Below are 144,179 nucleotides of genomic sequence, written 5' to 3' on the forward strand. Positions count from 1 at the left end.
AGGATGGAAGTCCATTACTGAGAATATATGTACACATGTGTACAAGGTGGATCTCTCCAGCAGCTGGGCTCCGACACTTAATCTACACAGCAGCTGGCCCCTCGATCCCAGTCTCCCCAGTCGCTGTCACTTGGACATAGGAGCACCCAAGGCTGCAGCCCTACTCCTGGTATAGACTGTCATAGAAACACAGCTGACCAGGACTTCCCCTGGCCCCATAGCAGGCCCCTCTGTGCCCTTGCCGCTAGAGATACACAAGCATTCTCATACCCAGAGTTGGCCAGGACTCCCCTGGTCCCATAGATGACCTCCCTGTGCTCTTGCCTTTAGAGATCCAGAGGAACTCTCACACCCAGAGCTGGCCCTTAAAGATCCCCCTTGCTCCTAGGGCACTTCACCTAGTCACCAGCTAGTATGGCTCGATCTTTGCGAGTGATCATATGCTCGTGCACCCTCACTTGCTCCAGTTGATGGCACCATGGACACATGGGCCCTCCAACCTGTGGCCTACTCCAGTTGCTGGCATTCAGAACTCCATACACACACATGCACACAGAACAGAGAGTCCTTACCCAGGAAAGAGTTAGAAAGGAATTTAATAAGTAGATTAGGCTCCAGGCATATCCAGGCAAGCATACTGTCCAGCCCACTATTTACACCCAAATGGCCCTTTTATCCCCTTACCCCTCTATTTTCCCACTCTTGTTCCTCTCCAAATCACCTCAACCCCTCCCTTGTTCCACCTTTGGTTCCTCTCCTAAACATCCTGTAATAAGTCTGATGCCAACCCAAACTGCTTTTCCTCTGCATTCCAAAATATGTCCCACCCCTAGGCAGCAATCCCCTCTAGTCCGAAAGGTGATATGGAGAGCTGCTCCCAGACCTCTACTTCCTGATGTCTCATTGTGATTGGTTTCATGCTTGGACAATGAGGCTGATGGTTCTGCTGGGACAGCCCTGGGAGGGGCCTGGACAAGGTGTTTGTTCCTAGGGAGTCCCTGATTTGGGTTTCCCACCTACCACTGTGTGTCCCTGTGCTCCTCTGGCCTTGTGCAGCCTCTGATGGCCTGATGGCCCCTGTGATGGGCCTGGGAGTACCCTGGCAGGGCATTATTTGGGCTCCCCCTCCTGCCATTGTGTCTCTGAGCTCCTCTGTGGGTGTGCAGATGAGCTTTATCACATAACCTAACAGTGCTGAAGCTATAGACTCTAGATTTAATATTTTTTCCACATCCGCAGTGATTGAATCTGGAAATACTAGGGCTGCAAAGAAACTGTAACCAAGATGATGGAATTAGTTAATCATAAAGCACGAACAATGCTGCTATGTCCCTGGTACAGCCCTGCCCATCTGGACATTAGGGCTGGGAACAGAGGGTTTAGTCCCTAGGTAATCATTAATGTTAAACAATAATGGTGAAGGGGGATTTTTAATAGAAATAGCGTTACCAAATAGTTGCAGGTGTATTTGTGGTACCTATATATTGTGTGAATTAACTGAAGCAAAAAGTCATACATCTCCCCCCAAAGAAGTTAGTTTTAATTAAAACTAGCAGTTGCCTAGAACTGGTCAAGACGACCCGTGCCGCAGGGACAAGAGCCAGAAGAGGACTGAGTTTGCGCAGAAACTGTGATGAAGAGGATAAGCCTTCATCTTGGGACCCCCGACGACCACCACTAGGAGGCACTGCGCAAGCGCGGGTGGGAGTAGTGTATGAAAATGGGCTGGTTTGACTATGAAAGGAAGGGCTTATGTAATCAGATGAATATGTATATTTTGATCTATATAAACTGCACGGAAGGGGTATGGGGTATGCACGTTCGGTGGAATTATCCCCCGTGCATCCAGCGCTGCAATAAAGAATGCCTGCCTTTTAACACTACATTGGTGTTACGAGGTTTATTCCCGGATTTTCGGTGACAAAACGGGTGTCCAATTTTAATTTCCACATATATTTATGTAGTTTTGTTTTGTCTGTTGCTTTTGGCTTCTTGAACCCTAAATACAGAAGGGAGGCAGAAGGCCTCCCTTGCAGTGTAGCATATTTGTGGTCAAATTGGGAAAAGAATTTAGGTATCTGACAGACAGGAGTCACCTGCTTAGATGCATAGACCTTGAAGCTATATATATGGCAAATCTATAGTGTTGGCATATGCCTTTTTATCATACCGTAGCCTCTGGATAACTTTATTCCTAGAGCTAAGCACAGACCCTAAAGTCATGATATACACTGTGTTTAAGACCCAGTGGATTGTTAACCTGATGGAAAAACATCTTCTAGGAATGTGCCACACTGAACATCCTGTTTCTAGTTGCCTTCTTAGCCTAAGTGGAAGCAGACTGTATTGTGGCTTAGTCTTTGTGTGTGTGTGTATGTGAAGATATGTATCTAGATTACATAGAAAACATGCATAATAGGGAAGGTACAGATCGCCCTGGAAAGGTTGATTTTTCATTACTTGTCTTTGTAATCTTAGTGTTCAGCTATGTGGCATGAGCTCAACCTCAGTTCCTGCTTTGCAAGTTTGTCCTCATGCTTTGTCTTTCAGCAGGGCTTTCAGTTGAAGTGTTTGACTTATGCAACCCAATGAAAAATTGCAAATATCTTGTCACCAGCATTCCCAGATCATGTTTAAGTTTCATTGTAACTGGTGGGCTTCTTAAAGCTCAAATTTATAGAAGTATGTGATTATTTGGGGAAGTATGTTAAAAAAACAACCTATATGCTTCTGGAGAAAACTTTGGAATATGATATGGCTTTAAATACTGAAACCTGAAAGCATAAAAACTGTCCAGAATGTAAGTCTTATTTATTAATCTCATTATTTTGAAAAATTCAACTCATCTTTACAGTCTGGGGAATGTTGGTACTGTTAGGAATTGGACATCCATTTTCTGGGCTCTTAAAATGTGAGCATGTCTTGGAGAGAATGTGAGCCGTTTCTGAAGTCTACACATGTGGATGGGGGAGTATTTGGGTCCTAGAGGATCTAGTATAGAAGTTGGTGGGTTGCATGTGTGAGTTAAATGTTGGGAGATTGTTCTGGTGCCTTTTTGTGCTGTGAATAGAGGATTAGGGTTGTTAAGTCCTGTGTGTGGAGGCTGTTGGTGGAGAAAAGCTGTTGGTGGGTTGTGCAAAGTTTATTCCTGTGTAAATAAGGGCGCTGGTGGGCTGTGGCACTGAGATCTTTCCTTGTATGTTGCAAGAGTGTTTGTCTTCCCAATATGTGAGGGATATGTTAGAAGGGTCGTGCAGATAATGTCTGTCCCTGTTTATCACATCATTTGTGACAGTGATGAGTGTCCCTGTATGTGGAAATGTGCAGGTTTGGGGAGGATTGTTCTGGGGTGCTTGTCTTTGCATGCGGAGAAGGTACAGGTTTGGGGGAAGCAGTGCCAGGGGTGCCTGTCCCTGTGTGTCAAGAAGGTTAAATGGGGCAGGGGAAAAGCATGCACTGCACAAGGGCTATTTCTGGGTAAATTCACCCCTCTCATATTGACAAAAAAAATAGCATACCTGAAAAAACTACCTGAAAAAACTGTGCATGCATGAGGGAGCAATATTGGCTGGGAATCCCACAAGGGCCACCCTAGGGAGAAACGCAGAGTACAGCAGAGAGGTATCCTCCACCCCAAGCTTAGGGGGGGACCGGAAAGACACTGTTCCCCTTTGAACACATGCATAACGGAGTGGGATAGGAGGAATGGATAACACGAAACCAATCCCATATCTCGACAGAGGCAAGGATATAGATCTGAGCATATATGTACACACAATGCGCATGCGCTATACGCATGACATGCTCACTCGGCTTCATTCGGTCCGCACTCGGCTATTTCCGTCTCTTTGTTTTAAACTCTGAGTCGGAATATTGGGGGGAGGGGGAGAGGAGGAGGAAAGAGGAAAGACAATCTCCTTTCTTCTTTTTTTTTTTTTTTTTGGCGAGGGTAGGTAAAAAATAAAAGGGGACCTGGAAGGAAAAGGGGACGGGAATCAGCGCCCTGAAGATAAAAAATTCCTGCTCCTCCCCCTTTTCTTAGCAGCCAGGCACAGCGTTGCTCATCTTCTCTTCTGTTGCCGTTGCTGCCATTTGTTGACAGGTCAGTCTGCCGCCCTCCGGTGCTGGCGGGGGGGAGACGAGGGGGACACGGACATGATATGATACGATACGATACCGGGTCGGATGTTGGCAGGCTGTGCTTGAACTTTTGTGATGCAGAAAATGCACGTTATTACCTCGGTGGGAAAGATGGTCTTTTAATAGATAGTAGGGTTTTGGGGTTTTTTGTGGGTTTGGTTTTTTTTTTCCTCCTTAAAGGGGCCTTCCTTTTCCGTGCTTAAGGATAGCTTTTGCCCGCCAAGGGGAAAGGTGTCTTTTTCTTTTAAGAAAAACCCAGAAACTTCTTTTTCCCCCATTCTGTTTTCACCCCTGTTTCCTATTCCAACTGTTAAGCTTCCTGGCTTCTGGAGGAGTGGTAACGCTTCTTTCTTTCCGGGTGCTTGGTCAGCGTGCCCCTGCATCCTGCTTACAGGCTCTTTTCCCTCAGTTTTGCATAAAGACCTCGCATTACTGTGGGTTGGCTTAGGTGTGTAGCTCATCAGGGTGATAAAGAACGTTTGTGGAGAGGTGGTGATGGGGTTTGGATGAGTGCAGAGTTGCGTTCAGAGATCTCTCTCCACCCCTATTAATGGTTTTGTATTGATTAAACCCCCGCTGTTGGGAGGGGGAGGGAATCTGTCTCTAGTCAGAATGGAGTGGGCGTATTCCTTGCTAAATGACCTCAATTATACAGATGTGTGGTTTTGATGCTGTGTATGGCTTAGGTTTTCAAGTCCTGTGAAAAGTAGGAATTGAATTAGTACTGGTAGATTAAAAAAGGAATGTTTGTGGTTTGCATTACCCCCTCCTTCCGAGTATTTGTTGAATGGTGTAGTCTTTTGCTACCAAGTTCTGTTTGTTTTCTGCAAATGTTGAATTTTTCAGTGAGTTGTGGTGCTATGGAATAACGTGGCAGTCGGTCTCTTGTTGAAAAGTAATTGATTTTGATTCAGAATATCCTATGAAGAAACTGTAGGAGACTTAATACTTTAATACTATGGTTGTATAGTACTTGGATGCTCTTTGCTAGTTCATATATATTTTTGTTTTGGGAAATGTTGTATACTCCATAACTCTGTGTATGCATAGTCTCAAATCAGTTTAGTTTTTTTTTTTTTTCCCTCTGGATATGAAATATGGGTGACAGAAACCTAGATCTAGAAATTCTGTTTGATTATCCATGTGTACTCTAGAATGTTCCTTTAGAAGTGTTTTGCTTTGGTATTTTTCAGGAGTCCTACATAATTGTCTACCTATATTTCTTAGAAGGTTAAAATTAAAAAAAATAAGATGCTATTTAAGCACAACATTAATTCTAACTTCAAAATCTCATGTGCATAACAATATTTCTGGACTAAAGTAATATTAGACCAAAATTTTTGACTCTTCAGGAAGCTACTTCAGGAATATATTAAAAATATTTGCATGGAAACTTTAAGCTGGATATGATCTGTAAAGTGGATGTGCATTTTGAAAAACGCTTTAAAAGTAATGAGATTTGTAAGAACGCAGGTGTAGAATACTCCTGTTTGTTTATATGTGTACATATAACTTCATCACTTTATATTGGGATAGTGGTCTGACTGGTACATAGCTTGAGACAGAGATACTAAGTGGAAGCCTTTATCAGTAGTGTTTGATGATGCAATGGATTTCAGAATGTTGATATTCTTGAATATCCTGTGGTTTAAACTGTTTCCTTTTTCGTATCACTAGTAAAAAGGGTTGAGTAACAGTTCAAACTACCCCCTTGTGCTCTGAATAAGTACTTTATCAGGTTTGAAGGGAGACCAGAGAAAACTGACTTAGGAATGTCAAATTAGAATGTCTGATTGAAATAAGTTAACAGCTAGAAAGATACTGCTCAATTCCAGAATTTATTACTTGGTACAGGACTTGTATTGGAGTCCTGTCTCTAGGGTAAATTAATAATTTTAGTAAAAAACAGATTTTTGGGAAGATGAAAGTCAAGGCTCACAGACTTTGTTCTAAATGTACTTGCTATGCTGAAGTACTTAATGCAATCAAAAGGTGGAGAGGGTGGGGTTGCATTTTATTAAAACCAGCCCTTGCTATTGTGATATGTACTGTTGTGTTTTATTGATTGAAACAGATACTGTATGCAGCAGTTCTTATTGTAGTCTCTTTTAAAGAGCTGAGGAAAAACTTGCTGCTCTTCTTCAAATTAGGTTTCTGTTAAATCTTCTGAATAAATATATCTGTATTTAAATTGCTAGCATATAAAATATTCTCTGTGGTAAGAATTTAGGAGATGGAAAAAGTTTATTTGCCATTGAAGATTTGAATGAAACTTGTCATTACAAAGGTCTGAAAGTCTTACAGGCATGTTGCAGGACAGAATAGAAGAGTAATGACTTGATAGGTAATACCATTTTCATTTTTCTACCTGAAAGAGAACTTCATTTAAAGTGAAAGTTGAGTTGGTTCTGAGGGGTAAATTCTGTCTGAAAGACTTATTACTTAAAACAAACCCCCAAAAAACCCAAACTTGTTTTTAGCTTTGTTAGCATGCAAACTCTAAAAGGTCTCTTCATAGATTTCAAGTGTCTGTGAATAGATATGTCTACTTCAGATAACTTTTTTTTTTTTAGCTTTGAAACTTACCTTGTATAGTAAGAGCTCATCAAATTGCACTTGCTCATTGAAGCACTTGACACAAATTCTTTTTAGAGATTATTCTTTATAGCGGCAAATGTAATTTTCAAATGTTGTCTCTAGGTACAGGCTAGTTGAAAAAAGTGAATTTGCTATGAGCAGTTTACTTAATTTAGAAAGGCACAGTTAAATAATAATTAATATGTTATCGTTGGGGGCTTATTTTTTTCTTAAAAACCCAACCAAACAACAAAAAACATCCAAACACCACCCCCCACCAGCTACTCGTAGTCAACCTGTCATTCCTCATACTTTTGAATGATTTGTGCTATGTTTTGCAGAGGGATAAAGAAATGGAATTCTTACGTGTTTTCTTTAAAATAATAATAAAAATAAATTGATGGCTGAATAAAGGTAGAGAAGGGATATAATTGTGTGGGACAGTATGATGAGCTCAAGACTTACCTGTTCTGGTTAGCTTTTGGCAGCCAGTCATGTAGCAATGACTGCCTCTTGCCCAGCTTGTAGTTAGGCAATGTAGAGTCAGCTGGGGAAAGTGTTGAAGAGATTTGGGTGAGAACTGGAGATATCAAGGGTCAGTATCTTGGTGTTACTATGATTGAGGAAAGTAAATGCATAAATGCAAAGGAAACCAGGCTCCGTTAGTTCTGTTGCTCATGGAACAACTTGTTTGCACAGATGATAAATGACTAAATTTGTTTAAAGTGATGGGAAGGGAATTCCTTATATCCTCATATGTTTGGGTTGCTGTTAACCATTTTACATTTTAACCTTGTGACTGACACTATCATTAAAGCTGACAATATGTAAAAACGCTTATTTTGGTGGCGGTAACTACCATTATTAGGTGAAATTGAGGGTATATTTGCTTTGTGAATAGTATAGCATGGTGGGAAACATATGAGTGTGTGTGTTGGGGAATGTGTGCTGTGCAGTATGTGCTTAAGGGAATTTTTTCAGGTTACTGGAACAAAGATTTAACTGTGGACTTGCGAATAATTTAGTTCATAAATTAAACTGAGAATTTTAAATTTTTTTTTTCACCCCTATGTATTGCTGTAGCTTAACCCCAGCTGGCAACTAAGCACCACACAGCTGCTTACTCACTCCCTCCCCCCCAGTGGGATGGGGGAGAGAATCAGAGGGGTAAAAGTGAGAAACTCGTGGGTTGAGATAAAAACAGTTTAATAATTAAAAAGAAATAATAATGATTCTGTGAAAAGCCAGAGTTGAAGACTCAATAGTGAGAGGGCTATTAAGCAGGTATTCTTTATTATGGCGCTGGGCACACAGGGGATCTCTTCTCCAAATGTGCACACCAAACACCCTGCCATTTCAGGGTAAATATAATCACAGTATACATATTCATTATATTTCTGAGAAATGCTTAGCATATTAATGATTTTTCCAAGAACTGATTAGCATATGTTAATGTCTTTCACGCATGTCTGTTAGCGTCCTCGGGTGGTCTTTAGGGGTCCTAAGATGAAGGCTTACACTCCTCATCACAGTGTCTGCTGGTTGACCTTTGTTTCTGCGCAAACTCTGTTCTAAGATCAGTTTACCGTGTCCTTCCAGGTTGTTTTGCTCTGGTCTCATTGCCCTCTTGGTGCCTCTTTGTAGCTTGGTGCTTCTGCCCTCCCAAGGCTGAGCTGTCTGAGGTAGAATTATTTAGGAGTCTCTCTATCTTAGAGCTTTCCTGTCTTCTCAAAACAGCAAGGATCTAGTTTAGTTTAATTACAGTCACTCTGGTAAGTGGAAATTTTACATTTACAGGCATCACCTTCTTGCTTCAGCATCATGCTGGCTGGTTAATCTCTGAATTCTAAATATTTTTTTCATAAATGTTTTTTAAAGTTTAATTGAATCCTCTTTTTTTGAGGGGGGGGCAGGCAAATATAACCTTGCTGCTTGTTAAACGTGTTAAGTGCTCACCAATTCTAGAACATGTTGTCTCCTAATGCAGGTGCCTACTGCTGTGTGCATGCTGCCCCACCCCCTGAGATCCTGCACTTGAGGGGAAATGTTTTCCTGCCTCCATGAGGGAACTGGGTGGTTAAAGTATACATTGCAAATAATGCCTGTCTGGTGTAAAGCTAAAATATTTAAGTTGTTTTGGAAGCAATAAGTGTGGATATTTTCTTTGTTGAATGAGGCATATAACTGTGGTGGGTTAACCTTGGCTGGCTGCCAGATGCCCACCAAGCTGCTCTCTCACTCCTCCTCAGCAGGAGGGGGGGAGAAAATAAGATGAAAAGCTCATTTGTTGGGATAAGGACTGGGAGATCACTTGCCAGTTACTGTCATGGGCAAAACAGACTTGACTTGGGGAAGATTAATTTATTGCCAATTAATAACAGAGTAGGATAGTGAGAAACAAAACTAAAACACACACCCCACCACACCCCCCCATGCTTACCTTCACTCCTGACTCTACCTCCTTTTCCCACAAGTGGCATGGTGGGGTGGGGGTTGTGTTCAATTCATAACACTTCATGTCTGCTGCTCCTTCCTCCTCACACTGTTCCCCTGCTCTAGTGTGGCGTCCATCTCTCAGAATACAGTACTTGAAGAACCGTTCCAGCTGTACCCCTTTCCATGGGGTACAGTCCTTCAGGAACAAACTGCTCTAGTATGGGTCCCCCACAGGGCTGTGGTTCCTGGCAGGAGCCTGCTCTAGCTTGGGGTCTTCCATGAACTGCAGTGAAGGTATTTGCTCCAATGTGGTGCTTGGTGGGCTGTAAGGGGACAACCTGCATCACCGTGGTCTTTTCCACAGGCTGCAGGGGAATCTCTGTGCCAGCACCTGAAGCAAATCCTCCTCCTCCTTCATTGACCTTGGTGTCTGCAGGTTTGTTTCTCTCATGTTTTTCTGGCTCCTCTCCCTCACAGCTGCTGTATAAGGTTTCTTTACCCTTTAAAAAAATGTTATCACAGAGGTGCCACTAGCTTTGACTGACTCAGCATTGGCCACCACCTGCCCTCTCTGTGTGAGACTTTGTTTTGGTTTCGGCTGCAGCCGGCAACAAAAGTGCCACGCGGCCGCCCCTCCCCCCGCTGGGGTGCAGAGGAGAATGGAAAGAAACAGGCAGAAACTGGTGGGTAGGGATAAGGGCAGTTTAACAGAACAGCAAACAGAGGGAACAGGAACAACAACGATACAAATAAGGAGAAAAACACAACACAAACCGCACGACCCCACAGAACCGTTCTCCCGGACCGCACCGGTGCCACACGCTCCAGAGCCATGAGTGAGTTCCTGCCGCGCTGCTCCCCCCCCACCGGAACCCAGCATGACGGCACATGGTATGGAATACCCTGCTCTGTTTGGCCAGGTTGGGGTTGGGTCAGCCCACCCGGCTGTGCCCCTTCCTGGTTTCTGGTGAAAATTAACCCTGTCCTGGCCAAACCCAGGACATTATCCACCCCTTATTCCATACCATCTACGTCATGCCCAGGTCCCCCATTGTCCAGTTGATCACCACCAGTTCTCCTGTCTCCAGATATCATACCCTTAGTCTATGGATCATCACTCTAAAGTGTCCATTGAGTTCATTTAATCCATGACTTCGGGCTCCATCTGTCGTAATGGTCTTCCATGGCAGGAGAGGTGATGTGTAGTGATGGGCGGTCACTTGCTGCATCCGGAGCTCACAGTCTGCAGGAGATGTTGATCTTGATGAAGTTGCTGGGTGCCAGTTGTTGAAAACCAGGTCCAGTCCCATCATCGCTGTGCTCTGCTAGGTTTTCATCAAAAAGTCCATCCTTCTTTAATCTGGACGATTCTTACTGTGCTACTACTGGTATAACATATAACAACTATAACAGTGATAACGGACAGTGACAGGGTTATTTAACAATTAACTTTATACAATTTATTTATGGACTATTCTCACCCAAAATCAAATCCCCATGAGGTACACATCGGACTTCCCCATCCTTCCGCATTACCCACCAGGTACACCCAGGTCCTTGAGCAAAAGCAATCCCGCGGACGGGCTTGCCTTTGCCCGAGGCAGAACTAACCCAAACCGTCTTCCCTAACATGTTCTGCATGTGCACTACAGGGACTTTATCCCCTTCTACGGGGCGCTGAGGTTTTGACTGGGCAGGACCAGCCCTGTTGGTGGATCCCCTGGTGTTAACCAACCAGGTGGCCTTTGCTAAATGAGCATCCCAATTTTTGAAAGTCCCACCTCCCATTGCCCTCAAAGTGGTTTTTAGCAGCCCATTGTACCGCTCGATCTTTCCAGAGGCTGGTGCGTGGTAGGGGATGTGATACACCCACTCGATACCGTGTTCTTTGGCCCAGGTGTCTATGAGGCTGTTGCGAAAATGAGTCCCATTGTCTGACTCAATTCTTTCGGGGGTGCCATGTCGCCACAGGACTTGTTTTTCCAGGCCCAGGATGGTATTCCGGGCGGTGGCATGGGGCACAGGGTAGGTTTCCAGCCATCCGGTGGTGGCCTCCACCATTGTGAGCACATAGCGCTTGCCTTGGCGGGTCTGTGGCAGTGTGATGTAGTCAATCTGCCAAGCCTCCCCTTATTTAGATTTTAGCCATCGTCCTCCATACCACTGAGGCTTTACCCGCTTGGCTTGCTTGATTGCAGCGCATGTTTCACATTCATGGATAACCTGTGCGATGGTGTCCATGGTCAAGTCCACCCCTCGGTCACGAGCCCATGTGTATGTCACATCTCTTCCTTGGTGGCCCGAGGTGTCATGGGCCCACCGAGCTATAAAGAGTTCACCCTTCTGTTGCCAGTCCAGATCCACCTGAGCCACTTCAATCTTGGCAGCCTGATCTACCTGCTGGTTGTTTTGATGTTCTTCAGTGGCCCAACTCTTAGGGATGTGGGCGTCCACGTGACGCACTTTTACAACCAACTGCTCTAGCCGGGCAGCAATATCTTGCCACAATGGGGCAGCCCAGATAGGTTTGCCTCTGCGCTGCCAGTTGTTCTTCTTCCATTGCTGCAGCCACCCCCACAAGGCATTGGCCACCATCCAGGAGTCGGTGTAAAGGTAGAGCACTGGCCACTTCTCTCGACTGGCAATGTCTGAAGCCAGCTGGATGGCTTTCACCTCTGCAAACTGGCTGGACTCACCTTCTCCCTTGGCAGGTTCCGCGACTTGTCGTGTAGGGCTCCATACAGCAGCCTTCCACCTCCGCTGCTTCCCCACAATGCGACAGGACCCATCCGTGAACAGGGCATACTGTTTCTTCTCTTCTGGCAGCTGGTTATACAGTGGGGCCTCTTCAGCACCTGTCACCTCCTCCTCTGGCGATGCTCCAAAATCTTTGCCTTCTGGCCAGTCCATGATTACCTCCAGAATTCCTGGGCGACTGGGGTTTCCCATTCGGGCGCGCTGGGTGATCAGCGCGACCCACTTACTCCACGTAGCATTGGTGGCATGATGCGTAGAGGGGACCCTCTCTTTGAACATCCAGCCCAGGACCGGCAATCGTGGTGCTAGGAGGAGCTGTGCTTCAGTGCCGACCACTTCTGAAGCAGCTCGAACGCCTTCATATGCTGCCAGAATCTCTTTTTCAGTGGGAGTATAGTGGGCCTCGGATCCTTTATATCCCTGGCTTCAAAACCCCAGGGGTCGACCTCGAGTCTCCCCTGGTGCTTTCTGCCAGAGACTCCAGGTTGGGCCATTCTCCCCGGCTGCGGTGTAGAACACGTTTTTAACACCTTGCCCTGACCGGACTGGACCAAGGGCTACGGCATGAACTATCTCCCGTTTAATCTGCTCAAATGCCTGTCGTTGATCAGGGCCCCATTCAAAACCATTCTTCTTCCGCGTCACGTGGTACAGAGGACTTACAATCTGGCTGTAATTTGGGATGTGCATCCTCCAAAAACCCACAACACCCAGGAAGGCCTGTGCTTCCTTTTTGCTGGTTGGTGGAGACATAGCTGCTATTTTGTTGATGACATCCATTGGGATTTGATGGCGCCCATCCTGCCATTTTATTCCTGAAAACTGGATCTCTTGCGCAGGTCCCTTGACTTTACTTCGCTTAATGGCGAAACCGGCTTTCAGAAGGATCTGAACTATTTTCTCCCCTTTCTCAAAAACTTCCTCTGCTGTGTCACCCTATACAATGATGTCTTCGATGTACTGCAGATGTTCTGGAGCTTCACCCTTTTCCAGTGCAGTCTGGATTAGTCCATGGCAAATGGTGGGAGTGTGTTTCCACCTCTGGGGCAGTCGATTCCAGGTGTACTGGATGCCCCTCCAGGTGAAAGCACACTGTGGCCTGCACTCTGCTGCCAAAGGGATGGAGAAGAATGCATTAGCGATGTCAGTTGTCGCGTACCACTTGGCTGCTTTTGACTCCAGCTGATATTGAAGTTCTAACATGTCTGGCACGGCAGCACTCAGCGGTGGTGTGACTTCATTCAGGCCACGGTAGTCTATTGTCAGTCTCCACTCTCCAGTAGATTTTCTCACTGGCCATATGGGACTATTAAAGGGTGAGGGAGTTTTGCTGATCACTCCTTGACTCTCCAGCTGGCGGATCAGCTGATGAATGGGGAGAAGGGAGTCTCGGTTGGTACGATACTGTCACCGGTGCACCGTTGTGCTTGCGATTGGCACCTGTTGTTCTTCAACCCTCAGCAACCCCACAACGGAAGGATCCTCCGAGAGACCAGGGAAAATGGACAGCTGTTTAAGTTCTTCCGTCTCCACAGCAGCTATGCCAAAAGCCCACCGATACCTCTTTGGGTCTTTGAAATACCCTGTCCTAAGATAGTCTATGCCAAGGATGCACAGAGCCTCGGGGCCAGTCACAATGGGGTGCTTCTGCCACTCCTGCCCAGTGAGGCTCACTTCAGCCTCCAATGCAGTCAGCTCTTGGGACCCCCCTGTCACTCCCGAAATGCAAATGGACTCTGACCCTTGGAAATCTGATGGCATTAAAGTACACTGTGCACCAGTGTCCACTAGAGCTTTATACTCTTGTGGATCTGACGTGCCAGGCCACCGAATCCACACCGTCCAATAAATGCGGTTGTCTCTTTCCTCCACCTGGCTGGAGGCAGGGCCCCTCTAATCCTGGTCAGAGAATTTGCTGCTCACCTGCTGTAAGAATGACTTGGAGGTCCCCTCCAGAGTATCGGAATCAAGGTCAAACTGTCTACCTGGTCTGGAGAGCTGGCTGCTGGAAACTGGAGCGACATTTTTCCTAGCAGAATCCCCTTTGGTGAGTGTTTTACTTTGCAGCTCACGCACTCGTGCCTCTAGACTTGAGGTGGGTTTTCCATCCCACTTCCTCATGTCCTCTCCGTGGTCACACAGGAAAACCACAGGGTGCCCCGGGGTGTGTAGCCTCTGTACTCTCTCTCCTGAGCAGAGAAACGCTTGCCTTTATTAGCTGAGACACTGGCCCATACAGGTGGGGAGTAGGACATATCCTCTTTGAATTGCTGGAACTCCCGGGACAATTTATTCACAGCTGAGACAAGGGAGGAAGAGAGACTTTCCTCATATTGCCGGAGTCTGACAGCCACCTCATCCACTGTTGGTGCCTCCTTACCTTTCCAGTTTACAACTGCCAGTGGGTTGGCATATGAGGATGGTGCACTCCGCACAAACTTCCTCCACATAGATGCTGTGCACTGGACTTCATCTGGGTCTGTGGGTAACTGCTCATCGTCTGGTTCATAGTAAACCAGCTCCCGCACAGCTAATTCCCTCAAGTACTGAATACCCCTCTCCATATTGGCCCACTTGCCAGGGTAGCACACAAAATCGTCACTGAAGGGGTACCTCTCCCTCACGCCTGACAGAAGCCTCCTCCAGAGGCTGAGGACTTGTTCCTTCATCCCAATGGCCTTGTCAATGCCCCCGTCCCTGGCCAGGGATCCCAGCTGCTTGGCTTCCTTGCCCTGTAACTCCAAGCTGCTGGCCCCGTTATCCCAGCATCACAGCAGCCAGGTGACAATGTGCTCGCCTGGGTGGCAGCTGAAATCTTTCCGCATGTCTCACAGCTCGCCCAGGGACAGGGACCGGGTGATGATCTCTGTCTCTATCTCCCGCGATGACCCTGGCCCATCGTCATCCCTCCCGGAGCGATCTGCTCTCTTTGCATCTTTCTTTAGTTTTACGGGGGCGACTGCTACCGGCACAGGTTGGTCGTTGGGCTCAGCCGCGATGCCTGCAGCTGGAGCTGGGGCTGGAGCTAGAGCTGCCGCAACTGCCGTGCCTGCAGGGAAAGCCGGGACAACGCCAGTGGCTGCAGTAGTGGTGGTGCCGGTCGGGGGGGGCTGTGACTGCCTGCTGGGCTGGAGGGGCTGCAGGGCCGGCTGGGGGGGCAGCGCCAGCCGCAGTGCCTGCCGCTTCGTCCCCCCCCCCCTTTCCCTTTAGAGCACTGAACAGTGTTGAACAGGGCTCGGTAGGCGTGGGCCAGACCCCAGCACATTGTGGTGATCTGTGTCTCTCTGGAGTTCCCAGGGTGGCAGCACACTTTGTGCAGATATTTTACTAGTTTGTCCGGATCCTGTACTTGTTCAGGGGTGAGTTTAAAAAACGCCGGGGGTGCCCACTGCCCTAGGTACTTGCCCATGCTGTCCCACACACCCAGCCACTCACAGCTATCTGGCCCCGGGGCAGGTCTCTGCATGATGTTCTTAACTGCTTGCTTAACCCTAAACAAAACCTGAAGCCTATTCAGGAGGCAGAACAAAAGGAGAGTGCTGGCCTGAGCATCCCTCGGGTACTCGTAATTCTCAAAAGCCCTTAGGACCAGCCTGAAGGAGAAAGGGGGGGGGCGAAAGAGTGGGGGAAGGTATCCCCTTCGGTTTTCCCCACAGATTGGGTTTGATTATTAACAAATTCTAAGACATAGGATCCGAGGTACGGAAATGACCGCAGTGCCGCATGCAAATACAAGCCTAATTTCATGCACAGTGGTGTTATCATGTCAAAAGTCGATATCACACAGTACAGCAAAATCGTCATCCTGGTCCTTTTCCCCAAGGTAATGAACAGCATGGCAACGAACACATACAGCAAATAAGGATTCAAAAACCACAGCCATCTGATCAAAGTCAGCAATATTTTTACCGGCGACTATTTAACTAACACAGTAAATACGTACAACAAATTATAAGAAAACCTAAGAAAGCTTTTTTAACACCCGCTGCTCAGCTCTGACGTTATCCCCACCAAACGCTTGGGCGCCAATTAAATGTTTTGGTTTTGGCTGCAGCCGGCAACAAAAGCGCCACGTGGCCGCCCCTCCCCCCGCCAGGGTGCGGAGGAGAATGGAAAGAAAGAGGCAGAAAACTGGTGGGTCAGGATAAGGGCAGTTTAACAGAACAGCAAACAGAGGGGACAGGAGCAACAACGATACAGGTAAGGGGAATACACAGAACAAACCGCACGACTGAACAGAGCCGTTCTCCCGGACAGGACCGGCGCCGCACGCTTCTGAGCCGCTAGTGAGTTCCTGCCGCGCCGCCTCCCCCACCGGAACCCAGCATGATGGCACGTGGTATGGAATACCCTGCTCTGTTTGGCCAGGTTGGGGTTGGGTCAGCCCACTGGCTGTGCCCCTTCCTGGTTTCTGGTGAAAATTAACCCTGTCCTGGCCGAACGCAGGACAGACTTGCCTCAAAACAATTTCCCATTTATGGGCCTATGGCTAGTTCTTCTGGTTCACGTGGTCTTTGGGGGGGAATCCCTTGGGGACTTTTCCTTATCGTCCCCATGCACATGTTGTTCTGAAGTTGGTATTTTGTCCTGATTTTCCTTTTTCAACAGATTTGCCAGCATTTTGAGTTGCAGTACAAAGTCCAGAAGCTGCCCTAGTAATTGGTCTTTTTCTTACATGGGATGGGGATTGCAAAGGGGCCCCTTGGTGGGCCTCCTAGGAGGGATCTATAGCCATCAGGCATGTTCTGAATTGTCTGTGTGCCACCCTCTATCTCCCCCTGCCTTTTGGCATTCCCTCCAATTCCGAATATGTTAAAGCTTGTTCAGCAGAATTTTAAAAGGGATATGTGTGTGTGTGCGTCTCTAAACTTGCCTTTTATGTTTAATTACACTTAATTACTTTCTATTCACATTTAAACTTTAATTTTTAATCATCTTTGTGGATATATATACAGGTGTATATATAGTATCTATCTACCTGTGTGTGTATATAGATATAAAAAAATATGTTCTATATCTATGCATAAATATATAACGTGCAAATATGCAAGATGTATAAAAACATATACATTTCCATGTATCTATATGTGAGCACTTTGGACAAAGAGTCCAAAAGAAATGGGCAATTAAGTCTGTTTTTTTTCTCACTGTCCTCCTTTGTTACAATAAATTGGCAAAAATTAAATTATATTTTCTCCCCCTGTCCTGTTGATGGAGGGGAGTGATAGAGTGGCTTGGTGGGCATCTGGTTAACAGCCAAGGTCAACCCACCAGAGAGAGTTTACAGCTACCTGTAAGACTGTTATTGTCACTAAAAATCCGGGAATAAAACCTCGTAACACCACTGTAGTGTTAAAAGGCAGGCATTCTTTATTGCAGCGCTGGATGCACAGGGGATAATTCCACCCAACGTGCATACCTCATACTTTTTCCGTGCAGTTTATATAGATCAAAAATATACGTATTTATTTTATTCATGCATATTCAATATTATTCTCTTTGGCGAGTGGTGTAAACTTTTTCGCTTCCTATGTAAATTATTGCACAGACTCAGTCACCCTCTTCCATCGTTCCTTTTTGAGTAGGTGGTATTACTTGAGTAGGGGGTCTGTGAGTCGGTGGTCGCGATCTCCCCCTGCCGGAATTACCTTTTGCCCACTAGGCTCGCAAGCTTGGCAGTCCTGGTCAGTTTCTTCAGTCCGCTTCACAGAACCACACTCCATCATTTCTCTTGACAGAAACACAATTACCTGCTATGGTTAGCATTAATGGTTACCTAGAGACTGGACCCTCTGTTCCCAGACCTAATGTCCAGGTGGGTCGGGCTGTACAAGGGACATAGCAGCATTGTTCATGTTTATGGTTAACTGATTCCAACACCCTGGTTACATTTCCCCCCTTTGGAAGCTTTGAAATAATCATTACTTTCAATGCTTCCATTTTAATTCAAATTACGTTTAATTACACATTGATTCAATATCTATTGCTAATAATGATTAAATTATACAATAATGCAATTATCCATTATTCATTTTATGATGATGGGAGCTTTGCAACTGAATCACTGAAATTTTGTCTCTTGGCTACGGCCTGAATGATTATCTGACTGAAGGCTATTTTATTGGTGAGTTCCCTTTTTAAACAATAATAAATGAGTAATATCACCAAAAATACGATTAACAAATGTAGCCCAATGCTAATTAAGGATTTTACCCAGGAACTCAGATTTCACTCTAATCCATTAAAAATTTTGTCAAGCCAATTTTCTTGCGTGTCTTGTTGGATCTCCTGAGTGTCTCTCTCTATTTGTTCTAATAAATTTAAGTCGTGTTCAACATCTTGAGTAACATTGGGGATATGTATACAGCAATGATCTACCCTGTCTTTTAGGTATCTGCATACTCCATGTTCTTTTAACAGGAGCACGTCTAGGGCCATTCTATTTTGCAAGGTCATTCTTGAAGTTGCCTGCAACTGCAAATTGAACTGTTTGAATCCTTTCCTTGTTACGTTTGCTAATCTTTCTACTTGACCAGTTAGTTTATATACCCAGGCCCTATTCCTATAAATTGATAAGGGAGTCAATAAATATTCCAAATACCATCCAATTCTCACCCCTCTTGGTGGTTCATTCCAGTTTTCGTCTTCATGAACTTCTGATCTCTTTACTCGTAATAATTGCAAATTCTCAGAGTTCCTTTTAAAGGGAGTCTTTCTCCAGATCGGACATAATGTTGGCATTCCCAAAGTAATTTGTTTTACTTTCCCATCCACCAGTAGGTGAGTGGACCAGGTTCCGTCACTCATTGCCCAAACTAAATGTTCTGGACTTTGAATTGTAGATCATCTGCAACTGAATATTGTTTCTCTTTTGGGCTTGTATGTATCAGTCAATTGTAAATAATTTTTAAGTTCTCTACACCAGCATCCATATTTTAATGTAGTTGCCAGAGGTGGAACGCTTTGGACTGCTTCACTAACTGTACTACAATTATATATCTTTTTACAATTCCACCAGGGCACAATAATTTCTTTTTCTCAGAAAGTGATTCCTTTGTCATTGACCAATGGGAAAGCTGCAAAAATCATCCCATCCCAAGTAAAACACCAGGGGGCATTGGCCATGTAGTGAAATTGAGATGAGATGGCCATTGCCCATACTGAATCCTACAGAGCCATCTCTTGTTTAGTTTGGTTAGACTTCCTGCATTTCCATTCCATGATTATTTGACTAATGTTTTTCTTAACCGGCTCATCATAAGCACACCAACCTACATTGGGGAAGACTATTTGGACAAAAACATAATTTGGTAACTTCTCACAATTTGCTCTACTCCTAGGGGTTTTCCATTGCTTTTAAACATAATCTATTTGTTCCTGCAACCCAACAACGGGAACTTGCTTACAAGAAGTACTGCCATTGTTGGATTTTTTGCTACTCAGATTTGTTGTCAGAATTCCCCATGGAACTGATTCCCCTACCGCTCTTGGGACTGGAAGACATGCAGTTATTTGGGTTATGTTCTGTGAATTAGCCAACTCTTTTATTAATCCGACCATCAAATTTTGTTCCGGAGTTCTCCTTGGGAGGTATATCAATTGTTCCGCTTCTGTTGGCAGCGGATCAGCACTCCCTGCTTTTGCTTTTAATACTAAAGACAATGTTCCCATCATCATCAGTTTCCAAATCAAGATCCATTTCCCCCATATTTTACAATGATAGCCACCTTTTTCAGACGTATTTTAAGATCAGTTTTGCAGTCTCTGGATCTCTATTGATGATTCTCCATGAAGGGGCCTTCTTCACTCCAGTATAGTGTATCCACTGTTCCTCTCCTTCTACTTTGATCGCAGTGTAAGTTGTTAACAGTACCTGGAAAGGTCCCTTCCACTTCTCCTGCAGTGGTTCAGAGTTCCAAGTCTTTATGCACACGAAATCACCTGGTTGATACTGATGCACAGGTGTATCCAAAGCAAGCGATCTGGTCAGCACAACGTATTTTTGGAGTGCTTCGAGGGTTTTTCCTAAAGAAATCAAATACATTTTTAAATCTGTTTCCCCTGCTATTCTCATATCCCCTGGGATTAGAGGAGATTGATAAGGTCTGCCATAGAAGATTTTGTATGGACTTACACCATCTTTAAATCTTGGTTGGATTCTGATTCTCAGGAGTGCTAATGGTAAGGCTTGTGGCTAAAGATACTTCTTGACAAATCTTATTTGTCTTTTTAATGTTTGGTTCATCCTTTCAATTTTCTGACTTGATTGTGGCCTCCAGGGGGTATGTAAATCTGAATTTATTCCTAAAATTTTACTTACTTGTTGAACTATTTCTGCTACAAAATGTGGTCCCCTATCAGAAGACATGCCTACTGGTACTCCAAACCTTGGTATTATTTTTTTTAACAATATTTTAACCACTTCTCTTGCTTTGTTGGTGCGACAAGGAAAGGCTTCTGGCCATCCAGAGAATGTATCAATCAATACTAATAAATACTTAAATCCATTTTGCCTGGGCAATTCAGAAAAATCAACCTGCCAATAGTCTCCTGGGGAATTACCCTGTTTCTTAACTCCTAAGGGTGCCTTTTTCCGATTTAAGGGATTATTTTTGAAGCAAATTGGGCACTTGGCCACTACTGATTTAATTATTCCTGTCATTCCTACACACACTACAGATGATTTTAAACTCGAGATCATAGCCTCTACACCCCAATGTGCTTGCTCATGCTTTTCTTTCGCAATTCCTAACATAACTGGCGGGGTTACTATTACCTGTTTTTCTGGCGTTACCCACCACCCTTCTATATTTTGTGATGCTTTCAGTTGTCCCGCCAATTGTTCATCCAATTTACTATATTTTGGTTTCAGATTAGGGATTTTTATCTGTTTTACTGGTACTAGTGCAAGGATATCTTGTTCAGCAGCCTCCTTTGCCGTTTTGTCTGCCAATCGATTACCTATGTTTACAGCTGTCTGACCAAATTGATGAGCCATGCAGTGCATCACTGCCACTTCCTTTGGTTTCTGCGCCTCTTCGAGGAGCTGGAGGATTTCTTCTTTATGTTTTATCGATGAACCTTGGGCTGAGAGCAGTCCTCTTTCTTTCCAGATAGCCCCATGAGCATGAATCACACCAAATGCATATTTGGAATCAGTCCATATATTTACCCTCTTTCCTTCTGCCATTCGCAAGGCTTGCTTCAGCGCCACCAGTTCTGCTTTCTGTGCCGAGGTATTTGCAGGCAGCGTTCCTGACTCCAGTACCTCGGTGGTGGTGATGACAGCGTATCCGGCCGTTCGTCTTCCTTCTTGCACAAAGCTGCTCCCATCTGTAAATAACTCCAAATCAGGATTTTCCAGAAGTTCATCTTTCAGGTCCGATCTGCTGGAATAGACTTGTTCAACAGTTAGCAGTCAATCATGTTCTAGACTCCCTGTCAGATTTTCTGTTGACAGAAACATTGCTGGATTTACAATAGTTGTGGTTTTCAATTCCACATCGTCCTGCTCCAGCAAGACAACCTGATATTTCAGCATTCTGCTGGGGGATAGCCAGTGACCCCCTTTCATTCTAAAGCAGTTATCACCATGTGTGGTACATACACCACCATCTTTTGGCCCATAGTCAATTTTCGAGCTTCCTGAATCAGCAATACCGTTGCTGCCACAGCGCGCAAACATCCCGGCCATCCTTTACTCACGTTGTCAAGTTGTTTAGAGAAGTACCCTACTGGCCGCTTCCAGGATCCCAGACGTTGTGCCACCACTCCAAGGGCCAGATGTTGCCTCTCATGTACAAACAGCTCAAAAGGTTTGGTTAGATCCGGTAAACCCAAGGCAGGGGTTATCATCAATGCCTTTTTAAGTTCTCTAAAAGATTTTTGGCATTCAGGTGTCCATGTCAGGTATAAATCTTTGGATTCTTTTAAAGCTTCGTAGAGTGGCTTCACATATAGTCCATAGTTCGGAATCCAAAGTCGACACCATCCAATCATCCCCAAGAAAGCTCTCATCTCCTTTGGGCTGCTGGGTTCTGGGGTTTGACAAATTGCTTCTTTTCTATCACTGCCTAATTGTCTTTGCCCTTGAGATATTTCAAATCCCAAATAAATCACTGCTTCTTTTCCTATCTGGGCCTTATTTCTGGAAACTCTGTATCCCCCTTGGCCCAGAAAATTCCATAAACTGATAGTAATTTCAAAACCTTCTTCCTTGCTCTCTGCTGCTATCAGAATATCATCCACATATTGCAACAATGTCTCCTTTTCCTGGTTCTCTCTCTTCCATATTTCTAATTCTTTTGCCAACTGATTCCCAAATATCGTGGGGCTATTTTTGAATCCTTGTGGAAGTACAGTCCATGCCAGTTGCATCCTTCGTCCTGTTGCAGGGCTCTCCCATTCAAAAGCAAATATGCTTTGACTTTGTATATCCAGAGGTATGCAAAAGAAGGCATCCTTTAAATCTAGTACAGTAAACCATTTATGTTCCTCTTTGAGATGTCAGTAAAGTGTAGGGATTGGCTACTACTGGGTGTATATCTTGAACTATCTGATTTATAGCTCTTAAATCCTGGACTAGCCGATATTTTTTTCCTCCAGATTTCCTTACCGGTAATATAGGAGTGTTATATTCTGACTCGCATTCTACCAAAACTCCATATTCCAAAAATTTCGTGATTAACCCCTCCAATCCTTTTCGAGCCTCCCACTTAATAGGATATTGTTTTTGTCTTACCGGTTTGGATCCAGGTTTTAAGGTCACTTTTACCGGTTCTGCTAATTTGGACCGTCCCGGCACTTCATTTGCCCAAACCAAGGGGATTACTGCATTTTCCACTTCTTCTGGAATTTGTTCCTCCTTAAAAGAATCCTGTAACATAAACACCCTTGCCTCTACGGCTTTTGATTCTGGTATTAATAATTCAGTTTCCCCATTTTTAAAAGTTATTTGTGCTTCTAATTTGCTTAATAAATCTCGTCCTAACAAAGGCAAAGGACATTCAGGTATATATAGAAACTGGTGAGTTACCCACTGTTTTCCCAATCTAAATTTCAATGGCTCTAAGAAAGGTTAGTTTTCTTTTTGCCCTGTCGCACCAACAACATCTGCTGATTTATTACTAAATTTCCCTTTACATGTGTTCAATACCGAATAAGTGGTCCTTGTATTTATTAAAAATTCTCCTTCCTCATTCCTTAGCTTCTCGGAGAGGGGCTTAGAGGGGAGCTGGTTCAGCCACCCCCCCTCCCTGTTCTTCTCCGTGTCCTTTCTGAAACCGGGCTGAATCCCCCTGCCCCCCCTCTCCCATAGCAGAAGCAGAAGGACTATCAGTTTCCAAATTTTGATTCTCTTGATCATCTCCCCATCTCCGGCAAAGTGCAATCATTAACTTAACATCATCTTCCTCAAGTCCATATTTTAAACACCTTTTACCAATACTACAAGCGGAACAACACTTTTAAAAATCCTCTTCAGATTTCCCTTTCTTTAAAACCATCACCCTAGCATTTTGTGGATGTATCCCACACTGCTTCTGCCACTCCGGATGATTTCTCAGTGTGAAAAACAGATCTGCGTATATTATCTCATTTGCCTTCCCTTTTACAAAACAGCATTAATTGCAAGATGGTGTTATAACGCAGTGTCCCACTCTCTGGCCATCTCTCCCCACCATCCAGAGTATACATTGGCCACCAATGATTGCAGTACTCAGTCAATTGCTTCCGAGTCAAAGGATCACCCCCCAGATCTTTCCAGTGTTTCAGAATACATCCCAAAGGTGTACCCCGTGGGATGGGCTGTTTACTCGGAAATGCGCCCATCTCCCAAACGACCAGTGGTTGTGACTGTGCACTATCACAGGCACTAGTCAGAGGGACCCCAGCCCTTATTGGAGCTCCCTCTGGGATCCCAGCTCCCTGACGGAGATCCCGGTCTTGGAGACTTCAACCCCCTGTTGAAGACTCCCCCCTTGGGCCCCACTCCACCGGCTTTCACCGAGCAGAGACTTTCCAACCGAGGTACCTTTTTAGCCCAACTCTGCGTGGCTTTCACCGCGCCTTATGAGCAGGCTTCAGTGGGTCTCTAACCCACGTTACTTATTAAAAGAATGCCTTAAATAAATTCCAGGGGACTTACTTGGAATCCTTTGGTCCGGGGGTCAGAGGTTCTCCTCGAGAATCCCTCGATGCTGGCTGGAGGTCCCGTGATCCCGCGGATCCATTGGTATTCACAAGCAGGGTCGCACCTGGGGTGCCAGAAACTGTCACCGAAAATCCGGGAATAAAACCTCGTAACACCACTGCACTGTTAAAAGGCAGGCATTCTTTATTGCAGCACTGGATGTACGGGGGATAATTCCACCGAACGGGCATACCTCATACCTTTTCCATGCAGCTTATATAGATCAAAAATATACATATTTATTTTATTCATGCATATTCAGTATTATTCTCTTTGGCAATTGGTGTAAACTTTTCTCGCTTCTTATGTAGATTGTTGCGCAGACTCAGTCACCCTCTTCCATCGTTCCTTTTTGAGTAGGTGGTATTACTTCAGCAGGGGGTCTGTGAGTCGGTGGTCGCGATCTCCCCCTGCCGGAATCACCTTTTGCCCACTAGGCTCGCAAGCTTGGCAGTCCTGGTCAGTTTCTTCAGTCTGCTTCACAGAACCACACTCCAGCATTTCTCTTGACAGAAACACAATTACCTGCTATGGTTAGCATTAATGGTTACCTAGAGACTGGACCCTCTGTTCCCAGACCTAATGTCCAGGTGGGTCGGGCTGTACAAGGGACATAGCAGCATTGTTCATGTTTATGGTCAACCGATTCCATCACCTTGGTTACATTAACAGTTTTAACCTGTCGTCCCCTTCTGTTCCGACCACATTCCACAAATTTCACAATTAATATTCTGGTCGCAGATAAATCAATTTAGGAGAAAAAGAGGTTCACAGTGAAATGTGCAGCTTTTCAAGTTGGGTTTGTTTTTTTTTCCTCTCACCCCCACTTTACAACCGTACCGCCTTTCAGTTACTCATTCATTCACCAGTTAACACACATTCACACTCATTCACACTCAGTTGTTGGTTTTTATGATGCCTGAATGGTATGTTAACAAGCTAGTATCCGAGATAGCAGAGTTCAATACCAACAAATCCGTATCGCCAGAAGTACAACTTAAGCGGGTTTCCTAAGTGTACCAATACCAGAAGTACGTTATTACAGAAGTGCAAAGCTCAACCTGTGCTTGTATCAACGTACCAAAATGTATACCCTCAGGCACTAGTAGCCTGGTAGACAGCGCTCAACTCCTATGACTTATGAGAACTCCCCAAATGACCATTCTGAGATTTCAGAAGGGAGAAAGAAAGGAAGAAAAATATTTTAAGAATACCTCTAGTCCTTTAGATGGTCCTTGTCTGCTCCCGCAGTGATCCGAGTGAGACAAGGAGTCCCTCCGGGAAATCCCGGGGGTACCCTAGGGAGTCCTGTTCCCAGCGGGTCCTGCAGCCGAGCAGAGTGGGTCCCATCTGGGTCGCCAGAAATGATGCTGTGAAAAGCTGGAGTTAAAGACTCAATAGTCGGCAGACTATTAAGCAGGGATTCTTTATTAGGGCGCCCGGCACACGGGGGATCTCTCCTCCAAACGTGTGCACCAAAGAGACACAGTTCCTAGGTATTTATGCTATGTTAACATACATATTCATTACATTTCCAAGAAATGCTTATCATAGTAATGGTTTTTCGGAGAACTCATTAGTATGTGTTCATGTCCTTCCATCAGTGAGGGGATCTTGAGATTATCCTGCAGCCTCCTTATCTCTGTAGTTTGCATACCTGTTCTCCCAAGGCCTAAAGGGATTATTCAGGAGTCTCTTACCTCACAACCGACCCAATTATTCACAAAGAACCAAGACTTGTTTTGGTTGTGCAATGATTCTGACCACCTGAAGTGATAACATCCCCTACATGTTACATTTGTTACATTCACAGGTATCATGTGTAAACAACTGTAAAGAGTCTATTAAATGTGTGCTCAGGCTGGGTACTTCTATGTACATGAGTTTAGCACCTTGGGTGATTAATTGCACGTCCAGTTTTCCTTTCAAAAGTTAGCTAATAATGACATAGCCATAATAGACTTTGGTATAATATTCTAGGAAAGTGTAGCCCCAAAGCTCTGTGTCCTTAAACAGCTGAATAAAGTCCATGAGACGTGTCCCCCTTAAACTCCCATTCTCCTTCAGTTTTCCTTTCCACACCTTCTTCTTCTTCTCAAAGGGCACCTGGATCTGAATCCATGGCAAAATCGTAGTTCGGGATATGCGTCCCGGTTTCTTGCATGCAGTCCATGCCATAGATAATATAGTCCTGTCCTGTTTCTGGAGTTTTGGTCATGGGCATGAAGCACTGGTGCATTATAGATCTGTTCATAGCAATTGTTCCACCCTTCTACCCTTTACATTTGCAATGCTTTTGTACATAGGCCTTGCACTTTTCACAGAAAATCATAGCCAAACAATCAGTTTGTTCTTTAATAGCCAGGTCTGTGAATGGATACTGCTCCATGAAATGATAGCTGTGTTGTATCCAAAGCCAGCAGCATTGCTAGTTTCTTAGGGTTTAGTTTCTAGGATGTCACCTACATACTACTACTGGTCTAATTGTTAAAATCTATCTTGGTGAGCATATTCATAGTGAGTTGAGCATCTATATTTTTGTTTTGTGAGTTAACAACGACTTGGATTTTCCAAGGTAGGTTCATGCAATTGCTTGACATATTTGCACTCTTCTAGAACCATCTAGCATTGCATTTTCAGGCTTCCTATTTATATGAGTATACATGATGTGTGTTTTTTGACATCTTAAATGCAGAATTGTGGTGTATCCTCAGCTTTGGTCATAAACTTTAAACTTATATTCAAACACGTCTGAAGTCTCAATTAAATATGAATCTTAGGGAGAGTGCTTTACTTCGTTAATCTTAAGTATTTGTCAAATGTCTAAAATCAGAGAATTAAATTTTGTGCTGACAATTGGCACAGAAGGAAGGAATGTCATTAAAGCACCGTTGTGCTACAACATGGACCTTAGTTTTGGAATTTTATTTGCAAATTGAAACGTTTATGAATGGACCTTTCTCTCTAGTTAACAGCATTCACTGTTAAACTGGAGACTGCTGCCCTCTTGCTTTCTGATCGGTGATAGCAACATTTTGACTTTATTAGTAAACCTTGTGTATGTTCAGTTGTCTTAAGTACTAATTCGATCTTCCTCTACTGTGGGTAATGCTTTACTCCCCCTAGACTGCCAGTAGACTTAGAGACCCAAGGGAAAGCTTTACCAATGAAAACTGATGCAAGGAAATTATTGAGTACCTCAGCCTTTTCCATGTCCTCATTCACTAGGTCCCCTGCCCTATTGAGTTGGAGCCCACACTTTTTCTTAGCCTTTTTTTTACTGCCAATATACTTAGAGAAGCCCTTCTTGTTGCACTTCACATCCCTCACTAGTTCTAATTCCAGCTAAGCTTTGGCTATCCTAACTCCATCCCTGTGTACTTGGATAATGTCTCTATATCCTTCCTGGGTAGCCTGCTCTCCACACCCAACTTCTGTGTAACTTTTTTTGCATTTGAGTTCAGTCAGGAGTTCCCTGTTCATCCATGCTGGCCCTCTGCCACACCTGCTAGACTTCCTGAATGTCAGAATAGACTGTTCTTGTGCTTTGAGGAGGTTCTCCTCTGAGATCAGCCAGCCCCTCTGCTCTCCAGGGCAGTCTCCCATGGGAGCCTGTCAAGCAGATCCCTAAATAATCTGAAATTTGTTCTCCTGAAGTCCAACAATGTGATTCTGCTGTTTGCCTTATTTCCTCATCTCAGGATCTTAAACTCCACCGTCTCATGTTTGCTGCAACAAAGGCTGCCCTCGATTTTTCACATCCCCAGCCAGCTCTTGTTTGTGAGTTACAGATCTAGCAGAGCATCTCCCCTAGTTTGGTCATTCTATGGCACACTCAAGAAGTCTCCTGGATTGCTTGCACCAAGCTGTATTGACTTTCCAGGGGATATCAGGGTGTTTATAGTCCCCCATGAGTACTAGGGCTTGCACACATGAAGAGTCCTTCAAACAACTGGAGGAAGCCCCATCTACTTCTTGATCAGGTGGTGTGTTGGATTAGCCTTGGCTAAGGGCCAAACTCCCGCCTAGCTGCTCACTGCATCTCCTCAGCAGGACAGGGGGAGAAAAATCACAGAATCATGGGTCGGAAAAGACCTCTAAGATCATCAAGTCCAACCATCCACCCAACACCACCATACCTACTAAACCATATCCCGAAGTGCCACATCTACATGTTTTTTAAACACCTCCAGGGATGGTGACTCAGCCACCTCCCTGGACAGCCTGTTCCAAGGCCTGACCACTCTTTTAGTAAAGAAATTTTTCCTAATATCCAATCTAAACCTCCCCTGACGCAATTTGAGGCCATTGCCTCTCGTCCTATCACTAGTTACCTGGGAGAAGAGACCAACACCTGCCTCACTACAACCTCCTTTCAGGGAGTTGTAAAGAGTGATGAGGTCCCCCCTCAGCCTCCTCTTCTCCAGATTAAACAGCCCCAGTTCCCTCAGCCATTCCTCAAAAGACTTGTCCTCTAGACCCCTCACCAGCCTTGTTACCCTTCTCTGGACATGCTCCAGCCCCTCAATGTCCTTCTTGTAGTGAGCGACCCAAAACCCAACACAGTACTCGAGGTGCGGCCTCACCAATGCCAAGTACAGGGGCACGATCACCTCCCAACTCCTGCTGGCCACACCATTCCTGATCCAAGCCAGGATGCCGTTGGCCTTCTTGGCCACCTGGGCACACTGCTGGCTCATGTTCAGCCGGCTGTTGACCAACACCCCCAGGTCCTTTTCCACCGGGCAGCTCTCCAGCCACTCCTCCCCAAGCCTGTAGCGTTGCATGGGGTTGTTGTGACCCAAGTGCAGGACCCGGCACTTGGCCTTGTTGAACCTCATACAGTTGGCCTCGGCCCATCGATCCATCCTGTCCAGATCCCTCTGCAGAGCCTTCCTACCCTCAAGCAGATGGACACTCCCGCCCAGCTTGGTGTCATCTGCAAACTTACTGAGGGAGCACTCAATCCCTTCATCCAGATCATTGATAAAGATATTAAACAAGACTGGCCCCAAAACTGAGCCCTGGGGAACACCACTTGTGACTGGCCACCAGCTGGATTTAACTCCATTCACCACCACTCTCTGGGCTCGGCCATCCAGCCAGTTTTTTACCCAGCGAAGTTTACACCCATCCAAACCATGGGCAGCTAGCTTCTCCAGGAGTATGCTGTGGGGAACAGTGTCAAAGGCCTTACTAAAGTCCAGGTAGACAACATCCACAGACTTTCCCTCATCCACTAGACAGGTCATGGGTTGAGATAAAGACAGGGAGATTGCTTACTGGTTACTGTTATGGGCAAAACAGACTCAAGTTGGGGAAAATTACTTTAGTTTATGGCCAATTAAAATAGATTAGGGTAGTGAGCTCTCTGCAGGCCTCAGTTCGTGTCAAGAAAATCTGCTCTGGTGGGGGGTCTTCCACAGGCTGCAGGTAATATCTGCTGTGGTGCCATGGAGCACCTCTGTACCCTCCTTCTCTGATCTTGGTGTTCCCTTTGCTGTTTCTCACTCTTTTTATTCCCTTTTTCTCTTTCTGTCTTGTGGGTTTTTTTTCCCTTTCTTAAATATGTTTTCATAGAGGTGCCACAAACTTCACTGATGGACTCATCTATGGCCTGTGGTGGGTCTGTTGCTGAGCCAGCTGGAACTGGCTGTGTCTGGCATGGGGCAGCCCCATACCTCTTCCCACAGAAGCCACCTCTGCTACCAAAACCTTGCCATATATACCCAATACAGGTGCTCTGTAGCAGACGCCCACCATCATAGAATCACAGAGTTGTTTAGATTGGAAATGATCTTGTCCTGGTTTTGGGTGGGATAGAGTTAATTTTCCTCCAGTACCTGCTGTGTTTGGGATGCAGTACTAGAAGAATGTTGATAACACGCTGATGTTTTCAGTTGTTGCTATGAAATCAAGGACTTCCCAGTTTCTCATATTCAGCTAAGGAGCAGGTATGCAGGAGCTGGGAGGGAACATAGCCAGAAAGCTAGCCCAAGCTGGCCAATGGAAATATTCCATACCCTGGATGTCATGCTCAATTTATAAAGGGGGGGTCATTGGGGGGCAGGAATCTCTCTCTTTCTCTTTTTCCATGAGTTTGAATCCTCCCTTTTCTAGGAGTTTGATCTTTTCTGCAACTTCATTCTTTTTGGGGAGTTTTGAGAAATTCACAAAATCCGAAAGTTCCAGGTTCCGTGAACGCTGCTCGGGGACTGACTGCAAATCAGTCATCGGGTGATGAAAAAATTGTGTATAATTTGTTTTGCATATTCATTACTATCATTACTATTGTTATTATTAGTATTTCCTTTGTTATCTTTTTAAACGGTCTTTGTCTCAACCCATAAGTTTTACCTTTTGTGCATTTCTCCTCCCAATCCCACTGGGGTGAAGGGGAGGGGTGAGCGAGCAGCTATCAGGTCCCAGTTGCCAGCTGATGGGTTAAGCTACGACAGACCCTTAAGATCATTGAGTCCAACCGTTAACCTAACACTGCCAAGTCCACCACTAAACCATGTCCTTAAGTGCCACATCTGCACATATTTTAAATATCTCCAGGGATGGTAACTCAACCACTTCCCTGGGCAGCCTGTTCCAATGCTTGACAGACCTTTCGGTGAAGACATTTTTCCTAATATCCAATCTAAACCTCCCCTGACGCAATTTGAGGCCATTTCCTCTTGTCCTATTGCTAGTTACTTAGGAGAAGAGACCAACACCCGCCTTGCTATAACCTCCTTTCAGGGAGTTGTAGAGAGCCATAAGGTCTCCCCTCAGCCTCCTCTTCTCCAGACAAAATAAATCCAGTTCCCTCAGCTGCTCATCATAAGACTTTTTCAGTAGACCCTTCACCAGCTTCATTGCTCTTCTTTGGATGCGCTCCAGCCCCTCAATGTCCTTCTTGTAGTGAGCGGCCCAAAACCCAACACAGTACTCGAGGTGCGGCCTCACCAATGCCAAGTACAGGGGCACGATCACCTCCCAACTCCTGCTGGCCACACTGTTCCTGATCCAAGCCAGGATGCCATTGGTCTTCTTGGCCACCTGGGCACACTGCTGGCTCATGTCCAGCCGGCTGTCGACCAGTACCCCCAGGGCCTTTTCCGCCAGGCAGCTTTCCAGCCACTCTTCCCCAAGCCTGTAGCATTGCATGGGGTTGGTGTGACCCAAGTGCAGGACCCGGCACTTGGCCTTGTTGAACCTCATACAGTTGGCCTTGGCGCACTGATCCATTCTGTCCAGATCCCTCTGCAGAGCCTTTCTGCCCTCAAGCAGATGGACACTCCCACCCAACTTGGTGCCGTCTGCAGACTTACTGAGGGTGCACTCAATCCCCTTGTCCAGATCATGGATAAGGATATTAAATAGAACTGGCCCCAGTACTGAGCCCTGGGGAACACCACTTGTGACTGGCTGCCAACTGGTTTTAACTCCATTCACCACCACTCTCTGGGCCTGGCCATTCAGCCAGTTTTTTACCCAGCAAAGTGTATGCCCATCCAAACCCTGAGCAGACAGTTTCTCCAGGAGGACACTGTGGGAAACGGTGTCAAAGGCTTTACTAAAGTCCAATTAGACAATATCCACAGCCATTCCCTCATCCACTAAGCAGGTCACCTTGTCACAGGAGGAGATCAGGTTAGTAAAGCAGGACCTGCCATTCATAAACCCATGCTGATTGGGCCTGATCACCTGCTTGTCCTGTACGTGCCGCGTGATGGCGCTCAAGATGATCTTCTCCATAACCTTCCCCAGCACCGAGGTCAGGCTGACAGGCCTGTAGTTCCCCGGATCCTCTTTCCGGCCCTTCTTGTAGATGGGTGTCACATTTGTTAACCTCCGGTCAACTGGGACCTCCCCTGTTAGCCAGAACTGCTGATAAATAATGGAAAGTGGCTTGGTGAGCACTTCCGCCAGCTCCCTCAGAACCCTTGGGTGGATCCCATCCATCCCCACAGACTTATGTGTGTCTAAGAAGTGGTGTAGCAGGTCATCAACCATTTCCACTTGGATTACGGGGTCTTCATTCTGCTCCCCATCCCTGTCTTCCAGCTCAGGGGGCTGGGTACCTCAACCTTTTCTTCGTCTTTTGTCACTATGGTTCCCCCCACATCCAATAAAGGATGGAGATTCTCCTTAGCCCTCCTTTTGTTGCTAATGTATTTACAGAAATATTTTTTATTGTCTTTTACGGCAGTAGCCAGTTAAAGTTCTAGTTGGGCTTTGGCCTTTCTAATTTTCTCCCTGCATAACCTCAGGACATCCTTGTAGTCCTCCTGAGCGGCCTTCCCCTTCTTCGAAAGGTCGTAAACTCTCTTTTTTTTCCTGAATTCCAGCCAAAGCTCTCTGTTCAGCCAGGCTGACCTTCTTCCCCACCGGCTCGTCTTTCAGCACATAGGGACGGCCTGCTCCTGAACCTTTAAGATTTCCTTCTTGAAGAATCTCCATCCTTCCTGGACTCCTTTGCCCTTCAGGACTGCCTCCCAAGGGACTCTGTCAACCGGGCTCCTAAACAGGCCAAAGTCTGCCCTCTGGAAGTCCAAAGTAGCAGTTCTGCTAACCTCCCTCCTTACTTCTCTGAGAATAAAAAACTCTATCATTTTGTGATTGCTATGCCTAAGACGGCCTCCAACCATCACATCACCCACAAGTCCTTCTCTGTTCAGGAACAACAGGTCCAGAAGGGCACCTTCCCTAGTTGGCTAGCTCACCAGCTGCGTCAGGAAGTTATCTTCCACACACTCCAGGAACCTCCTAGACTGTTTCCTCTCCACTGTGTTGTATTTCCAGCAGACATCTGGTAAGTTAAAGTCCCCCACGAGAACAAGGGCTAGCGATTGTGAGACTTCTCCCAGCTGCTTAGAGAATATTTCGTCTGCCTCTTCATCCTGGTTGGGTGGTCTATAAAATGCTCCCACCATGAGAACTGCCTTGTTGGCCTTTCCTCTGATTCTTACCCATAAACACTCGATCCTATTGCCACCATCATCAATCTCTAGACAGTCAAACCACTCCCTAACATACAGGGCTACCCCCCCGCCTCTCTTTCCTTGCCTATCCCTTCTGAAGAGTTTACAGCTTTCCATTGCAGCATTCCTGTTGTGTGAGTCATCCCACCATGTTTCCGTGATTGCAACTATATCATAGTTTTCCAGCTGCACGATGGCTTCCAACTCCTCCTGTTTGTTGCCCACGCTGCGTGCATTGGTGTAGATGCACTTCAGTCGGCCCATTGATCCTGCCACCTTTTTCTGGGGAGAAGCCCTAATTCCCATGTGACTGTTCTCAGGTGCTTCTGTGGTTTCTACCACATCAACAATCCTTGTGTCTTTGCTGCCGCGCGGATCTCCATCCCCTGCCTCCACTGAGATGACAGACTGAAGGACCTCGCTAGCACACCATCCCTCAACCATTAGCGTGCTGCCCCCCCAGGCTTAGTTGTAGCAAGCCTGGTTTTGTCCCTTTCCCCCTTCAAAACTAGTTTAAAGCTCTTTCAATGAGCCCTGCTAACTCTTGTGCAAAGATTCTTTTTCCCCTTTGAGACAGACGTGCCCCATTTTTCGCCAGCAGGCCTGGTGTCGTGTAAACCAACCCATGATCAAAAACCTCGAAGTTGTGCTGGTAACACCAGGCTCAGAGCCAGATATTGATCTGCTGGCTCTTCCTGTTTCTTCCGTCATCATTCCCTGCAACTGGAATGTTGCAACTACTTGTGCACCTGATCCCTTAACCAGTTGTCCCAAGGCCCTGAAGTGTCTCTTGATTGCCCTCGGACTTCTTGTTGCTACTTCATCACTGCCTACCCGAAAAAAAAATCAGTAATGGATAATAATCTGAGGGCTGTACCAGGGTAGGAAGCTTTCTCGTCACATCTTTAATCTGGGCCCCAGGGAGGCAACAGACTTCCCTAAGAAGTGGGTCTGGTCTGCATATTGGGCCTTCTGTTCCCCTCAGGAGAGAGTCTCCTGTGACAATGACCCATCTTTTTGTCTTTATGGAAGCAGCTTTGATGCAGGGTGTGGACCGACTTAACCTTGGTGACACCTCCAAGCTAGATGAACCATCATTCTTGTTATCGTTCAGTTCCACTTATGGAGCCTCGTACCTATTATGCAAGGGCACCTGGGAAGGTGGGGTAATCACAGTGGAGACGCACCTGCTGTGCCAGGCAGGAACTTGTTGCCATTGCCCCCTATCCTTTCAGTCACCATGTTCAGCCAGGTGGAGAGCGGACAGGAAATCCTCAGTATCATGTGTCCTGTCTGCCTGTTGGGCCTGTCCTAGGGAAGGTAGGGTGTGATTCCAGTAGCCTGTCTCTCTGTCGGACTCCCTGATACTCCTCAACCTACTCACCTCCTCACGGAGCTCTTTCACTAAGCAAAGGAGTTCCTCTACCTGGGCGCACCTCCCACAGGTGCGCTCACTACTGCCGTCTGGTACTGGCATAAGATTAGGCGTAACTTCTTGCTTCACTGTTAGATAAAGGCAAGGTCACGCACATGGCATAATCACTGGTATTGCGTGGTAGCTGCCTGCAGGCTCCTGTGCTGCATGAGGTGACTGAGTTTATCCTGAGGCCAAGGACTACGTGCAGCACAGCACAGGTCTGGGTGTACTTGGGTTAACTGTTATGTGAATCACTAACTCTTCAATGTACAATGGTCTTTCGGTCAGGATCACTACAGTCCATTGCTGAGCTGGCTGGAACTGACTATATCTGGCACAGGGCAGCCCCTGGCCTCTTCTCACAGAGGCCACCTCTGCAGACACCCCCACCACCATCACCAAAACCTTGCCGTGTCAACCCCAACACAAATGACTATTTAAAATTATCTTATTTATGTACAGTTCAGTCAATTCCTTTCTCTACAGCAGAAACTAACTGGGGGGAATCACTTGGACGTGTTATCTGTCTTGAGAGCTTCTGAATAAGGATTGGCAGACAGGCCAACTGGCTCATCACCTGTTCCAAGGCAAAGCTCCACAAATTCAAGCCATGTGTTTGCGCAGAGCACAACCCCTGTTCTTCACCTTTTTTGCCTTACCTTCCTAAAGAACCTGTATCTATCCGTTGCAACACTCCAGTCCCTATGCAGTCCCTGAACACCTGCATCAAGAAATTGTCTTCAGCACCTGCATCAAGAAATTGTCTTCAGCACTGTCCAGAAGTCTCCTGGCTTGTTTGTGCCCAGACATATTTCCATTCCAGCAGATATCAGGGTTGTTGAAGTCTCCTATGAGTACTAAGGCCTATGATCGAGAGGCTTGTTTCAGCTATTTAAAGAGCTGTCTTCCTCTTCTTGGTTAGGGAGTCTGTAGTAGATGCCTTCCACAACATCAGCTAAGTAGGTCTATCCTCTGATCATTAACCCTAAGATCTTCAGTCAAGGACGATCCAGGGAACTATAAACAGGTCAGCCTCATTTTAGTTCTTGGGAAAATCATGGAGCAAGTCTTCTTGGAATACATTTCCGGATTTGCTAAAGATATTCAAGCTAGGATGTTATGGTCAGGATGGATGGACAACTTGATGGGTAAAAATATGTTTGGATGGTCAGGTTCAAAGGGTAGTTGTGGCATATGACAGCACGGACTCAGCTTGTGGTGCAAGTGAGACCAAGTTTATTTTGCAGGCAGTGCTTTATACATCGTTACTTGGACGTTAGTTCCTGGGAACTTTCTGTCCCGATAAGGCAGCTATTTGCACGAGGTTCTCTATTCTACTTCTGTCCAATCCGTAGCCATATCACACGCCAGGTCAGCCGATGAGGTTGCTGATCACGCGCTGTCCATGCGCTGGCTGACAGTACACAACCGCTGTTTTTTAACTCCTTATCGTGTACTTGGCTCCTTCAGCACATCCACAAGTCCTGTTTACTTCAGCATTTTTCTCTTCTGTTTATTACAGCAATCTGCTTTTGTCCCCTTCCTCTACAGGTAGTGGTACTCTATCTGGAGGCTGGTAACAAGCGGAGTACCACAGGGTCTATCCTGGGACCTGCCCTGGTTAACATTGTTATCAATGATCTAGAAGAAGTGACAGAGTCTACTCTCATAAAGTTTGGAGATGGCATGCAGTTGAGGGGCGTGGGGGCTGTTGATATGCTGAGGGCAGGGCTGCCATTCGGAGGATCTAAGCAGGCTGGAGGAATGGGCCAACAGGAACCTGATGAAATGAACAAGGACAAATGCCAAGTCCTGCATCTGGTGCATTATAGATCTGTTGATAGCACATTCCACCCTTCCAGCCTTTACATTCGTGATGCTTTTCTACAATCGGTTTGTTCTTTAATAGCCAGGGCCTTGTGCCTCTCTAAACATTCCCCGGACCTGCACAGCAGTCTGCATCTAGGGCACCTGATTCTCATACCCATGCTAAATGCACAGTCGTGCGACTAGCAGAGCTGGCAATAATATTTATAGCTATGGATGTAATTAAACAGCACATGACAAAGCTCACAAAAGTTTCTCACCCACTCCGGATACCTTCCCGATGTCCCTAACACCATCATAATGTTCATCATGTAAAAGAAGGAAAGAGGTCTTGGGATATTCAAGCCCATCATTTGACTTTAAAAATCCCCCAGCCTTTTTTAGCCTCAGATAGGAGGGATGACATGTATGTTAACATGTAGCAAGTTGTCAAACAAAGTGATCTCACTCATAACCTTCCTATGCACAGACCACCCCGGTTTGTCATGTAGCTCTTTTTTTCTGCATCTGCCAGATCCCTCTCTGCTGTAAGTACTGTGAACTCCCAGCAAAACAGAGATTATTGTCATTGTTATTTAGATGAATTAAATAGGGCTTCTTTTTGCCTATAATTTTGGAATGGGGGATAGACTGCAGGGTTCTGCATACCCCAACCCCAACAGCTTTAACAATAATGATAGCCAGGTGGAAAGTCTGATCAAAACACAGCTCGCTCGCTCTTTGCAGGAGAGTACTGACCCAGTCTAAAAATTTCACAGCATTCATATTGCTTAAATTGACAGTAGGAAAGTATAAAGAGTCACGCATACAGACAGCTTCAAGACAGAGACGAGCGTAATCACCAGGTTCAAAGAGGTGCTGTAAGTGGTCAAAATTTTGCTCTACCTCCCAAACAAATATTTCAAAAGCTTCATGAAATCATACCTAAATTAACAAATTTGTCTAAATTAACAAATTTGTATTCTACACATCGCCCAGCCCTGAACCTCTGGATCATGCTTGATGATGTCATAAGCCCTTGCCAACAAGACACTTGTAGTAACGCAAAATTCATTTAGCTTTTCTAATTATCAGTCTTTGTTGAAACAGTTTATTCTGCTTTGCTAGCCTGTGAGCCAATGCCCCAGAATTAACAGCACCACCAGTCCCTTTATGCTCTTCTTCTTGGCTGCTACTCCTCCATACCTAAAAATAATCATGATCTTTCAGCTTTGCAACACCCCCATTGCTCTTTCTGCTCCCCTTGCTCTTTTTGCAGTAGCTTTGGTCCATAGGTTGCCAGGCTGTGTACTCAAAGCCTGAGTCTTGTTGCTTCCAAAGTATTTATGGTCTAAAAACACAGGAAATTGAACAGTTCTAGGCACCTTTCTGTCTTCTCCCTCCTCAGTCAGTCAGCTGGAGCTGTTTAAAAAGTTCTATAAGGTCTTCATTCACCAAAGAATAAGAAAATACATGTAGCAGAAGCCTGCACCTTGTAATAGTCTTACAGGTAGCTGCTGTAAGTTCTCTCACAGTTGTGGGCAAAGGGAGCTCCCACCACCACCTGCCCTCTCTATGTGACACATCTTAAAACATAGTTTCCCATTCATGGGCCCATCGGCTAGTTCTTCTGGTTCATATGGTCTTTTGGGGGGAATCCTCTAGGTGCTTTTCCTTGTTGTCCCCACGCACACATTCTTCTGAAGTTGGTGTTTTGTCCTGGATTTCCACTTTAGCGGACTGTGTTGCCTGTGTCTTGAAGCACAGTGCAAAGCCCAAAGGCTGCCCCAATAATACTGCATGGCCATCCTGTTGGGCTGGGGCCGGATGCGGGGGGGCCTCTCAGTCCGGCTCACAGGATCGATCTCTTCTTTGCATGGGGCAGGGGTTGCACAGAGGCCCCTTAGTGGTGGACCTCCTAGGAGGGGTCTGTAGTCCTCAGGCATGTTCCAACTTGTTTGTGCCCCCCACCCCAAACATGTTAGGGCTTGTTAAGCACATTTGTAACATGGGCGGGGGTCGGACAGGACACGGAACAGACAGACATGACACACCCCCATCTTTTTATTTTCATTTAATTACTCTCTATTCACATTTATAAATATCTATCTATAAATGAACAGCACATATATTTATACATCGTTTACACTCCTTTATATATCTATCTATATAAGTTTTTTTATACATGGTCCAAAGGAAATGGACAGCCTATCAGAGGGTGTTCTGAGATCACATGGGTATAATGGTGTCAAAAAATGGCAACCAGCCAATCACAGAGCGCAAAAATGGTGGCCTCACAAAAATGGTGGCTTCCATGTATGTAGTGGGAGGGAGCTTCCTGTTCTGACATACTTCTAGGTAAAGTAGAATGGGCATCTTTTCTTGTCAGCCAATCACAGGGCAGTATGAAAACAAATGGGGCATGTTGTCAAAAATGACAGACGACTGGAAGAGGGGAGGGACTTTTGAGGCAAGTGGCTGCCCCAGACAGACATGTGACTGCCAGTAGGGGCAGGGTTTCTGATGGGAGGTGGAGGCTGTGGCACTTGTCACTTATCCAGGATAAAAGAATTCTTTATACCGCTCTCGCCTTTGCCTTCTAATGGCTGAACAAACTCAATTCTCTCAGTCTCTCCATATAGATCACGTGTTCCAGTCCCCTAATCATCTTGTTGGACCTGCAGTGAACTTGTTCCATTGTCCTGGGTTTGGCCAGGACAGGGTTAATTTTCACCAGAATCTAGGAAGGGACACAGCCAGACAGGCTGACCCCACCTGGCCAAACAGAGCAGGGTATTCCATACCATGTGCGGTCATGCTGGGTTCTGGTGGGGGGGGAGCTGGGCGGCGGGAACTCACTCGCGGTGCCAGTCCGGGAGAGCGGCTCTCTGGGTCGTGCGGTTTGTGTTGTGCTTTTCTCCTCATCTGTATCGTTGTTGTTCCTGTTTCCCTCTGTTTGCTGTTCTGTTAAACTGCCCTTATCCCGACCCACCAGTTTCTGCCTCTTTCTTTCCATTCTCCTCCTCACGCCGGCGGGGGGAGGGGCGGCCACGTGGCACTTTTGTTGCCGGCTGCAGCCAAACCAGAACATCCAGTATGTCAACTGGTGTCTTTCTTGTATTGGGGAGCCCAAAAACAACATAGTATTCCAGATACGGTCTCGCAAGTGCCCAATATATGGGAGTAGTCACTTTCCTTGACCTGTTGGCTACACTCTTGCTAATACGGTCCAGTATGTGTTTGGCCTACTTTGACACAAGGTCACACTGCTACCTTGTGGTTGTCTTCTCCACCAGACCCACAGGTCCTTTTCTGCAAAAGCTTCTGGGCAGTTGGCCCCTAGTCTGTTGTTTTGGGTGGGGTTATCCCATCCCAGCTGCAAGACTTTGCATTTGCCTTTGCTGAGCTTCATGAGGTTTCTGTAAGCCCGTTTTTCCAGCCACTTGAGTTATCTCTGAGTATCAGCCCTGCCCTCCAGCCTGTTGACTGCTCTCCCATTTGATAACCTCTGCAAACTTGCTGAGTGTGTGCTCTGTCCCATCGTCCAGATTGTTAATAAAGATACTAGACAGGATTTGCTCTGGTTCTCTTATCACAAAAATAAATGGAGATTAAATTGAAGTTTGAACTTTCGTGCACCTGTTGCAGGTTAGCTGTTACGCATTTACAAGGTTTAGAGGCAATTCTAGTAATTTCATTCACTCATCTTCTGTTGGAGCAGCTGGGGCAGGGTTGTCAGAAAAACTAAATTGAAACTGTTGTTGGTTGCTGAAATCTTAACTAGAGGCATAAACAAACTTTTTTTTTTCCCCAGACTCTTTCAATTATAGCTTCAAGTTTGGCTAGTGTTGGCTTACTGTAATCTGGACTACGTTAAATTTTACTGGAATGTCTAACAAAATTGTAGATGGCCAATCAGTTAAATTTTACCACCTTCCTAACTTTTTGGCAGCTGGTGGCTCCTGGCTTCTCATGACAGACTTGCTTTGTAGCAGTCAATCTTTACTCATCTATCATTGTGCCTGTTCTAATAGGTGGAGTTAGATGGCCGAGCATGTGAATTTTTGAAGGCTTCCTAGTAAATATCCAGCAGTGTTGTCTTTGATTGCTATTTAGAGGTTGTTCTTCTTCATCCTGTTATTAGAAATACAACAATATCTGCATGAGAATGGGAGCCGATACTCTTTCCTGATTAATAGAGGTCAGTAACTGCTTCATAAGTAGGTACAAAAATCCCTATACTCTACTATATAATATTACAATGTTATTCGCTAGAGAGACAATATTTCCTAGTCTCTGTGAATAAGTGGTTGGCTTCTGTAGATGCAGACATATGTATAACATCCTATGTAACTGGGTTTTTTCATTGTATGTAGAAGTGATATATTTGTTCTGTGAAGGAAGTTGGCTGATACATGTATATGATGGGAGGGAGGAAGGAGAAGATCTCTTCAAACATAACAACTAAAACTTAAGTTCTGTAGGAGTTGATGACAGCCTCACTTAGCTTCTAGCTTCTTTGGGGTGGTCTTTTTGAGCCTTGATTATCTTGCATAAAGTCATAGAAAGCCATTAATACAAATATGCACCCTTATTTAGCTGACAGCTTTTAAAGCCAGAAGTCAGTTGGTAGATAGAGTCCCTCATCTGTACTACAAAAGGATGTTTTAATGAAGATTAAAATAAGACTTGGGTGAAGGTTGTCCTGTGTCTATTACTTTAGTAGCTCAGCTACTTTGTAGCAGCATCTCACTGCAGACTTGATTTTGAAGGGACTTTGTTATTCATGAGTCTGAGGGCTCTCTTTAGCCAACCTTTAATTACTGGAAGTCAAAGGTCTTTCCATCTCTTCATGATACATGTGATTTGAAGCAAAGTGCCTTTGTAATGACTTTTAATTTCTGACTCTAAATTCTGAACAGAGAATGGCATTGTAACATTCTCCTCCTAGTATGTTGCAAATTCTTTCTGTAATAGTGGTGGAGTCACCATCCCTGGAGGTGTTCAAAAGAACGTGTAGATATGGCACTTCAGGACATGGTTTATCAGGCATGGTGGTGTTGGGTTGACGGTTGGACTTGAACTTAGAGGTCTTTTCCAACCTTAATGATTCTATGATATTTTGTCAAGACTGCATTTTGGAATAGTTCACAAAAATGAATATTTTTTTCCTTCAAAAGCCTGCTGTCTCTATAAATAATTTTGTTTTGTGAGAATGAACTAGATTTTATTTAGAGAAAGTTAAAGTGGTATTAATGAAAAAGGTTACCCTTGAGGCCATGCTGTACTTACATAGTATTTCTAAAGATTTAGAAAGCTCTGACCCTTCAAGGCCCCTTCAGATTTTTTAACAGATGTATTACATCTTGATGCAGGTATGAACTTGTTTTCTCAGCTCTAAACAGAAGAAATAGAAGAACACAGAGAGTAATTTGGGTTTAGATAAGCTAGTGATCATTTGTCAAAAATCAAAAACTGGTTTAGTAGGGCCAAATCTGGTTGTTCACAGATTTTTTTTCTCCAACTATAATCCTGTAGAAAAGTTTTCCCCTTCTCTTGTGAGGTAGAGATTATTCAGCACCCTGAAGAGTGTTAGGCTGTTCTTCAGACATGAGCCAAGACCCTATCCCAAGTAATTAATGGTTTGAACAGTCTAATACATTTTAATTGAAAAGAGGCAGCTGAAATGCACCTTGCTTAACTGTGTTGGAGATTAGCTTCACAAACAGTGGAGCGAAGCTAATGTCTTGCTGCTGCCAAAGGGAATTTACAACTCTTCTGGCTGTGCAGTCCAGCCTCTTGCCTTGAGCCGTTCCTAAAGTGTCCCTAAGCTTTAAAGCAAATCTGCTTGTGTGGTAGGTGCTGCTTGAGTAAGACTCCATGTGAAATAAGAGCTTCTTTGAACAATACAATGATCAGATTACACAGCTTTGATAATCAAGGCAACCAGATATCAGGTTAAAATGGTAGCATTTTCTGTCAGGTTTTGTTGTGAGAAAACCTAGTGAAGATTGAATTTTGGAGTTGAAAGGTGTAAAGGTTTTCCAAAGTTCTGATTAAACTTTACTAGTATAATAATGCATAGCATGGTTATAATATTCATAAAAGTAGTTTGTGCATGTACAGCTACTGTAGAGTAAATCCCATAACTACAGTAATATCACTTTTAAACCTCAAAACAAGTGCAATTATTTTTATAGTGCTTATGAGACCATCTTTTCTAATGTGGAACTGTCACAAATGGGAGAATTTATTCAGCCAAATTTCTCCTTTGATAAAAAACTATTTCAGAAGGACATTGTAGCTTCTTTTGAAATTATTATATGACCAAACTCATGTTTTATTTGTCTGCCCTAAACTTGTAGCTACTGGTTCTTATCTATGCCCTTCAGTACCATGGTTATCTCATGTAAGTATCATGAAGTTCCTTTTGTGGTGTAATAACGTTCCTGTTGTCTTTTTGGAGAAAGTTGGTGGGTTGTATTTTTTTCTTGTAAAACCTTTCAATAGATTTGTAGCTTTCTGCCTTCTCAAATTTAATGTTGCTTGGAAAAACCTTGGTAACAAAACCGTATTAAGTGTTTGGTATAGATTTTGTCATTATCCTGCATAGAGGTAAAATCCTCGACCAGCGGACACCCAGTGCTATCTCTACTCTTAGTACTTTCTTGTTGCAATGTTGCAATGCAGACTCATGTTTTCTTTCATCTATGTTTGTAATGAGTGGAAAATCAGAAAGTTGCAGCTCTGTGCTGTGGAGAAAATATTTTAGAAACACTGAAGGGCAGAGAGGCACCTCATTCTAAGACCGTTTTAATTGCTCAACAAAGAAAACTTGTTTAACTGTCATGCAGGATTCCAGTGTGATGATCAGAAATAAAGTTTCATAAATGGGCATTTTCTAGTGAGCAGTTTCATTAATATGAAAAAATCATTATCCTTATTCTATATTTTGTATTGCATGGGCCTGTCCCAAAGAAATTCTCCTGGTTGCTGTTGATTTTGTAAAAAACCTACTAAAATGTCATTGTAATTGTTAGCAGTTTCTTTCTTATCTTCTTAAGTACTCCTCCAAAATCCAATTAAGATTTCAAGATTTCTTCTTCCTGAGTTTCACAGGCTGGATGTAATTGAGGAACCTGTGTTGAGGTATCATAGAATAATTTTGACTGGAAGAGACCTCTGGAGGTCATCTGGTCCAACCCTCTGTTCATAGCAGGGCTGATTTCAAGGTTAGGACAGGTTACTCAAGGATGTGACCTGTTGAGTTCTGAGTATATAAACTCTCTGTACAACCTGTTCCAATGTTTGACTGCTGTCTTAGTGTGCTGATATTTGAAGGATCTCTGAATGTATGTGTGCTTGTGAATTAAGAGAGTGAGGGTACATGTGTTTTCACTAGTGAACTTCAATCTTGATCAGCCAGAGAGGAGAAGGGAAACTTGACTAGCTGTACTTATGTTTTACGTGAGTTCTGGTAGTGTTATATGTGGGTGTTGTTAAAGGCAGTTTGTGTAGCTGGCCAAGTTAGTGTCCTCTGTGAGAGTGTGTGTCACTCAGCCTTGTTACTGGTTGAACCCACAAACAGGAAAGCAGCAGCCACATCCATTAGCTTGGGACAGAGAGACCCCTGGGCTTGTCTCCAGCGGACAGGCAGGAGGAATCCTGGAGTCTGCCAGAGGCAGCAGCCATATAGCGTCCCTTAACAGTGTTCACCCCTGCTCTGGACTCTCATGAGAGAAGGCTAACTTCTTGTCTTGCATTAAATAAACATTTGGTACAGATGAGAACTTCAGTTTGCCAGTCTATCAGGTTACTAAGAGCAGTCCGAGCAGTTTGGGTAGTCCTGTAAATACAATATATGTTAAAATGCTAGCACTCACTTGGCCCTGAACTTGTTTGTATTAAGGGTTAGTAAGTATCCTTGCCAAGTCACCAATAGCTGGTCTAGACAAAAAAAAAAAAACAACTGTACTTCATTCTTAGCTTTCATAATTGTCCTGGGTTCAGCCAGTTATGGGGGAGGGGGCGGGGGGGGGGCTGACCCCACCTGGCCAAACAGAGCAGGGTATTCCATACCATGTGCCATCATGCTGGGTTCCGGTGGGGGGGGAGCTGGGGGCGGGAACTCACTCGCGGCTCGGGAGCGCGGGTGCCGGTCCGGTCCGGGAGAACGGCTCTGTGTGTCGTGCGGTTTGTGTTGTGTTTTCTCCTCATCTGTATCGATGTTGTTACTGTTCCCTTTGTTTGCTGTTCTGTTAAACTGCCCTTATCCCGACCCACCAGTTTCTGCCTCTTTCTTTCCATTCTCTTCTGCACCCCGGCGGGGGGAGGGGCGGCCGCGTGGCGCTTTTGTTGCCGGCCGCAGCCAAACCATAACAATAGTGCATCATTGTCTTCTTGTATTCATAGCATGTAGCATATGGTGATATAGGACCAGTTTGGCTTTTTGATTTTCCCCTCTCGAGAAGATAAGCACTACTCTTTCCTTCCATCTGTATTACAACATTGTTGTGTTCTCTCCAAGTAAGGGGAGATATTTAATAAACCCTTTTAGAAAACATCTTCATTGATCATAAGCTTGTGTTGCGATGTGTTTTCAAAATGGTCTGGTGATAAACCTGCAATTCAGTTTCTTCAACCACAATATAAATTAGGATATTTTTTGCTGAAGGAATGGATTCTGTTGCAGCAGATGCATCCTCAAGTCCATTCTCCTCTACAGCCAAAGGATTTTCTATTCTCTGTGTGAAGTTTTTTGTTGTTGGTACCAACACAAAAGCATTCAATGCCACACTACTTTGCTTTCTGTGTGGCAATGTTTAACATTTCTTTGAATTTTCTCTGAATGTGGTAAAAAAAGTACCTGAAGGAGGTGCTGAGAGATCGTTCAGTTGCACTGCATTCTGTTTTTCACCTATTGCTGTCATGAAGTTTCATTGTCATAGTGTTTATCATTTCCTTAAGCAATATAAAAACAAAATTAATAATTGCAGGCTATGCCTTTGATTTTGATGGAGGAAGATAAAGAAGCAACATTCATTGTTTGCCTTTATAACATCTGGATATTTCCTGTGCAAATTAACTTTAAAAAAAATGCCTTCTTTTGTCAAGCTGAAATGTTTATGTGATTATCCTCTGTTTGGAAAGTGATGGAAAAAAATATTTTTTTCTTTTATGTTGGAAGATATGTTTATTCTGGAGATATGACAGATTTCCATCTGAAAATTTTTTGAAAATTCAGTGAAATGGAGAATAGATACTGTTAAACGGATTTTGAGAATAATACTGCTTGCTGTAGATCTTCAAACCTAAATCTTCTTATTAACAGACCAATCATTTTCTTTTGTCGTTCTCATTTGTGCAGATGTGGTGGGTTGACCCAAGCTGGCAGCTAAGCACCACACAGCCACTTGCTCGCTTCTCCCCACCAGCGGGACAGGGGAGAGAGTAGAAGAGGAAAAGAAGGAAAACTCATGCATTGAGATAAAGATAATATCATAAGCTAAGGAAAGAAAAAGAAGAAAGAAAAAACAAAAAAAAAGGATGATGCAAAAGCAATCACTCGCCACCTCCTACAAGTAGAGTGATGCTCAGACACTCCCTGAGCAATGTCTACTTACCCAAAACCCCCCTCCCCTCTGATTTTATTGCTGCTGCATGACGTTATATGGCATGGAATATCCTTTCGGTCAGTTCAGGTCAGCTGTTCTGGTTGTGTCCCCTCCCAACTTCTTGCACACCCCAACCTCTGCTCTGTGGGGCAGAGTGAGAAACAGAGAAAGCCTTGACACTGTGTAAGCACTGCTCAGCAATAGCTAAAACACTGGTGTGTTATCAACACTGTTTTGGTCACAAATCCAAAATGGCACTGTGCTGCCACAGCTCTCTTCCTCCTACATAAGCTCTGCTACCCATAATGGGCTCCAAGCTGTCTGTGGATGACACTGTGTGTGTTGTGATTGTTAGTGGTGGCTTTGGAGGTGCCAGCCAGCTGAAGTCCTGGGCAATCCCCTTTGTGCTGGTGGTTAGCACCATACAGGATGCTACGAAGAACATTAACCCCATCTCAGCCAGACCCAGTACAGCAGATAATTGATTTTTTTCTGGTATTTTTGCCACCACGTGGTATCAGGTCTGCTTGAATTTTGGGCTGTTTTTACTTTCCTGTAGTAGGCTTGTCCTTTCAGAGAGGATGTTACATGGGTGTTTCCTGAAATTCCTTTTTCTTCTAATTCTGGCAGACTTTCCTTTTTTTTTCTTTATCAAAAATAAATATTTCTTTTTCCTTTGAGTTGTTTTGAATTAATACATGTAGGTGGTGGTAGGTGAGCTTAGTAGTTTCAGATTTCTATGTGGTGGATGAATTTTAAGGAGTTTTGGATGCTAACTTTCAGATTATTTTTCTGTCTTTTCAGGTCTCAGGATGGCAGGCTGAAAAGAAATGCAGTTTTAAGAGGTATGCCTCTACTCTGCTCTGGTGAGACCCCACCTGGAGTACTGCATCCAGCTCTGGAGCCCTCAGCACAGGAAAGACATGGACCTGTTAGAGTGGGTCCAGAAGAGGGCCACAAAAATTATCATAGGGCTGGAGCACCTCTCCTGTGAGAAAAGACTGAGTTGGGGTTGTTCAGCCTGGAGAAGAGAAGGCTCCAAGGGGACCTTATAGCAGCCTTCCAGTACCTGAAGGGGGCCTACAAGAAAGCTGGAGGGGGACTCTTTACAAGGGCATGTAGTGATAGAACAAGGGGAAATGGCTTTAAACTGAAAGAGGGCAGATTTAGATTAGATATAAGAAAGAAATTCTTTACTATGAGGGTGGTGAGGCCCTGGAACAGGTTGCCCAGTTGTGGGTGCCCCCTCCCTGGAAGGCCAGGTTGGATGGGGCTTTGAGCCACCTGGTCTAGTGCAAGGTGTCCCTGCCCATGGCAGGGGGGGTTGGAACTAGATCTTTAAGGTCCCTTCCAGCCCAAACCGTTCTATGATTCTGTGATACTGTTCCTAGCCTCAGTGTGGTATAACATAGCATTATTTAGAACCAAAAAGAAGAAATAATGTTCTCTGTTCAAACAATCATTTTGGCATATTGGCTGGATCTTTGGATCTGATTGATTGTTTTTTGTTTTGGTTTTCATGTTCCATCTATTCAGAAGTCTTCCTCTTTTACTCCTCTCCAGTGTTGATATGTTGTGTCTGAATAATTCAGTGCTTTACAGCTGCTAGCAAAAGCACTCTCCTAGAAATTAAATTTGCTAGTTCTTCCCTTATCAATTTCTGGATTCATTCAAGAAATTGTAGGGAATCTGTTCCCTTTCTTACAATTTGGAACAGATTTTAGAAAAATAGCCTTTTTCTCATTCTCACAGAAAGCTAGGTCTCATTCAGTCTTTTTAGTACTCATTTTTCTAATTTTTCAAAAGAAAACTTTTCCTTCTCTTCAGGACTGAGTCAGGTCTTTGAAACTTTAGAAGGTCTTCTATTTCTTTAAATAGTCACAATGCAAATTTTTTGATTCTGTCTAAAGAATGGTTACTAGTGAAAAGTACTTATTTTTGGGGTTAAAAATAGCTCTTCACCTCATCACAGAACTCCTTGTTTCACTGGCTTCTAAGCTCTATTTGCAAGGGTCCTAAAGAGTGATCTAACCTGCAAAGGGCTGATTTCTCACATTTCATGTTTCCTGATTTCTTTTTTAGTAACTGGGACACAAATTAATTTTAAAGAGGTATCCTCTATCTGAGAAGAGTTTTGTCATTTAAAAACTGTGTAATTGGAGTGGAGAGTAGCTTCCGCTCTTCCAATAATGGATTTGAGGGTAGGGGATCATGTTATGACACTGGTTCTCACTTACTGGCTGGGTTAAGAGTAAGATGTTTCTGATCAAATGCCATTATGCAGTAGATAAAGAATTTCAGACAGTTATTTACAGTACTACTGAGTTTAAGACTTTCTGCTGTAGCAGATTGTTTAAACAAGTAACTGAGTAGCAGAGCTAATGAAGCTTTGTATCCTACAGATTTGTCTTGATTCGCTGTGACTGACTTTTTAAACAAGTTATGCTAAGATTTTTCTGTAACTCTTCACTAATCGCTACAAAACAATATTTTGGATAGAGGTTTGGTGGCAGCTGAAGGTCTGCTATGTTCACTTGTGGAAAACAGACATTCAAAAGCAGAGGGTAAAATTGCACATGTTCAAGTCCTGGTCCCTCCTCCATGGCTATTTGCTTTTATTTAAGAACGTAAATATCTATGAGATTTCCGCCTGTGAACTTGACTGCAATCATATGAAAGGTTCAGAAGTTCTTGGGCATGCATCTTGTGTGCACTGATTAGTCACGTAAGCATTGTTACTGAAGGAAGCCAAACTAAAAACATCTTCAGTTAATATATGTGGCAGCACGCCACAATAAGTTACGGCAGTCACAAAGCAAGCAAAAGCAAGCAGAAGAAGCAGCAGAAGCAGTTTATTGGTTAATCATAACATTTTTATATCCCCTTGTCCCCCACCCCCAGAGTCTCATTGGTGAGGGTCTTTTGGCATGTAGCTCCTTTGTTCTTCTGATTGGTCATCATGTGTCCGTTCACACGACCTTCATGCTTATCAAAGAGTTGGATTTTCCCATGCTGTTTCTTCATTCCTTTCCTCCTGTTTTTCAACCACAGGTGCACAAAATAATTAGCTCATAGATATGGCTCTATTCCATCAAGACCGTCAAGGCCGCCCGCGGCCCAGCCGATTCCCACAAATATATGGGTGTGTATTTCCCATATTAACTCCAGTGCACTCTAGTGAGTGTATAAATTAGTCTCTAATCCAGAAGGTTGACTTTGGAGATGTTATTATTTTTTTTTAAAATTAAGAATAAGAATTTGATGCAAGAAAACTTTAGTCTAGGTGATGCTTTGCAAAGGTAAACTTATACTCTCTTCTTGTAACTTAAAGCTACAGCTACTTTCACCTCTAATCTTTTTCTGCTAGTTGTAAAAGCAACAAGGTTTAAACGCTGTGATCATGATAATTAAGTAGAGTTGATTTCTATATAATTATGGCCAGATATTGTTTTCCTCAGGTACTCAGTGCAGCTTGAAAACAGTCCAAAGGATAAGAAATTTGTCTTTCATATCACTTGAATAGACCAATGCATGAGGTATTAATATTTGATTCCCTGCTTAATAGGGGTGAACAGTGTGATTTCATCTGTTTTGCAATTTTAAATAGATTGAGCTTTACATGGGCACTTCCTATTTATTTGGGACAAAACGCATTTAAACTTGAATGCAGGTAAGAATCTGGGCACTAGGTCAGTAGATCATAGAGTCAGGAGGGATGGGATAATTTCTTCCAAATCCATCTCTTGTTTAACAATGACCATAGGACTTCCCTCAATTACAGTTATTTTTTGAACTATCGGAAAGCATAATAAGTTGTGTTTCAATGTTACAAGCCACCTTACAACTTACATATACTGGAAATATGTATTTACTATTCAGAGGTATTTCTTTTTCCTTTTTAAATTCAAAATAAGATTGGATTATGTGCTCTGAAAAAGTTTTCAAATTCACTTTTGGCTTCCTTTTGGACAAGGTGCTTGCTGATTAAGAAGTAGGAAGATGGGATTTTTACAGAGCCTGTTGCCTGCATTCCAAAATGGGGATGGGGACTGTATTACCTTTTATCTCATACCTTTTTTTGAAAGATACTATTGTAGAAGGAATTAAAAGGAAAGCTTGGATTTGCCTAGAGAATAAGGTTAGTTAAAGCAAGATGGCTAATCTCAGTCTTCCTAATCTAAGCTTTTTTTTGGACCTTGTATTAGCTTGCTATATAGTGCTGGTCCTTATCTGTCACATATCAAATTAATTACCTGTACAGAAAATGTCAGTAGTCTGAGCAGAAGAAGGTTACTTCAAGTGGAATTGTCCAGAGAAATTTAGCTGCTGGTAAACATGCTTTTCACAGTATCATTTAGGTTGGAAGGGACCTCGTGAAATCATCTAGTCCTCAAGCAGGGTCAACTAGAGAAGGTTGCCCAGGACTGTGTCCAGTCGGGTTTTGAATATCTCCAAGGATGGAGACTCCACAGCCTCTCTGGGCAACCTGTGCCAGTGTTTGACTACCCTCACAATAAAAAAAAAAAAAAAAAAGAGTCTTTTCTTCTGTTCAGCTGGAATTTCACATGTTTAAATTTGTGTCAATTGCTCCTTGTCACTGGGTACTACTGAGAAGAGTCTGGCTCCCTCATCTTCATTCTCTCCCATACAGTATTAACACACATTGATAAGATCCCCTTTGAGCCTTCTTTTCTCCAGGCTGAAGACTCCACGCTCTCTTGTCCTGTCCTCATGTGAAAGACGCTCCAGTCCCTTAATCATTTTAGTAGCCCTGCACTGGACTTGCTCTGGTAAGTCCATATCTTTCTTGTACTGAGGAGCCCAGAACTGGACACAATACTCCAGATGTGACCTCACCAGTGCTGAACAGAGAAGAAGGATCACTTCCCTCAACATGCTGGCAACACTCCTCCTTATGCAGCCCAGTATACTATTGGCCGTCTTTCCCACAAGAGCACATTGTTGGCTCATGATCAACTTGTTGTCCACCAGAACCCCAGGGTCCTTCTCTGCAGAGCTACTGTCTATCCAGTTGGGCCCCAGCATGTACTGGTGCCTGGGGTTATTCTTCCCCAGGGGTAGGACTTGACATTTCCCCTTGATGAACTTCATGAGGTTCCCCTCTGCCCAGTTCTCCAGCCTTTCAAGGTCCCTCTGAATGGCAGCACAACCATCTGGCATATCAGCCACTCCTCCCAGTTTTGTATTGTCTATGAACTTACTGAGGGTGTCCCAGCATCTAGGTCACTGATGAAGGTGTTAAACAGTATTTACTCCAGGACTGACCCCTGGCATACACCACTTCTGACTTGCCTCCAACTGAACTTTGGGCCACTGCTCACAACCCTTGCCATTCACAATCCTGGCCATTCAGCCAGTTTTCAGTCCACCTCGCTGTCTACTCATCTAATCTGTACTTTGTCAGCTTGTCTGTGATGATATTATGTGAGACAGTGTCAGAAGCTTTGCTAAAGTCAAGGTAAACAGCATCCACTGCTCTCCCCTCATCCACCAAGCTAATCATCTCATTGTAGAAGGCTATCAGGTTGGTTAAGCATGATTTCTCCTTTGTAAAGCCATGCTGACTACTCCTGATCACCTTCTTGGACTTCATGTGTCTGGAAACAGTTTCCAGGTGGATTTTCTCCACCACCTTCACAGGGACTGAGGTGAGGCTGACTGGCTTGTAGTTCCCCAGATCTCCCTTCTTGCCCTTTTTGAAGATAGGAGTAAGATTTACTTTCTTCCAGTGTTCAGGAACCTCTCCCAATCATCAAGACCATTCAAAGATAATCGAGAGTGGCCTCACCATGACATCAGTCAGCTCCCTCAGCACTTGTGGGTGCAACCCATCAAGCCCCAGGGATTTATGTATGTCCAGTTTATTTAAGTGCTCCCTAAACTGGTCCTTCTCCACCGAGGGTAAATCTTCCTTACACCACACTTTCCCTCTGGTCTCAGGGGCTTGGGATTCCTGAAGGCCAGTCTTGTCAGTAAAGACAAGACTCATGGCTGAGTTGAGACCTGCTGGTCAAACTAAAGGGCAAGGGGAACTGCACAGGCAGTGGAAGCAGGGACAGGTATACTCGGAGGAGTATAGGGATGCTACCCGGTTATGTAGGGATGAGGTCAGGAGGGCCAAGGCGCAGCTGGAGCTGAACTTGGCAAGGGATGCTAAGAATAACGAGAAGGGCTTCTACAGGTATGTCAGACGGAAAAGGAAGGTTAAAGAAAGTGTACCCCCCCCGGTGAACAAGAATGGCGACTTATTATCAACAGATGAGGAGAAGGCTGAGGTACTCAACAAACTTTTTGGCTCAGTCTTCACTGGCAACCTCTCTCCTCGCCCCTCCCGAGTTGATGGACTGCAAGATGGGGACCAGGGGTGGCAAAGTCCCTCCTACTGCAAGGAAAGACCAGGTTCGAGACCACCTGAGGAACCTGAACATACATAAGTCTACGGGACCTGACAAGATGCATCCCAGAGTCCTGAGGAATTCGGATGATGTCATTGCCAAGCTGCTCTCCATCATATTTGAAAGGTCATGGCAGTCAGGCGAAGTCCCTGGTGAATGGAAGAAGGGAAACATTGTGCCCATTTTTAAAAAGGGTAGGAAGGAGGACCCTGGGAACTACCGACCCGTCCGCCTCACCTCTGTGCCTGGGAAGATCATGGAGCAGATCCTCCTAGAAGCTATGCTAAGGCACATGTAGGACAGTGAGGTGATTCGAGGCAGCCAGCATGGCTTCACCAAGGGCAAGACCTGCCTGACCAACCTTGTGGCTTTCTATGATGGAGTGACTAGATCAGTGGACAAGGGAAGAGCTATGGATGTCATCTATCTGGACTTCTCTAAGGCCTTCGACACAGTCCTCCACAACGGGAGCGTGAGAGTGAGATCGACTGGTGGAGCCGCACCCTGCCCTCCCTGAGGCCAAGGCAGCAGGAGGCGGCTCCACGAAAAGCAGAGAACCCCCTACCCTCTTGCCACCGAGCAGAAAGAGGAGACCAAAGAGATGGGGGGGAATGGAAACGGGTCCCTGCTCGGGGGGGCAAGCGAATCCCCTCCCGGCCTCCCTCACCTGCCCAGTTACCCTTAAGCAACAGATATGGGGCTCTGGAAGGTGAGGGACCGGCCACAGAGGAAGTGGGTGAAGGTGAAGCTCCATCCAGGGGGTTGCCCAGGACGAGTCAGTCAGCCCCACGTATCACGACTGCCTCGGCTAAGAAAAAAAGGAGGGTCATTGCCATAGGCGATTCCCTTCTGAGGGGAACAGAGGGCCCGATCTGCCGACCGGACCCATCCCACAGGGCAGTCTGCTGCCTCCCTGGGGCCCGGGTTAGGGATGTTGCGAAGAAACTCCCTGGTCTGGTGCGGCCTTCTGATTATTACCCCCTCTTGGTAATGCAGGTTGGCGGGGACAAGATCGCAGAGAGAAGTCCCAAGGCCATCAAAAGGGACTTCAGGGCACTGGGGCGATTGGTTGAGGGATCAGGGGCGCAGGTGGTGTTTTCCTCCATCCCATCAGTGGTAGGGAACAGCACTGAAAGGGGCAGGAAAACTCACCTGGTTAACAGGTGGCTCAGGGACTGGTGCCATCGGTCCAATTTTGGTTTCTTTGATCACGGGGAGGTGTACACAGCACCGGGCCTGCTGGCGACAGACGGAGTCCAGCTGTCGCAAAGAGGAATAAGGATTCTTGGCCACGAGCTGGCGGGGCTCATTGAGAGGGCTTTAAACTAGGTTCGAAGGGGGAAGGGGACATCGCCCTGCTCACAAGGGATGAGCCCAGGCTTGGCGTGCCAGGGTCAGGGGTGAGATTGACAGCCCAGCTCAAGTGTGTCTATACCAATGCATGTAGCATGGGCAATAAACAGGCGGAGCTGGAAGCCATTACGCAGCAGGACGGCTACGACTTGGTCGCCATCACAGAAATGCGGTGGGACAACTAGCGTGACTGGCATGCTGTCATAGATGGCTACAGACTCTTTAGGAAAGACAGGCCAACAAGGAGAGGTGGTGGATTTGCTCTATATGTGAGGGAGCAACTGGAATGCATTGAGCTTGGCCTGGGGGCAAATGAGGAACGAGTTGAGAGCTTATGGGTTAGAATTAAGGGACAGGCTCATAAGGGTGACATTACGGTGGGTGTGTACTACAGGCCACCTGACCAGGAGGAGGAAGTTGATGAGGCCTTCTACAGGCAGCTGCAAGCAGCCTCACAGTCACAGGCCCTGGTTCTCATGGGGGACTTCAATCACCCTGACATCAGCTGGGAAGACCATACAGCTAGGCAGGCGCAATGCAGGAGGTTCCTACAGAGCATCGATGATAACTTTCTGATGCAAGTGGTGGAGGAACCAACAAGGAAAGGCGCGCTGCTGGATCTTGTGTTAACAAACAAGGAGGGACTGGTGGAGGATGTGAAGGTTGGAGGTAGACTCGGCTGCAGTGACCATGAAATGGTCAAGTTCAGGATCCTGCATGGAGGAAGCAGGGCGATAAGCAGGATCAAAACCTTGGATCTCGGGAGGTCTAACTTTGGCCTCTTCAAGGAGCTACTGGGAGGAATCCCATGGGCCAGGACTCTCGAAGGCAGGGGTGTCCAAGAGTGCTGGTCACTGTTTAAACATCACTTCCTCCATGCCCAGGAGCGATGCATCCCCCTGAGAAATAAATCGAGCAAAGGAGGCAGGAGACCTGCGTGGTTGAACAAGGAGCTTCTAGCGGAGATCAGGTGGAAGAGAAAGGCCCATGGAATGTGGAAAGAGGGGCAGGCCACTTGGGAAGAATACAGGAATGTTGTCAAAGCATGCAGGGATGCCACGAGGAAGGCCAAGGCCCACCTGGAATTGAAGCTGGCAAGGGATGTCAAAGACAACAAGAAGGGCTTCTTCAAGTACATCAGTAGCAAAAAGAAGGCTAGGGACAATGTGGGGCCACTGCTGAATGAGGTGGGTGTCCTGGTGACGGAGGATGCAGAGAAGGCAGAGCTACTGAATGCCTTCTTTGCTTCAGTCTTCAGTTCCAAGGCAGGCCCTCAGGAATCCCAGGCTCTGGAGGTAAGAGAGGAAGCCTGGAGAAAGGAAGACCTTTTCTTGGTCGAGGAGGACTGAGTGAGGGATCACTTAAGCGATCTAAACGCCCACAAAATCAATGGGCCCGATGGAATGCACCCACGAGTGCTGAGGGAGCTGGCGGATGTCATGGCTGAGCCACTCTCCATCATCTTTGAGAGGTCCTGGAGGACAGGAGAGGTGCCCGAGGACTGGAGAAAAGCCAATGTCACTCCAATCTTCAAAAAGGGCAAGAAGGAGGACCCAGGGAACTACAGGCTGGTCAGCCTCACCTCCATCCCAGGAAAGGTGATGGAGCAGCTCATTCTAGAGGTCTTCATCAAACAAATGGAGGAAAAGAAGGTGACCGGGAGTAGTCAACATGCATTCACCAAGGGGAAATCATGCCTGACCAATCTGATAGCTTTCTACGATGGTATGACTGGCTGGGTAGATGAGGGGAGAGCAGTGGATGTTGTCTACCTCGACTTCAGCAAGGCTTTCAACACTGTCTCCCATAACATCCTCCTAGGGAAGCTCAGGAAGTGTGGGCTGGATGAGTGGTCGGTGAGGTGGATTGAGAACTGGCTGAATGGCAGAGCTCAGAGGGTTGTCGTCAGCAGCGCTGAGTCTAGTTGGAGGCTGGTAACTAGTGGTGTCCCCCAGGGGTCAGTACTTGGCCCAGCCTTGTTTAACTTCTTCATCAATGACCTGGATGAAGAGTTAGAATGTACCCTCAGCAAGTTTGCTGATGACACCAAACTGGGAGGTGTGGCTGATACACCAGAAGGCTGTGCTGCCATTCAGCGAGACCTGGACAGGCTGGAGAGTTGGGCAGAGAGGAACCTGATGAGGGTCAACAAAAGGCAAATGCAGGGTCCTGCACCTGGGGAGGAACAACCCCATGCACCAGTACAGGCTTGGGGTAGACCTGCTGGAGAGCAGCTCTGTGGAGAGGGACCTGGGCGTCCTGGTGGACGACAGGTTAACCATGAGCCAGCAGTGTGCCCTGGCTGCCAAGAAAGCTAATGGCATTCTGGGGTGCATTAGGAGGTGTGTGGCCAGCAAGTCGAGGGAGGTTCTCCTTCCCCTCTACACTGCCCTGGTGAGGCCTCATCTGGAGTACTGTGTCCAGTTCTGGGTCCCCAGTTCAAGAAAGATGAGGAGCTACTGGAGAGAGTCCAGCGGAGGGCTACGAGGATGATGAGGGGACTGGAGCATCTCTCCTACAAGGAGAGGCTGAGGGAGCTGGGCTTGTTCAGCCTGAAGAAGAGAAGGCTGCGAGGGGACCTAATAAATGCTTATAAATATTTTAAGGGTGGGTGTCAGGAGGATGGGGCCAAGCTCTTTTCAGTGGTGCCCAGCGACAGGACAAGGGGCAATGGGCACAAACTGAGGCACAGGAAGTTCCGTCTGAACATGAGGAAGAACTTCTTCCCTCTGAGGGTGACGGAGCACTGGAACAGGCTGCCCAGGGAGGTTGTGGAGTCTTTTTCTCTGGAGATATTCAAGACCCTCCTGGACAAGGGCCTGTGCAGCCTGCTGTAGGTGACCCTGCTTCGGCAGGGCGATTGGACTAGATGACCCCCAGAGGTCCCTTCCAACTCCTACCATTCTGTGATTCTGTGAACATCCTTGTCTTTAAACTGGGGATATATGGATTTTATGGGTGGACTGTTCAGTGGATGAGGAATCGGTTGTAAGGTCACAGCCAGAGGGTAGTGGTCAATGTCTCAATGTCCAAATGGACACCGGTGACAAGCGGTGTCCCTCAGGGGTCCATACTGGGACCAATACTTTTTAATATCTTCATCAATGACCTCGCGAGATCGAGTGCACCCTCAGCAAGTTTGCAGAGGACAGCAAGCTGAGTGGTGCAGTTGACACAACAGAAGGACGTGATGCCATCCAGAGGGACCTGGACAAGTTGGAGAAGTGGGCCTCTGTGAACCTCATGAGGTTCAACAAGGCTAAGTGCAAGGTCCTGCGCCTGGGTCGGGGCAACCCCCGCTATCAATCCAGGCTGGGGGATGAAGGGATTGAGAGTAGCCCTGCTGAGAAGGACTTGGGGGTGCTGGTTAATGAAAAACTGGACATGAGCCACCAATGTGCGCTCACAGCCCAGAAGACCAACCGTGTCCTGGGCTGCATCAAGAGAATTGTGGCCAGCAGGTCAAGGGTGGTGATTCTGCCCCTATGCTCTGGTGAGAGCCCTCCTGGAGTACTGCATCCAGCTCTGGAGCCCGCAGCACAAGAAGGACATGGATGTGTTGGAGCGGGTCCAGAGGAGGGCCACAAAGATGATCTGAGGGCTGGAGCACCTCTCCTATGAAGAAAGGCTGTGAGAGTTGGGGTTGTTCAGCCTGGAGAAGAGAAGGCTCTGGGGAGACCTTGTAGCAGTCTTTCAGTACATGAAGGGGGCCTACAGGAAAGATGGGGAAAATATTTTCAGCAGGACTTGTTGCGATAGGACAAGGGGCAGTGGTTTTAAACTAAGGGAGGGTAGATTTAGACTGGATATAAGGAAGAAATTCTTTACCATGAGGGTGGTGAAACACTGGAACAGATTGCCCGGAGAGGTAGTGGAGGCCCCATCCCTTTAAACATTCAAGGCCAGGTTGGAAAGGGCTTTGAGCAACCTGGTCTAGTGGAAGATGTCCCTGCTCACTGCAGGGGAGTTAGGGGTAGATGACCTCTGAAGATACCTTCCAACCCAAACCATTCTATGATTCTATGATTTTTTTTCGTGTGTGTGTCTACATGTCTGACTGATAAGGGAAAGTGTCTCGCAAGCTGAAGTAGCTGCTGCCATAGGTCAGCACCTGTGGGAAAATAACGGAAGATTGGTGAGGAGGATTGTAAACATGCTCAAGTGACTTGCAAGCTGGGGTGTGTGTCGAAAAACACATATATCATACTAATTTTTGTTTAGCCTTGCGTGTTTGACAAGTAGAACATCTGTGTTTAGGTAACATAGGCCTGTGATAGACTTAGAGGCACCCTATCGAACATGCTTGAGATTCCTGCCCTGCCATGGGAAAGACCAAAATACAGTGGTAAACTGCATCTGCATGAATCCTTGAAATACAGGAAAAACCAGTAGGTTCGGTGATCCTCTAGCAAGGACCGAGCTCCATAGTGCCTGTGTTCCTGCTTGTGTGCCTCTGCCTGGGTGCTGCTTCGGAGATCCCCTGGTTCGCGAGGTAACAAGAATAAATCTACTCTTCGCATTTCATCCATGGTTTTGTGGTTGTTCCTGTGTCCTGCCTGTGCTGACTCACACAGCACCCCGGAAGAGGTGACCTGCTACTTGCCAGTTAGTCGCTTCCCAGGTTGTTATCCAAGTTTGTAGACCTTCATAGGCCACCCAGCTATTGGGATATAAGAAAACTTCTCCTGTGGACTCTTCTGTTCCAAGAGTTGTTGCATGCAGTTCAGCCCATTGACTAGAATTCCCTCCCCCATGCATATGCAACTTTCTCCTTATATGGGGCATACACTACTGCGCAACACTGACAACATCCCATAGGGGTGTAACTTGCTGACTTGTCAGTAAACCAAACTGCATGTTGGCATTCTGTCAGAACATCATCACCTGGTGGTGCTTCTGCCATGGGGAATGGGGCAGTTGGTGGCCTGATCGCAGGCAGATTGTCTGATAGGGATGGCTCATGTTGAAAGGTGATAGCCCCTAAAAAAAACACGTGTGGGGTTGAAATGCTTGGACTGCCTGTATGCAGGCATTGTTGTGTTGTCCCAAAAGTGGGATCATTTACCCGGTGTGCAGTATGCCAATATACACACAGAGCAGAGGTATTGTCTTTATTGCATATTTGCGCAGCTGTGGATGCTAGGTGATAATTACACAAAGCTAACACAATGTTTAGCAGAGTCACAAGGACTACATACTCTTACAAAAACAAAGAAATTACTCATTACATTCTGATTGGTTCATCACTTTACACACTTATCTTAGAGGTATACTCCTTCCTTACTTAACTATGCATGATTGCAAACTAGGAGGGTGCAGTCTTTTTGGTTCTGAATTGAGTCGGTGGTCGCGATCTCCCCCTGCCACCTTTACCTTTTCCCTAGTTACCCTAAACCTTTGTTAACTTCCTGCTTCTTTGGCATTCATCCAGTTTTTGGTGCCTTCTGGGCTGGATGTTCCCCTTTTATCAGTCTGTTAGCTCCTCCTCAAGGGCATAACTGTGAGTAAGGCATGTATTGTTTATACAAAGTAGTCAGGCCTAAAATTAAACAATGTCACTACAACCTAAGCATTTCTACCCCGTATTACTACGACCTAAGCATTACTGTGATCTAAATTTTTCTGCCCAATGTCATAGATGGCTTGGCAATGAACCTACCGCAGGCCGAAGCTGAACCCATCAGCAAAGTTTGTAGCACCTCTGTGAAAACATATTTAAGAAAGGGCAGAAAACAGTGGACAGAGAGAGGAGGAGGGAATAAAAACAGTGAGAAACAATAGAGGCAACACCAAGGTCAGAGAAAGGAGGAGGAGGAGGAGAAGGTGCTCCATGGTGCTGGAGCAGATATTCCCTTCAGCCTGTGGAAGATCCATGCCAGAGTAGATGGATATTCCTAAAGAAACTGCTACCTGTGGAGAACACACAACAGAGCAGAGGAAAAGTGTGAGAAGGAAGAAGCAGCAGAGAGTAACTATCGTGTACTTACTGTAACCCCTCACCCCCATCCCCCCGTGCAGCTCAGGGGAGGTGGAGTGGAGGAGTCTGGAGTGAAGGAGTGAAGGTGGACTTGGGAAACTGGGGGAAGAAAGCTGTTGGTTTAATGTTTGTCTTTTTGTTTCCCACTACCTGACTTAGCAATTACATTTTTATTTTAGTTGGCAATAAATTAATTCTCCTCAAGTTGAGTCTGTTTTGCCTGTGACTGTAATTGGTAAACAATCTCCCTGGTTTTGTCTGGAACCACAAGCTTTCTTGTTCCTTTTCTTCCTACTTTCTCTCCCTGTTCTGCTGAGGAGGGGGAGTGAGCAAGCAGCTGTGTGGGAGTTTGGCAGTTAGTCAAGGCTAACCCACCACACTTGGTCAGTGCTAATAACATACTAGGACTCTTCCACTCTGAAACCTTGACATGTAAAATGGTGTAAATTTCAATTATTTCACCATTCATTTCTATCATCTTTTAAAAGTTTAGTACTCACTCAAAATACATGCATAAGTACACAAGAGCCTGAAGCTATCTACATAAGCATATCTTTAAGGTGAATTATAGTTACTCATTTATTTCAAAACTACTTTTACCTCATCAGTATATCTGAGTTGCTATGTAATGTGTGGGTGATTTTTTTTTTTACAGATACCAAAGATGATGACTAGAAAGATTAAGCTTTGGGACATTAATGTCCATATAACCTGTCATTTATGCAACGGATACCTGATTGATGCCACCACTGTAACAGAATGCTTACATACTTGTAAGTAGGAATATAATGCTGTGAGTAAGCTAAAATTGTTTTTTTACTTGATATGCTGGATGCTTTAACAGTTTTAGTTGAAATTTAAAGTTTTACTGCTTTGCTATGCACTTATAATTTTTCAACAAAAATATGTTGTTTTGTGAGACAAATAAGGAGAACAAACTTGAAACCATATATAGTAAATGGTAATGTATATGTTTAGGAATGTAGTTTTTCTGCTGAATATTAGAAGAAATGTGGCATGCTTTACAGAGATGATATGATGTTTCAGATTTGGCAGAGACAATTTTTTCTACTACATTTGATTTCTAGGTGCTGTTCATCAGCTTTAATGTACTTGCTTTTCTTGTTTTTTTTCCTGTTCCTTTTTTTAGGTTATTCTTGAATCCCTTCTCCATGTGCTCCTAATCTCAAGTTCCTTGGTGTTCTGTTTGGAATAAAGCATTTAAAACCCTAATTTGGGCTTTTGCTTTGTTTTGTCCCAAATTCTGTAATGCTGCCATTAACAATTAAAATTAGTCTTGCTTGAGGGTCACTTTTTCATTGTTCTAAAATGTATTTATTCATTTGCAACCCTGAAGTGTGCACTGCAAGCAGGTGTGCTCAGTTCACATAGGCCATATCATTTCTCAGGAATGCATTTTTAGAGCAAACCTATGAGCTGATCTGCGCAGAGTTTAGTTTAGGAGTGGTTGGTATCTCCTGTTTCAAAACTGGAGGATATACTAATGGCAAGTGAGAAGTTAGTGGTTTTAGAAGATGAGTTTGATTCTTTTGTTTACTTGCTTCAAACAGGTTATGGCCTCACCCTTGCAACTGGCTCTGCTGGTGTATACCACTGGAGCAGACTGTAATGCAAGATCTGGGCTTACTGGACAAAATTACTAGGACTGGCCCAGTAATAACCTCTACCACCAACAGTAATTTCATCTTAAATATGTAAATGCAATATGTAAGCAAAGCAAACATAATGACTTTTTTCTCTTTAACTGGTGTTTTTTCAAACATACCACCATGTCTGACAGTTAGATGGCAGTACGGCTACAGTTCTCCTGCCTTATACCACAAGGGCTATTGTAAGGCTGCCTAAGATTAAAGGAATCACTAAGAAAAAAGATGTTTAAACTTTTTTAATAATAATAAAAAAATATGAATTAGCTACTGAGCCTTTTTAATTTCTGAAGTTTGAGCTGGAGTTCATTTAGAACTTCAGATCAGGAAAACACTTGATACTGTAATGTATTATTATTAGCGAAAAAGATACTAGTACTGGTTAAAATGAGGGAATTGTTTTTTTCTTTGAATCAATATATGATTGTGTATAGACTTAGAAACAGTTCCAAAAGCATGCTACTCTGTAGTATCCAGTTTTTATCTGTATACTAAAGACCTTGACGTGCGGAATCAAACTTCACAACTCAGAGAGTTATAAAGCAGGTATGTTTATTGCAGCACCGGGTGCAAGGGGGATCGCTCCTCCTAACTTGCACACCGAGTCACGAAGCATGCACCTATTTATTACAAAGCTTATCTAAGTAGGCTGGACTATTGTAATTATTTCTAGGAATTCATTATCATACTCCACCCCCCTTCAGCACTTGCGCAGTGTCATCTGGTGGTCGTCTGTGGGGGTCTTCTGGATGAAGGCTCGTAGTCTTCCTCGCTGTGTCCTTTTCACCTTTGGCCCAAAAATTCCTGAGTTGTCTGTGTTGGCTGAGTCCCAAACCATAGAACCAGTTTCAGCTAGAGAGTTGCTTCTTACAGACAACAAAGTTCTGGTTGTCAGTCCTTGTTTCTCTTCGTCTGTCTCGCAAGCAGTTCTTTTTAGCTACATTTGAGCCACAACAGTCCTTGTTAGCAAGATTACAAAGAGCAGAACTAAATTAATTAACAGTGTTTAACTCTTACCTTAACATAGATGCAAAGTTATATAACGAAATTAAACTAAAGCTATAGCAAAATCGAACTAATTGTCAATTTCCCACATCAACCTTTCCTCATTTAGTTTTCTAATTAAAGTCTAACTGTAGTGTATTTTGTGAAAGTGAAAAGTTAAACTGTTTTTGAATAAAATTATTCAAAGCATCTGACTTGAGGAAAAAGAAATTACTCTTTTACCAAAGGTTTATTATCATAACACATTTTTCTTCTACGTGCATCCACGATAAACAGGAAATGGGCTAGGTATCTTAATAGCATGCAGTGTCCATAACATCCTTTGTGAAAGCTGAACAATAAAAGTTAATATGGTACTGACCTATATGAAATGCTGTTTTAGTAACTTTAGGAATGAGACTGTTCCACATTTAAGTATGTTTTGTTGGGAAGACTCATCCTAGATACAATTTTCTTATCACAGCTACGATGCATCACTTGCGATGACTTGAGAACGGTCATGAAAAATGTTGATTAAAAATGTTCTCTTCTCGAGGCTGAACAGCCCCAACTCTCTCAGCCTGTCCTCACAGGAGAGGCGTTCCAGCCTTATGATCATTTTTGTGGCCCTCCTCTGGACCCACTCCAATAGGCCCATGTCTTTCTTATCCTGGGGACCCCAGAGCTGGACGCAGTACTCCAAGCGGGGTCTCATGAGAGCAGAGTACAGGGGGAAGAATGACCTCCCTCGACCTGCTGGCCATGCTTCTTTTGATGCAGCCCAGCATACGGTTGGCTTTTTGGGCTGCAAGTGTGCACTGCCAGCTCATGTCCAGTCTTTCATCCACCAATATCCCCAAGTCCTTCTCTGCAGGGCTGCTCTCAATCCCTTCATCCCCCAGTCTGTACTGAAATTGGGGATTGTCCCAACCCAGGTGCAGGACCTTGCACTTGGCCTTGTTGAACTTCTTGAGGTTCGCATGGGTCCACTCCTCTAGCCTGCCAAGGTCCCTCTGGATGGCATCCCTTCTCTCTAGCGAATCAGCTGCAGCACTCAGCTTGGTGCCGTCTGCAAACTTGCTGATGATGCATGCAATCCCACAGTCTACGTCCTTGATGAAGACATTAAATAGTATTGGTCCCCAGCATGGACCCTCAAGGGACACCACTCACAGAATCACAGAATCACAGAATCACAGAATCACAGAATCACAGAATCACAGAATCACAGAATCACAGAATGGTAGGGGTTGGAAGGGACCTCTGTGGGTCATCTAGTCACACCCCCCTGCTGAAGCAGGGTCACCTACAGCAGGCTGCATAGGACCTTGTCCAGGCGGGGCTGGAATATCTCCAGAGAAGGAGACTCCACAACCTCCCTGGGCAGCCTGTTCCAGTGCTCCGTCACCCTCAGAGTGAAGAAGTTCTTCCTCATCTTCAGACGGAACTTCCTGTGCTTCAGTTTGTGCCCGTTGCCATTCGTTACTGGTTTCCACTTGGACATTGAGCAATTGACTGAAACTTTGGACGCAGCCATCCAGCCAGTTCCTTATCCACCTAACAGACTGTCCATCAAACCCATATCTCCAATTTCAAGGCAAGAATGTTGTGGCAGACTGTATCAAAGGCCTTGCAGAAGACCAGGTAGATGACATCCGTAGCTCTTCCCTTGTCCACTGATGGAGTCATTCCATTGTACAAGGCCACTAGATTAGTCAAGCATGGTTTGCCCTTTGTGACACCATGTTGGCTGTCTGTAATCTCTTCCCTGTCTCCCATATGGTTCGACATATCTTCCAGGAGGTTCTGTTCCATGACCTTACTGGATACGGAGGTGAGGCTGAATGACTGGTAGGTCCCAGGCTCCTCATTTTTACCCTTTTTAAAAATGGGTATGATGCTTCCCTTTTTCCAGTCACTGGGGAGTTTGCCTTGAGGTTCAGGGGCTTGAGAGGTGTGGGAAGAGACACTACCACTGAAAACTGAGGCAAAAACATTGTTACCTCAGCCTTTTCCATGTCGGTTGTCACTAGTTCCCATGTCTTATTTATCAGGGTGTGTACATTTTCTTTAATCTTTCTTTTCTGGCCAACTTACCTACAGAAACCCTTCTTTATTCTTCACATCCCTTGACAAATTCATATTCAACTGCACCTTAGCTTCCCTGGTCCCATTTCTACACATCCGGGCAGCGTCCCTTTATTCTTCCCAGGATACATGTCCCTGTTTCCACTGCCTCTGCATTTCCTTCTTAGACTTTAGTTTTACCAGAAGGTCCTTACTCAGCCATGCCAGTCTCCTGCCTTCCTTGCCTGATTTCTTGCACATGGGAACTGAGAGCTCTTGTGCTCAAAGAAAAATGTCCTTAAAGAGCTGCCAGCTCTCTTCAGCAACTTTGTCCCTGAGGACATCTCCCTGGGAGTTCCCATCCACTAATTCCTTAAACAACTGAAAGTTTGCTCTTAGCCCGTATCCCTCGAGACTGTGAATGCTATCAGGACATGATCACTGCAGTCCAGGCTGCTACTAGTCTTGACCTCTCTAATTAGTTCATCTGTGTTGGTGAGCAACAGGTCCAGTAACCCTTCTCCTCTGTTCGGGCTTTCTGTCACCTGGATTAAGAATTTATCCTTGACACATGCCAAGAGTCTCCTGGACCGCTTACATCTTGCTGTGCTGCTTTTCCAGCATATGTCAGGGTGACTGAAGTCCCCCAGCAGATTGCATCCAGATTGCCTTGGCACTGAAGACTGAAGCAAAGAAGGCATTCAGTAGCTCTGCCTTCTCTGCATCCTCCGTCACCAGGGCACCCATCTCATTCAGCAGCAGCCCCACATTGTCCCTAGGCTTCCATTTGCTGCTGATGTAGTTGAAGAAGCCCCTCTTGTTGTTTTTGACATCCCTTGCCAGCTTCAATTCCAGGTGGGCCTTGGCCTTCCTCATTGCATCCCTGCATGCTCTGACCACGTTCCTGTATTCTTCCCAAGTGGCCTGTCCCTCTTTCCACATTCCATGGACCTTTCTCTTCCACCTGATCTCCGCTAGAAGCTCCTTGTTCAACCATGCAGGTCTCCTGCCTCCTTTGCTCAATTTATTTCTCAGGGGGATGCACCGCTCCTGAGCATGGAGGAAGTGACGTTTAAAGAGCGACCAGCACTCTTGGACCCCCCTGCCTTCGAGAGTCCTGGCCCATGGGATTCCTCCCAGTAGCTCCTTGAAGAGGCCAAAGTTAGACCTCCTGAGGTCCAGGGTTTTGATCCTACTTATCGCCCTGCTTCCTCCATGCAGGATCCTGAACTTGACCATTTCATGGTCACTGCAGCCGAGTCTGCCTCCAACCTTCACATCCTCCACCAGTCCCTCCTTGTTTGTTAGTACAAGGTCCAGCAGAGTGCCTTTCCTTGTTGGCTCCTCCACCACTTGCATCAGAAAGTTATCATCGATGCTCTGTAGGAACCTCCTGGATTGCGCCTGCCTAGCTGTATGGTCTCCCCAGCTGATGTCAGGGTGGTTGAAGTCCCCCATGAGAACCAGGGCCTGTGACTGTGAGGCTGCTTTCAGTTGCTTGTAGAAGGCCACTTGGTCAGGTGAATCCCTCGAGCTCCCAACAGACCCAGCTTCTCAAAGGTAGATCTGTGATCATAGAAGCCAAAACCTTGAGTATTGGCATGCAGCCAGGCGTTCACCTGTGCAGTTCGTCTCCTCCTTCCTAAACCCTTTACTCTGACTGGGAGAACAGAGAAGAACACGACCTGTGCTCCAGGTCCTTTTAACGTTGCTCTGAGGAACATATAGTCTCTTTTGATGGTTCTAAGTTGCCTCGCTGCAATAACATTGGACCCTCCCTAGTAGGAGCGGCTGATAATCTGTAGGATTCACCAGGCTCAGCAGCCTCTCAGTGATGTCATGAATGCGAGCTCCTGGTAGGCAGAAAACTTCTCTAGAGAAATTGTCTGGATGGCAAAAGGGTGCTTCGGTGCATCTCAGCAAGGAATCTCTAATTGCTAATACTTTATGTGCTTTTTTGGTGGCACCGGTTCTAATGCGGGTGGGTGGGTGGATCAACTTTGCATGGTCAGTTTTTCCTGGATCCTGTCTGTTACTCATGTGCTCTTCGTTCTCCAACCCCAGAGTGTCATATCTGTTATGCAGGGGCACTTTAGGGAAAGGGGGAAGGTTCTTCCTTCTGCCCCAAGCAGAGACAAGGGTCCAGTCTCCTTCATCTTGTGAGTTTCTTGTCTCAGTCAGCTCGAGGTTGAATTCAGGCTTACCTTCCCCTTACACAGCCTTAAGGCCGGGCTGTCGCTCAGCCTGGGACAGTGTATCCATCTCCTGCTCACATTCCTGGATACTGCGCTGCCTGTTGAGCTGCTCTTGTAACATAGCTACTTGTTTGAAAAGTTCTAGCTGCACACACTTCCAGCTATGACATCCATCACTGCCTTCAGGTGTTAGGGGGACTTCCAGGTGCTGCAGCTATATGCAACCTGTGGTCTGGACAGCTATTTTGGTCTTTGGGAGGTCTGTTTGGGTGGAGACATCAGCATAGGCAGGCTGTAGTGCTTCTGTTTGGGTTTCAGCCTCAGCCTTGCAGTTGCAGCTAGTGGACACCATTTTCTTACAGAATCATAGAATCATTAAAGTTGGAAAAGACCTCTAAGATTATCAAGTCCAACCGTCAACCCAGCACCACCATGCCTACTAAACCATGTCCTGAAGTGTCACGTCTACAGGTTTTTTGAACACCTCCAAGGATGGTGACTCCACCACTTCCCTGGTCAGCCTGTTAAAGTCTTTCGACAGGTCACAGTCTCTTTATAGATCTCAGAAAAAAAATGGCCCACTTAAAGAATGGTAATTGTTTTGAAAGATGTCATCCTTCTAATTCTAATTCCTTGGAGACCTCAAGATTCTGGGTACGCTTGCACAGCCACCAGTTACTTGGGGTGTCCATCAGGGCTGTAGCCTAAGCCTGCAGGTGAGCAGAGCAGGGAGCAGCCTGTCATGTTAAAGGGGGGGTAAGGGAGTCTGATAAGCGGCAAAAGGAGAGCCCTCCCGTTGAGTCACGAGGTTCAGAGCAGACCCCCTTGCTTTCTAAACTCTCTCTCAGAGGAGAGTCTAGGTGTGGCTGGATCTACTCCTAGACCCAGACTTGGTCAACGGTTTATGTCTAAAGGGTTAAGTGTGTAGCCACTTCTCAGATTCAACTTGCCTGTCAGAGCCCCTCCAAGGACTTTCACTGAAACAGTTTCGCAAAGTTGAAACAATAGGTAATTTATTCAAGCGACAGGTATCACAGATTCGGGATTGCTGTTGATAAATGCACTGTCTACAAAAGTTGAGCTCAAAGTAATGGCTTAGTGCTTTAGTTAACAATGTGTTCCTGGGGATACGTCTGACAAAGTCAGAGGCGCGACTCCTACCAAAAAGGCGTCCCTTCTTGGGGGGGGAAGAGAGGTTCAGGCCCGTCGACCGGTCCGTCAGGTGAAGTTCTCGCTTGGCTCCTCCTCCCAAAGAGAGTTTTCAAGTGCCAGTTTTTATGTGTGGAAAATCTTTTTTCGAGGTGGGACTAAGTCAGTTATTGTGTATCGATTGGCTCTTGGCGTGGAATGTCGTGTCGTCAGAAGTGGGTCTCAGCAGTGTGACATAACTTCAGAGCGGGCATCTTGGTATGCGCATCCGGGGGTCATCTGTTTTTTATCCAAAGCAACCTCTGTCTGCGCTGCCTCCCCAGCGCCCCACAGATCACTTGGTTTACAGTGATGGGCTATCCCCCCTTACTTCTGTCTGATAAGATAAGCGCAAGTTAATTGCTCCCTTTGTTAACTCTTCGACTCTTGACGTCTTGAGTCCGAACATGACTTTCGTCTGGCATTGACAAGTCCAGCAAGGCCATCGATTACACAGCCCAACAACAGACAGAGTGCACTGCCCTTTTCATGAAAACTGCCAACATCACTGCCACACTCTTGGTCACTAGCGCTCCCTAGAGGCTAGTTATATGCATCTTCCTGGGGTTTGAACTGGCCATGGGGACCGCCAGCACCACCCAACTCTTGGCTGCCCCTCTTGCAAGGCCTGTCATCTGCTGTCTGGTCCCTCCACAGGCACAGCCCAAGGGTGTCAGAAACTCACTCAGATACCTCCAGCAACCTCACAAGTTTCTTCAAACTTCGTCTTGGTTTATTTCTTTTTATTTATTAATGTTCTTGTTATTAGTCTGTAGAAGCTGCTTGGTGAAGTATTTGGAGGAAAACAACACCTGTCCAACATGTCGGATTGTTATACACCAGAGCCACCCGTTACAGTATATCGGGTAAGTGTGCAGTATGAAAGTAAAAGCACAGCTATTTACTCTCTGGGCTATACAAACCTCTCAAATACAGCACAATTTCTCTCTACAGTTTTTGATTTGCTTATCAATATTTTAAATATACATAAAGAAGCTTGATTAGAAGATAGAAGATTTCTATAAAAGAGGTACGATATTGAATTCTGCTGTGAATTTGCAATTCTTTTGAAGTAAATCCCTTTCTCTTGAATCAGGCAAACACAGTAGACTTTATTGTTTAATTCCTGAGTGAAGTTTAATGACATTTAGTCACTTCCTGTTTTGTATGCCTGGATCATAGAGTGTGCACATATACATTTGTATTAAATCTTCAGAACAATAACTGGCAGTTGGACAGTAGTTTTCAGTGACTGAGAAGGTATGTTCAAAGACTTTGCAAATACACAGCATTATTGTTGATTTAATCTTTCAAAGAACTGTTTAGTTCATAGGTGCAGATGAGAAAGTTGGTAGCAGAAAAGTTAGAGTAGTGCCTTCAACATCTTGAATGGAACAGACTCTGAAGGATTTCTGCCTACTTCTTTCCATTCCCATACAGGGCTCCCTTACTGTGTGACCTAAAATGAACAGGGTGTTATATCATAATTTCCTTCTTTTTTCAGTGTATTTTCTGTTTATTTGTACATTATCTTTCTTTTTCTTCAACAGTTTCCTCTCATTTTAAATATTTCAAAGATATCAGTCAAATGTTTACACCACCTGACTTGGCCAGATCTGCACTAGAGATTTATACTATAGCAATTTTCATTGATAGAAGTGTATTGAGACAGTGTTTTCACAATAGCTGCTGCATGTTGTGTAGACTCTTGTTTACCTTCATGTAAAGTTTCTTTTAGTTTGTGGCACTGCTTCAAATGTGCATGTCTCTCTTCTAGTGCAACTTTTGAAGAAGAGGCTATAGAAAATGAGTTTGATTCTTTCTCCACTTTCACTGGGAATTGTGCATGTCCTATAAAAACTTTATGAATTGCTCAAAACTGGAGTCAGAAATAAGGTTTTTCTTATACTTTCTGAGAATGATGTAGACACTGTACTAGAGTGTATTTTGAAATATGACAAAACAGTAATGGCAAATCTATGCCAGTAGGCAAGAAGAAACAAATGGCAATTAAGACAACATGGTTGTCCTATGTGAAGCTACCGGAATACATCAGTGTATTGGTTCAGAAGCCTGTTTTCAATGCTAAGAGAGGCCTGGGAGCATAGCCTCAAATTGTGTAGTTAGAAGTGGATTTGACAGTTGTTTGTGGACACTGAATGCACAGTATTATGTCTTTTTAAAAATTGATCCCCTTCTTCAGTCTAGGTTCTTTGCTCTACTGCTTCGAAAAATGAAGACGCCCTCCTAGAGAAGTATTTTTCTGAGCTAGTTACAAAATACTGCCTCTCAAAGATTAAAACAGATAGCTTTTGTCCAACCTGCTTTTGGAAGTCTGTCGTTTCTTCAGAAGAGAATTAATAGGGAGGAACTTTGTATTATACCTTAGTTACAAGAATCTGTGATCTAATTCATCCCCACCCATCTGGGGAATAGTTAAAACAAACATATCTCATGTTTCATCACTAAGAATGCTGTTAAATTCTCGCCTCTGCTCTCATGCTGGTGGCTAAAAACATTCATTTAGACTGAAAAGTTTTTGGAGATGTTCCTGCAATCTGTAAATGACATTTAAAAATCCTAACCTGAGAGTCAAAGCTGGAGTTTGGTATTGTAAACTCTAATGGGATTAATGCCCTGGTAGCAGCTGAGGCTGACATTTTATCTTGTACTGGATTTTATTTATAGTTTGGAAGTCAGGGTAATGTTCAGGTCCTTTCATGCTATGCCTTGTTTTAGAGTAATCCAGGAAATGGCTGCTTGTAGTTAAACTTTGGTTGAAAACATCAGTGTTTAGAATCTTAACCTGTCCTGCTTCCCCACCATTTCCTTCCTTATGTGCTTGGATCAGTCTGTCTTTTTTTGTTCCACCCTTTTTAGCTAGATGGGATTCTGAGCTACATGATGTTGCTCTTGGGTAAAATTCTGAATTATAAGAGGAAATCAAATTTTCTTTCCTTTGTTCTCTTCTTTTTTCCCCATAAGCTTTTTCCTCATGTTCTTTAAAAAGCCCACTATGGATAATTAAGCCACCTAGCAACATGAGAGATTATTTAAAAGGCATAAGAAACAGTCTAGTTTCTTGTTATGGTTTAACCTGGGAGGCAGCTAAAATAACCACACAACTACAGAGAAACGCTTACACCTGATAGCTGGGATACTGGTCCGTACAGGTGGGGAATTAGACATATCCTCTTTGAGTTGCCAGACCTCCCGGGACAGTTTCTCCACACCCTTCTCTTTGAGTTGCTGGACTTCCTAAGACAGTTTTTCAAACAGTTTTTTTTATTTTTTGGACAGTCTTTCCATAGCCGAGATGCAAGCATGTAGAGAAGCAGAAATATTTTCTTTGTATTGCTGGAGTCGGTCAGCCACTTCATCCACTGTTGGTGCCTTTTCTGCTTTCCAGGGCAGTACTGCCAGTAAGTTGGCATACAACAATGGTGCATGCCATAAAAACTTCTGCCGCATGGGTCATGTGCACTGGACTTCATCTGGATCTGTGGGTGACTGCGGGTTGGCTAGGTCATAATAAATCAGCTCCCACATGGCTAATTCCCTCAGGTACTGGATACCTCTCTCCATGGTGGTCCACTTGCCAGGATAACACACAACATCCTCACTGAAGGGATACCTTTCCCTCATGCCTGACAGGAGTCACCTCCAGAGGCTGAGGGCTTGTGTCTTTTTTCCAATGGCCTTGTCAATGCCCCCTTTCCTGGCCAGGGATCCCAGCTGCTTAGCTTCCTTGCCCTCTAATTCCAAGCTGCTGGCCCCGTTATCCCAGCAACGGAGCAGCCAGGTGACAATGTGCTCGCCTGGGTGGTGGCTGACATCTTTCCACATATCTATCTCACAGCTCACGTAAGTATAGGGATCAGGTGGTTATCTCTGGTTCTGTCTCCTGTTCTTGTAATGGCCCTGCTTTGTCATCCTTTACTAAATGAGCTGACTTTCGTGTCCATTTCCTCTTGTGTATAGGGGCGACTGATACTGGGATGGGTTGGTTCTCTGGTTCATCTGCAGTGCCTATCGCAGAGCCTGTCACCAGGATTTGAGTAACCGCAATGCCTGTCACCAGGGTTTGAGTAGCTGCAATGCCTGTTGTGGGGTTGATCTCTGGATGGTACTCTTAAATAGTTGTTTAACCTTAAACAAGACTTGAACCACATTCAGGAAATAATATAGCAATAGAAACATGCCGGTCTGAACATCCCAAGGATATTCAGCATTCTCAAGAGCTATTGTAATTAGCCTGGAGAAGAGGAAGATAAAGGAAGGTGTCTCCCCCACAGATTGTCTCTCCGACGATAAGTAAAAAGTGTAATTATTAACAACTTCCAACAGATGGCTCCCGAAGTACGGAGATGAAACTGCTGCTGTCCGCTCTGTGCACTGCCTGTCGCTGTTGAATACAAATACCAAATTGGTCTCACAACCAATGATTTTATCATACTACAAGCCAGCGTTGCACAGTACAGCAAAGTGATAACCTTAATATAATGTCCAGAGGTGATAAACCACACATAAACGCTGACAAACACTATATAAGGCAAGTAAGGTGTTATGTAACACAACTCTGAGAACAACTCTGAGAACAAATAAATCAACATTGTGACCAGCGACAATTTAATATAATGAATGCTTATAACAATTTTGTTTTAACACACTCTTGTCAGATCTGTCATTATCTCAACCCTTCGAGCCCCACATTGGGTGCCAAAAGGACTATTGTGGTTTAACCTAGCAGGCAGCTAAAACAACCACACAGCCGTTTGCTCACCCCCCCTCTGCCCCCGTGGGATGGGGGAGAGAATCGGGGAAAAAAAAAGCAAAACTCGTGGGTTGAATCATAGAATCATAGAGATAAATCATTGAGCTAAAGACAGTTTAATAAGACAGAAAAGGAAGAGAATAATAATAATGATAATAATAATAATAATGATAAAAGAATATACTAAACAAGTGATGCACAACATAATTGCCCACCAACTGCTGACCAATGCCCAGTTAGTTCCTGAGACGCGGCCCCCTCTGGCCAGCTCCCCTAGTTTATATACTGAGCATGATGCGATACGGTATAGAATATCCATTGGGCCAGTTTGGGTCACCTGTCCTAGCTGTGTCCCCTCCCAGCTTCCCATGCACCCCTCACCTTCTCGATGGCAGGCCAGCATGAGAAGCTGAAAAGTCAACTGCTTAGCAACAACTAAAAGAATCAGTGCATTATCAGCATTATTCTCATACTAAATCCAAAACACAGCACTATACCAAGTACCAGGGAGAAAATTAACTCTATCCCAGCCAAAACCAGGACATTTCTAGAAACAGAAAAGTGTCTAGTGTCTAGAAAAAGAAAAGAAAAAAATGCTTTTGTCAAAATTGTCAAGGAATTTTGAGAGTTATGTTACTGATACACATGCAGGTATATGGCTTCTCTCTTTCCTAGCATCCTTTCTAGCATTTCTGTCAGTTTAACTTTTGTCAGTTCTTGTTGTAGCCTGAACCTTATCTACATTCCTTTCTTGTTACTGTTATCTCATGTTTGATATTTCAGTTATCCAAGATAAATATTTTTATTTCTTACAAGTGTTTAGAGGTTTGTAGAATCGATTTAATACTGAATCTCTTTAAGACAAATGTTTTGAATAAAGATGGCTAATTTAAACCTTCAATTTTTCTTTTTTTTCCTGCTAGTCATGATAGAACAATGCAAGATATTGTTTATAAACTTGTTCCAGGCCTCCAAGAAGGTAAGTTTTCTGGTATGACCTATTTTTACTGAATGTTAGATTTACACATAGTTCCTTTCCATTAATGAAAGGAGGAAGTGAGGAAAATGTTCATGGGTATACCCATCTTCACTTGTTCCAGTTCTAGCACTGCTTTTCCTCTACACTTCAGTGCTTTTTTTAATTTTAGACTTGTACTAGCAGTGTTACTGAAAAAACTTCAGAAATTAAATGCTGGTGTTATTTCAGGGAAAAGTAACATTATGTAAACCTAAATAGCACTACAACTTTTTCATTATGGCATTCTGTAATTTGCATACATTCTTGGTTAATAAACTGTGTACATATGCATGTCTTTTTTGACAGTTTTGCAGAGTTCTAAGGGGTAGAATAATAATGTAGCATAATTTTTAGTTTCAGTGAATTTTTCTTCTAAGATGTAATTAAATCCTTTGCTAGCAGGTACCTTTGCATTTGTGTTCTTATAATCTAATCTACTTTGATAATGAATCTGTTGAACTAAAGGAATGCTTTATAGTAATTCTTCAGTATTATTTTTCAGTGGTGTGTTGCTACTTTTTTTTAAGTAGAATATTTCAATCCAATTAATCTGCCAAGTGAGGACATTATTGGACATTTATAAGCAAGTTTACGTAAAGTGATTATTTTACAATTGTGTCTAGGGCATTGAAAATCTGAAATACGGATAAAAATTCAAAATCAGTATTTTGACAGAAATATTGAAGGGGAAAAAAACAAAGTATGATACAGTATTTAAAATTTATTTCATATGTAATAACAGAATGGTGTAGTAATAGCTCTGCAAATGACTTGGCAGTATTCTGCCTCTCGTGAATAAGATCTGGAGTAACTTGATTATGGCAGCAAGAGTAGAGAAGTAACAAAAAGTGCTAGTACCACTTCCTGTCTGACAAGCTTCTTTTACAGATCAGAGGAGGGTTTTAGAATACGCTGATAAATATTGTGCTAGAACATTATTACATAGCTAATATTTACAATTTTAAACAGCGGAAATGAAAAAGCAGAGGGAATTCTATCACAAACTGGGTATGGAAGTACCAGGGGACATCAAAGGGGAGACATGCTCTGCAAAGCAACATCTAGATTCACATCGCAATGGTAAATGGTCTTATGTTTATTCTGTATTGGGGTGGGGGCAAAGACTTCCATTAAGCTGCTGAAAGGATCTGTCAGAGGTAGGTGTCTAGCTAATATTTATTAGCACTCGTAACTATTGTATAATATTGTACAAGGCTTGCTTGTGCTTATATATTGGACTATATACAAGAAATCACCACTTTGAACTCACCATCTAAGTGCAGTATTGTTTTGCATCACACTTGTTTACAGAATGTGTTCTTTTAGCTGGCTGTAACGTGTTCCTGGTGAAGATCCTCAGTAGTATCTATGTGGGAACTCTACGATAAGAAAAGGTTACTTTTTATCCCAGTCCTGAAATGCATTAACTTCAGAAACTGCTGATGTTAAGTATAATTTTATGATAGAAATGCTGTGGTGGTTATATTTAAAATGTGTGTGTGTGTTTTTATCCAAGGGCAAAAGAATTCTCAAATTTGTGAAAGACAGGAGAGCATATTAGTTTTACAGAAAAGTGAATGAGCCCTGGCAAATTTGTAGCAAGGTGTCTTGAACTGATTTTCTGCAAAGCTTTGGATTAGTGTCTAGATCTATGCTACCAAGAATAAAGCTGCTTTCCAACTTTTTTCCTGGTTAGAAGAGAAGCTGATCATGCTCTGACAAGCCTAATTACTTAAAAAATCAAACCCAAACAAAAAACCCACAGTTGCTCTTATAGTCTTTACTTTGTTTCAGGATTATCTGTCATCTGATATGTCTAATTTAATTACTGTAATGCTCTGTTTTCTTCTGAAAGGTGAAACTAAACCAGATGAAAATTCAAACAAAGAAACTTCTGAAGAAAAACAAGAAGAAGATAATGACTATCATCGAAGTGATGAACAGGTGGGCTTACTTCTGATATAGGGCATTTCTTAGTTTTATTTTGTATTTCCACTTTATCTTTAAATGGTTATTTTTCTTTGATAAACTTTTTTTCCCTCTGACAGAGACAAGATACAGTGTTCTCTCATGCTTTTGTGTAAACTTCAGCTTCATCTTTTTTATTTAGGTAGCTGTGGAGAAATTTGGTTCTGAGAATTTCATTAAGATTTGATAGTTATAACTATTTCTGAGTTTCCTGAATATTGGCTAAACTCTGTGTTGGCTTTCATCTCAACTAGATTTCAAGTCATTTGGGCCCTTTATCTTGAGAGTCTACTCCCATGCCACTCCAGTGCATCAGGACTGAATATGTTTCAATAATTACAATGAAAAGTCTTTTTTAATTTAGTATTTAGTGTCAAGTGTTAAACACAAAACCTGTTTGATTATGAAACTTGCTATTGGAATACACAAGTCACTGCCTTCATGTTTCCCTGCTAACTGTGTCCAAAGTAAATTAAATGTAGATTAGTTCTCCATTTAATGATAGTGCAATGGTAGTATTCAGATGGATTGTGCTTTGTACCAGATCCTTTAAGTGCACAGAATAAAACTTATACTAAAGAGCTTAGACTAAATAAAGAAAACAGATGACTGAGAAGAGGGAACTGAAGCACAGAGATCAAAAGGCCATTTTCTCCCGTATAACTTCAGAAATTTGTTACTTCATCTGCATCAGCAAATTTTAAAGTTCAAAATATTATATTAAAACATGCCTCAAATATTAAACTATGTTACCGGATATAGAGGTTAGATTAGAAGCAGCCATTAAACAGTGATAATGGTTTTGTCAGGGAGCAGCAAGGGCAGGCTGCTGCTCCATAGGGGCAGGCAAGCCAGGAGCCAAGAGTGATAGCAAGGCAGACAGGGCAGTGACCTCGCCAACAAGGGGTGCAGTCCTACAATACATGAATAAGGAAAGCATAGAAGCTCTGGTGACAGTGACCAGATTCAGCCACAGTCCAGTGATCACCAGGTAAATCTTTAGCGACGAAGCAAGTCCAAGGTTAAGTCAGAAAGTGAAATCGGCAAGTTGAAGTCGGGTCCAGAGACGACAGTAACCAAGGTCATACACAGTTCAGTGATCACCAAGCTAAGTCCACAGTGATGAGACAGGTCCAAGGTCAATCCAGGAAGTCTAATCTGTGGGTCAGGGTCTAGGCCAGGCATGGGCATGGCTGCAACGTAGCTCACGCAGAGGGACCAACCAAGGGAGGGAGCTTCAGCTTAAATGATGCTGTTAAGTGGAGCAGACTGAGCTCACACTGAAAATTCTTCAAGCTTTTTCTCAAACAGCTCTTTCTTTACAACAGTTTCATGGTCGTACAGCTGCTTATCAAAATTGGCCCTGAGCTCAGACAACCAAACCCTCAGGGAGAAGGGGAATGAGCTCAGGGTCCTGACAGGTTTTCATATTGGATATCTCACTTTGGCCTTGACCTAGGCTTCTTCTGAGCTAGTTGTAACCTCTGCAGTTAGAATAAAGCTCTGGAACAAGGCAGCCCTAAAGTTCTGCCTTGAACTTTTGTCCAGATCCCTTTTGAGTTGAATGATGCTTAACAGTAAGCTGACAAAATACTAGACAACCTGTATGTCTAGTATGCACTGCATGCATTTCGCTTTAAAGAATACTGGTATTCTACATTTTCACCTTTTTGTTGGGCTATTAAATGCTGCATGTGAAATGCATAATGTGGACTGCAGAAAGTTCTGTCAACTAGCCCTGACTGTGTTTGCTTTTTCCTGAAGGTAAGCATCTGCTTGGAATGCAATAGCAGCAAATTACGTGGATTGAAACGAAAATGGATCCGCTGCTCAGCACAAGCAACAGTCTTGCATCTAAAGAAGTTCATTGCTAAAAAACTTAACCTTTCTTCTTTTAATGAGGTAATGTTTTAATGTTTAAAAACTATTTTTCAAATGAAAGCCTTATGGATTATTTTCAAAACAGTGTCTTTCCTTCCAACCAGATTTTTAAAAAAACTGAAGCACACACTATTTCCTAACATAAAGGAACAGAAAATGACTACTTAAGTTGAGGAGATGAATACAGACAAATAGGTTTTTATCCAAATTTTCCTTTCCCCCTTTTAATTTAAGGATGCTGGTCATCTTCCCTTTTTTTTCTCCCCCTCCAATACAATGGGGATATAGCTCTTACTGGTTATTGGCTTTATACAGAGCTGCCAGTGCAGCTCAGTGTGTTGTTCCATGACCAGTTTTAAAACATACCAAAAGGCTTGGTTATGTGTTTTCCATCTGTGTTAAAACTGACTCCTGAAAGATGCTTTGTTTGGAGGCATTAAGTGAAGGGATATGCTGTCCTAGCAGAGATTTTCCACTCAATGCAGAGAATGGATTATAACACTTGGACACTACTGAAAGACTGATTTAACGGAAAGCAGCACATATACTTTGTTCTGCTTCTCTACTCTGAGAGAAACTCAGCCTTGTGTAGTATCAGCTGGTGCCACCTTTGCTGCAGGGGTTATATAATTGGACTGTTTGTGGGAAGAAATCATGGTAAATGTAAGGGAAGAAAGAGGCTTTTCTGTCCTCTGCAAGTTATGTCATTTCAGATTCTAAAACTAGAACACATAATGGCAGGCATGTGAAAACAAAGCCTCTGTTCCCTCTTTGTTGGTATTAGTCACAGTCCCCCTCGATCCAGTCTGAATCTCAAACTGCCATATAAATCTTGAAAACTTCCAAGGATGGTGATGCCATGACCTATTTGGACAACTTGTTCTGGTGCTTAATTATCCTTGTAGAGATTTTTTTTTCCTCCTCATATCTAGTTAGCACTTCCTCTGTTTTTGTTGATGACCATTGTCTCTCATTCTCCCACCATGCACCTCAGTAACAAGCCTAGATCTATCTTGTCTATAGGCTTCTCTTAGGTCTCGAAAGGCTGTAACTAGTTTTCCTTTAAGTCTTTTCTTCTCCAAGATAAATAGGCTCAGTTCCCTCAGCCTCTCCTTATAGGGCCTAAGTTCAAGCACCCTGACCATCTTGGTGACCCTGCGCTGAACTTGCTCAAGTTTATCAACATTTTTCTTGTACTGGAGAGCCAAAACTGGATGCAGCATTCCAGATGTGGTCTAATGAGTGCTGAATAAAGGGGAAAAATCACTTAGAATCATAAAATCATAAAATGCAACGTTGGAAGGGTTTTCTGCTGCTCTCCAGTCATTCAGCCCCAAGCCTGTACTGGTGCCTAGGGTTATTCCTCCCCAGGTGCAGGACTTGGCATTTTCCTTTGCTTAAATTCATGGGGTTCCTGTCAGCCCATTTCTGCAGTCTGTCAAAGTCCTTCTAAGTGACAGCAAAACAATCAATTGTATCAACCACTCCTCCCAGTTCTGTATCATCTGGAAACTTGCTGAGAGTGAATTCTGCCCCATTGCTCAAGTCATAAAGGAAGATTTTAAACAGTATTGGCCCCAGTATAGAATCACAGAATCATAGAATGTATGGGTTGGAAGGGACCTTCAAAGAACATCTAGTCCAACCCCTCTGCCATGGACAGGGACACCTTCTGCTAGATCAGGCTGTTCAAGGCCCCCTCCAACCTGGCCTTAAATGCTTCCAGTGATGGGGCATCCACAACTTCTCTGGGCAACCTGTTCCAGTGCCTCACCACCCACATCGTAAAGAATTTCTTCCTTATGGCCAATCCAAATCTAGCCTCTTTCAGTTTAAAACTGTTGCCCCTCATCCTGTCACTACAGGCCCTGGCAAAAAGTCTTTCTCCATCTTTCCTACAGGCCCCCTTTAAGTACTGAAAGGCTGCAATAAGGTCTCCACGCAGCCTTCTCTTCTCGAGGCTGAACAGCCCCAACTCTCTCAGCCTGTCCTCACAGGAGAGGCGTTCCAGCCTTATGATCATTTTTGTGGCCCTCCTCTGGACCCACTCCAATAGGCCCATGTCTTTCTTATCCTGGGGACCCCAGAGCTGGACGCAGTACTCCAAGCGGGGTCTCATGAGAGCAGAGTACAGGGGGAAGAATGACCTCCCTCGACCTGCTGGCCATGCTTCTTTTGATGCAGCCCAGCATACGGTTGGCTTTTTGGGCTGCAAGTGTGCACTGCCAGCTCATGTCCAGTCTTTCATCCACCAATATCCCCAAGTCCTTCTCTGCAGGGCTGCTCTCAATCCCTTCATCCCCCAGTCTGTACTGAAATTGGGGATTGTCCCAACCCAGGTGCAGGACCTTGCACTTGGCCTTGTTGAACTTCTTGAGGTTCGCATGGGTCCACTCCTCTAGCCTGCCAAGGTCCCTCTGGATGGCATCCCTTCTCTCTAGCGAATCAGCTGCAGCACTCAGCTTGGTAATGCAGGTTGGCGGGCACGAGATCGCAGAGAGAAGTCCCAAGGCCATCAAAAGGGACTTTAGGGCACTGGGGCGACTGGTTGAGGGATCAGGGGCGCAGGTGGTGTTTTCCTCCATCCCATCAGTGGCAGGGAACAGCACTGAAAGGGGCAGGAAAACTCACCTGGTTAACAGGTGGCTCAGGGACTGGTGCCATCGGTCAAATTTTGGCTTCTTTGATCATGGGGAGGTGTACACAGCACCGGGCCTGCTGGCGACAGGTGGAACTCAGCTATCTCAAAGGGGAAAAAGGATTCTTGGCCACGAGCTGGCAGGGCTCATTGAGAGGGCTTTAAACTAGGTTCGAAGGGGGAAGGGGACATCGCCCAGCTCACTAGGGACAAGCCCAGGTTTGGCGTGCCAGGGTCAGGGGTGAGATTGACAGCCCAGCTCAAGTGTGTCTATACCAACGCACGTAGCATGGGCAATAAACAGGAGGAGCTGGAAGCCATTATACAGCAGGACGGCTACGAACTGGTCGCCATCACAGAAACGTGGTGGGACAACTCGCTTGACTGGCATGCTGTCATGGATGGCTACAGACTCTTTAGGAAAGACAGGCCAACAAGGAGAGGTGGTGGAGTTGCTCTATATGTGAGGGAGCAACTGGAATGCATTGAGCTTGGCCTGGGGGCAAACGAGGAACGAGTTGAGAGCTTGTGGGTTAGAATTAAGGGACAGGCACATAAGGGTGACATTACGGTGGGTGTGTACTACAGGCCACCTGACCAGGAGGAGGAGGTTGATGAGGCCTTCTACAGGCAGCTGCAAGCAGCCTCACAGTCACAGGCCCTGGTTCTCATGGGGGACTTCAACCACCCTGACATCAGCTGGGAAGACCATACAGCTAGGCAGGCGCAATCCAGGAGGTTCCTACAGAGCATCGATGATAACTTTCTGATGCAAGTGGTGGAGGAACCAACAAGGAAAGGCGCTCTGCTGGACCTTGTATTAACAAACAAGGAGGGACTGGTGGAGGATGTGAAGGTTGGAGGCAGACTCGGCTGCAGTGACCATGAAATGGTGGAGTTCAGGATCCTGCATGGAGGAAGCAGGGCGATAAGCAGGATCAAAACCTTGGACCTCAGGAGGGCTGACTTTGGCCTCTTCAAGGAGCTACTGGGAGGAATCCCGTGGGCCAGGGCTCTCAAAGGCAGGGGAGTCCAAGAGTGCTGGTCACTGTTTCAACGTCACTTCCTCCATGCTCAGGAGCGGTGCATCCCCCTGAGAAAGAAATCGAGCAAAGGAGGCAGGAGACCTGCATGGTTAAACAAGGAGCTTCTAGTAGAGATCAGGCAGAAGAGAAAGGTCCATGGAATGTGGAAAGAGGGACAGGCCACTTGGGAAGAGTCTTGGTGACGGAGGATGCAGAGAAGGCAGAGCTACTGAATGCCTTCTTTGCTTCAGTCTTCAGTGCCAAGGCAGGCCCTCAGGAATCCCAGGCCCCGGAGGCAAGAGAAGAAGCCTACAGAGAGGATGACTTTCCCTTGGTCAAGGAGGACTGTGTGAGGGATCGCTTAAGCGATCAGGATGCCCACAAATCCATGGGCCCCGATGGAATGCACCCATGAGTGCTGAGGGAGCTGGCAGATGTCATTGCTGAGCCACTCTCCATCATCTTTGAGAGGTCCTGGAGGACAGGAGAGGTGCCCGAGGACTGGAGAAAGGCCAATGTCACTCCAATCTTCAAAAAGGGCAAGAAGGAGGACCCAGGGAACTACAGGCCGGTCAGCCTCACCTCCATCCCAGGAAAGGTGATGGAGCAGCTTATCCTGGAGGTCATCAACAAGCAAGTGGAGGAAAAGAAGGTTATCAGGAGTAGTCAGCATGGATTCACCAAGGGGAAATCATGCCTGACCATGCTGATAGCTTTCTACGATGACATGACTGGCTGGGTAGATGAAGGGAGAGCCGTGGATGTTGTCTACCTCGACTTCAGCAAGGCTTTCGACACAGTCTCCCATAATATCCTCACAGGGAAGCTGAGGAAGTGTGGGCTGGATGAGTGGTCGGTGAAGTGGATAGAGAACTGGCTGAATGGCAGAACTCAGAGGGTTGTCGTCAGCAGCGCTGAGTCTAGTTGGAGGCTGGTAACTAGTGGTGTCCCCCAGGGGTCAGTACTGGGCCCAGCCTTGTTCAACTTCATCAGTGACCTGGATGAAGAGTTAGAATGTACCCTCAGCAAGTTTGCTGATGACACCAAACTGGGAGGAGTGGTGGATACACCAGAAGGCTGTGCTGCCATTCAGCGTGACCTGGACAGGCTGGAAAGTTGGGCAGAGAGGAACCTGATGAGGTTCAACAAAGGCAAATGCAGGGTCCTGCACCTGGGGAGGAACAACCCCATGCATCAGTACAGGCTTGGGGCGGACCTGCTGGAGAGCAGCTCTGTGGAGAGGGACCTGGGTGTCCTGGTGGACGACAGGTTAACCATGAGCCAGCAGTGTGCCCTGGTTGCCAAGAAGGCCTATGGCATCCTGGGGTGCATTAGGAGGAGTGTGGCCAGCAGGTCGAGGGAGGTTCTCCTTCCCCTCTACGCTGCCCTAGTGAGGCCTCATCTGGAGTACTCTGTCCAGTTCTGGGCTCCCCAGTTCAAGAAAGATGAGGAGCTACTGGAGAGAGTCCAGCGGAGGGCTACGAGGATGATGAGGGGACTGGAGCATCTCTCCTACAAGGAGAGGCTGAGGGAGCTGGGCTTGTTCAGCCTGAAGAAGAGAAGGCTGCGAGGGGACCTAATAAATGTTTATAAATATTTTAAGGGTGGGTGTCAGGAGGATGGGGCCAAGCTCTTTTCAGTGGTGCCCAGCGACAGGACAAGGGGCAATGGGCACAAAACTGAGGCACAGGAAGTTCCGTCTGAACATGAGGAAGAACTTCTTCCCTCTGAGGGTGACGGAGCCCTGGAACAGGCTGCCCAGGGAGGTTGTGGAGTCTCCTTCTCCGGAGATATTCAAGACCCGCCTGGACAAGGTCCTCTATAGCTTACTGTAGGTGACCCTGCTTCGGCAGGAGGGTTGGACTAGATGACCCCCAGAGGTCCCTTCCAACCCCTACCATTCTGTGATTCTGTGATTCTGTGATTCTGTGATTCTGAGCTTGGCCAGGTTTCAAGTTCTGGTTATACAGCACTCTGCATATGACATGCTGTCATATGTTACAATAAACAGCCAGTCCATAGTACTAATACTTGCTGCCAATTTTTAAAGAACAGAAAAAATAGATTAGAATAATGTTCTGAAGCACAAATATGACAATTTCGAACAGATCACTGAAGAAATCTGTTACCCAGCACACAACTTCCTAACGCTGTTCCCTAACAACAGCAAGGTTAGTCTTTGAATCACCAGAAAAAATAAAAAAAAGAATCACAAAAAATCAGACACTCACAGAATTGTAAGAATTGTAAGAATTATTGGTGCCGTCTGCAAACTTGCTGATGATGCATGCAATCCCACAGTCTACGTCCTTGATGAAGACATTAAATAGTATTGGTCCCAGCACGGACCCTCGAGGGACACCACTCGTTACTGGTTTCCACTTGGACATTGAGCCATTGACTGAAACTTTGGACGCAGCCATCCAGCCAGTTCCTTATCCACCTAACAGTCCGTCCATCAAACCCATATGTCTCCAATTTCAAGGCAAGAATGTTGTGGCAAACTGTATCAAAGGCCTCCCAGAAGTCCCGCTAGGTGACGTTTGTAGGTCTTCCTTTGTCCACTGATGGAATCACTCCATCGTACAAGGCCACTAGATTAGTCAGGCCCTTTTTCCAGTCACTTTTTCCAGTCACTGGGAACTTTGCCTGACTGCCATGAGTTTTCAAATATGATGGAGAGTGGCTTGGCAACTGCACCAGCCAGTTTCCTTAGGACCCTGGGGTGCATCTCATCAGGTCCCATGGACTTGTGTATGTTCAGGTTCCTCAGGTGGTCTCAGACCTGAACTCCTACGAAGGGAGGGATTTCAGTCCCCCAGTCCCTGCCTTGAGATTCATGGACTTGACAGATGTGGGAAAAAAATTGTTGAGTCAGTCTTCTCTGTGTCGGTTGTCACCAGTTCTCCTGTCTTATTTATTGGCAGGGGTCCATTTTCTTTAATCTTCCTTTTATGGCCAACTTACCTGCAGAAACCCTTCTTCTTTTTCTTTGCATCTCTTGCCAAATTCAGCTCCAACTGCGCCTTGTCTTTCCTGATCCCATCCCTATGTATCTGAGCAGTATCTCTATGTTCTTCCCAGGATAAACGAACCTGTTTCCACTGCCTCTGCATTTCCTTCTTACACTTTAGTTTGACTAGAAGGTCCTTACTCAGCCGTGCCAGTCTCCCGCCTTCCTTGCCTGATTTCTTACACATGGGAATCGATAGTTCTTTGTTCTAAGAAAATTGTCCTTAAGGAGCTGCCAGCTCTGTTCCGCTCCTTTGTCCCTGAGGACAGCTTCCCAGAGAGTCCCATCCACTAAAACAACTGAAAGTTTGCTCTCCTAAAATTCAGGGTCCTGACTCTACTCTTCACCTGGCCCATATCCCTCATCTTCCCTCCAAAAGCAAGAAAACTCATGGGTCCAGATAAAGACAGTTTAATAAGTGAAGAAAAGAGGAAAAAAAAACCAAGTGATGCAAACGCAAATCACTCACCACCTCTTACAAGCAGAACGATGCCAGGCCAGGCTCCAAGCAACAGTCACATTGGAAGATACCCCCCCCCCCCCCCCCTTCCCCCTGCCGTCTTCTTCTGCTACCCCAGCTTTATTGCTGAGCATGATGTTATACAGTATGGAATATCCCTTTGGCCAGTTTGGGTCAGCTGTCCCAGATGTATACCCTCTCAATTTCTTGGCCACCCGTAGCCTAGTCACAGAGGGGGCAGCAGCGGCACAGAGTGGGAAAAAGAGATAGCCATAACCACAAATGTCCACCCCTTCCTCTTCCTGTCACTTAGTTTTTAGTGCTGAGCATGACATCATATGGTATGGAATATCGCTTTGGTCAGCTTGGTTCAGTTGTCCTGGCCATGTCCTCTCCCATCCTCTTGCCTACGCCCAGCCTACTCCCTGGGGGAAGGGGGAAGTCTTGACACTGTGCTAGCACTGTTCAGCAATAGCCAAAACATTGGTGTGTTATCATCAACACACTTTTTTGTCACAAATCCAAAACACAGCATCACGCAGGCTGCTATGAAGAAAATTGACTCCATCCCAGCCAAACCCAGTATATCCTTTCTCCAGTTTTCCTACTGTTTATTCTCCCGTTCTATTAACAACAATGTATTGGACTATTCTTTTTCCTTGTTTGTATCTAGCACTCTTGTCAGTGAACCATACCTATATTTTATTGCTAGGTTCCTTTAAAGGACATGCACATCAATATGTAGCTGTTCTTTCCTGAGCGATTGCTCTTTGTTCACAACTGGGATCCACCCCTTGTTCAGATCTGTCATACAGTACTCCATCACCACCCCCACCCCCAGTTGATCAATATTAACTCGATAAATTGGTGTGGTGGGTTAACCTTGGCCAGCAGTCAGATGTCCACCCAGCTGTTCACTCAGCCCCCCTCCTCAACAGGACAGGGGGAGAAAATAGGATGGAAAAAGTTGACATAAAGACAGGGATTTCACTTATCAATTACCGTCACGGGCAAAACAGACTCGACTTGGAGAAAATTAATTTAATATAATTTACTTTAATTTATTACCAATGAAAATAGATTTGGATAGTAGAGAAACAAAGACAAAAAAAATTTGAAACAACACCTTCCCCCCCCCTTTCCCCAGGCTTAACTTCACTCCTTCATTCCCAACACTCCTCTACCCACCCCCCCGAGCAACACAGTCAGTACATAACAGATCCCATCTGCCAGTCCTTCCTCCTCACACTTTTCCCCTGCTCCAGATCGGGTCCTCTCCACGGGCTGCAGTCCATCAGGAAAAAATCTTCTCCAGCATGGGCTCTTCCACAGACTACAGTCCTGTCAGGAAAATCTGCTCCAGCATGGGTTCTCCACAGGCCGCAATTCCTTCAGGAAATATCCAACTGCTCCAGTGTGGGGTCCTCCATGGGCTGCAGTGTGAATATCTGCTCTGGGGAATACCTGCTCCAGCGTGGCCTCTTTCACGGGCTGGAGGGGAATCTCTGCTCCGGCTCCTGGAGCACTTCTTCCCCTTCCTTTTTCTTCTCTGACCTTGGTTTTCGCACTGCCGTTTCTCACCTTTTTTTCCTCTCCTCTGCCTGTCTGGCATTTTTGCCCTTTCTTAAATGCGTTTTCACAGAGGCACCACCAGCTTCGATGATTGGCTCAGCTTTGGTCAGCAGTGGGTCCATTGCCGGGCTGGCTGAAATTGGCTGTGCCTGGCACAGGGCAGCTCCTGATCTCTTCTCACGGAGGCCACCCCTGCAGCCTCCCCACTACCAAAACCATGCCATGGACACCTACAATTGGATTACATCTGGACTGTCAAGGGCGAAAGCCTTAAAGACTGTTATAGCCCAGACTGATGCTAAACAGTCTTTCTCACAGCCAGATAATTTTTGTTCTGCCCTCTGAAGAGGATGCACTTTTTATTTTTCGTAATGGTACTGCTCCCATGGAATCAGCCAGAGCTTTTTAAAGCAACTTCTTTCAGTTTAGTTAAAGCATCATGTTCCTTGTTCCAGTTCCATTCCTGATTCTTTCTCAGTAATTTTCATAACGGTCTCCTGATACCAACAAAGCTTTCTTTTTCCCCAAGTAGTTTACCTGGGGTTGCCCTAATTGGGCCTTACTCAAACTGACTTTAAATCCTGTTTGGTCTGTTAATCTTAAAACTCAGATGCTTTTCTCTTACACTTCTGTAGCTCCAATCACTAGAATATTATCTGCATAATGTTTCTGCTTTCTAAACCCCCTGCAGTACCTAAGTGAAGGTATATCATTTGTCTCTAAATGTGAAATCAAATCTCTAAACTGATGCTTCAGTAAGTCAGATGGCAATAAAACAGATCTATAACTGAAAACCACTTGTTATTTTCTTGTAAATTAGCAATAATCTCAGACATGCATGCTACAATAGAAGCCATCCTCAGGATGAATTTATTTATCTGACAGTAGCTTACCATCATTCTCCAGTATTTTTATCAGCCTTTTTGACGGGCCATAATGGAGAATTATATTGTCAGGCCCCTGAGGGCACTAATAGGTCTTAATGGCCCTGACCAGCCTTACTTGGGGGCCTCCACATCCTCTGCCCAGGAGCCCCCAGTTCAGCTCAGACCTGGGCCTTCAGTCCCTGCCTGAGCTATGTCATAGGAGTACTGGACTCCAGCTCAGCCACAGCTGTGCTTGGCCACAGACCCAACTGATCTGGACCCTGACCTGCAGACTGAATTCTTAGTCTGACCTTGGCCTTGCCTCGTCACTATGGACCTACTGTCTGACTCTGGTTACTCTCACCAGACCTGATCCTGACACTAATCTGCAGATTGACTTCCTGGCTTGATCTTGGACTTGCCTCGTCAACGTGAACTTGCCTGATGATCTGGACTCTTAGTTGAACCTGCTTACCATCCCTGGGACGGTTACAGTCAGGACATAACTTGCTTTCAACCAGGACCCCTAGGTCCTTTTCAGCAGACCTGCTACCCATCTTGTAACATGCAGTTACAGTACAGTACAGTATATAGGTGAGAACAAAGCAGGATACACCACCTTGCCACTAGACATGGTTTTAACCTCTTTTATTTGAAAGGACCTCAGATACTTTGTCTTAAAACCTAAATATGCTGTTATCAGTTCAGTCACTTCTGAAATGCTGGCATCTCTGAGTGAAATGTTGCAACTGTTTTAAGAGGGCCTAGTAGCAGGGCACAGACATTTGACCAAGGCCAGAAAGTGAAGAATATGGTATCCAATTGAAACAGCTGAGGGAATTCAGATAGGCCAAGACAGTTATTGGTATTTTAGTTTTGCTAGCACAGCAGGACTCACAACTTCTGCTCTTGTACGAAGTTAGCATGACATCTTTGACTCTAACCATTTAACTCATCAGTTCTATGGGCTGATAAGCTGCTTCTCCAGGAAGCCCTGACACCTTGGTGGAATGTTGTATCAGAGGAAATCATACAATCATAGAATAGTTTAGGTTGGAAGGGACCTTTAGAGGTCATCTAGCCCAGCCCCCCTGCAATGAGCAGGGACATCTTCAACTAGATCAGGTAGCTCAGAGCCCCATCCAACCTGGCCTTGTGCACTTCCAGGGAGGGGACAGACACAACTTCTCTGGGCAACCTGTTCCAGTGTTTCACCACCCTCATTGTAAAAAAATTTCTTCCTTATATCTAGTCTGAATCTACTCTCTTTTAGTTTAAAACCATTACCCCTTGTCCTATCGCAACAGGCCCTGCTAAAAAGTTTGTCCCCATCTTTCTTATAAGCCCCCTTTAAGTACCGAAAGGCTGCAATAAGGTCTCCCTGGAGCCTTCTCTTCTCCAGGCTGAACAACCCCAACTCTCTCAGACTTTGTTCGTAGGAGAGTCTCATAACTTTGCCGTTATTCTTGTTGAATTTAATGATATTGTTGTCAGCCCATCCTTCTAGTCTGTCTATGTCTCTCTGAATGGCAGCCCCATCCTCAAGCGTGTCAGCTGCACTCCCCCAGTTTGGTGTCGTCCACAAGCTTGATGAGGTGGATTCTGTCTCCTCCTCCAGGTCACTGATAAAGACATTCAACAGCACAGGTCCCAGGATAGACCCCTGCAATACTCTGTGTGTCACTCGCCTCTGTGTAGAGTACAACCCATTAACCACTACTCTCTGAACCTGACAATCCGCCTGGGTCTGCATCCATCAGGTCGTCCACCCAGCCAGATCATAATGTCCCAATTTGGATACAAGGATGCTGTGCAAGATGGTGCTGAAAGCCTTGCTTAAGTCAAGGTTGACAACATCCACTGTTCTCTCCTCATCCATGGATCTAGTCATTTCATTTAAGGCGGCAATCAGGTTGGTCAAGCATGAATTTTTCCCTTGGTGATTGGGAATAGCCAGCATGGATTTACCTTTGCCTTTGTGCGCCCAGAAATGGCTTCAAAGAGAACTCACTTCATGACTTTTCCAGGGATCACCAAAGTGAGGCTGACTCTCATCTAGTTCCCTAGATAGTCCTTCTTGCCCTTTTTGAAGATGGGTAAAACATTTCTCCAGTTATTGGGTACCTTCCCTGATCTCTGTGACCTTTCAGTGATGATAGTGTGGCCTTGTAATGACATCAGCAACCTCTTGTGGCACCCTTGGATGCATCCCGTCTGGTTCCATGGACTAGTATGGGTTGAGATTTCTCAATAGATCCCTGACTCAATCCTCCTCTGCTACTGGCAGTTCGTCTCCTCCTTGAACCTTGTCTCTAGGCACAAAAAGGCCTGGGAGACCTTGTTGGTGAAAGCCAAGGCAAAGGCGGCACTGAATACCTCAATCTTATTTGCAGACACTGTCACTAAATTGTCCACCCCATGCAGCAGTCAGCTCACATTTTCCCTGTTTATTCTTTCATTGATAATGTAGCAGTAGAAGTTCTTCTTGTTGCCCTTGATGTCCCTTGCCAGTTTCAGCTCCAGCTGAGCTTCGGCCTTCCCCAAACCATCCCTGTATACCCAGGCAATGTTTCTGTATTCCTCCTTTGTAGCCTGTCCTCACTTCCACCTCCTGTATGTCTTTTTTCTCATGAGCTCCCTGTTTAGCTAAGCTGGTCTCCTGATACATCTACTCATTTTTCTGAGTATTGGGATGGACTGTTCTTGTTCTTGGAGGACGTTGTCCTTAAAGACTTGTCATCTCTTGAGCTCCTTTGCCCTTCAGAGCTGCCTCTCATGGGATCCCACTTACCAGCTTCCTGAAAAAGCAAATTTCTGCTCTACTGAAGCCCAGGATCTGTCCTCTGCTACTTGATTTCCTCGCTCCCTTGAGGATCTTGAACTTCACTATTTCATGGTTGCTACAACCAAGGCTGCCATTGATTATCATGTCCCCATAAAGTTCTTCCTTTTTGGTGAGTAGTAGATCCAGCTGTATGTCACCTACGGTTGGCCCATCTAGCATCTGTGTTAAAATTCCTAACACCTCTCAGAAACCTGGATTGTTTTCTTACTAATTACACCTTTTGCTTTTGTGTTTAAACTCACTATTCCACTGCAGCAATCTCTGGTTTTACAACCAACTTGATTCTTATCAAAATGTAAGAATGTTCATTCAATAGTACTTGTGTCTCAGGAGTCCTCCCTCCCCCTTTCGGGCCACATGGCATTTTTGTGGAAACAATGTATTGGTATGTATGTCAAGTGAAAAATATGTTTTGAGGAGGAAGGCCCTAAGGATGTGAAAACTTGGTTGAATGCTGTAGACAAATCCTGGTTTGAGTTATTGTCTGTCAGCTAAGCCATGTTAGTGGACTGCATGGACATTCTTAGCTTTCTCAGGTTGTGGTAAAGTACCATTAGCATATGTCACTTTCATGGTGACTTACCTGTGGTGAATGACTTCACGGACCCCAATCTTGTGCTCGATCAGAATCATTTTATTGCTCAAGTGAATACCTTATATACTAATACAATAGTTACTAGAGCCATCATCTATTGCAGTTCAGCTGGTGAGTGGTCACATGATCTCACATTTGCTTATGAGGTCATACTCTTGCTGTTTCCAATATCAAGATCTTTCAAAGCTGACACAGAAAAGTAAAAACATCTATAAAGTGTCTGCAAAAAAAAGCCCTAAACAATTTTCATAGCATGTCAAAGGACAAAGCTGTCTTTACATGCAAATTGTGTTCTGTTTCTTTGATCTTTTTATTGGGCCTTATCTGAAGTGTATTGTTTCAAAGCCATGTTCTGTGTCTCAGTGAATTAATTATTTCTTCTTTTTACATCAGCTGGATATATTATGCAATGAAGAGATTCTTGGCAAGGACCACACACTCAAGTTTGTAGTTGTTACTAGATGGAGATTTAAGGTATGACACAACTGCTTTCCATCAAAATTTTCATGTTCCATGTAAATCATTAGTTGACTAAACAAAGTTCATAAAGCATACATTATGCAAGCCTATACTGCAATAACTTAAAAATGGTTAAATTATATATTTTAAAACGTGTAATAAAATATCTTTAAAAATATATATTTTTCTTAACTCAAAAGAGAAAAATGGGGGGAAATATAAAATGTGTCATTAAGGAAAAGAAGTTGATGGCAGATGTCAATTTGATAGTAATTAAAAATGTATAAGGTAAAGGAGGCTGAAGCCATTGAGAGAGACATTTTTCTCAGACGCGTCAGTCAGATACAACTGATATTACTTTGTGTAGATTGTGAAACTGGTTACAGTGCAGAAGAAACAAATATTCAATGCATTCATATTCTGTAGTTTGGAAGAGAGAGGCTGAATATACTCGTTAAAGGAGGCAGATGAATTAACTTTGTTCCCCACTTCAGTTCAAGAGACTTGTAGCAATATTTAGTAGGTGTAAAGAAGACTGAGGAAAGCAGCTGAGTGGTTCTCTGGGTTACTGATGTTAGTTTCTTTAAACAAACCAAAACCAGAACCCCACACAACAAAACTGAGAGCTGAATAGTAAATGATGGTGAATTCGTATTGATCATAATTTATCACTGGTTATTTTTGGCCACCCAAATGAAATGTCTGTAAGCACAGACAGTCTGTGGGCACAAACTGAGGCACAGGAAGTTCCGTCTGAACATGAGGAAGAACTTCTTCCCTCTGAGGGTGACGGAGCACTGGAACAGGCTGCCCAGGGAGGTTGTGGAGTCTCCTTCTCTGGAGATATTCAAGATCCGCCTGGACAAGGTCCTGTGCAGCCTGCTGTAGGTGACCCTGCTTTGGCAGGGGGGTTGGACTAGATGACCCACAGAGGTCCCTTCCAACCCCTACTATTCTGTGATATTCTGTGATATCATGAAATGTCAAGTTGAACATCTAGGATACCTTTGGATGCATAAATAGAAGGGATGAATGAGAATATGTAGGCAATTTTTATCTGTCTATGAAGAAATAATTAATTTCAGATTGGGAAATAGAAGGTAGGAGATTGTGGTCAGTTATGACATATTCATGAATGACCTGGAAAAGAGGTTAAATAGTGAGGTGACACTGGCACCAATAAAGTTATTCAAGACAGTAAAGATAAACGTTGGTGATGAAAGGTTGCAGGAGGCCTTTACTGTACTGGATGACCAGGTGATAAAATGGCACCTAAAGTTCAATATGGGTAAATGTAGAGATGCATGCCTGGGAAAACATGCATCAAAACTTTATATATAAAAATGGCGGGCTCTGAGTTGACTGCCATCAAACAGAAATCAGGTTTTGGGGTTAGACATAAAGATATCAGCTCAGTAATGGTCCAAGAAAAAAAACAAATGAAATGTTACAAATTATTGGGAAAAGCATAGGGAGCTAAATAAGAGCACTGCTGTGCCTCTGTATAAATCCACTGTTTACCTGTATCATGAAGATTTGTACAGTCATGAGTGGCATGGAAAAGGCAGCAACTGTAACCTGTCTTATTCGGTGAAAGAGATGAAGGGTATCAAGTGAAACTTGTAGGTATGAGGTTTAGAATGAACAAAAGGAAGTGATTCTGTGATTCTGTGATTCTGTGATTCTGTGACTCTGTGATTTGATTTCATTGTAAATTCCATTTAACCTGATAGGGGATTGAGTTGGGGGAGACACAGATCACAACCAATATTCATTAATAACAGCTTTTATAAATCATAGAATCATAGAATACCAGGTTGGAAGGGACCTCAAGGATCATCTGGTCCAACCTTTCTTGGCAAAAGCACAATCTAGACAAGATGGCCCAGCACCTTGTCCAGCCAAATCTTAAAAGTGTCCAATGTTGGGGAGTCCACCACTTCCCTAGGGAGATTATTCCAATGGCTAATTGTTCTCATTGTGAAAAATTTTCCTCTTGTGTCCAATCAGAATTTCCCTAGGAGTAACTTGTACCCATTACCCCTCATCTTTTCCATGTGACTCCTTGTAAAAAGGGAGTCTCCATCTTCATTGTAGCCACCCTTTAAATACTGGAACATGGTGATAAGGTCTCCCCTAAGCCTTCTTTTCTCAAGGCTGAGCAAACCCAGTTCTCTCAGCCTGTCCTCATACGGCAGGCTTCCCAGTCCTTTGATCATCTTTGTGGCCCTTCTCTGGACCCTCTCCAGCCTGTGCACATCTTTTTTGTATAGTGGGGACCAAAACTGAACACAGTATTCCAGGTGTGGCCTGACAAGCGCTGAGTAGAGTGGGATAATGACTTCTTTATCTCTGCTGATGATGCCCTTGGTGATGCAACCCAGCACCCTACTGGCTTTCTTTGCTGCAGCAGCACACTGTTCACTCATATTGAGCTTGTTGTCCACCAGGACCCCCAGGTCCCTTTCCACAGAGCTGCTCCCCAGCCGGGTAGATCCCAGCCTGTGCTGCACTCCTGGATTATGTTTTCCCAGGTACAAGACCTTACATCTGTCTTTGTTGAACTTCGCAAGGTTCTTGTCAGCCCACTCTTCCAGCCTATCCAGATCTTCCTGCAGGGTGGCTCTCCCTTCCAAAGTGTCCACTTCCCCACTCAGGGGGGCAACTCACTTTCCTTAAGCCTTATCCCTTAAAACTTTTTGCCTAATATCTCCTCATAACGTGTGACAATAATTAAATGTTTCTCATTCCTCATATAATTGTTTAGTTAACCAATATGTTCTCTTTTATCATGAGTAAGATTACATTTACAGTAGATCTTTTCCAATTGTATTAAACATGCACATTTTACAATATCTTGTCAGGTATCCTAATATAATTGTCACCTAATGTAGCCCCAATACATGAATAGTGATAATCCTGGTCACTACCGAAAAAGTTAACCCATGATTGTAACGATCAAACCAGTTTCATCTCACTTTAACTGTTGATATTAGTGGCTTGATCTGACCCAAAGTTCTCAGCTAACCTCGCCCCGCTTTTGCCCTTCTTATCTTCTTGCAGGTTCTCTCATAACTTAGTGATTTTCTCAGATATGTGTCCCAAGGTTATGCAGCTGTGTTAGCATCAGAGCTGGGCTTTGGATCCTCAGAACACAGGCAACTAAATAGTTGGGGGAGGGGAGAAGGCGAAACAGCAGAGGAGACATTACACAGTTGTTCACATAATCGGTCATCACATTCATGTATAGACATAGAGCATTTTTCCGAAGCTTTAACTGTGACCCCCATGCAAAATGCTGCAAACCCTCCTATGGCTCAAGGCTCCTAATCAGGACTGAGCTGAGACTCTTCTTGGCGGCATTCATTTTCTCCTATCAGGTCTTGCCTCATGATAATCCATAAAGGTCTGACAGTTCTTCGTGGCAGTGTATAGTCATTACCTGATTTTCTAAATGTCTATGATTAACACAATTTATAAAAACAAGCAAGCTGTTACTATAGGGTGTAGAGCCAAGTTAAGAATTCCTGGAATTTCAGGAAACCTCTCTGAGTCTAATAGGCACTGACGTGTACCACTCACCATAGCTCAACTCTAATAACTGTTACTGAATTAGGTTCTTCTGGTAGGCTGCATATCTTACTCCTTGGTCTTGCCTCAGAGTTTACCTTGTTACATTATAACTTTGTCAGCCCTCGCTTGTTGATGGCATTGTAGTTAAGTCTGCTGACCTGCAAAAAATCAAAGCATAAACCAATAATGTTAGTGTAAGTATATAAGTAGATCTAATAAACACAAGGTAAAATAACATGTAAGCCATACCACCTCCCTTGCTTTTTACGGATGATTACATTTGGTCTTGCTGTGAGTAGGAAGGAAGGGGAACTAGACTAAATAGCCTCTGGAGGTAGATCTTTCAGGAAATTTCTGTGTCCCCACTCCTGGAAAATCCGTACAATCAAGGAATAGTTGAGGTTGGAAAAGAACTCTAGAGATCGCCCAGTCCAACTCCCCTGATCAAAGCAGGGTCAACTAGACGAAGTTGCCCAGGACCGTGTTCAGTTCAGTTTTGAATAACTTCACGGATGGAGACTCCACAACCTCTCTAGGCAACCTGATCCAGTGCTCAGTCACCCTTACAGTAAAAAAGGGGTTTTTATGTTTAAATGGAATTTCTTGTATTTCAATTTGTGCCAATTGATCCCTTCACTGGACACCAGTGAAAAGAGTCTGGCTCCATCGTCCTTACTGCCCTGCATCAGGTATTTGTACACATTGATAAGATCCCCTGTGAGGGATCCACCTCCAGGTTAAACAATCCCAGCTCTCTCAGCCTCTTCTCAGATGCCAGGCACTCCAATACCTTAATGAACCCTTTGCTGGACTCTCTCCAGTATGTCCATGTCTTTCTTGTGCTGGGGACACAGGACTCCAGACATCACTTTTCCTAATTCAGCTCAGGATACTGTTTGCCTTGCTTGCTGCAAGGGTGCATTGTTGGCTTCTGTTCAGCTTGACATCCAACAGGAATCCCAGGTCCTTTTCTGCAAAGCTGCTCTCCAGTCATTCAGCCCCAAGCCTGTACTGGTGCCTAGGGTTATTCCTCCCCAGGTGCAGGACTTGGCATTTTCCTTTGCTTAAATTCATGGGGTTCCTGTCAGCCCATTTCTGCAGTCTGTCAAAGTCCTTCTAAGTGACAGCAAAACAATCAATTGTATCAACCACTCCTCCCAGTTCTGTATCATCTGGAAACTTGCTGAGAGTGAATTCTGCCCCATTGCTCAAGTCATAAAGGAAGATTTTAAACAGTATTGGCCCCAGTATAGAATCACAGAATCATAGAATGTATGGGTTGGAAGGGACCTTCAAAGAACATCTAGTCCAACCCCTCTGCCATGGACAGGGACACCTTCTGCTAGATCAGGCTGTTCAAGGCCCCCTCCAACCTGGCCTTAAATGCTTCCAGTGATGGGGCATCCACAACTTCTCTGGGCAACCTGTTCCAGTGCCTCACCACCCACATCGTAAAGAATTTCTTCCTTATGGCCAATCCAAATCTAGCCTCTTTCAGTTTAAAACTGTTGCCCCTCATCCTGTCACTACAGGCCCTGGCAAAAAGTCTTTCTTCATCTTTCCTACAGGCCCCCTTTAAGTACTGAAAGGCTGCAATAAGGTCTCCACGCAGCCTTCTCTTCTCGAGGCTGAACAGCCCCAACTCTCTCAGCCTGTCCTCACAGGAGAGGCGTTCCAGCCTTATGATCATTTTTGTGGCCCTCCTCTGGACCCACTCCAATAGGCCCATGTCTTTCTTATCCTGGGGACCCCAGAGCTGGACGCAGTACTCCAAGCGGGGTCTCATGAGAGCAGAGTACAGGGGGAAGAATGACCTCCCTCGACCTGCTGGCCATGCTTCTTTTGATGCAGCCCAGCATACGGTTGGCTTTTTGGGCTGCAAGTGTGCACTGCCAGCTCATGTCCAGTCTTTCATCCACCAATATCCCCAAGTCCTTCTCTGCAGGGCTGCTCTCAATCCCTTCATCCCCCAGTCTGTACTGAAATTGGGGATTGTCCCAACCCAGGTGCAGGACCTTGCACTTGGCCTTGTTGAACTTCTTGAGGTTCGCATGGGTCCACTCCTCTAGCCTGCCAAGGTCCCTCTGGATGGCATCCCTTCTCTCTAGCGAATCAGCTGCAGCACTCAGCTTGGTAATGCAGGTTGGCGGGCACGAGATCGCAGAGAGAAGTCCCAAGGCCATCAAAAGGGACTTTAGGGCACTGGGGCGACTGGTTGAGGGATCAGGGGCGCAGGTGGTGTTTTCCTCCATCCCATCAGTGGCAGGGAACAGCACTGAAAGGGGCAGGAAAACTCACCTGGTTAACAGGTGGCTCAGGGACTGGTGCCATCGGTCAAATTTTGGCTTCTTTGATCATGGGGAGGTGTACACAGCACCGGGCCTGCTGGCGACAGGTGGAACTCAGCTATCTCAAAGGGGAAAAAGGATTCTTGGCCACGAGCTGGCAGGGCTCATTGAGAGGGCTTTAAACTAGGTTCGAAGGGGGAAGGGGACATCGCCCAGCTCACTAGGGACGAGCCCAGGTTTGGCGTGCCAGGGTCAGGGGTGAGATTGACAGCCCAGCTCAAGTGTGTCTATACCAACGCACGTAGCATGGGCAATAAACAGGAGGAGCTGGAAGCCATTATACAGCAGGACGGCTACGAACTGGTCGTCATCACAGAAACGTGGTGGGACAACTCGCTTGACTGGCATGCTGTCATGGATGGCTACAGACTCTTTAGGAAAGACAGGCCAACAAGGAGAGGTGGTGGAGTTGCTCTATATGTGAGGGAGCAACTGGAATGCATTGAGCTTGGCCTGGGGGCAAACGAGGAACGAGTTGAGAGCTTGTGGGTTAGAATTAAGGGACAGGCACATAAGGGTGACATTACGGTGGGTGTGTACTACAGTCCACCTGACCAGGAGGAGGAGGTTGATGAGGCCTTCTACAGGCAGCTGCAAGCAGCCTCACAGTCACAGGCCCTGGTTCTCATGGGGGACTTCAACCACCCTGACATCAGCTGGGAAGACCATACAGCTAGGCAGGCGCAATCCAGGAGGTTCCTACAGAGCATCGATGATAACTTTCTGATGCAAGTGGTGGAGGAACCAACAAGGAAAGGCGCTCTGCTGGACCTTGTATTAACAAACAAGGAGGGACTGGTGGAGGATGTGAAGGTTGGAGGCAGACTCGGCTGCAGTGACCATGAAATGGTGGAGTTCAGGATCCTGCATGGAGGAAGCAGGGCGATAAGCAGGATCAAAACCTTGGACCTCAGGAGGGCTGACTTTGGCCTCTTCAAGGAGCTACTGGGAGGAATCCCGTGGGCCAGGGCTCTCAAAGGCAGGGGAGTCCAAGAGTGCTGGTCACTGTTTCAACGTCACTTCCTCCATGCTCAGGAGCGGTGCATCCCCCTGAGAAAGAAATCGAGCAAAGGAGGCAGGAGACCTGCATGGTTAAACAAGGAGCTTCTAGTAGAGATCAGGCAGAAGAGAAAGGTCCATGGAATGTGGAAAGAGGGACAGGCCACTTGGGAAGAGTCTTGGTGACGGAGGATGCAGAGAAGGCAGAGCTACTGAATGCCTTCTTTGCTTCAGTCTTCAGTGCCAAGGCAGGCCCTCAGGAATCCCAGGCCCCGGAGGCAAGAGAAGAAGCCTACAGAGAGGATGACTTTCCCTTGGTCAAGGAGGACTGTGTGAGGGATCGCTTAAGCGATCAGGATGCCCACAAATCCATGGGCCCCGATGGAATGCACCCATGAGTGCTGAGGGAGCTGGCAGATGTCATTGCTGAGCCACTCTCCATCATCTTTGAGAGGTCCTGGAGGACAGGAGAGGTGCCCGAGGACTGGAGAAAGGCCAATGTCACTCCAATCTTCAAAAAGGGCAAGAAGGAGGACCCAGGGAACTACAGGCCGGTCAGCCTCACCTCCATCCCAGGAAAGGTGATGGAGCAGCTTATCCTGGAGGCCATCGTCAAGCAAGTGGAGGAAAAGAAGGTTATCAGGAGTAGTCAGCATGGATTCACCAAGGGGAAATCATGCCTGACCATGCTGATAGCTTTCTACGATGACATGACTGGCTGGGTAGACGAAGGGAGAGCCGTGGATGTTGTCTACCTCGACTTCAGCAAGGCTTTCGACACAGTCTCCCATAATATCCTCACAGGGAAGCTCAGGAAGTGTGGGCTGGATGAGTGGTCGGTGAAGTGGATAGAGAACTGGCTGAATGGCAGAACTCAGAGGGTTGTCGTCAGCAGCGCTGAGTCTAGTTGGAGGCTGGTAACTAGTGGTGTCCCCCAGGGGTCAGTACTGGGCCCAGCCTTGTTCAACTTCATCAGTGACCTGGATGAAGAGTTAGAATGTACCCTCAGCAAGTTTGCTGATGACACCAAACTGGGAGGAGTGGTGGATACACCAGAAGGCTGTGCTGCCATTCAGCGTGACCTGGACAGGCTGGAAAGTTGGGCAGAGAGGAACCTGATGAGGTTCAACAAAGGCAAATGCAGGGTCCTGCACCTGGGGAGGAACAACCCCATGCATCAGTACAGGCTTGGGGCGGACCTGCTGGAGAGCAGCTCTGTGGAGAGGGACCTGGGTGTCCTGGTGGACGACAGGTTAACCATGAGCCAGCAGTGTGCCCTGGTTGCCAAGAAGGCCTATGGCATCCTGGGGTGCATTAGGAGGAGTGTGCCCAGCAGGTCGAGGGAGGTTCTCCTTCCCCTCTACGCTGCCCTAGTGAGGCCTCATCTGGAGTACTCTGTCCAGTTCTGGGCTCCCCAGTTCAAGAAAGATGAGGAGCTACTGGAGAGAGTCCAGCGGAGGGCTACGAGGATGATGAGGGGACTGGAGCATCTCTCCTACAAGGAGAGGCTGAGGGAGCTGGGCTTGTTCAGCCTGAAGAAGAGAAGGCTGCGAGGGGACCTAATAAATGTTTATAAATATTTTAAGGGTGGGTGTCAGGAGGATGGGGCCAAGCTCTTTTCAGTGGTGCCCAGCGACAGGACAAGGGGCAATGGGCACAAACTGAGGCACAGGAAGTTCCGTCTGAACATGAGGAAGAACTTCTTCCCTCTGAGGGTGACGGAGCCCTGGAACAGGCTGCCCAGGGAGGTTGTGGAGTCTCCTTCTCCGGAGATATTCAAGACCCGCCTGGACAAGGTCCTCTATAGCTTACTGTAGGTGACCCTGCTTCGGCAGGAGGGTTGGACTAGATGACCCCCAGAGGTCCCTTCCAACCCCTACCATTCTGTGATTCTGTGATTCTGTGATTCTGTGATTCTGAGCTTGGCCAGGTTTCAAGTTCTGGTTATACAGCACTCTGCATATGACATGCTGTCATATGTTACAATAAACAGCCAGTCCATAGTACTAATACTTGCTGCCAATTTTTAAAGAACAGAAAAAATAGATTAGAATAATGTTCTGAAGCACAAATATGACAATTTCGAACAGATCACTGAAGAAATCTGTTACCCAGCACACAACTTCCTAACGCTGTTCCCTAACAACAGCAAGGTTAGTCTTTGAATCACCAGAAAAAATAAAAAAAAGAATCACAAAAAATCAGACACTCACAGAATTGTAAGAATTGTAAGAATTATTGGTGCCGTCTGCAAACTTGCTGATGATGCATGCAATCCCACAGTCTACGTCCTTGATGAAGACATTAAATAGTATTGGTCCCAGCACGGACCCTCGAGGGACACCACTCGTTACTGGTTTCCACTTGGACATTGAGCCATTGACTGAAACTTTGGACGCAGCCATCCAGCCAGTTCCTTATCCACCTAACAGTCCGTCCATCAAACCCATATGTCTCCAATTTCAAGGCAAGAATGTTGTGGCAAACTGTATCAAAGGCCTCCCAGAAGTCCCGCTAGGTGACGTTTGTAGGTCTTCCTTTGTCCACTGATGGAATCACTCCATCGTACAAGGCCACTAGATTAGTCAGGCCCTTTTTCCAGTCACTTTTTCCAGTCACTGGGAACTTTGCCTGACTGCCATGAGTTTTCAAATATGATGGAGAGTGGCTTGGCAACTGCACCAGCCAGTTTCCTTAGGACCCTGGGGTGCATCTCATCAGGTCCCATGGACTTGTGTATGTTCAGGTTCCTCAGGTGGTCTCAGACCTGAACTCCTACGAAGGGAGGGATTTCAGTCCCCCAGTCCCTGCCTTGAGATTCATGGACTTGACAGATGTGGGAAAAAAATTGTTGAGTCAGTCTTCTCTGTGTCGGTTGTCACCAGTTCTCCTGTCTTATTTATTGGCAGGGGTCCATTTTCTTTAATCTTCCTTTTATGGCCAACTTACCTGCAGAAACCCTTCTTCTTTTTCTTTGCATCTCTTGCCAAATTCAGCTCCAACTGCGCCTTGTCTTTCCTGATCCCATCCCTATGTATCTGAGCAGTATCTCTATGTTCTTCCCAGGATAAACGAACCTGTTTCCACTGCCTCTGCATTTCCTTCTTACACTTTAGTTTGACTAGAAGGTCCTTACTCAGCCGTGCCAGTCTCCCGCCTTCCTTGCCTGATTTCTTACACATGGGAATCGATAGTTCTTTGTTCTAAGAAAATTGTCCTTAAGGAGCTGCCAGCTCTGTTCCGCTCCTTTGTCCCTGAGGACAGCTTCCCAGAGAGTCCCATCCACTAAAACAACTGAAAGTTTGCTCTCCTAAAATTCAGGGTCCTGACTCTACTCTTCACCTGGCCCATATCCCTCATCTTCCCTCCAAAAGCAAGAAAACTCATGGGTCCAGATAAAGACAGTTTAATAAGTGAAGAAAAGAGGAAAAAAAAACCAAGTGATGCAAACGCAAATCACTCACCACCTCTTACAAGCAGAACGATGCCAGGCCAGGCTCCAAGCAACAGTCACATTGGAAGATACCCCCCCCCCCCCCCCTTCCCCCTGCCGTCTTCTTCTGCTACCCCAGCTTTATTGCTGAGCATGATGTTATACAGTATGGAATATCCCTTTGGCCAGTTTGGGTCAGCTGTCCCAGATGTATACCCTCTCAATTTCTTGGCCACCCGTAGCCTAGTCACAGAGGGGGCAGCAGCGGCACAGAGTGGGAAAAAGAGATAGCCATAACCACAAATGTCCACCCCTTCCTCTTCCTGTCACTTAGTTTTTAGTGCTGAGCATGACATCATATGGTATGGAATATCGCTTTGGTCAGCTTGGTTCAGTTGTCCTGGCCATGTCCTCTCCCATCCTCTTGCCTACGCCCAGCCTACTCCCTGGGGGAAGGGGGAAGTCTTGACACTGTGCTAGCACTGTTCAGCAATAGCCAAAACATTGGTGTGTTATCATCAACACACTTTTTTGTCACAAATCCAAAACACAGCATCACGCAGGCTGCTATGAAGAAAATTGACTCCATCCCAGCCAAACCCAGTATATCCTTTCTCCAGTTTTCCTACTGTTTATTCTCCCGTTCTATTAACAACAATGTATTGGACTATTCTTTTTCCTTGTTTGTATCTAGCACTCTTGTCAGTGAACCATACCTATATTTTATTGCTAGGTTCCTTTAAAGGACATGCACATCAATATGTAGCTGTTCTTTCCTGAGCGATTGCTCTTTGTTCACAACTGGGATCCACCCCTTGTTCAGATCTGTCATACAGTACTCCATCACCACCCCCACCCCCAGTTGATCAATATTAACTCGATAAATTGGTGTGGTGGGTTAACCTTGGCCAGCAGTCAGATGTCCACCCAGCTGTTCACTCAGCCCCCCTCCTCAACAGGACAGGGGGAGAAAATAGGATGGAAAAAGTTGACATAAAGACAGGGATTTCACTTATCAATTACCGTCACGGGCAAAACAGACTCGACTTGGAGAAAATTAATTTAATATAATTTACTTTAATTTATTACCAATGAAAATAGATTTGGATAGTAGAGAAACAAAGACAAAAAAAATTTGAAACAACACCTTCCCCCCCCCTTTCCCCAGGCTTAACTTCACTCCTTCATTCCCAACACTCCTCTACCCACCCCCCCGAGCAACACAGTCAGTACATAACAGATCCCATCTGCCAGTCCTTCCTCCTCACACTTTTCCCCTGCTCCAGATCGGGTCCTCTCCACGGGCTGCAGTCCATCAGGAAAAAATCTTCTCCAGCATGGGCTCTTCCACAGACTACAGTCCTGTCAGGAAAATCTGCTCCAGCATGGGTTCTCCACAGGCCGCAATTCCTTCAGGAAATATCCAACTGCTCCAGTGTGGGGTCCTCCATGGGCTGCAGTGTGAATATCTGCTCTGGGGAATACCTGCTCCAGCGTGGCCTCTTTCACGGGCTGGAGGGGAATCTCTGCTCCGGCTCCTGGAGCACTTCTTCCCCTTCCTTTTTCTTCTCTGACCTTGGTTTTCGCACTGCCGTTTCTCACCTTTTTTTCCTCTCCTCTGCCTGTCTGGCATTTTTGCCCTTTCTTAAATGCGTTTTCACAGAGGCACCACCAGCTTCGATGATTGGCTCAGCTTTGGTCAGCAGTGGGTCCATTGCCGGGCTGGCTGAAATTGGCTGTGCCTGGCACAGGGCAGCTCCTGATCTCTTCTCACGGAGGCCACCCCTGCAGCCTCCCCACTACCAAAACCATGCCATGGACACCTACAATTGGATTACATCTGGACTGTCAAGGGCGAAAGCCTTAAAGACTGTTATAGCCCAGACTGATGCTAAACAGTCTTTCTCACAGCCAGATAATTTTTGTTCTGCCCTCTGAAGAGGATGCACTTTTTATTTTTCGTAATGGTACTGCTCCCATGGAATCAGCCAGAGCTTTTTAAAGCAACTTCTTTCAGTTTAGTTAAAGCATCATGTTCCTTGTTCCAGTTCCATTCCTGATTCTTTCTCAGTAATTTTCATAACGGTCTCCTGATACCAACAAAGCTTTCTTTTTCCCCAAGTAGTTTACCTGGGGTTGCCCTAATTGGGCCTTACTCAAACTGACTTTAAATCCTGTTTGGTCTGTTAATCTTAAAACTCAGATGCTTTTCTCTTACACTTCTGTAGCTCCAATCACTAGAATATTATCTGCATAATGTTTCTGCTTTCTAAACCCCCTGCAGTACCTAAGTGAAGGTATATCATTTGTCTCTAAATGTGAAATCAAATCTCTAAACTGATGCTTCAGTAAGTCAGATGGCAATAAAACAGATCTATAACTGAAAACCACTTGTTATTTTCTTGTAAATTAGCAATAATCTCAGACATGCATGCTACAATAGAAGCCATCCTCAGGATGAATTTATTTATCTGACAGTAGCTTACCATCATTCTCCAGGATTTTTATCAGCCTTTTCGACGGGCCATAATGGAGAATTATATTGTCAGGCCCCTGAGGGCACTAATAGGTCTTAATGGCCCTGACCAGCCTTACTTGGGGGCCTCCACATCCTCTGCCCAGGAGCCCCCAGTTCAGCTCAGACCTGGGCCTTCAGTCCCTGCCTGAGCTATGTCATAGGAGTACTGGACTCCAGCTCAGCCACAGCTGTGCTTGGCCACAGACCCAACTGATCTGGACCCTGACCTGCAGACTGAATTCTTAGTCTGACCTTGGCCTTGCCTCGTCACTATGGACCTACTGTCTGACTCTGGTTACTCTCACCAGACCTGATCCTGACACTAATCTGCAGATTGACTTCCTGGCTTGATCTTGGACTTGCCTCGTCAACGTGAACTTGCCTGATGATCTGGACTCTTAGTTGAACCTGCTTACCATCCCTGGGACGGTTACAGTCAGGACATAACTTGCTTTCAACCAGGACCCCTAGGTCCTTTTCAGCAGACCTGCTACCCATCTTGTAACATGCAGTTACAGTACAGTACAGTATATAGGTGAGAACAAAGCAGGATACACCACCTTGCCACTAGACATGGTTTTAACCTCTTTTATTTGAAAGGACCTCAGATACTTTGTCTTAAAACCTAAATATGCTGTTATCAGTTCAGTCACTTCTGAAATGCTGGCATCTCTGAGTGAAATGTTGCAACTGTTTTAAGAGGGCCTAGTAGCAGGGCACAGACATTTGACCAAGGCCAGAAAGTGAAGAATATGGTATCCAATTGAAACAGCTGAGGGAATTCAGATAGGCCAAGACAGTTATTGGTATTTTAGTTTTGCTAGCACAGCAGGACTCACAACTTCTGCTCTTGTACGAAGTTAGCATGACATCTTTGACTCTAACCATTTAACTCATCAGTTCTATGGGCTGATAAGCTGCTTCTCCAGGAAGCCCTGACACCTTGGTGGAATGTTGTATCAGAGGAAATCATACAATCATAGAATAGTTTAGGTTGGAAGGGACCTTTAGAGGTCATCTAGCCCAGCCCCCCTGCAATGAGCAGGGACATCTTCAACTAGATCAGGTAGCTCAGAGCCCCATCCAACCTGGCCTTGTGCACTTCCAGGGAGGGGACAGACACAACTTCTCTGGGCAACCTGTTCCAGTGTTTCACCACCCTCATTGTAAAAAAATTTCTTCCTTATATCTAGTCTGAATCTACTCTCTTTTAGTTTAAAACCATTACCCCTTGTCCTATCGCAACAGGCCCTGCTAAAAAGTTTGTCCCCATCTTTCTTATAAGCCCCCTTTAAGTACCGAAAGGCTGCAATAAGGTCTCCCTGGAGCCTTCTCTTCTCCAGGCTGAACAACCCCAACTCTCTCAGACTTTGTTCGTAGGAGAGTCTCATAACTTTGCCGTTATTCTTGTTGAATTTAATGATATTGTTGTCAGCCCATCCTTCTAGTCTGTCTATGTCTCTCTGAATGGCAGCCCCATCCTCAAGCGTGTCAGCTGCACTCCCCCAGTTTGGTGTCGTCCACAAGCTTGATGAGGTGGATTCTGTCTCCTCCTCCAGGTCACTGATAAAGACATTCAACAGCACAGGTCCCAGGATAGACCCCTGCAATACTCTGTGTGTCACTCGCCTCTGTGTAGAGTACAACCCATTAACCACTACTCTCTGAACCTGACAATCCGCCTGGGTCTGCATCCATCAGGTCGTCCACCCAGCCAGATCATAATGTCCCAATTTGGATACAAGGATGCTGTGCAAGATGGTGCTGAAAGCCTTGCTTAAGTCAAGGTTGACAACATCCACTGTTCTCTCCTCATCCATGGATCTAGTCATTTCATTTAAGGCGGCAATCAGGTTGGTCAAGCATGAATTTTTCCCTTGGTGATTGGGAATAGCCAGCATGGATTTACCTTTGCCTTTGTGCGCCCAGAAATGGCTTCAAAGAGAACTCACTTCATGACTTTTCCAGGGATCACCAAAGTGAGGCTGACTCTCATCTAGTTCCCTAGATAGTCCTTCTTGCCCTTTTTGAAGATGGGTAAAACATTTCTCCAGTTATTGGGTACCTTCCCTGATCTCTGTGACCTTTCAGTGATGATAGTGTGGCCTTGTAATGACATCAGCAACCTCTTGTGGCACCCTTGGATGCATCCCGTCTGGTTCCATGGACTAGTATGGGTTGAGATTTCTCAATAGATCCCTGACTCAATCCTCCTCTGCTACTGGCAGTTCGTCTCCTCCTTGAACCTTGTCTCTAGGCACAAAAAGGCCTGGGAGACCTTGTTGGTGAAAGCCAAGGCAAAGGCGGCACTGAATACCTCAATCTTATTTGCAGACACTGTCACTAAATTGTCCACCCCATGCAGCAGTCAGCTCACATTTTCCCTGTTTATTCTTTCATTGATAATGTAGCAGTAGAAGTTCTTCTTGTTGCCCTTGATGTCCCTTGCCAGTTTCAGCTCCAGCTGAGCTTCGGCCTTCCCCAAACCATCCCTGTATACCCAGGCAATGTTTCTGTATTCCTCCTTTGTAGCCTGTCCTCACTTCCACCTCCTGTATGTCTTTTTTCTCATGAGCTCCCTGTTTAGCTAAGCTGGTCTCCTGATACATCTACTCATTTTTCTGAGTATTGGGATGGACTGTTCTTGTTCTTGGAGGACGTTGTCCTTAAAGACTTGTCATCTCTTGAGCTCCTTTGCCCTTCAGAGCTGCCTCTCATGGGATCCCACTTACCAGCTTCCTGAAAAAGCAAATTTCTGCTCTACTGAAGCCCAGGATCTGTCCTCTGCTACTTGATTTCCTCGCTCCCTTGAGGATCTTGAACTTCACTATTTCATGGTTGCTACAACCAAGGCTGCCATTGATTATCATGTCCCCATAAAGTTCTTCCTTTTTGGTGAGTAGTAGATCCAGCTGTATGTCACCTACGGTTGGCCCATCTAGCATCTGTGTTAAAATTCCTAACACCTCTCAGAAACCTGGATTGTTTTCTTACTAATTACACCTTTTGCTTTTGTGTTTAAACTCACTATTCCACTGCAGCAATCTCTGGTTTTACAACCAACTTGATTCTTATCAAAATGTAAGAATGTTCATTCAATAGTACTTGTGTCTCAGGAGTCCTCCCTCCCCCTTTCGGGCCACATGGCATTTTTGTGGAAACAATGTATTGGTATGTATGTCAAGTGAAAAATATGTTTTGAGGAGGAAGGCCCTAAGGATGTGAAAACTTGGTTGAATGCTGTAGACAAATCCTGGTTTGAGTTATTGTCTGTCAGCTAAGCCATGTTAGTGGACTGCATGGACATTCTTAGCTTTCTCAGGTTGTGGTAAAGTACCATTAGCATATGTCACTTTCATGGTGACTTACCTGTGGTGAATGACTTCACGGACCCCAATCTTGTGCTCGATCAGAATCATTTTATTGCTCAAGTGAATACCTTATATATTAATACAATAGTTGTAGAGCCAATCGGCTTTGGATTCGTGGCTTTGCGAATGCCAGTTCACGGTTGCTGTTTTCCAGGATCTTTTGCAGCTGGATGTGTGAAAGCAGCTTGTCTCATGAGAACAGAGAAAGGAGGCACAGGATGCGCTGATCCTTCAGGGTCGTGAGACAGTGCTGTTCTGTCTCAAGTTATATGGTGCCCTTGTCTGCAGAAGAATTGTGTTGGTGGAGAATCTTTTTTGTGAAGTAAAGGAGCTGTAGGGAGTAGGTCAGTAGACTGCATGGCATCAAAGGTGATAAAAAGGAGATTGATAGGATTTTCTCTAAGACCCTAGAGATACAAGAGCCTGAATTTGCAGCTGCAATGAGGTAGGGAGTAGCCAGAATCTGTGTTGAAAGAAAGGAACAAGGTAAATCGCCAGATGACATCCCTGGACTTTGAGAGAGCAGGCTTTGGTCTGGTCAGAGACCTGCTTAGAAGAATTCTGCATCTTGTGGTTTAACCCCAGTAGGTAGCTAAGCACCACGCAGCCACTTCTTTCCTCCCTCCCAGTGGGGTGGGGGAATGAATTGGAAGGGTAAAAGTAAGAAAAATTGTGGCTTGAGATAAAGACAGCTTAATGGGTAAAGCAAAGCTGTTTATGCAAGCAGAGCAAAATAAGGAATTAATTCACTACTTCCTGTAGGCAGGCAGCTGTTAAACCATTTCCAGGAAAGCAGGGCTTCCTCATGCGTGATGGTCCAGACGTCCCCACCTTCCTCCTTCTTTCCCATAGCTTTTATTGAGTCCCCTCCCAACTTCTTGTGCACCCCTAGCCTACTCACTGATGGGGCAGTGTGAGAAACAGGCGGCCTCAATGCTGTGCAAGCACTGTTCAGCAATAACTAAAACACGGATGTGTTATCAACACTGTTTTGGTCACAAATCCAAAATATAGCACTATAAGAGCTGCTATGAAGAAAACTAACTCCATCCAGTAGATAACTAATTGTACTGTGTGAATAGTTAGCATAATTCACTTGTGCATGTATGCTTGTAATTATTGGATTGGAGCAACAGTAGAGAGGCCAACCCCATCTGTCTAATAAGAAGTAGAGGGTCATACTGACATGCTAGTGGCTTTCAAGTAGGTATTCAGAAAGTCCCTCAGTGGTCCCTTGTCTATTCCGGTGTATGTATAATCCTATAGTTTTCACCTATGTATAGCAGCCACCACTTTCTTGGATGTGATCTGCGTTGTGCAACCCATTATTAATGCCAGTGTTTGCTTGTGGCCTTGGCCTTAAGCAGACCCTTGATGTTCTGTGTTTATCAGGTCATGTGGGTTTAACAGGGCTGCTATTTTCAGGAGCTTATTGGTCCTTGGGAGACTTTCACACACTATCTTCATGAAGTTCATGAAGAGCCTCGTGAAGTTCAACAAGGGCAAGTGCCAAGTCCTGCACCTGGGGAAGAACAACCCCATGCACCGATATATGCTTGGGGCCACCCAGCTGGAAAGCAGCTTGGCAGAAAAGGACCTGGGGTCCTGGTGGGCACCGGGTTGAACAAGAGCCAGCAATGAAGCCAGCCTTCCTTGCTGCAAGGAAGGCCAATGGTGTCCTGGGCTGCATTATGAGTGTTGCTAGCAGGTCAAGGGAGGTGATCCTTCCCCTCTGTTCGGCATGGGTGAGGCCACACCTGGAGTTCTGTGTCCAGTTCTGAGCTCCTCAGTACAAGAGAGATATGGACATAGCAGAGAGAGTCCAGTGAAGGGCTACAAGGGTGATTAAGGGACTGGAGCATCTCTCCTGTGAGGAAAGGCTGAGAGAGCTGGGACTGTTTAGCCTAGAGAAGTCAAGTCTCGGGGGGGGGGGGGGGGGATCTCATCAATGTATATAAATACCTGAAGGGAGGGTGCAAAGGGGACAGAGCCAGGCTCTTTTCAATGGTGCCCAGTGTCAGGACAAGAGGCAATGGGCACAAACTGAAACACAGGAGGTTTCCTCTGAACATCAGGAAACACTTTTTCACTGTGACGTTGACTGAGCACTGGAAGGGATTGCCTGGGGATGTTGTGGAGTCTCCCTCCTTGAAGATATTCAAAAGCCATCTGGACATGGTCCTGGGCAACTGGGTCTAGGTGACTATGCTTGAGCAGGGGGTTTGGACAAGATGACCTCCAAAGGTCCCTTCCAACCTCAATCATTCTGTGATTCTCAGCATGTACTTTTCCTCTCTTTGGCCTGCTCTTTTCAGGTAACTATTGCTCCATCCACGCACATACGTACCTAAAGAGCCAATTCACACAAATTCATGCAGAAGAGGCTTTTATGACCATTCTTTATGTGGTGTAAACTTGAACTGTAGAACTCTGTACTGCAGGATGTTGCAGATGTTAAAAGTTTACATAGATTTAAAAAATCAATGGGTAAATTCACAGAAGAATTATTGGGTGAGGACTACTAATACAAGGCTCTGCATCTGGCTTAGGAAATTCCTGAATTGTTTGAGACTGGGGAGAATTCTGGAGACTATTGCTGTTTACTTGCCCTATTCTTATGCCCTTCCCCAAGGGTCTGTGATTGGCTCCTGCTGGGAACAGATTCTATTCTAGATGGCCAGACCTAGTGTTAACTGCTCTTAGGATGATCAATTACTGAGACAAAAGTAGAAGGATTCTTTTGGGGTGGCTCTGTAAGATGGGATATCTTTGTGAAATTTTGGAATATAGCTGCTCTGATAGTATCTAAGCTTTAATTTATGAAATAGATAAGTTTTGTTTATAAAGTGTATGAATTCATTTTGGTTTTGCCCCTTAACCTGTCTGATGATTCTGTCTTGCAGAAAGCACCTCTACTGCTACATTACAGACCCAAAATGGACTTGCTGTAGGAGAACTTTATTGTCCTTCTGGACAGGTTTATTTTGCAGAGACTATCATCTGGCACCTTAGTGCAGCACTTAACTCTCATGTGACACAAACCAGCAGAATCATTTTGGAAAACTGTAGTGTTTCTATAGCAGACTGTCCTTCTGAATATTTTTAGGGGTGTGCTGCATGGATTTTTGGACAAAAAAAAAATATTTTTATACAAGTGAAATAATAAATCACAACTCAACAGGATTCTACCAGCACTGAGTTTACAGGTAGTGAAAACAGTTCACAGTTTCATGGAGCTCAGCCTGATTAATCTATTTGTAGTTACACAAAAATAAGTTAAAATGGTGTGGGAGAGATTTAAAATGTTGCTTTTAACACCATTTACTTATTTTTTTGTCTTTAAACTTTACAACTTTTTCAGTATGTTTTTCTGAGGTGTTCTTGTTTTATGTAGTATGCCCAATTATGTCAGCTTTAATCAAGCCATTCTATAGAGCATTGAATATACCTAATAATACAGTGACTGGTGATATTTATTATGCTGCATTAAAAGCTTCCTAGAAGCCTGAAGATCCAATTACTTCATTAGTTTTGCACAATGTTTTAATATCTCCCCTTTGCATGTTGATTTGAAATGAGTTCACTTGATTTTTTTAAATAAGCCTTAATATTTTGCCATGGCATAAATTACATCTGATCATAACAAATACTCATAAGTGCTGAATTTGTGAAATTGTTTTAAAGCAAATATGTCATATAATTGGGGCTTGCAAAAATAGAATTTTACTCCAGGGAGTATTTGCTATTTCATTAGCTGTTAAAACTATGGCTGTTGGGCACCTTTTGTTGATGTTGCACAAGTTTCCATTTCACTAGCTAAAAATTCTTCAATGAACTGCAAACCAATTCTGTGTTTCTTTTACTGTTTTCTATATGAAACCATAGCTGTTTATAGCTCGATTACTATTTATTTTTGAGGTCAGATTAGATTACATTATTTGCCCTGAGAGATGCAAACTATCATATGTGTGGGTGTGTCTGTGTACAGACATGCATGCACCTTAGAGAATCCACCTTCAGTAGTGCTTAGCAGTGTTGACTACACTGATTGAAAGGCTTTTTAAAATAGTCAGCTTCATAAAAATGTGGTAGTAGTTGAAAGTGACTTCTGCAAGCTGTATGCTGCATAGCATTATATATAGCGCGGATATGAGTGTGTCTGACGTAGGGTCTTAAGTAAATGAAAAGAAGATAAGCAGTATTATTGGCAGCTGGAGGCTGCCAATAATTTTTAACTCTCTGAGTTTTCCTGTCAGCTGAAAATGGCAGTTATATCAAACACTTTATTCTTTCATAAAATGTCAGTGTCTAGGAAAATCAGTATGCCTGTTAGCACTTTCCTGCTTCTTCCAGCTGTGCTCCCCTACTTTCAAGAAAGCATTTCTTAATGTTACTTGATAATAGGAGGTTGATCTCATAAGAGGCTTATTCAAGTATTCTAAATCCTACTGCCTCTTTTTGAGTTTTCCAAGAACCACATTGCTCTGCACATCTCCCATGCTTTTCTTAAATGAACTTTTCAGTTCTTTTCATAGTTCTGCTGTTGCCAGAGGAAAGCTCTAGGTTGACTTGTTTGTATTAGGAAATGGGGCCCTTGTTTTCATTTATGGCCATAGATGGCGAATGGTGAAGAAATTGAAAGAAATGCAAAGAGAAAGAAAGATACTACTGAACTATGGGGATGGCCACAGTAAGGCCAGTGGAGTACTGCCATCTCTGCAAATGATGATGTGAGACCAGTACATTTGAACACCTGGGTTAGACAGGACTTCTTTATGTCAAAGCTTAGAGAAAGTGTGTGTGATGGAATTAGAAGTTTGCTCTGGTTTTGCTGTACTGTTTCTGGACTTGATTACCTACAATTTAGCTTTTATATGTTTTTAGCTTTAATAGAAGTGACAGAAGAGGACAGGTGAGATCTAATTAGTCTCTGTTTTTGGTAGTTTTTCACAGAATAGTGAATGCAGGAGATATGGATATATATGTAACTTAACATAATAGGCGTTTCTGGAGCTCTTTGTATGGTTATCATTGTATACTTCCCATTGTAAATCAGGGGCTGGTTTCAGTTGATGAGGCCTCCAGAGAGTGCAAATATGGTTATAAACACCCATCCTCCATGCACACCTAATGTACCTGACACAGACATGGAGCTCAAGCCCACAGACCATGTAAATGCCTAATTCATTGTTCAGCTACAGTCTAAGGGTTTAATAAATATATCTGTGATTGATCTACCTCAGTATATGTACACTGTTATAGTTTGGCCGGCAACAAAAGGGCCACGTGGTCACCCTGCCACCCCTCCCCCCGCTGGGGCATGCAGGAGAATAGAAAGAAAACAGACAAAAACTGGTGGGTCAGGATAAGGGCAGTTTAACAGAACAGCAAACAAAGGGAAACAGGAACAACAACAATACCAATAGGGGGAATACACAAAACAAAACAGCAGAACGCAGAGAGCCGCTCTCCTGGACCGGACTGCCGCGCGCTCCTGAGCCGCGAGTGAGTGCTCCCGCCACCCAGCTCCCCCCCACCGGAACCCAGCATGACAGCACATGGTATCGAATACCCTGTTCTGTTTGGCCAGGTTGGGTCAGCCCGTCCGGCTGTGTCCCCTCCTGACTTCTGGTGAAAATTAAACCTGTCCCAGCTGAATCCAGGACATTATCCAACCCTTATTCTATACCATCTGCGTCATGCCCAGGTCCACCATTTTCCAGTTGATCACCACCACTTCTCCTGTCTCCAGATATCATTCCCTTAGTCTATGGATCATCACTCTAAAGTGTCCGCTGAGTTCATTTAATTCATGACTTCAGGCTCCATCTGTCGTAACGATCTTCCGTGGCAGGAGAGGTGATGTGTGGTGATGGGCGGTCACTTGCTGCATCCGGAGCTCACGGCTGATGTATCTGGTGCATCCCGTGCCCACAGTCTGCAGGTTGGAGATGTCGATCTCGATGAAGTTGCTGGGTGCCAGTTGTTGAAAACCAGGTCCAGACCCATCATCGCTGTGCTCTGCTAGGTTTCATCAAAAAGTCCATCCTTCTTTAATCTGGATGATTGTTACTATGCTACTACTGGCATAACTCTCCCTACGAGGAGAGGCTGAGGGAGCTGGGCTTTTTCAGCCTGGAGAAGAGAAGGCTGCGAGGGGACCTAATAAATGTTTATAAATATTTTAAGGGTGGGTGTCAGGAGGATGGGGCCAAGCTCTTTTCAGTGGTGCCCAGTGACAGGACAAGGGGCAATGGGCACAAACTGAGGCACAGGAAGTTCCGTCTGAACATGAGGAAGAACTTCTTCCCTCTGAGGGTGACGGAGCACTGGAACAGGCTGCCCAGGGTGGTTGTGGAGTCTCCTTCTCTGGAGATATTCAAGACCCGCCTGGACAAGGTCCTGTGCAGCCTGCTGTAGGTGACCCTGCTTAGGCAGGGGGACTGGACTAGATGACCCACAGAGGTCCCTTCCAACCCCTACCATTCTGTGATTCTGTGATTCTGTGATAACATATAACAATTATAGCAGTGATAACAGACAGTGACAGGGTTATTTAACAATTAACTTTATACAATTAATTTACTGACTATTCTCACCCAAAATCAAATCCCCATGAGGTACACATTGGACTTCCCCATCCTTCCGCATTACCCACCAGGTGCACCCAGGTCCTTGAGCAAAAGCAATCCCGTGGAGGGGCTTGCCTTTGCCCAAGGCAGGACTAACCCAGACTGTCTTCCCTAACATGTTCTGCATGTGCGCTATGGGGATTTATCCCCTTCTACGGGGTGCTGAGGTTTTGATTGGGCAGGACCAGCCCAATTGGTGGATCCTCTGTATCCTGTCTCCTGAGCAGAGAAACGCTTGCCCCAATGGCTGAGATGATGGCCCATACAGGTGGGGAGTAGGACCTATTCTCTTTGAATTGCTGGACCTCCGGGGACAGTTTCTCCACAGCTGAGATGAGGGAGGAAGAGAGACTTTCCTCATACTGCCAGAGTCGGACAGCCACCTCATCCACTGTTGGTGCCTCTTCACCTCTCCAGTCTACTACTGCCAGTGAATTGGCATATGAGGATGGTGTGCTCCGTACAAACTTCCTCCACATAGATGCTGTGCACTGGACTTCATCTGGGTCTGTGGGTAACTGCTCATCATCTGTGTCATAGTAAACCAGCTCCCGCACAGCTAATTCCCTCAAGTACTGAATACCCCTTTCCATATTGGTCCACTTGCCAGGGTAGCATACAAAATCGTCACTGAAGGGGTACCTCTCCCTCACGCCTGAGAGAAGTCTCCTCCAGAGGCTGAGGACTTGTTCCTTTTTCCCAATGGCCTTGTCAATGCCCCCTTCCCTGGCCAGGGATCCCAGCTTCTTGGCTTCCTTGCCCTCTAACTCCAAGCTGCTGGCCCCGTTATCCCAGCATCACAGCAGCCAGGTGACAATGTGCTCGCCTGGGTGGTGGCTGAAATCTTTCCGCATGTCTCGCAGCTCGCCCAGGGACAGGGACCAGGTGATGACCTCTGTCTCTGTCTCCTGCAATGACCCTGGCTCATTGTTATCTCTCCCGGAGCAATCTGATTTCTTTGCGTCTTTCTTTAGTTTTACAGGGGCGACTGGCGCAGGTTGGGTTTTGGGCTCAGCTGCGTTGCCTGCAGCTGGAGCTGGAGCAGCTGCCGTGTCCGCTGAGGCAGCCCCTGCGGTCATGGCAGTGGCAGCCGTGGTGCCAGTCGGGGGGACTGTGACTGCCTGCTGGGCTGGAGGGGCTGCAGGGCCGGCTGGGGGGGCAGCGCCAGTCACCGTGCCTGCCGCTTCATTCCCCTCCCCTTCCCCTTTAGAGCACTGAACAGTGTTGAACAGGGCTCGGTAGGCATGGGCCAGACCCCAGCACATTGCGGTGATTTGTGTCTCTCTGGAGTTCCCAGGGTGGCAGCACACTTTGTGCAGATATTTTACTAGTTTGTCCGGATCCTGTACTTGCTCAGGGGTGAGTTTCAAAAAACACCGCAGGTGCCCACTGCCCTAGGTACTTGCCCATGCTGTCCCACACACCCAGCCACTCAGAGCTATCCGGCCCCGGGGCAGGTCTCTGCACGATGTTGTTAACTACTTGTTTAACACTGAACAAAACCTGAAATCCATTCAGGAGGCAGAACAATAGAAACCCACTGGCCTGAGCATCCCACGGGTACTCAAAATTCTCAAAAGCCTTAGGAGAGAGGGGGGGGTGAAACAGTGGGGGAAGGTATTCCCTCCAGTTTTCCCCACAGAGTGGGTTCGATTATTAATAAATTCTGAGAGATAGCATCCGAGGTATGGAAATGACCACAGTGCCGCATGCAAATACAAGCCTAATTTCATGCACAGTGATGTTATCATGACATAATTCGACATCGTACAGTACAGTAAAATCATCATCCTGATCCTTTTCCCAGCAATGATGAACAACACCACAGGGGACACATACAGCAGGTACGGGTTCACATACCACAGCCATCTGATCAAAGACAGAAACATTTTTTACCAGCGACTGGTTAACTAACACAATAAATGCGTATAACAAAATCTAAGAAAGCTGTTTTAACAGATGCTGCTCAGCCCTGCCGTTATCCCCGCCCCACGCCTTGGCGCCAAATTTAATTTAGTTTGGCTGCGACCAGCAACAAAAGGGCCACGCGGTCGCCCTGCCACCCCTCCCCCCGCTGGGGCATGCAGGAGAATAGAAAGAAAACAGACAAAAACTGGTGAGTCGGGATAAGGGCAGTTTAACAGAACAGCAAACAAAGGGAACAGGAACAACAACAATACCAATAGGGGGAATACACAAAACAAAACAGCAGAACGCAGAGAGCCGCTCTCACCACCCACCGCCGCCACGTGCTCCCGAGCCATGAGTGACTTCCCGCCACCCAGCTCCCCCAACCAGAACCCGGCTTGACAGCACATGGTATGGAATATCGTGTTCTGTTTGGCCAGGTTGGGTCAGCCCGTCCGGCTGTGTCCCCTCCTGGCTTCTGGTGAAAATTAACCCTGTCCTGGCCGAACCCAGGACATACACTATGGAACCTTATTGCACGATCAGATGTTGATGCAGTGCTGTTGAAGTTTATTGAGATTTTAGTGTTTCCCTGCATAGCTCTGCAACTGAAAGAGGTTAGCAGTTACAAACATGTAAATCAGAAAGCTCTCTGCTGTTCAGTTCTAAATCTTGCTCTAACAGTCTATAGTATAGAATATATGTTTGCAAGTTTAACTACCTTTGTAATCACTCGAATTTGTTACGGTGCTATATCAATATATTTAAATCTGTTTATATAGGTACACATCTGTACCCAGTGTTAACAGCTATAGCTGGTGATTGCTCATAATTGTGTGTAACTGCTGTTGTAATGTGTTTAACCTGATAAAACCTCAGCAGTGCTTTTAAAAACAAAACAGACAAACCCAACTACAACCCTCTTGTGCACATCACTAGATATCTTTATTACAAAAGCTGTTTCCCATGGGGAGGGATGGGATACTGTCTGCACCATTTGTTTGCTTTCTAGCTTTATAGAAAGACTAGACTACAACTGAATTCAAGTCAGAGACAAGCCTTGGAGTCAAAGTTCTGTTTTACTTCTTTGAAGTTTAAGAAACAGTTGATTTAATGTCAAGATTATATTGGCAAAAACAATACAAACGTCTCTCTCTTTTTCTTTTTTTTAAACTTTTAAATCTGAAAGTTGGGCTCGGTACAGATATTTCTTGAATCCTGATGAAATCATGATTAATTTATTTTGATCTTAATGAAGATAGCATTACTGTGTCATAATTTTTACATCCACTTACACTGGTAAATAATTGCGGTAAAAAGGTATCTTGTAGCATTATCCTCAGCAGCAATGAGACTTAAATTATCCCAGGCTCAGAGTCTCGCTAGATGTAGTTTTCATTAGAAATAGGTAATTCACAGAAAATATACAATATTGAATTTAAATAAGATTTGGGAGCTTGGAAAAATTAACTTTGTAAAAAATATTTATTATGTTAAGCATTCTTTTTTATTTTACCATTAGAGTATTTTTTGTTTCAAAGGTCCAGGTTTATTTGCAGGCATATAAAACTGTAAGAAGTTTTTATCTTATTTACAGCTTCTTCCTGTTATGTTAGGTTTGAATGGCTTTTATTTGTATGTCTTTGCTATGTATGGCTAAAGAGCTTTGCTTATTCTTTTGTGCAGTGGGTCAGAAACATGCATTTATAAGGCATATGTTTAAACTGTAAATGTAGCATCTACTTCTAAATTGAAAAGCAACATAGATGGGGCGTTTCATATATACATTCAGTGGGGTTTTGCTTGGGATTTTCATTTGTGTTTTGTTGATTGTTTTGTGATTTTTTTAAGAATGAAGTTTGGAATTTTATGGGCTTGTAAAATCTTTAAGTGCAAGAACTACCCATCAGCAATATTTTAAAATGGATGATCTAGCAAGAAATTTCAATATGAATTGTGGAAGTAATATGCAAAAGATGCAGGCTGTCCAAAATTGGTTTGTGCCATTGTTATGTCTGGTATCTTTGCATGTCATCTAACCTGAGAATGTTTATGTTTATTGATTGTGCAATAATACACACAACACTGTCACCTCTGGGAATGTGGGACTGCAAAAATGAGACTACATTTATGGTGGTACTATTTTTTTTCAGTAGACTATGAGCCTTTGAAAGCTTATCTGGCTCTATTGTTTTTATAACAGCATAATTAGTATTAGGAGATTCACTTTTTTTCCTACTGCATGGTAAATGGAGCTATACAGCTAGTCTATTTTTCAGTTATATGAATCTTACCATTGATTTAAGTACAATCGTAAAGAGCCAACTAGTCTGTACAATGACACATTAATCTTCATAAATGTATTTTCTCAGCAGTACTTAAGAAATTAATTTAGTACGTAAGGCTGAATTTCACAGAAAAATCTAGTTTCTGTATTTCCTCAGGTAATTGATTCAGTTTGGACATTTCACTGGAGATGTTAATACAATCCATGCTTCAGTTTTTCTGCCTGAAGTTAATAACAAGAAAAAATGTCATATATGCTAGAATCTTTGCACTTAAGTGTAATTGAGAGGTATTGACTTCTGTCTCTTTTAAAGGTGCAGAGAGAGCATTAAGTTGCCTAACATCAGCATGGAAAAATACTTTAATGTCTGCTTTCATCAAAATCTGTAATCATGTACAGACACTAGGTACCTGTCTTTTTTGTGAAGTCAACAGTCATATTTTTACAATAGAGTTTAATATGCCTATACACAGATTTAAAACTCTATTCTTCTTGTTTGAGCCACTTGAGTAGATCCTCAAAGCTTCTTGGAAACCTTTTGAAGCCACCATGATCTGATGAGGTCAGATTGCAAGATAGGGGCTAAAAGGTCAATTCTGCAAATTCTTACAGTGGTAACTGTTACTAACCTAGATAGTTCCACTGAAACCAGTGGAATCATTCATGTGGACAAAATTGCTTAAATGTGTGTCTGCAAGGTGGAGTCCTAATTTCTGAAAGGATGGACTGATGTTTCTGTATCTTTTAACTTAAAAAAAATTGGTTTAATAAAGTTATTTTATTCAAGTAATTGAATAGGACAAAAATAATTTGTTCTTTGCAACAACATTAAATTAAGTTTAAAGGACAATAAACCAGTACAATCACTAAGCCTTTATCCTCGTTATGTGGCACAATAAAGATACTGAAACTATCATAGCGTAAGACCATATTTTTGAATTGGTTTCACTTGAGAGATTACTTTATTATACTGTTTCCTGTGTGATTTTTGTACTATTGGTGGCTAGTTTTGGTCTAGTTTTTGGGATTATTGCATAATGCTTTGATTTTACAATAGTGATGCTTGTATCCAGTGTTTTGCCGAATCATATTATATGCTTGTTAATAAAAGTAAAAAAGCTAACTGAAATCCTGCCAGGCTGGTGGTAGTTGTTCTGTTCCATCCTCCCCCCTGTACTGTATTATGTGAGCTAGTCCTTTATGTTCTTAAACACAGTGTGACTGGAACAAGAATGACATATATGGTTCTGTAATAAATCTTTATTCCCATCTTACTCAACTGAGATGTTGGCATGGCTCAAAGGAGTACTTTATAACATATGATGCTGAAATGTCTATGCCAAATGTGTGGCCATAATTGCCTATCAGTTAATTAACATGTCTTCTGTTGGTGGGACAGGAAGTAGGTACTTTACAATTTTCATGTATTTGTAAGTATAAATAGAATAGAACTGCTCACAGTATTCAAGGTGAGGCCTCACCAACGCTGAATACAGTGGGATAATCACCTCTTTTGACCGGCTGGTTATGCTGTGTTTAATGCGCCCCAGGATGCAGTTTGCCCTCTTGGCTGCCAGGGCACACTGCTGACTCATATTGAGCCTGCTGTCAACCAGCACCCCCAGATCCCTTTCTGCAGGGCTGCTCTCCAGCCACTCCTCTCCCAATTTATACTTCTGTCCAGCATTACTCTGTCCCAGGTGCAGAATCCGGCATTTTTTCCTGTCAAATTTCATGCCATTGATGATTGCCCAATGCTCCAGTCTATCTAGATCCCTCTGCAAGGCCTCTTGTCCCTCAAGACAGTCAACAGCACCTCCCAGTTCGGTATCATCAGCAAACTTGCTAATTGTGCATTCAGGTCCTGCATCCAGATCACTGATAAATATATCAAACAGGACTGGCCCTAGAATTGAGCCCTGAGGAACACTGCTGGTGACCGGTCGCCAGCCAGATGTATCCCCATTCTTTACAATCCTTTGAGTTCTGCCCTTCAGCCAGTTCTTCACCCAGCACACTGTGAACCCGCTCATCTCACAGTTGGACAACTTGTCCAGAAAGACGCTGTGAGGGACAGTATCAAAAGCCTTACTGAAATCCAGAAAAACTACTTGCCTTACTTCCACATGTTAATTTTAGTTTTGTTCTTATCTGATGATGCTGATGCAGAGGGGTAGACTGGACTGTGACACTCTTTTGGACACATGTCAAATTTAAAAGCATACCAACCCAAATTCTGACTTTTCTCTTATTTGAATAAGGAGGAAGAGGGTGTTCTTGCAGCATCTTCCTACAGTACTGTGAATTTAGAGACTATTCTACTACTCTTTGTGTTGAGGAATGCAGAAAGGTTCTTTTCCTGCTAATAACTTAGGAATTCTCAAGAGTTTTGGATTGGTTTGAAGTCAGAGGTTTGTTCTTGCACGCAGTTCTCATACCAATAGTAGCCATGTATAATCATCCCAAGGAGATGCCACTGATTGAAATACAGACATGAGGGATCTAAAAGAAGGAGGTCACTTATAAACAGTAATCATAGAATCATTATGGTTGGAAAAGACCTCTAAGATCATCAAGTCCAACCGTCAACCTGATACCACCATGCCTGCTAAACCATGTCCTGAAGTGCAATATCTACATGTTTTTTTAACACCTCCAGGGATGGTGACTCAGCCTTCTTTCCTGGGCAGCCTATTCCAATGCCTGACCGCACTTTCAGCCCATGGAGGTCAACAGTGGAGCAGATATCCACCTGCAGCCCATGGAGGACCCCATGCTGGAGCAGGTGGATGTGCCTTGATGCCATGAAAAGCCGGAGTTAAAGACCCAATAGTTGGAAGACTATTAAGCAGGTATTATTTATTGCAGTGCTGGAAACACAGGGGTTTTCTCCTACAATTGTGTGTGTCTGTTCAGGTTAAATGCATAGCTTATACACAAGTTTTACGTACATATTCATCAGAGTCCCGAGAAAAGATTTACATATTCATTATTTTTCCAGGAACTCATTATAGAATCACAGAATCCTAGAATCATAGGTTGAAAAAGACCTCTAAGATCATCAAGTCCAACCATCCGCTCAACAACACAAGACCTACTAAACCATATCCCAAAGTGCCATATCTACGTGTTTTTTGAACACCTCCAGGGATGGCGACTCAACCACCTCCTGAGCAGCCTATTCCAATGCCTGACCACTCTTTCAGTGAAGAAATTTATCTTAATATCCAATCTAAACCTCCCCTGACGCAACTTGAAGCCATTGCCTCTCATCCTGTCGCTAGTTACCTGGGAGAAGAGACCAACGCCTGCCTCACTACAACCTCCTTTCAGGGAGCTGTAGAGAGCAATAAGGTCCCCCCTCAGCCTCCTCTTCTCCAGGCTAAACAGCTCCAGCTCCCTCAGCCGTTCCTCATCAGACTTGTTCTCTAGACCCCTCACCAGCCTCGTTGCCCTTCTCTGGACACAATCAAGAACCTCAATGTCCTTCTTGTAGTGACAGGAGCCCAAAACCCAACACAGTACAGGGAGTACAGGGGCGCAATCACCTCCCTACTCCTGCTGGCCACACTATTCCTGATACAAGCCAGGATGCCATTGGCCTTCTTGGCCACCTGGACGACTGCTGGCTCATGTTCAGCCGGCTGTCGACCAACACCCCAAGGTCCTTTTCTGCCAGGCAGCTTTCCAGCCACTCCTCTGCAAGCCTGCAGCATTGCATGGGGTTGTTGTGACCCAAGTTCAAGACCTGGCACTTGGCCTTGTTGAACCTAATACAGTTGGCCTTGGCCCATTGATCCATCCTGTCCAGATCCCTCTGCAGAGCCTTCCTACCCTCAAGTGGATCAACACTCCCACCCAACTTGGTGTCATCTGCAAACTTACTGAGGGAGCACTCAATCCCCTCATCCAGATCATTGATAAAGATATTAAACAAGACCGGACCCAAAACTGACCCCTGGGGGACAACACTCATGACTGGCCGCCAGATGAATTTAACTCCATTCACCACCACTCTCTGGGCTTAGCCATCCAGACAGTTCTTTATCCAGTGAAGAGTACACCTGTCCAAACCATGAGCAGCCATTTTCTCCAGGAGGATACTGTGGGGAACAGTGTCAATGGCCTTACTAAAGTCCAAGTAGACAACATCCACAGCCTTTCCTTCATCCACTAGGCAGGTCACCTGGTCATAGAAGGAGATCAGGTTAGTCAAGCAGGACCTGCCTTTCATGAACCCATGCTGGCTGGGCCTGATCCCCTGGTTGTCCTTCACATGCACGGTGAGCGCACTCAGGATGAATCGCTCCATAATCTTCCCTGGCACTGAGGTCAGGCTGACAGGCCTGTAGTTCCCTGGATCCTCCTTCCAGCCCTTCTTGTAGATGGGTGTCACGCTGGCGATCCTCCAGTCATCTGGGACCTCCCCTCTTAGCCAGGACTGCTGACAGATGATGAAGAGTGGCTTGGCCAGCTCCTCCGCCAGCTCCCTCAGCACACTTGGGTGGATCCTGTCCGGCCCCATAGACTTGTGAGTGTCCAGGTGGCATAGCAGGTCGTTAACTGCTTCCTCCTGCATTATGGGAGGTTTGTTCTGCTCTGCTTCCCTGTCTTCCAGCACTGGGGGCTGACTACCCTGGGAATAACTGGTCTGACAAAGATTGAGGCAATAAAAGGCATTAAGTTCCTCAGCCTTTTCTTCATCCTTGGTGGCAATGTTGCCCCCCCCGCATCCAATAAGGGATGGAGATACTCCTTGGCCCTCTTTTTGTGGTTGATGTATTTGTAAAAACATTTTTTGTTGTCCCTTACAACAGTGGCCAGCCTGAGTTCTAGCTGGGCTTTTGCCTTTCTAATTTCCTCTCTGCACGACCTAATGAGACCCATGTACTCCTCTTGAGTCGCCTGCCCTTTCTTCCATAGGTGGTAGACCCTCCTTTTTTTCCTGAGTCCCAGCAAGAGCTCCCTGTTCAGCCAGGCTGGTTGTCTTCCCCACCGGTTCGTCTTGTGGCACATGGGGACGCAGTCTGTTCCTGTGCCTTTAAGACTTCCTCGCTGAAGAATGTCTAGCCTGCCTGGACCTCTTTGCCCTTCAGGACTCTCTGCCAGGGGACCCTCTCAACCAGCATCCTGAACAGGCCAAAGTCTGCCCTCCGAAAGTCCAAGTGTTTTTGCTGGCCCCCCTCTTTACTTCACCACGAACCAAGAACTCTATCATTTCATGGTTGCTAAGTCCAAGGACATGCAGAAACAAACTTCGCAAGTCAGAGAGAGTTATAAAGCAGGTATGTTTATTGTAGCGCCGGGTGCAAGGGGGATCGCTCCTCCTAACTTACACACCGAGTCACAAAGCATGTACCTATTTATTACAAAGCTTATCTAAGTAGGCTGGATTATTGTAATTATTTCTAAGAATTCATTATCATACTCCACCCCCCTTTAGCACTTGCGCAGTGTCGTCTGGTGGTCGTCTGTGGGGGTCTTCTGGATGAAGGCTCGTAGTCTTCCTCGCTGTGTGCTTTCACCTTTGGCTCAAAAATTCCTGAGTTGTCTGTGTTGGCTGAGTCCCAAACCATAGAACTAGTTTCAGCTAGAGAGTTGCTTCTTACAAACAACAAAGTTCTGTTTATCAGTTCTTGTTTCTCTTCGTTGGTCTCCAAGTAGTCCTTGTTAAGCTACATTTGAGCCACAACAGTCCTTGTTTTTCTTCGTCTGTCTCGCAAGCAGTCGTTGTTAACTACATTTGAGCCACAGCAGTCTTTGTTAGCAAGGTTACAAAGAACAGAACTAAACTAAATAACAGTGTTTAACTCTTACTTTAACATAGATGCAAATTATATAACGAAATTAAACTAAAGCTATAGCAAAATCGAACTAATTGTCAATTTCCCACATCAAGTCCCCCCTTTTCTTTCTTCTTTTGCAAATTCTTTTGCTACAAGGTTACCCTCCTTCAGGGTTTTGGCAAAATATTTGGCACTGTTACTGTTTTAATGTGTGTTTCTCATGACGATTTCCATAGCAGATAAGGCTTGAAACTTTGCCATCATATTCCTTAATTTGCACCAGAATACAAGATTAGCTGTTGTGAGAAGGACCACTGCTATCAATAAAGCTATTATGGGATGTATAAGCACGTTCAGTATCCTAGTAGCGGAAGGAGATTTACCTATAAACATGTCCCACCAGTGATGTTCTCCGTCCCTTTTTACTTGCTCAGTGACCTGGTATGTTCTTTCTATGTCATGCTGCACCGTAATTAAAGTTCTTCCACTTTCCTGAATTTGTTTCAACAACTGTTTCAAATCTTTGTGTTGTAGTAGTTCCTTTACTAAATTTAAACTCATTCCTATGGGGACAGGTTGTAACTTTTGTATCAAGGTGTAATTGGCCTTCATCAACTGGTAGGACGTAATCAGAGGTGAATAGTTGAAATCTCAGCCATTTAATTTCTTGAAATTACAAACACAAATATTACTATGATTCTTCATAGCCTTGATGGACCCATCTATCTGTATTTTGTCACAAGAAGTTCTTAAACATGCACATCCTTCTCCTATATACACCACTACTGTGTTCGTTAGTTCTTTTGGGTAAATTTCAAAGTGACAGACATTCTGTTCAGTATCTAAACAGATATCTTGGGCCTGTAATGTATTTCCTTCACAAATGTAGCCTTGGTGTTCCCTCGTAATGCATGTTTCTACATTAACTGTTAGCCACCTGTTCCTACTTTGTCTCGCCCATTTTTCATGTTCCAAAGGGTGAAGCAAAGTCTCATTAAGGAATATCCCTAATGCAACAATAGGATAAATGTCATATACGGTGGCCTCGGATATTGTTAACACAAATGCTGTGGCTATGTTATTAAAGGGATTATACGTAAAATTAAGTAATTTCCACCAAGACTGAAAGTCCTTCTCAAATTCTGTTGCATTTTCCCAAATTACCTTTCGAATTTCCAGAGGTAATATGCCTTGTTCTCCCTACTTGACAATAGCTGCTGTCATAGATTGTGCTTATAACCGAGCTTGAGCACAGCTAAAGGCCAAGGAGGTACTATTCTGGGTGGCTTCTACAGCTTCAACTATGGATCTCAGACTTTTCTCATTTAGCCCTTCACATGGTGTAGTACATCTGACACTAGATATTGGTTATTACCGACGGCTAAGAGTGACAATCGTAACGGGTGTTGTATTCTACTGAAATCTTGCATAATGGTGGACAACTTATTCGCCAGCACCTCGGAATCTATACTGTTCAAAATTCCTAAGCCCGTTTCCACAAGGCCTGTTGTATCCTTTTTTCTCCTCTGAGATGTGAGAATTCTCATTTTCAGCCAAGTTTTCCACCCTGCGTAGGAGGTCAGAAGGAAAGGGGTGCAAGCTGGTTGAATGGCAGAAACGTTGATTTGCATTATTAGCTCCACTTTCTTTAACGACCATGCTGGATTAACTATCATTTTCTGTTTGCCTATACGCTTAACTATATAGGGGCCCACTTCATATACATAAGGTGCTGTCATTTTCTGGGGTGTAGGAGAAGTTGACACCGTGATGGGCACGGGCATAGCCGTAGTCGAAATCTTTTCCTGTGATATGTCCAACCCAAATTTAAATGATAATGCTCTGTCTCCTTTGCCCGTGCTTCTTAAACAGACAACTGATACTGATTGAATTATAGTAAAATTGAACCAACAAACATCAGATGCACAATGTTCCCCACCTATTGTGGGTTCTGTTCTTTGCTCAGAAAATCTTCTCATAGTCACTTGGGTTAAAGGAGGGAAATCTTTTCTACTGCTAACATTAAAGATTCTGCAACCTATGTGGATTGTTTTCCCTTTATCGGCCTTCCATCTATGCATCGAATGCTTCCATTCTGATTCATGTAATTGCAATTCCCTGTTGTCATATATGATGACAGTTGCTAGGTTCATTCCCTCTAAATCTTTTCCCATAATTCCTGTATATAAAAAATAGGCCTTTGACCAAGGCCATTCGCAAGTATCAAGTCTCATGGGTTTCAGCACAGTTACCACCCACATTATTGCAAAGGTTCTTAGCTTAGCTTGGTTAGTCCATGTTAGCGTCTTTGTATGCGGAGCTTCAGGGGTCCAGTGGACGTTGTTTTCCATTGCTGCTGAGGAGCTTTCTTCACCCTTGTATGATGGATCCAGGATGTCTGCTCCTTAATCTTGACTGCTGTGTGGGATGTCAGCAGCACTTGGAACGGTCCTTCCCATTTCGGTTCTAGTGGAGAATCTAAAAGAGATGTGATATATACATAATCACCAGGTTCAATATTATGTACGGGCCCATCAAGACCTCGGGCTCTAGTTCCTAAGACCAGCTTCTCTACTTCTCGAAGCTGCTTCTGCAGGTTTATTATGTAGCCAGTTAATACCTCATCCCCAACTTGAGTTGATGTTCCTGCCTGTACCATGTAGGGCCTCCCATATATTATTTCGAAAGCACTTAGTCCTTCTTTGGTTCTGAGTTTGGTTCTAATTCTCAGGAGTGCTAATGGCAATGATTGGGGCCAAGACAGGTTAGCCTCCTGACCCAATTTTACAATTTGCAGTTTAATGAGGTGGTTCATCTTTTCCACTTGACCGCTTGATTTTGGATTATATGGGGTATGTAATTGCCAATCTATTCCCAAAAGTTTACTAACTTGTTGAATGACCTTGGCAATAAAATGTGACCCTCTGTCTGATGAGATTACTGCAGGAACCCCAAATCTCGGTATTATTTCTTGCAGTAGTACCTTGGTTACTTCCCTAGCTTTATTAGTTCGACAAGGGAATGCTTCTGGCCATCCTGAAAAGGCATCCGTCAAGTCTAGCAGGTATCGAAACCCCCCTTTTCTTGGCAGTTCTGAGAAATCAATTTGCCACTGCTGTCCCGGGTAATTTCCTTTCCCGATTTGTCCTAGTTGGGCTTTAGGTCTTGTCTTAGGGTTAGTCTGTAAACAAACCTCGCATTGTTGTGTTCCCTGCTTGATAGTAGTGTATAGATTTTGGGCGACTATCAGCCGATTCAAATATTTATACAGGGCCTCTGTTCCCCAATGCGATTTTCTATGTTCTGCCATAACTACGGCCCATAACAATGCAAATGGTATTATTATTTTACCTTGTGGGGTCTCCGCCCACCTACCTTTCTCTATTTTTCCCCCTAGGTCTTCAGTTAATTTTTGATCTTCTTTAGAATACTTGGGTTAACAATCAATTTGTATTTTACCATCTGGGACTAAAGACTGCATTCCCAATTCACTCTTCTCAGCTACTCGTTTAGCCTTGCGGTCCGCCATGGCGTTGCCCAGTTCCTGAGTGGTGTCTCCTTTCTGATGAGCTTTACAATGCATAATAGCCACTTTCTCGGGCAGCTGCACTGCTTCCAGGAGCTGAAGAATTACTTCGGTGTGTTTTATATGTTTTCCTTGGGTAGACAGGAGTCCTCTCTCTTTCCACACAGCTCCATGAGCATGGACTACCCCAAAGGGGTATTTAGAGTCCGTCCAGATATTAATTTTCTTGCCTTTAGCTAGTTCTAATGCTCGAATTAAGGCTATTATTTCTGCCTTTTGAGCTGAGGTGTTTGGGGCAAGGGCTTTCGACTCTATTACCTGATCTGTAGTGGTTACCATGCATCCTGTCTTGCGGACTCCTTGTCAAACGAAGCTGCTTCCGTCAGTGTACCAGGAACCTTCAGCGTCTTCCAGTGGCTCCTCTTTTAGATCAGGTCGGCTGGAATATACCACTTCAATCGTTTCCAAGCAGTCATGCGATACTGGTTCCCCTGTGGTCCCGCTGAGGAAAGATGCTGGATTGAAAATGTTAGTAACCACTATTTCCACATCATCCTGTTCCACTAGTATAGCTTGATATTTAAGAAACCTTTGTGGTGACAGCCAGTGTCCTCCCTTCACCTCTAATGCTGCTGATATGGTATGAGATACCAGTACTGTAATCTTTTGGCCTAGTGTAAATTTACGTGCTTCTTGAATGTTTAGCACTTCTGCTGCTACTGCCCTCAGGCAGCTAGGCCAACCCTTGCTTACTTCATCAAGTTGCTTGGAGAAGTATGCCACCAACCTCCGATACGGTCCCAGATTTTGGGTTAGGATTCCTAGGGCTTTTCCGTGCTTTTTGTGAGAGAACAGCCAGAAGGGCTTAGTAGTGTCTGGCAATCCCAAAGCAGGGGTGTCCATCAGCTTTTTCTTCAGCTGTTGGAATGCTCTTTCTGCTTCCTCATTTCAGATGAGGAGTTTTTTATCATATTTTAATAGTTCATAGAGTGGTTTTACCAAGAGTCTGTAATTATATATCTATAGGCGACACCATCCCGTCATTCCCAGGAACGTGCAGAGCTCTTTAGGTGTCTGTGGTCGAGGGGTCTGACAGATGGCCTCCTTCCTTGTTGTTCCCAGTGTTTGTTGGCCCGCAGCTATCTCATACTCGAGGTAGGTTACTTGCTGTTGAGCTATTTAGGTTTTCTGTGGAGAAACTCGATAGCCGTTAAGTCCAAGTAAATTTAGCAGATTGCTTGTCCGTATTATACAAAGTTCTTTCGTCTCGGTGGCTATTAATAGATCATCTACATACTGTAATATTGTTCCTGCTCCATGGGGTCGCTCCCATTGTTCCAAGTCTTTAGCTAATTGATTTCCAATAAAATTTGGGCTATTTTTAAACCCCTGGGGTAACACAGTCCATGACAGCTGTGTCTTCCTTCCGGAGTCTGGGTTTTCCCATTTAAATGCAAACAACAGCTGGCTTTCTGGACTTAATGGGAGGCAAAAGAAGGCGTCTTTCAAGTCCAGGATGGTAAACCAGGCCAATTCAGGTATCAATTTGGTTAATAATGTGTATGAGTTTGCCAGGACAGGGTGCAGATCCTCAACAATTCTATTGATAGCCCTGAGATCCTGTACTATTCAATAACTACCATCCGGTTTTTTAATTGGTAAAATGGGAGTGTTATATTCTGATTCACACTCTATTAATACCCCATATTTGATGAACCGGTCGATCACTGGTCGAATTCCTTCCCTGTCTTCCATTCTAAGGGGGTATTGTCTAATCCTTACAGGCCGTGTTCCTTGCTTAAGTTTGACTATAATTGGAGAGGCATTTTTCGCTTTTCCTGGTGTCTCTGCAGCCCATACTCCCAGGTATACCTGATTTTGGACTTCCTCAGGTACTCCTGAGCCAACGGGGGTATTTATAAGGGCCAAACTCAAAACTTCAATTAGCTGGTCACTTCCCACCCAGAGTTCTAGTTTCCCTTTGTCAAATCTTGTCTCTGCCTTTAATTGTTCCAATAAATCTCGTCCTAATAGAGGTCTTGGCGAATTAGGCATATATAAAAATTTGTGTACCCCCAATTGTTTCCCTAATTTGAATTCAAGAGGTTTTAGGAAGTACGCCTTTTCACTTTGTCCAGTTGCTCCCCTTACTGTTACAAAGTCATCATCTACAGGTGTCAAAGCCTGATTTAAAACCGACAGTGTTGCTCCAGTATCAACTAAAAATTCCATGCTGCGTTGCCATTTCCCTAGCTTTAATACAACCAGTGGATCCACTAGGGTAGATTCCCCAGGTTCCCGTCAATCCTCCTTCATATGGGCCTGTATTCTTTTCCCCCTTCTCTGCCTTTCTGGATACTCATTTTTCTAATGTCCCCTCTGCTTACACCACACACACTGATTTCTTTCCAAGCTTCTCTTAAATCCCTCACTTCTGAATCCTTTACTCTCTTGTAATGCTGCTACCAACATTGTTCTTCTCTTCCCTGTTACTGAACACTCTCCACGCTTCGTCCAGTAAAGTTTCTAAATTCCTGCTGTCCGTCGTTCTCAGTTTCTGCAGTTTTCTCCGGATATCACTTGCTGACTGCCCAATGAACTGCTGGATTCCTACTTCCGATCCTGGGTCTAAAGGAGTGTGTCGCCTCATAGTGTCTCGTAATTTATCCAGAAATTCCGAGGGGTCTCTTTTGGGCCTTGCCGAACAGCATATAAGGCTGACCAGTTAATCGTTTTTGGAATAGCCCGCTCCATTCCCTTTATAATCCAATCTCTGTAGGCATTCAATAACTTTATATGAGCTCCCTTATTATGATCCGAATGTGGATCTTGTAAGGGAAAATGGACTTTTATATCCTCTCCTGTATTCTTAAGCTGATCACTAGCCAGATCTAGGGCTGTTTTTAATACTAGCTGTTTCTCAGTTTCTGTCATATGGTCCAACAGTTGAATATCATTCCAATCAGGATTATGCTGCCTTACCAGGAACTGGGAATGTCTAGTTACCCCTACAGAATCACTCCGGTAGTTTTTTACCACATTTTTCCATGTCTCCAGATCAAAGGAAGAAAAGGGGACCTTTATTAAAACGGGACCTCCCTCTGGCCTGACTGCTTCTCTTAGGAGTACTTGTATTACTACCTTCTCCCCTTTTCTCCAGGTGCAAGAAGATATTGGACTACCTGGAGAGGTTTCAGAGTCAGAGCTTTCCCTTTCCCTTTGTTTCACCCCCACCGGCGGCTTGTAATGTTCTAGCAAGTCATTCCCTCCGGGATCCCTCATCTTATCCAACTTGGTACACCTCTGTCCCATACTACACGCTGAGCAACATCTTTCCAATTTCCCTTTTCCCTCCCTCTTATTGTCCTTTTCAACAGCTAACACTAGGGGGTCCTGTGGGACCATCAATCCACAATCTATTTGGTATTCGGGGTGATTTCGGAGAGTAAAGAACATGTCCGCATAGGAAACCTCATCCCACTTCCTTTCTCTTCTCAAAAATAACATCAGTTGCAACAAAGTATTATAATTCAGTGTTCCATTAAGGGGCCATTTTTCTTCATCATCTAATTTATACAAAGGCCACCATTGATTACAATACTTTATTAAGGTTTTCTTGTTCACACTCCCACCTGGTGGTCCTCCTATATCCTTCCAGTGAGCCAAAATACAGTCTAAAGGGCTCTTTTTCACTATGCCTCCACTTTGTTTACCTCCCATTATTTACCACGTCCACCTCTCTATCCCTCAATCAACGTACAACAAACCAACTTTGCACCTTAAACAAATCCTTCTGACACCAACAGTTCCAACTCTTAACCGAACTTCTATACTTCAGCACCAAGAAATAGTTAACAGACTGCAATTTCACACCTTTTACAGAGGACTACACACTGTAATCCTTAAACCGTCTCATATAATATCACTCCTCCCCAATTATATTCTATAATCCAGAACAGTATAAAACACTTATAACAAGTACAACATACTATTACAATTATCACTAGTAGTGTTCTCTCTATATCAACATTGGGATAATTACTTTAAAATCAACATTCACTCCTTTCTCACGCTTCGTTCGTCTCCAGCCGCTCTCCTCGCAGAGAACACAGAACCATGGATCAGAACTCCACACTCACTTTGCAGCCAGGCTGCTTCTCACTTGCTCAACCACTCACTGAACACTTTTAACACACAATAACAACACAATAATACATGTACATTTAGGACTAGCCCAGCACTTCATAAAAACATCAAAGCCTTATTATTAGGTGTTATAATAGTGTTAGATGGTATGATCCTTCACACAACACACGGTACCGGATTTTTACAGCATATAACAATAACCATGGCAATACCAAATATAACTCCTGCTACCGCAGTCAGGAGAACCCAAGTTACCATTAGTTGGGGTACAAGACTTACAAGTCTTACCCCAACACCTTATGGGGACCTCAAACCCCCCCCACCACCTTATGGGGACCTCAAACCCCCAACCCAGGGGCGAGCACCAATGCTCTTTACCTCGCGTGGGACGTCTTCTCACGACTTACAGGTATCCCCTTACAGTATAAACATACCTGGTCCGCTGGTGATGGTCCTTGTCTGTCCCCGCGGTGACCTGGGTGAGTAGGGGAGTCCTCCCGAGAAATCTCGGGGGCGCCCAGAGGAGTCCCGTCCTCAGCAGATCCCGCAGCCGGATGGAGAGGGTCCCATCTGGGTCGCCAAAGTGACGTGCGGAATCAAACTTCACAACTCAGAGAGTTATAAAGCAGGTATGTTTATTGCAGCGCCGGGTGCAAGGGGGATCGCTCCTCCTAACTTGCACACTGAGTCACGAAGCATGCACCTATTTATTGCAAAGCTTATCTAAGTAGGCTGGACTATTGTAATTATTTCTAAGAATTCATTATCATACTCCACCCCCCTTTAGCACTTGCGCAGTGTTGTCTGGTGGTCGTCTGTGGGGGTCTTTTGGATGAAGGCTCGTAGCCTTCCTCGCTGTGTGCTTTCACCTTTGGCTCAAAAATTCCTGAGTTGTCTGTGTTGGCTGAGGCCCAAACCATAGAACCAGTTTCAGCTAGAGAGTTGCTTCTTACAAACAACAAAGTTCTGGTTATCAGTCCTTGTTTCTCTTCGTTTGTCTCGCAAGCAGTCCTTGTTAGCTACATTTGAGCCACAACAGTCTTTGTTAGCAAGGTTACAAAGAACAGAACTAAACTAAATAACAGTGTTTAACTCTTACTTTAACATAGATGCAAAATTATATAACAAAATTAAACTAAAGCTATAGCAAAATCGAACTAATTGTCAATTTCCCACATCAGAGCAAGCACCTGTTTCCATTCCCCCCCCGTCTCTTAGGTCCCCTCTTTCTGCTTGGTGGCAAGAGGGTAGGGGGTCTTCTGCTTCATGTGGAGCTGCCTCCTGCTGCCTTGGCCTCAGAGAGGGCAGGGTGCTGCTCCACCAGTCGTTCTCCCTCTCACATTCCCGGATGCTCCTTAACCTCTCCACTTCCTCTTTCAGATCTGCCACCAAGCTGAGCAGGTCATTCACCTGGTCACACTGAACACATCTGTTATCTCTGTTATCCTCTGGTACGAGTACCAGTTTAACACAACAGCAAACAAAGGGAACAGTAGCAACAATGATACACATGAGGAGAAAAACACAACACAAACCGCAGGACATAGAGAGCCGCTCTCCTGGACCGGACTGCCACGCGCTCCCGAGCCGCAAGTGAGTGCTCCCGCCACCCAGCTCCCCCCCACCGGAACCCAGCATGACAGCACATGGTATCGAATACCCTGTTCTGTTTCGCCAGGTGGGGTCAGCACGTCCAGTCCAGCCGTGTCCCCTCCTGGATTCCAGTGAAAATTAACCCTGTCCTGGCCAAACCCAGGACATTATCCACCCCTTATTCCATAACATCTACGTCATGCCCAGGTCCACCATTTTCCAGTTGATCACCACCACTTCTCCTGTCTCCAGATATCATTCCCTTAGTCTATGGATCATCACTCTAAAGTGTCCGTTGAGTTCATTTAATCAATGACTTCAGGCTCCATCTGTCATAATGGTCTTCCGTGGCAGGAGAGGTGATGTGTGGTGATGGGCGGTCACTTGCTGCATCCGGAGCTCACGGCTGATGTATCTGGTGCATCCCGTGCCCACAGTCTGCAGGTTGGAGATGTCGATCTCGATGAAGTTGCTGGGTGCCAGTTGTTGAAAACCAGGTCCAGTCCCATCATCGCTGTGCTCTGCTAGGTTTTCATCAAAAAAAAGACCATCCTTCTTTAATCTGGATGATTGTTACTATGCTACTACTGGTATAACATATAACAATTATAACAGTGATAACAGACAGTGACAAGGTTATTTAACAATTAACTTTATACAATTTATTTATGAACTATTCTCACCCAAAATCAAATCACACATCGGACTTTCCCCTCCTTCCGCATTACCCACCAGGTACACCCAGGTCCTTGAGCAAAAGCAATCCCGCGGACAGGCTTGCCTTTGCCCGAGGCAGAACTAACCCAGACCGTCTTCCCTAACATGTTCCACATGTGCACTACGGGGACTTTATCCCCTTCTACGGGGCGCTGAGGTTTTGACTGGGCAGGACCAGCCCGGTTGGTGGACCCTCTGGTGTTAACCAACCACGTGGCCTTTGCTAAATGGGTATCCCAATTTTTGACAGTCCCACCCCCATTGCTCTCAAAGTGGTTTTTAGCAGCCCATTGTACCGTTCGATCTTTCCAGAGGCTGGTGCATGGTAGGGGATGTGATACACCCACTCGATACCGTGTTCTTTGGCCCAGGTGTCTATGAGGCTGTTGCGAAAGTGAGTCCCGTTGTCCGACTCAATTCTTTCAGGAGTGTCATGTCGACACAGGACTTATTTTTCCAGGCCCAGGATGGTATTCCGGGCGGTGGCATGGGGCACAGGGTAGCTTTCCAGCCATCCAGTGGTGGCCTCCACCATTGTGAGCACATAGCGCTTGCCTTGGCGGGTTTTTGGCAGTGTGATGTAGTCAATCTGCCAAGCCTCCCCATATTTATATTTTAGCCATCGTCCTCCATACCACTGAGGCTTTACCCGCTTGGCTTGCTTGATTGCAGCGCATGTCTCACATTCATGGATAACCTGTGCGATGGTGTCCATGGTCACGTTCACCCCTCGGTCACGAGCCCATCTGTATGTCGCGTCTCTTCCTTGGTGGCCCGAGGTGTCATGGGCCCACCAAGCTATAAAGAGTTCACCCTTCTGTTGCCAGTCCAGATCCACCTGAGCCACTTCAATCTTGGCAGCCTGATCCACCTGCTGGTTGGTTTGATGTTTCTCAGTGGCCCGACACGTAGGGACGTGGGCGTCCACGTGACGGACTGTTACAACCAACTCCTCCAGCCGGGCAGCAATATCTTGCCACAATGGGGCAGCCCAGATAGGTTTGCCTCTGCGCTGCCAGTTGTTCTTCTTCCATTGCTGCAGTCACCCCCACAAGGCATTGGCCACCATCCAGGAGTCAGTGTAAAGATAGAGCACTGGCCACTTCTCTCGACTGGCAATGTCTAAAGCCAGCTGGATGGCTTTCACCTCTGCAAACTGGCTGGACTCACCTTCTCCCTTGGCAGTTTCCACGACTTGTCATGTAGGGCTCCATACAGCAGCCTTCCACCTCCACTGCTTCCCCACAATGCGACAGGACCCATCCGTGAACAGGGCATACTGTTTCTTATCTTCTGGCAGCTGGTTATACAGTGGGGCCTCTTCAGCACGTGTCACCTCCTCCTCTGGCGATGATCCAAAGTCTTTGCCTTCTGGCCAGTCCATGATTACCTCCAGAATTTCTGGGAGACTGGGGTTTCCCATTCGGGCCCGCTGGGTGGTCAGCGCGACCCACTTACTCCACATAGCATCAGTGGCATGATGCGTAGAGGGGACCCTCTCTTTGAACATCCAGCCCAGGACCGGCAATCGTGGTGCTAGGAGGAGCTGTGCTTCAGTGCTGACCACTTCTGAAGCAGCTTGAACGCCTTCATATGCTGCCAGAATCTCTTTTTCAGTGGGAGTATAGTGGGCCTCGGATCCTTTATATCCCTGGCTTCAAAACCCCAGGGGTCGACCTCGAGTCTCCCCTGGTGCTTTCTGCCAGAGACTCCAGGTTGGGCCATTCTCCCCGGCTGCGGTGTACAGCACGTTTTTAACACCTTGCCCTGACCGGACTGGACCAAGGGCTACGGCATGAACTATCTCCCATTTAATCTGTTCAAATGCCTGTCGTTGCTCAGGGCCTCATTCAAAACCATTCTTCTTCCGGGTCACGTGGTACAGAGGACTTACAATCTGGCTGTAATTTGGGATGTGCATCCTCCAAAAACCCACAACACCTAAGAATGCCTGTGCTTCCTTTTTGCTGGTTGGTGGAGACGTAGTTGCTATTTTGTTGATGACATCCATTGGGATTTGATGGCGCCCATCCTGCCATTTTATTCCTGAAAACTGGATCTCTTGTGCAGGTCCCTTGACTTTACTTCGCTTAATGGCGAAACCGGCTTTCAGAAGGATCTGAACTATTTTCTCCCCTTTCTCAAAAACTTCCTCCATTGTGTTACCCCATACAATGATGTCTTCGATGCACTGCAGATGTTCTGGAGCTTCACCCTTTTCCAGTGCAGTCTGGATTAGTCCATGGCAAATGGTGGGAGTGTGTTTCCACCTCTGGGGCAGTCGATTCCAGGTGTACTGGATGCCCCTCCAGGTGAAAGCACACTGTGGCCTGCACTCTGCTGCCAAAGGGATGGAGAAGAATGCATTAGCGATGTCAGTTGTAGCGTACCACTTGGCTGCCTTTGACTCCAGCTGATATTGAAGTTCTAGCATGTCTGGCAGGGCAGCACTCAGCGGTGGTGTGACTTCATTCAGGCCACGGTAGTCTATTGTCAGTCTCCACTCTCCAGTAGATTTTCTCACTGGCCATATGGGACTATTAAAGGGTGAGGGAGTTTTGCTGATTGCTCCTTGATTCTCCAGCTGGCGGATCAGCTGATGAATGGGGAGAAGGGAGTCTCGGTTGGTACGATATTGTCGCCGGTGCACCATTGTGGTTGCGATTGGCACCTGTTGTTCTTCAACCCTCAGTAGCCCCACAACGGAAGGATCCTCCGAGAGACCAGGCAAAATGGACAGCTGTTTAAGTTCTTCCATCTCCACAGCAGCTATGCCAAAAGCCCACTGATACCCCCTTGGGTCCTTAAAATACCCTCTCCTGAGACAGTCTATACCAAAAATGCACGGAGCCTCGGGGCCAGTTACAATGGGGTGCTTCTGCCACTCCTGCCCAGTGAGGCTCACTTCAGCCTCCAGTGCAGTCAGCTCTTGGGACCCCCCTGTCACTCCCGAAATGCAAATGGACTCTGACCCTTGGAAATCTGATGGCATTCAAGTACACTGTGCACCAGTTAAAACCACAGGGTGCCCCGTGGTGTGTAGCCTCTGTATTCCCTCTCCTGAGCAGAGGAACGCTTCACAGAATCACAGAATCACAGAATAGTAGGGGTTGGAAGGGACCTCTGTGGGTCATCTAGTCCAACCCTCCTGCCGAAGCAGGGTCACCTACAGTAGGATGCACAGGACCTTGTCCAGGCGGGTCTTGAATATCTCCAGAGAAGGAGACTCCACAACCTCCCTGGGCAGCCTGTTCCAGTGCTCTGTCACCCTCAGAGGGAAGAAGTTCTTCCTCATGTTCAGACGGAACTTCCTGTGCCTCAGTTTGTGCCCATTGCCCCTTGTCCTGTCACTGGGCACCACTGAAAAGAGCTTGGCCCCATCCTCCTGACACCCACCCTTCAGATATTTGTAGGCATTTATAAGGTCCCCTCGCAGCCTTCTCTTCTTCAGGCTGAACAAGCCCAGCTCCCTCAACCTCTCCTCGTAGGGGAGATGCTCCAGTCCCCTCACCATCCTCGTAGCCCTCCGCTGGAATCTCTCCAGTAGCTCTTCATCTTTCTTGAACTGGGGAGCCCAGAACTGGACACAGTACTCCAGATGAGGCCTCACCAGGGCAGTGTAGAGGGGAAGGAGAACCTCCCTCGTCCTGCTGGCCACACTCTTCTTGATGCACCCCAGGATCCCATTGGCTTTCTTGGCAGCCAGGGCACACTGCTGGCTCATGGTTAACCTGTCGTCCACCAGGACACCCAGGTCCCTCTCCACAGAGCTGCTCTCCAGCAGGTCCACCCGAAGCCTGTACTGGTGCATGAGGTTGTTCCTCCCCAGATGCAGGACCCTGCACTTGCCCTTGTTGACCCTCATCAGGTTCCTCTCTGCCCAGCTTTCCAGCCTATCTAGGTCACTCTGAATGGCAGCACAGCCTTCTGGTGTATCTACCACACCTCCCAGTGTGGTGTCGTCAGCAAACTTGCTGAGGGTACATTCTAACTCTTCATCCAGGTCACTGATGAAGAAGTTGAACAAGGCTGGGCCCAGTACTGACCCCTGGGGGACACCACTTGTTACCAGCCTCCAACTAGACTCAGCGCCGCTGATGACAACCCTCTGAGTTCTGCCATTCAGCCAGTTCTCAATCCACTTCACCGACCACTCATCCAGCCCACGCTTCCTCAGCTTCCCTAGGAGGATATCATGGGAGACTGTGTCGAAAGCCTTGCTGAAGTCGAGGTAGACAACATCCACGGCTCTCCCTTCGTCTACCCAGCCAGTCATGTCATTGTAGAAAGCTATCAGATTGGTCAGGCATGATTTCCCCTTGGTGAATCCATGCTGACTACTCCTGATAACCTTCTTTTCTTCCACTTGCTTCATGATGGCCTCCAGGATAAGCTGCTCCATCACCTTTCCCGGGATGGAGGTGAGGCTGACCGGCCTGTAGTTCCCTGGGTCCTCCTTCTTGCCCTTTTTGAAGATTGGAGTGACATTGGCCTTTCTCCAGTCCTCGGGCACCTCTCCTGTCCTCCAGGACCTCTCAAAGATGATGGAGAGTGGCTCAGCAATGACATCCGCCAGCTCCCTCAGCACTCGTGGGTGCATTCCATCGGGGCCCATGGATTTGTGGGCATCCTGATCGCTTAAGCGATCCCTCACACAGTCCTCCTCGACCAAGGGAAAGTCGTCCTCTCTGTAGGCTTCTTCTCTTACCTCCAGGGCCTGGGATTCCTGAGGACCGGCCTTGGCACTGAAGACTGAAGCAAAGAAGGCATTCAGTAGCTCTGCCTTCTCTGCATCCTCCGTCACCAGGACACCCGCCTCATTCAGCAGCGGCCCCACGTTGTCCCTAGCCTTCCTTTTGCTGCTGATGTAGTTGAAGCAGCCCTTCTTGTTGTTTTTGACATCCCTTGTCAGCTTCAATTCCAGGTGAGCCTTGGCCTTCCTCGTCGCATCCCTGCATGCTCTCACCACGTTTCTGTACTCTTCCCAAGTGGCCTGTCCCTCTTTCCACATTCCATGGACCTTTCTCTTCTGCCTGATCTCTGCTAGAAGCTCCTTATTCAACCATGCAGGTCTCCTGCCTCCTTTGCTAAATTTTTTTCTCAGGGGGATGCATTGCTCCTGTGCATGGAAGAAGTGTTGTTTAAAGAGCGACCAGCACTCATGGACCCCCCTGCCTTCGAGAGTCCTGGCCCATGGGATTCCTCCCAGTAGCTCCTTGAAGAGGCCAAAGTCAGCCCTCCTGAGGTCCAAGGTTTTGATCCTGCTTATCGCCCTGCTTCCTCCACGCAGGATCCGGAACTCCACCATTTCATGGTCACTGCAGCCGAGTCTACCTCCAACCTTCACATCCTCCACCAGTCCCTCCTTGTTTGTTAACACGAGGTCCAGCAGCGCGCCTTTCCTTGTTGGTTCCTCCACCACTTGCATCAGAAAGTTATCATCGATGCTCTGTAGGAACCTCCTGGATTGCGCCTGCCTAGCTGTATGGTCTTCCCAGCTGATGTCAGGGTGGTTGAAGTCCCCCATGAGAACCAGGGCCTGTGACTGTGAGGCTGCTTGCAGCTGCCTGTAGAAGGCCTCATCAACCTCCTCCTCCTGGTCAGGTGGCCTGTAGTACACACCCACCGTAATGTCACCCTTATGTGCCTGTCCCTTAATTCTAACCCACAAGCTTTCAACTCGTTCCTCATTTGCCCCCGGGCCAAGCTCAATGCATTCCAGTTGCTCCCTCACATATAGAGCAACTCCACCACCTCTCCTTGTTGGCCTGTCTTTCCTAAAGAGTCTGTAGCCATCTATGACAGCATGCCAGTCACGCGAGTTGTCCCACCACGTTTCTGTGATGGCGACCAAGTCGTAGCCGTCCTGCTGTATAATGGCTTCCAGCTCCTCCTGTTTATTGCCCATGCTACGTGCATTGGTGTAGACACACTTGAGCTGGGCTGTCAATCTCACCCCTGGCCTTGGCACTCCAAGCCTAGGCTCATCCCTAGTGAGCTGGGCAATATCCCCTTCCCCCTTCGAACCTAGTTTAAAGCCCTCTCAATGACCCCCGCCAGCTCGTGGCCAAGAATTCTTTTTCCCCTTTGAGATAGCTGAGTTCCACTTGTTGCCAGCAGGCCCGGTGCTGTGTACACCTCCCCATGATCAAAGAAGCCAAAATTTGACCGATGGCACCAGTCCCTGAGCCACCTGTTAACCAGGTGAGTTTTCCTGCCCCTTTCAGTGCTGTCCCCTGCCACTGATGGGATGGAGGAAAACACCACCTGCGCCCCTGATCTCTCAACCAGTCTCCCCAGTGCCCTGAAGTCCCTTTTGATGGCCTTGGGACTTCTTTCTGCTATCTCGTCCCCGCCAACCTGCTTTACCAAGAGGGGGTAGTAATCAGAAGGCCGCACCAGACCAGGGAGCTTCTTCGCAACATCCCTAACCCGGGCCCCAGGGAGGCAGCAGACTTCCCTGTGGGATGGGTCCGGTCAGCAGATCGGGCCCTCTGTTCCCCTCAGAAGGGAATCACCTATGGCAATGACCCTCCTTTTTTTCTTAGTTGAGGCAGTCGTAATTCTTGGGGCTGTCTGACTTGTCCTGGGCAACCCCCTGGATGGAGCCTCACCTTCACCCACATCCTCTGCGGCCGGTCCCTCACATTCCAGAGCCCCATGTCTGTTGCTTAAGGGCAACTGGGCAGGTGAGGGAGGCCGGGAGGGGATTCGCTTGCCCCCCCGAGCAGGGACCCGTTTCCATTCCCCCCATCTCTTCGGCCCCCTCTTTCTGCTCGGTGGCAAGAGGGTAGGGGGTTCTCTGCTTCTCGTGGAGCCGCCTCCTGCTGCCTCTGCCTCAGGGAGGGCAGGGTGCGGCCCCACCAGTCGATCTCCCTCTCACACTCCCGGATGCTCCTCAGCCTCTCCACGTCCTCCTTCAGCTCTGCCACCAGGCTGAGCAGGTCATTCACCTGCTCGCACCGAACACAGCCGTTGTCTCTGCTGTCCGCCGGTACGAGCGCCGGGCTCAGAGACCTGGACAGCTGCGTTCTTGCGCGGGGCCTCCGTCTGGGTCCCCACGCTCCTTCTAGCAAGAGCTTTACCACGGGTGGTAACCAGGGCTAGAATATCTCCTGGAAGGGCGATGCGCACTACTTGAGTTGCCAGGAGGGGGGGCTGCACCCTGCCCGCTCGCCTTCCCCGCGCCAACTGCCGCGCCGCTCCCCGGCTGCCGCGCCGCCTCTGTTTGCCGGCTCTGCTCGCCCGCGCTCCCTGGGAGCTGCTCTTATCCGTGAGGGGGTTTGGCCGCTGTCACACTCGGCTCCGCCCCCGCTGAGTCAGAGCTGCCGCTCCTCGGCACCTCCCGCTTTCCCGCTGGGGGGGGGGGGGGGGGGGGGAGCTGGGGGCTCCTCTCTCTCTCCCGGCGCTTTTTGCCGCCTCGCCGCTGCAGTTTTGCCACCGCTTGCCCCTAATAGCTGAGACACTGGCCCATGCAGGTGGGAAGCAGGACCTATTCTTTTTCATTTGCCGGACCTCCCGGGCCGGTTTCTCCACAGCTGAGACAAGGGAGGCAGAGAGACTTTCCTCATATTGCCAGAGTCTGACAGCCACCTCATCCACTGTTGGTGCCTCTTTACCTTTCCAGTTTACAACTGCCAGTGATTTGGCATGTGAGGATGGTGCACTCCGCACAAACTTCCTCCGCATAGATGCTGTGCACTGGACTTCATCTGGGTCTGTGGGTAACTGCTCATCGTTTGTGTCATAGTAAACCAGCTCCCGCACAGCTAATTCCCTCAAGTACTGAATACCCCTTTCCATATTGGTCCACTTGCCAGGATAACATACAAAATCTTCACTGAAGGGCTTCCTTGCCCTCTAACTCCAAGCTGCTGGCCCCGTTATCCCAGCACCACAGCAGCCAGGTGACAATGTGCTCGCCTGGGTGGCGGCTGAAATCTTTCCGCATGTCTCGCAGCTCGCTCAGGGACAGGGACCGGGTGATGATCTCTGTCTCTGTCTCCCGCGATGACCCTGGCCCATCGTCATCCCTCCCGGAGCGATCTGCTCTCTTTGCGTCTTTAGTTTCACAGGGGCGACTGCTACCGGCACAGGTTGGTCGTTGGGCTCAGCCGCGATGCCTGCAGCTGGAGCTGGGGCTGGAGCTGGAGCTGCCGCAACTGCCGTGCCCGCAGGGAAAGCCGGGACAACGCCAGTGGCTGCAGCAGTGGTGGTGCCGGTCGGGGGGGCTGTGACTGCCTGCTGGGCTGGAGGGGCTGCAGGGCCGGCTGGGGGGGCAGCGCCAGTCGCAGCGCCTGCCGCTTCGTTTCCCCCCCTTTCCCCTCTAGGGCACTGAATCAGGTTGAACATGGCTCGGTAGGCATGGGCCAGACCCCAGCACATTGTGGTGATCTGTGTCTCTCTTGAGTTCCCAGGGTGGCAGCACACTTTTTGCAGATATTTTACTAGTTTGTCCGGATTCTGTACTTGTTCAGGGGTGAGTTTCAAAGACACCGGAGGTGCCCACTGCTCTAGACACCTGCCCATGCTGTCCCACACACCCAGCCACTCACAGCTATCCGGCCCCGGGGCAGGTCTCTGCACGATGTTCTTAACGACTTTAACCCTAAACAAAAGCTGAAACCCATTCAGGAGGCAGAACAATAGAAACCCGCTGGCCTGAGCATCCCACGGGTACTCGAAATTTTCAAAAGCCATTAGGACTAGCCTGAGGGAGAGAGGAGGGGCGAAAGAGTGGGGAAGTTTTCCCCTTCGGTTTTCCCCACAGATTGGGTTCGATTATTAACAAATTCTAAGACATAGGATCCAAGGTATTGTCACCGAAAATCCGGGAATAAAACCTCGTAACACCAATGTAGTCTTAAAAGGCAGGCATTCTTTATTACAGCACTGGATGCATGGGGGATAATTCCACCGAACGTGCATACCTTATACCTTTTCGGTGCAGTTTACATAGATCAAAAATATACATATTCATTAGGTTTCCCAATCCACCTCTACATATGCATAACTTATCCCTTTCATATTAAAATCAGTTCCAAGAAGTCATTTCCATAGACTCCTCCCAGCTGCGCTTGCACAGTGCCTCCTAGTGGTGGTCGTCGGGGGTCCAAGATGAAGGCTCATCCTCTTCATCACAGTTTCTGCACAAACTCAGTTCTCTTCTGGCTCCCATCCACACAGTGGGGTCGTCTTGACCGGTTCTAGGCGACTTCTAGCCTCTATCAAATACTAACCCCTTTGTATGGAGATGCAAGACTCTCTGCTCCAGTTAATTTACACAATAGATAGGTACTATAAATGCACCTGCAACTATTAGGTAATGCTATTTCTATTAAAAATCCCCTTCACTACTACTGTTTAACATTAATGGTTACCTAGAGACTAGACCCTCTGTTCCCAGACCTAATGTACAGGTGGGTAGGGCTGTACCAGGAACATAGCAGCATTGTTCATGTTTATGGTCAACTGATTTTATCACCCTGGTTACAGTATGGAAATGACCGTAGTGCCGCATGCAAATACAAGCCTGATTTCATGCATAGTGATGTTATCATGTCATAAGTCGATATCATACAGTACAGCAAAATCATCATCCTGATCCTTTTCCTCGAGGTAATGAACAGCACAGCAGTGAATACATACTGCAAGTAAGGATTGAAATACCAGAGCCATCTGATCGAAGTCAGAAACATTTTTACCGGCAACTGTTTAACTAACACAGAAAAATGCGTATAACAAATTATAACATAATCTAAGAAAGCAGTTTTAACACCCGCTGCTCAGCCCTGCCGTTATCCCCGCCCCACGCTTGGGTGCCAAATTTATTGTTCTGGTTTGGCTGCAGCTGGCAGCAAAAGCGCCACGCGGCCGCCCCTCCCCCCGCCACGGTGTGGAGGAGAATGGAAAGAAAGAGGCAGAAACTGGTGGGTCGGGATAAGGGCAGTTTAACAGAACAGCAAACAAAGGGAACAGCAACAACAACGATACAGAAAAGGGGAATACACAAAACAAACCCACAGAACAGAGCCCGCAGAACAGAGCTGCTCTCTCTCCCGGACTGCCGCCGCATGCTCCCGAGCCACAAGAGAGTTCCCGCCGCCCCGCTCCCCCCACCGGAACCCATCATGACGGCACATGGTATGGAATACCCTGCTCTGTTTGGCCAGGTTGGGTCAGTCCGCCCGGCTGTGCCCCTTCCTGGAGTCCGGTGAATATTAACCCTGTCCTGGCCAAACCCAGGACAATCTCACAGGAAATTCCAAATATTTGGCCTGCAAATAGGAGAACGGAAATTTCCAAACTTTTGCAGAATGAAAATTCAAAAAAAACTACTGCATTTTAATTTCTCCAGTGAAACCTCGACATTTTACTTTTCGGCATGGAAACCCAGGTAGAAGGTTGAAGAAATTCCATTGCATTTCTCAAGAGCGGCATGAAAAAATAGTTGTATAGCTGGAGGAAGTGCA

The 144,179-nt window shown here is 45.6% G+C and overlaps 1 protein-coding gene across 9 annotated transcripts; it reads left to right on the plus strand.

Moving 5' to 3' along the window:
- Positions 1-3,830: 3,830 nt before the first annotated feature.
- LOC142365597 (polycomb group RING finger protein 3-like) lies at positions 3,831-119,019 on the plus strand. Of its 9 annotated transcripts, none has more exons than XM_075446510.1 (11): positions 3,831-4,102; positions 45,663-45,876; positions 46,714-46,754; positions 60,311-60,428; positions 68,526-68,622; positions 73,454-73,509; positions 74,518-74,628; positions 75,404-75,492; positions 77,281-77,418; positions 90,805-90,885; positions 110,016-113,375. In XM_075446510.1, the coding sequence occupies exons 4-11, from the start codon at positions 60,320-60,322 to the stop codon at positions 110,061-110,063; spliced, it is 729 nt and encodes a 242-aa protein (XP_075302625.1). In that variant the 5' UTR covers positions 3,831-4,102; positions 45,663-45,876; positions 46,714-46,754; positions 60,311-60,319; the 3' UTR covers positions 110,064-113,375. The 9 variants fall into 9 exon arrangements, with proteins under 9 accessions (XP_075302625.1, XP_075302629.1, XP_075302623.1 ...); XM_075446509.1 differs by lacking the exon at positions 3,831-4,102 and adding an exon at positions 9,534-9,589; XM_075446514.1 differs by lacking the exons at positions 45,663-45,876; positions 110,016-113,375 and adding an exon at positions 113,972-114,372.
- The last annotated feature ends 25,160 nt before the right edge of the window (positions 119,020-144,179 follow it).

This window comes from Opisthocomus hoazin, chromosome W (assembly GCF_030867145.1).
Source record: "Opisthocomus hoazin isolate bOpiHoa1 chromosome W, bOpiHoa1.hap1, whole genome shotgun sequence".
Taxonomy (NCBI): domain Eukaryota; kingdom Metazoa; phylum Chordata; class Aves; order Opisthocomiformes; family Opisthocomidae; genus Opisthocomus; species Opisthocomus hoazin.

Bases quoted from the DNA above. Each gene is read 5' to 3' on its own strand.
- LOC142365597 (XM_075446510.1), top strand. From the start codon at position 60,320: ATGATGACTAGAAAGATTAAGCTTTGGGACATTAATGTCCATATAACC. The intron at 73,510-74,517 runs GTAAGTTTTCTG...AATTTTAAACAG, and splicing joins TGTTCCAGGCCTCCAAGAAG to CGGAAATGAAAAAGCAGAGG. The intron at 77,419-90,804 runs GTAATGTTTTAA...TTTTTACATCAG, and splicing joins ACCTTTCTTCTTTTAATGAG to CTGGATATATTATGCAATGA.